Source organism: Octopus sinensis, linkage group LG4, assembly GCF_006345805.1.
Source record: "Octopus sinensis linkage group LG4, ASM634580v1, whole genome shotgun sequence".
In the NCBI taxonomy this organism is placed as follows: Eukaryota; Metazoa; Mollusca; class Cephalopoda; order Octopoda; family Octopodidae; genus Octopus; species Octopus sinensis.
The window spans coordinates 96,159,504-96,303,682 of record NC_043000.1 but is presented as its reverse complement, the minus strand read 5'-3'; the positions used below and the strand labels follow the sequence as shown (position 1 = coordinate 96,303,682).

Genomic DNA, 144,179 nt, shown 5'->3' with positions numbered 1-144,179 from the left:
CTCCAAGGAAATGTCATTACTTCAGCTACACCAATTCCAACCAAAGCTGGTCAAATCAAGATTCTCATCTGTTGTGTATGTTTAGGTGATATTAGGTAAATGGAATCTTACATATTTTTACCTTCCATATGTGTGTGTGTGTGAGAGTGTGCTTGTGTTATCAAATATCTTTGGTGTGTTCTTAGGTAACTTAGATGGCTCCATTCCTTGCAGTCTACTTAAATTTAAAATTTACATGCAATAATTTATAGATATAAATATACAATCATTCTGAAATCCCAAAACATTCTGGACCCACATATTTTGGATAAATAATGTTCTGCTTTACTTTATATATCACTACTATTTTCAGTTGTGAGCTGAACATGCTTTCATTCTTGTGACATCAGTTTATAGCTGGAAAATAACTCTGTGTAATATTTGTAATGAATATGAAAAAGTGTGTTTTTTTAAACACATAAGTCTCTTCAAGAAGTTTCTCTGACACAAAATATTTCAGCTAGTTGCCATTCAATATTTGTCCATACATTGTAAATGTTATACACATCATTTAAAAAAAAATATCTTTGATAGTTCATTACTGATGATGACATAGAAAAATACCCCCCTCCCCTGCCAATCTCCTTTCAGCTGACCGACTAATGATCTACAGCAACTTAACTGAACATTTTTATACATCTATTTTGATAGTTCAAATATGAAATGATGAATACCAATGATAAAGGCTGTATTTTGATTTTTATACTTGTAAGTTAAGTAGTAATAATTCATCATAAGGTACAAACAAAACAACAAAGTTAAAATTTCAGTTGGAAAACATAACATGGAAGAGTACTGTGCTTTCCTTCAGAATTTTCTAACTAAACGATGTACACAATTAGAAAAGCAATATTCTTTTTTTTTTTTTTGTTATCTCTTTTGATACCAACCCATTGGAGACCTTTTCTGGTTCTATGATACAAACCCCCTGTTTTAAAATGATCTTAATTAAAACCTCCCATCAAAATTTCATGCTATTTTACATGCAAAACACCAGCGAAGAAATGACACAGTTCTAGAACAATCCAGAGAAATATCATTATCACTTGCTTATAAATGTAACCCTTTTGATTTGAAACCAGTTTGGTAAGTGTCAATGCACATAACTCTCAGCCCTTAAGTTGCTCTGTAACTTCTACCAATTATTAATAGCAACAAAATATATATATACTCCTGTATTGAGTTCTGTTTTCATGTTTGCCTCACTAAAGATATTTTAATAAATCCTTTATTATTTTCAAAAGTAATCAAAACAAAGACTGTGTTTCAATAGAAATATGGTAACAAAAGAGTTAAGAAAATAAAATAATTGTGGAAGCACGATCATTTACTGAGAGCCCTGAAGGTATTAAATCATCTTCATTTGTCATGATAGGTGCATGTGTGGCTGTGTGGTAAGAAGCTTGCTTCCAAATCACATGGCTCCAGAATCAGTCCCACTGTGTGGCACCTTGGACAAGTGTCTTTTGCTATAGCCTTGGGCCAACTAAAGCCTTGTGAGTAGATTTGCTGCATGGAAACTGAAAGAAGCCCATTGTATATATAAAGGGTTCGGTGAATCTAAATTACACAAAAAGGAAAAAACACTGACATCACATTTTAACACATATTTACCAAAATTACATTAAAATATCTTGAAATACTAAAGAGTAAATTTATTCAATAAAATCGCCATTGGCTTCAGCCAAGGCCTCCAGATGACTTTAGAATCTCCTGCAACTCTTCTGGACAGTCTCCTTGTTTAAGTTGGTGTATGCTGCCATAATCTTTGCCTTCACTTCATCTTTGGTGTCACAAGGAGTTTTGTTGGTCTCTTGCTCAACTGCGTCTCACACATAATAATCAAGCGGGTTGCAGTCTGGGGAGTTAGGTGGCCAAACTTTACGGGTGATGTGGTCGCAGAAATTATCTGGCAGCCGTGACTGGGTTCTTCTGCTTGTATGGCATGGTGCAGAGTCCAGTTGCCAGATGTAGGGTCTTCCAGCAGCCACCCTCTTGACCCAGAACAACACTACCTCCTCCAGGCACTTGATATAAGCCTCCATGTTGAGTCTGAGGTTGTGTGGGAAGATGAATGGAGGCATAACGTCGTTATCACCAGTGATCACTCTAAACACCATGATGTTGACTGGATGTTTGATTTTTATCACTCTTGGTACATGTTCTCAGATTGACACCCAAACACTCTGAAATGTTTGTATTAGAATTTCTGGCACAAATGCCAAGTAGTACAGTATGTCGTTTCCAAATTTCTGGCAGAGTGAATTGTGTCATGATGCTGTTTTTCTCACAGACGGTGCTCAACTGACCTTACCATGCTGTGTAGTCAACAAAATCAAAAACAAACAATGCACATGCGGGAAATTAAAAATATAAAATGGTGACAATTTATGCATCACACCCTCTATATCATCTTCATCATTTGTCTGTCTTCCATGCTGGCATGGGTGGGACGGTTTGGCAGGAGCTGGCAAAGCAGAAGCCTGCAGTAGACTTCTGTGACTGTTTTGACAGGATTTTTACAGCAGGATGCCCTTCCTAACACCAACCACCCAGCACAGTAGACTTAGTGCTTTTTATGTGGCACAAGCACAGGCGAGGTCAGTTTTGGCAAGGTTTTTACAGCTGGATGCCCTTCCAAATGCCAACTACTTTACAGTGTGGACTGGATGCACCTGCATGTATATATATATGTGTACATGTGTGTGTCTGTGTTTGTCCTCCTGCTGTCACTTGGCAACCGATGCTAGTGTGTTTATGTCTCTGTAACTTAGCAGTTCAGCAAAAGTGGCTGGTAGAATAAGTACTAGGCTTACAAAGAATAAGTCCTGCAGTCAATTTCTTCAACTAAAATCCTTTAAGGTGGTACTCGATCATGGCTGCAGTCATATGACTGAAACAGGTAAAAGAATAAAAGAACATCTCAAAATTCTATCATTCATACTTCATAAGCCATTATGAGACATGAAATTGTTTTCTTTTTATTAACCCTTTTGTTACCATATTTCTGTTGAAGTGCTCTGTGTTTCTTCCAAATAATTTTAAATATAACAAAGAATTTAGTAAAATAACTTAGTTATCATTAAGCTAGTGTTAGGAACTTAAATTGTGGCTAAGGTTTGGTGGAAGATTTTAATTGAGAACTTTTAAAAACAAGACATTTTTACTACAGAGCCAGAAGTGGTTTCAGCCAGGTTGGTATCAAAAGGGTTAATGTTATGCTTTGTTTATTGTTTATAATTTTATATTTATGCCTTATTCTTTATTTATAGTGAAGAAGATGATGAAATTGTTGAATGTGATAATTGTGGTGTATCTGTTCATGAGGGTAAGGGCTATATTCTTGCATTTTTTTTAATGTATTTTTTAATGTATCTACTAGTAAATCTGTCTGGAGATTATAGAGCCAGATAGGGGCTTATCTAGGCTTCTTAAAAAAATGGGAAACTGGAAGCCATTCTTGTTCTACCTTGTAGAATGTCTCTCAAAGGGAGAAAGTATATATTTGTCTTGACTATTAAAGATGAGTACTTCCTCTCACATTTTATGCAAAATTTTATAAAACTTTTCGAGTGTATTTACATTTTCTAGCTATATTTTAATGAATAAGCTTATTTTAATGCACTGACTCTTCTGTAGTTTAAATTGATTACATATTAAAATAATCTGAAGATAAATAAGTGGATCTTGAAACAACAGCAGAGTGAAGCTTTGGCTTCAAGCAAATGAATAAAATTTTGATGTCTTGCAGCTGACTTAGACACCCATAGGATTATTCACTGTCTTTCCAACAACAACATAGGCTATGTTTTTTGAATTCAGCATCTCAACCATTCATGGGTATACTTATGAAATCAAAAGACAACACAGCACCATGACTTTCAGAAACCACTTTTTCACAATCAGATTTGTTGGAGTATGGAATATACTACCAGCATCAGTTAACAGCTGTCAGAATACTGCATCCTTCAAAAATTCCATGCTTTCCAGAACTCAGTGCTCTTGACATACCTATGCACCATTTCCTCATTTTATGGCTTTTTTATTGTTCACTTTTCTGTCTTTTTATGGTATCCTGAATACTATGCACATATCATCAACCACTAAAGGACATGCTTAACTGGTTATGGTCAAGCAAATATGTAGTATTGAGGGAAATATTTGATGTAGCCCATCTTTTACACCAAGGCAAAGCATGTACATGATAACAGTTCCAATCAGTTAAGATCTGAAACCTTGAGAGCCACTGCCTGGTATTCCATCTATTGTTATTATTATTATCAGGAGGTGCAATGGCCCAGTGGTTAGGGCAGCGGACTTGCAGTCATAAGATCGCGGTTTCGATTCCCAGACCGGGCGTTGTGAGTGTTTATTGAGCGAAAACACCTAAAGCTCCACGAGGCTCTGGCAGGGATGGTGGTGATCCCTGCTGTACTCTTTCACCACAACTTTCTCTCACTCTTACTTCCTGTTTCTGTTGTACCTGTATTTCAAAGGGCCAGCCTTGTCACTCTCTGTGTCACGGTGAATCTACCCGAGAACTACGTTAAGGGTACACGTGTCTGTGGAGTGCTCAGCCACTTACACGTTAATTTCACGAGCAGGCTGTTCCATTGATTCGGATCAACCAGAACCCTCATTGTCGTAACCGACGGAGTGCTTCCATTATTATTATCATTATTATTATTACCTCTGCCTTAGCGAAGGTGGAGGTATTGTTTTCAGTCGTGTTTATTTGTCTGTGGACAAGATATCTCCAGAACTGCTGGATGGATTTGGATGAAACTTTCAGGGATGTTTGACCTTGTGACTAGCACAAACTGATTAGATTTGGGGATCAATCCGATACCAGACAAGGATTCTGGATTATTTGGTATATTTATTTTACATGAAGTATTACGATCTTACATTGATTTTCAAGTCTTTCCCTGATTATCTCCCGTGAAAGCTCGCCCGTGGTTTCCACATAAGTTTTGGTGGTGTTGCTGTTTCCAAAGTTTTATTTTCGTTTCTCTGTTATTAATTTTACTCATGTCTCTATCTTAGTAGAAACTGATGGATAAAGAAATCAAACTACATAAACAAACGGCAGCAAAATCATTCAGAAATTAAATAACACTAACATATTCAGTAACAGTAATAAATTTAATTTATCCTTGACAATTTTTAGTTTTACCAATTTTGAATATATCGCTCCTGTTTAAACCTTCTCACTTACTTGACAGTTGCATTTCTAGCTCTACCCTGAAGGAAGTTTTACTTCTTGGACTCGTGTTTTTGTGCGCAATGATGTTGTTAAACCTCTGTTAATAGCACTGTATGCAGGTCCTTTCCGTTTTCTTTCACATACGGATAAATGTTTCACTATAGACTTTAATGGTCGTAAAAACACTATATCAGTGGATAGACTTAAAGAGTCCTTCATAGAGAAAATTTTCCCTGTTCCCACCACAGATGACACACACATAGCATTACAAACACAGCCCGCACACCTACCTTCACATTCCATCATTACCATTGGGATCAGTCCGGTACCAAACAAGGATTCTGGATTATTTTTCTGGTTTTTTACTTAATTTTTGAGAGTGGTCGGGTTCGTTTTTAGTATTTTGTGTTTGAGAGAGCAGTCAAGTTTATTTCAAATATTCTCATTTTAAAAATCATCTCCGGCTAATTGTTGAGAGGGCGTTGGTGTTGCCTTGGCGGAGGTTTATGCTCTCTGAGTGCTCTTGTTGTTATTATTATAATGTAATTGTTGTTGTGGCTTTGTTTTATTATGAATGATCTTATATTTACAAAGGAATTTTATGACTTAAACTTTCTGTATTGATTATGTCAACAAAAATTTGTTCACTGCAGGTTGTTATGGAATTAGTGATAACCAGTCTGCTGCAAGCACAGAATCATCTGCAAGTACAGAACCTTGGTTTTGTGATGCTTGTAAAGCTGGTGTTAAACCTGTAAGTAGTCACGAAACTTAGATTTTGGGTTTTGTCTTTTATAATGTGTTGATATACAAACAAAAGAAAAAATAAATATACTTGTTGCTTGTAACTCCAAATACTTAATGTTTATGATATCGTAAAATTCATTCATTTTTAATGGTTAAGGATTCATTCTGGGGTTACCCTGAGTTTCCTGTGTCAGATGTCAGGTGTGAACATTGAAGCAGGAAAAAAGCAAGGCTTTAGAGTCAAACAAAGGAATACTTGTGTGTGTGGATGTATGTATATCATCATTTTAATGTCCACATTTCTGTGCTTGCATGGGTCAGAAGGGATTCATTGAAGTAGATTTTCTACAACTTGATTCCTGTCACTAACCCTTGTCTGTTTCACTGCAAAGTAACATTTCTCCATGATCAGAAATGTTTTTTTGCAGAGGAATAGAAAGGAATGACACTCATTTGCAACCATCACACAATATCAAGACAAGGACACACACACACACACACACACCTGTCTAGAAAATTTACTTAGAAAGCTTTGATCAGCCAAAGGATATAATAGAATGCATTTGCTCAAGTTGCCATACAATGGAATTGAACCTGAAACCACATAGTTGGGAAGCAAGCTTCTTAACCGCATAACCATGCCTATGTGAATATATGTATGTATGTATGTATTTATGCATATGCAGACAGACAGGTGCGCACGCACACACACACACATTATGTGCATGGAAAAGTGGATGTTAAAAAAATGAGGAGGAATCCCTGAGAAGTGCATGCAGAGAAATGTATTCTGTGAGCTCATTTTGCAAATTATTTCAATAACAGGTGACAGCAAATTTGTCGTCACAGCTAGGATTTCGATGGCCACATTGGGCAACATAAGAACGTTTTATTCAGGTATAATAAACAGCCTAATGTTTATCATACCTGAGTATGGTATGTTGTATTTATGAGTCTTATTAGTGGGAACACCAATAAGGCTCACAAATACATCATATCATATTGGTTACAAATTTGACACAAGGCCCGCAGTTTTGGGAGACGGGACTAGTCAATTACATTGATCCCGGTACTCAACTGGGACTTATTTTATCAGCCCTAAAAGGATGAAAGGCAAAGTTGACTTTCGCTGAATTTGAACTCCGAACAAAGTCGGATGAAATGCTGCTAAGCATTTTGTCCAGCATGCTAACAATTCTGCCAGCTTGCTGCCTTAATACATCATATATTAAATAGCATTTAAACATAAAGTGGGCAGTTAGTACTGATGAGAATAATTATATTATCAATGACCATAAGTAATGGGACAGTAGATTTGCAGAATCAATAGAGCACCAGGTAAATTACCTAGTGGTATTTAAGTCTCATTATATTCTGAGTTCATATCTTGCCTATGTCAGCTTTACCTTTCTCCTTCCAATATCCATAAAATATATTTTTTGTTTTAACCCATAAATCTTTTTCTAAGATAAAAGATTTGCAAGATGAAAAGAAATTAACCCTTTTTTATTTGTTATTATTTTTGTTTCTTTAATCTTTCCCTGCCTGATAGAGTTGCGAATTATGTCCAAACTATGGTGGAATTTTTAAAGAAACAGATGCAGGCAAGTAAGTATAACCAAAATATAATTTCTGCTATCCTTAATCTCACTTCTAGATTTTCTTCATTTTATTTTCTTTATCAATAAAACAAACTAACCCTTTAGCATCCGGATTACTCTGTCAAATGTGATGCTTATTTATTCACATTCTTTTGAATGAATCATGCATTATTTCATAGCTTTGAGATTTCGGTGGTGTGATTGCTTAGCTTTAGAATGACACTGTAAGGTTGGTGTGAGAGGCTAAATCTGGCCAGTTTGAACATAAAACAGAATATCTTGGCTGGATATATATGCTATATATCCTATGTACCAGTGGTTCTCAACCATTTTTGTCCTATAGACTGCTTTAATTCCCATTTTACTGTACTAGATCCTCAATGTTTAAAAGAATCTTATATTTGTATACTTAAATAGTATTAATAATTGTTGTTAAAATATATTTTTTATTTTTGAAGTATAACCAATTATTGCAGATAAATTTTAACAAAATCTCATATGGACCCTGGTTGAGAACCACTGCTACAAGTCCTGTTGTTATTTATGTCCACTATGCAACTTGGGTTTTATTGTACCCTAGTCTGTTGGTGACCCCCTTGACCCTGTATATATTTCTGTTGCATAATATAATTTGTATGTATCCCTGTAGGCATATATACATGTATATAGTTAGTATATTTGTAAATGATTCAGTTGCAATGTCTAAATATCAAAAAATAGTATGCATTTCTTCAGAGTTAGTTTCAGTCTACAGAACTCTGGGTTATGAGCCCAGCTTACTTGTACTATGCCTCTCTGCACAGGTGATTAAGTAACTATATAATGTATTATTTCTTAAATTACCCATTCTTGGTTACATTACTTCTATCACACCATCCATCATGTGTCATTTATTTATTCTTCATTTCTATACATTGGATTGTTTCAAATAACCGTGTAGAATCTACACAGTTGCTCAACCTGATTTATAAAATTTAGCCAGGTCTCTTCAGACACAGGAAGTCATTAACTTGCAATGTTTAAAGTAAATTTACAACTTTTGTCTTCCTTCATTTTTTATCATTTCACTATTAAAAGCCTATACAATCCGTTTTTTGAGTAAAATTTATAAATTATCCTCTAGGTTAAGTTAGTTTAGTAGTGATACCTCACTTGCTATTTAGGTAGGTACTAGGCATAACTACTACTTGAAAAGGGATGCTACAAAAAAAGAGTGGTTAAGAACCACTGATAAATAGTAACTATACAATACATACTGTTGCACTGAGATGTTAATCTACTTACTCCGAGAGTTACATTTTACAAACCTCATGCAAATTCTTCTGTGTCTTTCACTTTTTGCTGTTTTCCAATTAGCCAGAAGCATATCAATTCTATAAATGTTTTCCTATTGCAGCATAGCTAGTGAATTTCTAGTCTATATACTATAAAAATATCCTTTTTTTTTTAGTGTGCTATAAAAAATATCTGATTGTTTTATTTTATTTATTTATTTCCATATTAAACTTATTTCAAATACCACAGTGTTGATTTTATTTTTCCATCCCCCTAATGATAGATAAAAAGCCCAATTAAGATGATACCAGAGTAGATACAAGTCATTTTGACTATTTCTCCTGGGAATCAACTTTCTATATAGTTGAAAGAAAGAGCTGACGAATATTTGAGAACGTTAGAGCACCATTCTAAATAACTTGGAGTAATATCATTGGTTCATTGGATTTTTAAACAGCAAAAGTAACATGATTCTGTACCATTAACTTAGTGCAAAACAGGTCTAGCAAAGGACTTAATTCACAGGTTTTTTTTTTACAGTTTTCTTCTCAATGCTTACATTCTCCTCCAAATTAAATGATGTAGTCATTTCACCTATTATTGAGAAATGTATTCCCTTTCCCATATAAATCATGTAAGCCTTCTGCCCATGTAAGACATCAGTATAATGGTAAAAAGGTGTTGATAAAATTGATGTTACTTATAATCATTGGTTCATTGGTGATTTTAATCTTTTTGTTTTTCTTCAGATGGGTTCATTTGGTGTGTGCATTATATACCCCAGGTGTAGCATTTGGAGATGTTGACCGACTGAGTGCTGTCACATTATTTGAAATGCCATATGCAAGATGGGGAGCCAAAGTAATTAATTCTTTATCAATTGCTACAATGTTTCTTTTAGACTATCTGTCTGTCTATCTATCTATATCTATCTATCTATCTATCTATCTATCTACTTTGACCATCCATAAAATCCCAAATTTTATTTTGGCTTTTGTGGGAGCAACTGCCTTTGAAGACTCATATTGTCGTTCAATACTTGAAATGAGGAGTAGATAGGCAGCCAACAACTGATGAAGAGTCGTTCTCTATGTTACTTGTCCTGTTTTCCATTTGTTTCTCTTGTTGTTTGCGTATTCAAATTATTTGTTTTCGTATTTCATGTTGTTTACTGTTTGTGATGTCCTGTACCCATATATGCATATATATGTAATGCGTTTGTGTTTGTATATATAATATACATATATGTGTATTTATATATCGTCTGCTAGCTCCAAAAGCTTTTTTTATTCTCTCTCTGTTTATTTCCTTGTGTTCCTTTCTGTTAAGACTTTCTCGCCTTCCTGAGCGTCAAACTAATATACCTGTTTGTTGTTTATGTATCTGTCTTCGTCTTTTGCTTTTCTGTAAATTTCAACTATATATATATATATACATCTACTCTTAAAAATTTATCTTACTATTTTATTCGTTGTTACTACGTTTCTTCATACATTGTTACGAAAATTTAACCTTTTAGGCTACTTTCAAGCCTTCGCCATAACTTGATTTATCTTTCTATCTCTCTCTACAAAATTTAACCTTAGGCCAGGCTACCTCAAGCCGTAATCCTATCTCTTCCCATCTCTTCCCATCTCTCAGCCATTTCAGCCATTGGCGGTCTTTTTTCCTCCTCTCACCATTACGATTCTATAATTTAAATTCCCAATTCAATTTCAACTCCCGTTCGATGTCCGCAGCAAGTTCTTAAAAATTTATCTTACTATTTTATTCGTTGTTACTACGTTTCTTCATACATTGTTACGAAAATTTAACCTTTTAGGCTACTTTCAAGCCTTCGCCATAACTTGATTTATCTTTCTATCTCTCTCTACAAAATTTAACCTTAGGCCAGGCTACCTCAAGCCGTAATCCTATCTCTTCCCATCTCTTCCCATCTCTCAGCCATTTCAGCCATTGGCGGTGCGCCCGCCCCCCCACCCCCACCACCAATACCGATGAACACTGTTCTCACCCCCACCACCAATACCGGTGAACACTGTTCCTCACCTCCCACCACCAATACCAGTATACCCTGTCCTCACCATCTACACCGGATACGCCTTACTCATCTACACCGGGTACGCCCTACTCCCTCCCCCTCCCCCCCCTACCCCTTCTCCTCATATGCTTTCACTGTGAAAAGACAAGCTGCTAGCGCCATAGCTCATCAACTGCCCACCGATCTTATGCTTCCTCCTGACACTGCCTCATTCCGACTATCCCCTTTAGCACCCTCCCGCCTCGTATATCCTATGTTTTTATTTCTTAGGAACCTACACCAACCCTTCCTGCCATCGTTCCTCCTTACCCCAACCTTCCCCACTGGTTGCCCTCCTATATTACCCGCCTCAACTGGACCTCCCCCTCCCCAACTCAACTCTAGAATATCTGTATTTCTTTCCTCTACCTAATTACGTTACTCAGTGATGATAAATGCTGTGACTACAAAGACCCGGGCTGCTTTCTGCAGCAATTCCACATACCCCCTACTCATTCTAAGTACCCCGGATCCCCAAAGTACCCTGGATCCCCAAAGTACCCCGGACCTCGTTGCCCATGTGCCGCTGACACGTTAAAATGCTCGAACCGATCGTGACGATGCCGGACCCTCCGGCCCCTGTGCAGGTGGCACGTAAAAAGCACCCAATCCACTCACGGAGTGGTTGGCGTTAGGAAGGGCATCCAGCCGTAGAAACTCTGCCAGATTCAGACTGGAGCCTGGTGCGGCCCCTGGCTTCCCAGACCCGGTCAAACCGTCCAACCCGTGCTAGCGCGGAAAGCGGACGTTAAACGATGATGATGATGATGATGATGATATAAGCGGGATGACCACTACGTGGACATCATTATGCTAGAAGTAGATCCACTATGGTCTTACCACTAAGAAAGGAATGTTCTCAAGAAAAATTTAGCAAACGCCAGAATATAAGTGAGCAAGACAAATGAAAAGAAACAAAATATCGATTAATCACAAACCAGTTTCGCTATTACCACTTACATAAATACTCACGTAATCATCCATAGCTCATCAGTATGATCGTCATTGCAAATATTATTTGCAGAACTATACACGAGACGTCCGCATGAGATTGAATATGTATACAGTTCTACCAATTACACTTGGGGTTATCTTTTAAAAGTCCTCGTAATTGGTAGAACTGTATACATGTTCAATTTCATGCGGGCGTCTCGTGTATAGTTCTGCGAATTATATTTGCAATGATGATCATACTGATGAGCTACGGACAATTACGTAAGTGGTAATAGCGAAACTAGTTTGTACTTAATCTATATTTTGTTTCTTTTCATTTTCTTGCTCGCTTACCTTCTGGCGTTTGCTAAATTTTTCTTGAGAACATTCCTTTCTTAGTGGTAAGACCATAGCGGATCTACTTCTAGCATAATGGATGTCCATGTAGTGGTCATCCCTCTTATATGTATGTAATATAATTTTTCTGAATCTTCAGATTTTAATATGCTAGACCATTGGTTTTAAATTGATATTAATCAAATTAATATTCAATTTTTCACCCTTATTATTTAAAAAATATATATATATATATATATATATATATATATGTATGTATATATATAGTGTACATTTAAACACATAAGGAATCCACTCGTGGAATTTAACACGTTAGAAAGAACAGCTAGGTTCTATAACCACAAAAATTAGGGATAAAATTCGACAGGAACGAAATGAAAAATAAAAACATTTTAACATCAAATTTCCTGGACCAATTGGTTTCTGATTTTCAGGTACACCTTGGGTTAACCCAAAGTGTACCTGTTGGCAATGATTTCACCTCGTGAGCAAATATTATTTGCTTGCTAAACTAAAATCAGAAACCAATTGGTCCAGGAAACTTGATGGTAAAATGTTTTTATTTTTCATTTCGTTCCTGTCGAATTTTATCCCTAATTTTTGTGGTTATAGAACCTAGCTGTTCTTTCTAGTGTGTTGAATTCCACGAGTGGATTCCTTATGTGTTTAAATGTACACTATATATTATGACTAATTCATAGTCTTTTGGGACTAAATTTTTACACGTTAGGCCACTGGAAGTGAAAATTTTAATTAATTTTCCATTTCCCTTTTATATGTTTAAGTATTATATATCATCATCATCGTTTAGCGTCCGTTTTCCATGCTAGCATGGGTTGGATGGTTCTACTGGGGTCTGTGAAGCCAGAAGGCTTCATCAGGCCCAGTCAAATCTGGCAGTGTTTCTATGGCTGGATGCCCTTCCTAACGCCAACCACTCCGTGAGTGTAGTGGGTGCTTTTTACGTGCCACCCGCACAGGTGCCAGACAGAGCTGGCAAACGGCCACGAACGGATGGTGCTTTTTATGTGCCACCGGCACGAGGGCCAGGTGAGGCTGGCAACGGACACGAACGGATGGTGCTTTTTACGTGCCACCGGCACGAGGCCAGTCGGGGCAGCGCTGGATGTATGTATATATATATATCAATAGTCACAGAGTCCCTTCAAATGTCAGGTTTGTTGCCCTTCTAGAACTATGAAAGCTTACTTTTCAGTTTTGCAGCATGTGTATGATTGGATGGTTTATCTGTTAATTGCTGTGTTGATTTAAAACGGTTTTTCAACTGAAATACTGCAATACTATCGTTATTTCTTTATTAGGACTGTTCATTATGTGAAGATAACCGCTTTAGTCGAACTGGAGTGTGTATTAGCTGTGATGCAGGAATGTGCCGGGCTTACTTCCATGTTACTTGGTAAGATTCTTATCGTTATTCTGTGGTTTTCCTTTTAGTTTTTTTAACACGTTTTTAAGAATGTTTATTTTCTTTTCTGTTTCCTTCAAAAGGAAAATAATAATGTTTTGTAATCCATTGGATTTATTGATGCATCACCATAATCTTTATCCTTTTGTTGCGGTTCAGGAAAAATATACAATGATATAACTTCCCAATGCCATCTCCAGTTTCCAGCTTATAAAACATTTGTTGATTATACAATGCTCCTGTTCCCTAAAGTAGTGAACTGTATACTTATTTAACACTAGGTGGTTGAGGTTATTGTAAGTTAAGTGCAATACAGAGTCAATCAATGTTTACAACATTTCAACCCTTCACAGTTGCTCTATTATTAAATTCAACCTGCTGTGTACTCTTAAATAACAATTTATATCATTTTTCAATATCTTCAGTGTTTTCTTTCTTTAATTGTTTAAGCAGAGCAGGGCATGTAACACTTATTGTTTTTGATACATGTCAATGAAACCAGTTTCTCTCCGACAAAAACTATAGTATCATGCCTTTCAGATGTATGTACACGTTAAGTATGGTATACAAATGATGATTTTCATATAATTCTGCTTCAGTTGCATACACTGAGTTTATTACAGCCCAACAAGCTTTCTGTAACATCAGTGAATGTATTAATCACAATTTTCTATATGTTGGGTAGGGAGGAATTATTTTTAGGCATGGAGTCACTGCTGGGCTAATGTTTGTCTCACTCCAATATATTTTGTTGTCAGTACAATATGTATACGAAGAAATTTTCTCGTGGAATAAATCCACAGCATCATACCTGTGAATGGTTTATATGTGTGTATGATACACAGACGGCTATGGTAAAAGATATTTAAGGTGCTGTGCAGTGCATTCCAGCTCAAAAAAATGTAGCTGCAAAGCAAACTTCTTAATAATACAGCCATGTGTACATCCATGATTAATTGTAATGCAATCTTTTAATAAAATCTTGTGATGAATGGTTTTCACATCATAGTGAAAACATGCTACAATAAAATAATTCCTCAAATTATCATATTTTCAGCTTCATTAATTATACTATAATTCTTTAATTTTCTTTTAATAAGTCATAAATAATTTCTCAAAAGTCTTTGCAAAGCCCTTTGATTTTTCTCCATCTGAAAATATTTTTGTTAATTTCTAATGCAGTGCTCAACGAGAAGGTTTATTAGCTGAAGCTCCTCCTGAAGAAGTAATGGTATGTACTACTACTATTAATGATCTGATTTCTTCATGAAAACTTCTAAATCACATTTTTTCAATAATCCCTGTTATACTCTAAAAATGAAGGCAGGCTCAGGTGTGACTGTGTGGTTAAGAAGTTTACTTCCCAACCACATGATTTTGGGTTCAATCCCACTGTATGGCACCTTGGGTAAATGTGCTATACTATAGCCCTGAGCCAACCAAAGCCTTGTAAGTGATGGAAACTGAAAGAAGCCCATCATATATAATATTATATGTGTGTGTGTGAAGACAAACACCAGTGCTCCATGTTGCAGGTTTGGTAATTGTTAAGGGATTTCTCTTATAACCTGAAACTAATGGTAGCCTTAACCTATAAATAACAAATCTGTATCCATCAATGTGGTGTTGAGCACTCATTCCCATTGTTCAATATTAATGTGTGTGTATTTGTGTATATATACAGAGTATGATGAATAAATTGTCATTTAAGTTACACAAAAATGAAAATAACACTGACATCTCATTTTAACATATATTTACCAAAATTACATTAAAATATCTTCAGATACTAAAGAGTAAATTTATTCAATTAAATCACTGTTGGCTTCAACCATGGCCTCCAGACGACTTTGGAATCTCCTGCAACTCTTCTGGACAGACTCCTTGTTTAAGTTGGTGTATGCTGCCATAATCCTTGCCTTCACTTCATCTTTGGTGTTACAAGGAGTTTTGTTGGTCTCTCGCTCAACTGCTCCCCACACATAATAATCAAGGGGGTTGCAGTCTGGGGAATTAGGTTGCCAGATGTTAGGGATGATGTGGTCACAGAAATTGTCAGACAGCCATAACTGGGTTCTGATTGTGTGGCATGGTGCAAAGTCCTGTTACCAGAAATAGGGTCTTCCAGCAGCCACCCTCTTGACCCAGGACAGCACTATCTCCTCCAGGCACTTGATGTAAGCCTCTGTGTTGAGTCTGAAGCCATGTGGGAAGATGAATGGAGGTATAACATCATCATCACTAGTGACGTTGACTGGGTGTTTGATTTTTATCACTCTCAGTACATGTTTTGGAGACATAACTAGCCAATGGTTGTTCTGTGTGTTTACCATCTGATCCTGGCAGAAATTTTTCTCATATGAGAAAAACCAAAGCATGTTCAGTTGAAGAGGATGCTTGAGTTTGTTTGAAAGCTTCGTAGTGTGATCTTTCCTCTTGTCCTTGGTGGCTTGAGATAAAGATTGTCCCTTTCTCATCTTGCATGAGGAACACCAAATGTTTTCATGCACTACTTGCCTGATAAGAGACTCAGACACTCCGATGTCCCTGGCAATGGACTTGATTGACTTGGAGAGATTGTTGTCAATCATGTCCCAGATCTCACCAACAAATTCAGGAGTTCTTTTCTTATCAGAACAATCAAAGTGAGTTTTCCAAGCTGCCATTGCCTTCACAATCGCCATTAAACTCATCCAACTCTTTCGAATCCTCTGCACTGTCCTCAAATTGACACCTAAGCACTGAAATGTTCATATTGGAGCTTCTGGCAGGGTGAATTGCGTCATGGTGCTGTTTTCTCACAGACGGTGCCCAACTGACCCTATTATACTGTATAGTTGACAAAATCAAAAACAAACAATGCACATTTTTGAAATTAAAAATATAAAATGACGACAATTTAGCCATTGTACCCTGTGTGTGTATATATATATATATATTTACATATATATAAACTGTAGTATTTGTCTTGAGAGAATATTTTAAATTATCAATGTTTCAATTATCAGTCTTGTGTGTGATGACACAGTAGAAAAAAATTCTTCAATTTTTGATTATTTTGTTATTTCAGGATATTGCTGATCCATTTTTTGCATACTGCAAAATGCATGCTGACAAAACAACAGCTCGAGCAAAGAGACGCAATTGGCTAGCCATTCAGTCACATGTGAAAATGCATTCAGAAAAAGAGATAGAAGATGAAAAAGAAAAAGTAGGCATATTTAAGAAAAAAAATTTTGTGTGTATTTACCTATTTGTAACAAATACAAGCTATAAAAGTTAGATAACTAAAATTGCTACCCCCATATCATTATGGAAATACTTAGCTCTTCTGTAATTCCCTTCATTAAACATTTATAGGTTTGATTGGTAGAAAAAGGAATATCAGTTTGGGAAAACCTTCCAAATCTTGAATGTTTTGGTAGGATGATGGGAAAATTAGCTATCAAGTTATTTATACTAGAGGGGTCACTATGGCAGGAAAACCATATCTCATCATAGTGATGCTACATGTGTTCACCATGGCTTTATGAGAGCAGGAGAAATTCAGTGTAGAAATCTTAAGACAGCTGAAGTTGTCTTTGAGATGTGTTACCAGGTTAAGAGACATTTCAAAGTACTTGAGCTATAAAGCTCAATACTACAGGAGAGGTAAATCTGTCCATAATGTTGTCAATTGGGCTCATATTGTGGCAGTAAAAGACACTTTACTGCTGTAGTCTAAGGTAGCTTAGGTTATCTCTATGCTTATTAGTTGGGACTACTGGATATTAAGCTAGGATGGTGGTGGATGGAAAGCTGTAGACATTTTGCAAACTGGCTCTTTAATATTGGATAATTACATTAAAAAATGTAAAAACCTAGAAAGTAGACATATAATTATTTCTAATTATAGCACAGGGCCAATAATTTTAGAGGGATGAAGTTGTTCATTACATTGACCCAGGTACTTGACTGATGCTTTATTTTATCAACTCTGAAAACAGGAAAAGTAAAGCTGATCTCAACATGGATTCGAACCCAGAATGTAATGATGCAGAAGAAATGCTACAAAATATTTAGTCTGAGGCACTAACAGTTCTGCTAGACATAAATAATGATAATAAGATGTTATTCTACTTTTCCGTACTTTAGCTTCTCTGCATTGTTAACATCTTGGTATTTTTTCCATTTATATGCATGCACATAATATGACTGCTTCTACCAAGAACATGTATATATTTAAATATTTACTACAACTTTAGTAGTGATTACTCTCTTCTTTGTTTGATATGTGTGTGTATATATGTATGTTTATATATATATATACTTAAACTTATTTTTCAGGCTAGATTTCAAAGGAAACTGAACAGGCGTCGTCAGAAGTATCTTCTTGCAAAAGCACGAAGTACACCATCATGGGGTAAGGCTGTAAGTCATCATCTAAATTAACAGGAACCAACCTGCCCCTGCTGTTAACACTTCCCTGTGTCTATTGCTATGCATTACAACATTTATCACCAATGGGGTATCAGTTGAACTTAAGGACATCATAGGATGTTTTATAAGTTCATCTCTTTTCACAGACCTTTAGGGTTCTTAAGTCAAGGATTAATTTTTGTACTTCTTAGGTGGAGGCAAATATCTTGAATGCTAGTTGATGCAGATAACATTCAATAGAAGCATGTGAAAAAGAGGCTCTTGCTTTGAGGTATTGTGAAATGTATGAAGTTTGATTTGAACTCAAGCCGCAAATTCAATATCTCATTCAGGGCCCTTTTAACAGCATACATTAACACGGGGTGAGAGTGTCAATTACCCAGTGTGGCCCATGCTTAACCCTTTTGATAATGACCTGTCTGAGATTGTTCCTTGTTCTATGATACAATCCTACTATTTTTAAAGTGTTTGTTCCAAACACTAGCTTAATAAAGATAAAGTTATTTTGTTAACTTCTTTTCAAAAATAAATTGAAACAAGCAAAGCGTAGTTCAATAGAAATGTACTTATGAAAGGATGGTGACACTGATCTCATGTACATTATTTACATTCGACGGATATTTGTCCTCATTTTGTTTGTTGTTAACACAAAGTTTCGGCTGATATACACTCCAGCCTTCTTCAGGTGTCTTAGGGAAATTTCGAACCTGGGTTCTCATTCTTAAGGTATTTTATATATATATATATATATATATATATATATATATATAATAAAATATTAGGGAATAAATCCAAACTTACAGGGAAAAATCAGATTTAGGATTGAATCCAATTTTATAGTAAAATATTATATTATATTAAATTAGAGATAAAACCACTATTAGGCAAATCATACAATGAAAAACTTAAGCCAATACATAAGATTAATTAATTTATATTATTTTAAATATATATCAAAATTATTAAAAAAAGATAATGAGTATAACACTACAATCGTTAAACCTCGCTAAGATAAATATTTCAATCACCTGAAGATTGACTGTAACTCGAATTTTTACGAATTGGGCAGCCATGAAATGATCGTAGTGTCATAGTCATTATCTTTTTTTAATAATTTTGATATATATTTAAAATAATATAAATTAATTAATCTTATGTATTGGCTTAAGTTTTTCATTGTATGATTTGCCTAATAGTGGTTTTATCTCTAATTTAATATAATATATATATATATATATATATATATATATATATATATTATATATATATATATATATATAATACCCTATATATAATGAAGTAGATGGTGAATATGCTCCAGAATAATCATTTAAAGATGTTTTTGCTTAGGAATGAGAACCCAGGTTTGAAATTTCCCAATATCCGTCGAATGTAAATAAAGTACATAATTCCTCATCTCTTAAATATAAAACTGATCTCATGTAGTCAGCCATTTTGCCTCTACTCTACAAAAATCACAATGAAGAAATATCCTTGAGAAAATCTTAATGACATGCAGTTGTAAGGTTCAGCATTACCTGAAACTCATCTTATATAAGTTCCCAGTGATATATATATTGGATTGGTGCATAATTACTGTGGCTTTTTTTCAACAAAAGCAATAACAACATGTAGCAAAAACATCTTTAAATGATTATTCCGGAGCATATTCACCATCTACTTCAATTACCGCTTCCCATTTGCTTGGCAGACGGTCAGACCATCATTTAAAGATGTTTTTATTAAGTATAGTTAATGTTTTTCTCGAATAAAATTTGTTGAAAAAAAAGCCGCAATAATTGTGCACCAGCCCAATATATATATATATAGCATATAATGACATTTGGTTGTAAGACTCAGCATTACCTAGATTCAAAATACTTCTATTATATCAGTTTGCTGTGAGATATATATTATACAGCATGCTTTAAGCATGGGAGATTTTATGAATTTATTTCTGTTCAGACATGTGGGACACCATGCACCTGTACAGGCAGTGTTGATTTTATGAGCTAATGTACAGCAGAGACGTTAGATCACAGTAATCAAATCTGTGCAAGTTGTTCAGCAAGAAATTGCTGAAGCTTCATCTATCATCTACAGCAAGGGAGTCCACAAGTCCATGATTTCTGTTCAATATCCAAAATATATGATTATCTGAAGTGTTATTAAAGTTTTGAATTCCTACAAAAACATTTTCACTCTACAGATTTGTGTGCAGCTTGTTAATTTTACAAGTTATTATTTTCAAAGAGTATCTGTTAAATTCAGTGTTTTGTTGTTGTTTTTTTTTCTGCATAGTTGTCTTTAATTCAATTCCATTTTTTGTACATTTCTACCAGTGCCAACTCAAAAATTAATTAGACATTTATCATCAAGTCCATCTGTCGTAAAGAAAATGTTGCGAAAAGCTGAGCTGATGGGAATAATAACGCAGGTCAGTTACATCTCATTTCTCTAAATGTGTGTGTGTGCATGCATACACATATACATATATATATATATATATATATATAAGGATAAGATCGATATTTAAATACCAATCTTATCAGGTGGCCAGCATGGGAATAAAAACCGGTCAAAGGTAATAATTATTTAAAATTATATGTGGCTTTAGAGTCAAGTTTTGACTGCTATTTCCAGCATGGAGGTATCTCTTAGATACCCTAAATTATAATTTTAAATTATATATATAGTCACAGGCCTTGTTGTGTACTGTCATGGGATATTGCTTTCCAACCACGTTTTCAGATTCTCTTGGTTTAAATGTTTTCTACTAAAGCCTTATGAGTGGATAGACAGAAACTGAAAGAAACACCTTTGTATATAGACATGTGTGCTTGTGTGTATGTATATATGCCTTCTCTGTTTATATTGCTCAATTACAAGCAGTGACATTGCTGTCAGTTCTTTGTCTGCTAGCTTTGCTCCTTCAAAGAATGTATAATAGAATTGAAACATAGGTAATAGTTAGTAACAGGAAAGGCATCCAATAGTAAAATAATGTTCCAAGAGTGTATTTGTCTAACCATGCTAGCATGGATAAACAGTTGTAAAAATGAACACATGAAATACGTTTTCCTTATGAATGCAATTGGTGATGGGAAAATTGTATGAAAACTCGAGTGTGTGTGTATATACAAAAAGTTGTTAACAATTCTTGCTTGAAGATTGCAATGGCATGAAACTCTAGTCTCAAAATATACATTCAGTTTCAATAAATTATGTGTGTGCACACACACACACACGTGTCTGTCTGCTTGTGTGTGTGTTTGTGTGTGCAGATGTTGACCTTTCACATCGTTAATTATTGCTGAGTGAGTAAAGCAGTAATGTGAGGTTTACAATCCCTGCTGACGTTATGACCAATTACTCGACACTTTTGAAGACTAGTGGAATAAAGAGGAAGAGGTCCACCTTACTTGAAAAAGAGTTAAAGGCTGATAGTAAGAAGTGCATCCAGCTATAAAATGCAATCTCAAAAGATATCTCCATCTATCCTGCATTAACTTGAAAAAGATAACAAAAAACAAGCATCAAACTGATTTTTTTTTTTTTTAATAGGTCCAAAGTGTATCTCAAGATAAACAAGAATCTCGGAAAAAGTGGCACTTGTCACCAGCCATGTCCTTAGAATATATAAGCTATTATCTTGGTATGTTTGCATATCTTTCATTTCAACTTTTGAAGGGTTTTTCTTTCTTTCTTTGTTTTTTTGTATTTATTGTTTAACATCACCATCTATCCTTTCCGAGCTTTTAGTGGGGTTAACTCTGTTATGAGCTTTTAGACCAGGATAACTAAATGTCTTGATCTGCTGCTTCTTATGGCAGTAACCCTTCCTCTCCTCTCACTCACCACTCACAAAAGCTCTATAAAAAACGATCATGAGCACTGCCTTCCCTCTTCTGACTCTTCTCCTGACAAGGCATTAAAAAATACACATTAGAAACTTGGCATCTTCTGTTCACACTGTGAAGTGGTTGGTTAAATGGCCAACAAAGTGTAGGGCTCTGAGGTCCCTCTATCCTGTCTCACCAAGGACTACTTAACCTTTCTAGTATTGGTACCACAAGAAAATGCACCCAGTCCTGTATAGTGGTTGGCATTAGAAAGGGCATCCAACCACAGTAACTAAGACAAATGACATATTCCCATAGTTCCCAATGGGAGTCAACTTGGACTGTGATGACCAATCCAATTCATACCAGCATGGAAAGCTGATGTGAAATGATTTCAATGATGATGGTTAGACTTTAGAGAACATGTTGCCTAAATTGCCATATGACTGGGAAACCAGGGAATGAAGTAGATTGTTTGAATCTGAAAATGACAAACGTGAAGTGGAAAAAAAAACATAAACATTGATTGATGATGCATGAGGGGTGTACTGCAGATTGCTCATTATAATATAATTGAGTTGATTATAATACAACAGCAATTTCCAGTTAGGTTCGTTGGTACAATTAGAACAACAATCCTCCTTTAAAAACCATTTAGCCCATTGTTTATGACAAAGTTTCATTTTACATATGATGAACATGTAGAGAGACAATTAATGAATAAAGCAAAATCTTCCCTGCTTTTAAATTTCCTCACAAGCTAAGTTTTACAGCCTTATGAAGAAAGAATTTGGTTAATAACTGTTGTTTGCAGTTAGAACACACTTGTACATTAAAAAATTTTCTTTTGTTTATTAGTTAATAACAAACTAGTGTAAAATCTTTTTTATCGTTTTTATAGATAGAAATGCTCGTATAGATACTATGAGAATTAACATGAAGGAATTGTCAACTCAGAACTGTAAACTTCAAGAACAACAAAAAATATTAAGAGTCCAATATGATCAGGTAAGTAAATTCAAGTAAGAAAGCAGAGCATTAATAAACTTAGATGCAGACTCTTGAAAAAAATAAATTCATTATAACATTGACAAATTGGACCTTGTTATTGCTACTGCTTTTGTTATTGATGTTCTCCTCCTGCTACTTTTCCTCTTTGTTTTTTTTTTTCTCCCTGCACCATTTCTCCTTCATCATCTTTTTCTTCCTTCTTATTCAGCTTCCGCCTCCTTTTTTTTTATTCTTCCACCATCATCACCACAGCAGATAACTGAAGGAGCAGACTTTTTGGGTGACTAAGCATATGTCACAGATCAATTACTCCAGACAAATGTTTTAGCATGTGGGACCCTATATTATGCATGTATGATAATTCAGCAGTGATTTATCATAAGTAGACATGTTTTCTTTGAAATATTTTTTAAATGCTATCCAGATGTGTGAGTAATCTGAATATCTGAATACAACCTGTAATTGTGTAAATTACACTGTTTTGTGTTGTCTCTAGTTTAGGATAAAGACTCCCTTCTGTCATGAATGACCATGGGATATGCCTAGAAAGTTCCCCTCCAAGGTGCATGTCTGGGCAAGGTTGTTTATGGAAGTGCAGCAGCTACCCATGCATACCGGCCTCCCCTCTCCACGCCACCAATATTATCCAAGGGAAAGGCAAGGGCCAATACAGCTTGGCACTAGTGATGTCACAACTTATTTCTACACCTGAGTGAACTGTAGCAATGTGAAATAAAGTGTCTTGCTCAAAAACACAACACAGATTGTGAGCCCTAACCACTGAAACATGTGCCTTCATACTTTCTAGTTTAATGTGTAAATATTTAGAACTGAGACAGGACATGGTGCAGTATTTGAATTCTAATAAGTTGTTTGTAGACTAGCATCATTATTCTCTTGTCAGTTTATTTGGTATCTGTGAATACACTAATTGTACCTGTGCAGCATATAACCATTTCTTCTACATGTCTTAGTATAAATATATTGACTGCTTTTTGTTTTGTTTTGTTTTTTTAACACCTCAGGGGTTATTCACTTCATTTGTTTTCGTTCTTTTGCTGGTGTTTCTTTTACTTATAGAGATATTCAATTCTTGTGGGAATTGAATTCAAAACCCTTAGTTTCCAAACTAGATACATAAGGCATTACTAAGACTTACATGTAACAATAACTGGGTTTTTTTTTTATATGACCTCTATCTGTAGATGAGAGAAAATGATTTAGATTTCAGCTGTCTGGGTGATTCTGTTTCTAGTATTTATATTTGAACTTTTTCAGTTAGTGAATGAAATGAATCGATTGAAAGATTCTACTCACAAGCTGCAACAAAACGGAGAAGAAACCTGGAGTATTTTAACTGATCTTTCAGGACAGGTAAACATAAAAATTTACTATCATTAATAACCATTTTTGTAATGTATAGTTTTCTCTCTTTGAAAACAACCATGGCTATGTGGTTAAAAAGCTTGCCTCCCAACCACATGATTTTGGGTTCAGTCCCACTACATAGTCCCTTGGGGAAGAGCTTTCTACAATTGCCTCAGGCTGCCCAAGACCTTGCGAGTGGATTTGGTAGAGAGAAACTAAAAGAAGCTCATTGTGTGTGTGTGTGTGTGTGTACACGTGTTTGTATCTCTTTGTCTTGATGTCACATGATAGTTGTATATGAGTGTTACCATCATACAAGCAGTGTCATTTATTTCCAGTTTTTGCGTAAAAACATGTCTAGCCAAAAGAACAGGTGGGTGTTGGCATCTGGTCATATAAAATCTGCCTCAACGAATTCCATCAGACCCACATAAGCATAGAAATGTGCTGTTGTTGTTATTGTTTATGTTTGTCCTCTCTGGTTTTCAAATCTCAGAACCACCCCCTATGAAAAACACTGCTTTAATTACAGCTTGAAACTTAGGCTAATCTGCAGATTTCAGCATTAGTATGTGTTCTATTGGACATTTTTTTAATACACAAATCATAGACCTTCTTGAAACTAACTCCATTGTAAGTGGAGACAGGTAACATGTACTAGTAGAATAATTTCTGTCTTGTCAGACTGGAGAACTGAATTAGTTTTGAGCAGGATTTAGACTTCTAACCTATAAACTACTTGAGCATTAACCTTAACCTTTTAACATTTAAACTGGCCAAATCCGACCAAAATATTCTACTGACCAGATCCACCCTTTACTACATACCCTACAAGGTCATTCTAAGAATAAAACTATCACAGCATCAAAATCTCAAAGCTACAAGATAATGCATTGTTAATACAAAACAATGTGAATAAATAAGCATTACCTTCAACATAATAATCTGAGTACTAAAGGGTTAAAGAAAATAAATCTTTCATCAAAACCAAATAATTTTCTTATGATTCTGTAAGTAGTCCATCCATAATCTTTTATTTTGAGTGTCTGAGGAATGACCTTTGGTATAATTTGTTATTTAATGTTTCACTTTGGTCTTGTCTCATTCTAAAACCTTGGTATTAATTCATAGGAAATTAACACTCCAGAGATGTTCCGTGTACGCAAATCTCCTCGCTCTCCAACAAAACGGGACCCTCAGCCTAAATCTCCTTCAGCACCTGCCATTCAACAGTAAGTTGTGCTTCCTCAGTTTCAGTTCAGTCAGCTCCTCTCTCTTTCTCTGTCTCTCTCTCTCTCTCTTGTTTAGTTTTGCTTATTCTATATTTGCATTTTTCTTTTTAAAACATTTTATCTCATCCCATACTTTTTCCCCTTTTAACTTTCCATTTTATTTATCTTCTCTACTGTTCTTTAAAACTGCTGTTGTTGTTGTTTCATTGCTGCTTACTAAATAGTCATTAATTCTGAAACCCTTAATTTCCCATGATTCCATCCAATGATAAGAAAGGTACAGTGGACATCAAGTGTTTTCAGAAAGAAAAGACTATTTTATATAAATGTGTGGTAAGATTCAATGTTATGATTGGACAATATGAATGTATGGCAAGACTGGACAAAATGATTGTTATGAGATGTTTGTAGTAACTGAAACAACAGTATAGTAAGATGGGTATGACAGCCAGCTTAGACATTAGCTCATAAAACAATAGAGCAGTACATGTGTGTGTATATATATATATATATATATATATATATATATAAGTACTTCTCTATTGTGGTTTTATAATATATAGGATATGACATTAAAAAAAAAAAATAAGGATGATTGTAACCATCATCAGTATATATCAAACAAAAAGGGGAAATTTTGCCAGTGAATAATTTGTTTCAATTAGGATTTTCCAGATATGCATGTGATCTATACATATTGCTGTTGATTGGCGTACAAACTTATTTCAAATTTCTGTTAATAATAAACAGAAATATCTTTTTATGGAAATGGAATGTGTATTCTTATTTCTAGACATTCACATATTGATTATGTAAAATGTATCAAAAAGTTAAAGAATTTAAATTAAAATGGGGCTGTTTTATTATCAAGAATGTCTTTCAAAACGCTGATGTTTTTGGCAATATTTTGTTATTAGTAACCAACAACTATAGCTCCTTAATGCCAGTGCCACGAAAAAGCACCCAGTACACTCTATAAAGAAGTTAGCTTTAGGAAGGCTATAGAAACAATGGAGTTTGATGCAGTTCTCCAACCCATTGGATTGTGTCAAATAGTCTAACCAATTCCTGTATGGAAGATGGACATTGAATAATAATAATTAATGATGATGTTGAAATGTCCATCAGACTTAGAATAACAGATTCAAGTTTCAATGTAACTTTTCTTAAATTATACCAAAGACATTATAAAAAAATAGGCTTAACTGTAACCCTTATTTTAATTTTGTAGATATGATTTAGTCATGAAAGAGTTATATTAAAATTTCCATTCCCATGTCCTTTTTTATTTTATGATTAACAGCTTTACCTTCTGAAATTGCATGATTTTTGAGTTTTTGTATTGATTCAGAAAAACAAAAATGTGTTTTATTGGCCTGTTTTTCTGGGATGATGTTTTATTGAATAATATAACACTGTTATATTATTTATAATAATATTTATTATAGTAATTTCCTTATGAATGCAGTTGACCAACTAAATGCAGGGTGGCACTTGAAAAAATATATTAACTTTTTTGTTACCATATTCCTATTGAAATACACTGCCTTGCTTTCAATTAATTTGAAAATATATTTGTCTCTATTAAGCTGGTGTTTGGAACATAAAGTAATATTGAAACCTTGTGGGAAGGTTTTAATTTAGATCACTTTTAAGTGGCAAGTTCATATCATAGGACCACAGCTGGTCTCAGGTGGGTTAAATAGAAAAATGAAACATACAAAAGAATAAGTGCTTATATGTAATATACAGGAACTTTTACAGTTTGTATCATTGAAAGTTTCACATTCTTACTTTGTGCTAGTTTCAGTAACTAAATTTAAAGGCTCACTTTTGCATCTTAATAGACTGGCTATGTGAGTCTGCTGTGTTGTGTTGTACAACTGTATAAGTCCCGCCCTGGAACAAATGGAAATTAGTTTTGTTTGTTTGAAGCGTAATTGGATTTTGTGAATACACCAGCCACATGGTTTCAGGTTCTCTCGCACTGTGCGATACCTTGGGTAAATGTCTTCTACTGTAGCCCTAGGTTGACCAAAGTCATATGAGAGGATTTGGCAGACAGAAATTTGAAAAAGCCCATCATTGTACGTACATGTGTGTGTGTGTGTTTGTGTCTCGTCTTGATATTGCATGACAATTGTAGATGAGTATCGCTGTCATGCAAGCATTATCATTCGTTTCCAGTGTTCTGTGAAAACATGTGATGGGGAAATATCATCTTGCTTGGAAAGAATTGAGGGTTGGAGACAGTAAAGACATATATCTATAGAAAATCCACCTCAACAAACTCCATCTGATCAATGCAAGTATGAAAAAGTGAATGTTAAAATGATGCTGATGCCTGAATATGTTTTTAGATAATGAACATGAGGAATTCATCATCCTGCTTTTACCTTTTCTTCAACTTCTTTGATGGGGGTAGTGGGTTCTGGCTGTTTAGTTCTGTTACTACGTGACTTGATTATCTTCATTCCTAATGGCTTTTTTATTTTTTAGACAGACCTTTATTTAAAAGCATTTCTAAATTTTGCCTCTAGGTATTCATTTTTCTTTCTCCGTTCAAGAATATTAAAGAATCAATGTAAAAACGGCCATCGCTAATGCATCAAAATTAACTTTAGGATTTTTCTTACTATTTATTTATTAGATATAACTTGTTAATTGGCAGTTGTGGAATCTGTAAGAAATCAACAAACCAACATCTGTTGGCCAAATGTGATTCATGTAGCAAACACTACCATCTTGGCTGTCTTGATCCACCGCTCTCACGTATGCCCAAGAAAACCAAGCTACAAGGCTGGTAAGTAACCGGCAACTCCCTTACTAAAACTGATTTTTATCTAGAAAGCAACCAAACTAGAAATGTCAAGATTTTACCGTTTCTACTATTCACTCACTTCAAGGCTGCTAAATGAATAAATTTATGTTTTTGTATGGTATAAGCACTGAAATGGAATGAAGTTATTATGGACATTAAAATTTTCTTTTACAGTGAATAGATCTTTGGGGTAGATTTCATCTTACATGCTCTATTAACCCTCTAGCATTCAGATTACTCTGTTAAATGTAATGCTTATTTATTCACATTGTTTTGAATTAATTATGCATTATCTCGTAGCTTCAAGATTTTGATGATGTTTTTAGAATGACATTGTAAGGTAGGTGCAAGAGGCCTGATCTGGCCACTTTGAACACATAACATATGACTGGTTTAAATGCTAAAGATTTAAGGGGAAAATAAGTTTAAAATTTGGGCTCTTATAGAATTTCTCAGGTTTCAAATTCAGTAACAACTTAACAAAATGATTGTTAAAAGTAACTTCAAAGGAATAAAAAAAAAGATATTTAAAAAAATAAATTTAATCAAACTTCATCCTTATCCCAGAGCAATTCATAATAAAATGGATTTTGTTTGCATTTCTCAGGAGTCATTTTCTGCTTATAAAAGTTTTGGTGAAAACTATACATTTTCTTATATGCGGGCCAATATTTATAATAGGTTTAGTTAATACTTATTTACTTTCTTTTATCATTTGGTTAGTTTTTTTTTTATGTATTGGCTGAAAGGAAAAGGGGCATACTTTAAATTGATATATTCTAAGAAAGATTTAAGCTGTTGATTGAAAATATGTGAGCCAGGAGTTCTGAAGTGAAAGCACTTAGCTGGTGAGGGACTACCTATATGATCTAGAAATATAGATATAATAGCTACAGATAGTGATAAGAAAATATTTAACTGGAGCAATGTGTAATAAGAGATTATATTACAAGTTCGAGGTAGTTGTTTTATTAAAAGCAGAAAACACAGAAAGAAAATTTTATTATAAAAGACTGAAAACTTACTAAAATAAACAGATTGTTTATAACTGTTTCTGGATTTTGTTTAGAATTCTATTGGATAAGATAGATAAAATATTATACATATAAATATAGGTGCAGGCATGGCTATGTGGTAAGAAGTTTGCTTCCCAACCATATGGTCTTGGGTTCAGTCCCACAGCATGGCACCTTGGACAAGGGTCTTTTACTATAGACCTAGCCTCAGGCCAACCAAAGCCTTGTGAGTGGATTTGGTAGACAGAAACTGAAAGAAGCCCATCGTGTGTGTGTGTATGTTTTTCCCTTGCCACCACCAGTGTTGGTGTGTTTACGTCCCTGTAACTTAGCAGTTTGTCAAAAAAGACCTATTGAATAAGTACCAAGCTCTAAAAATGTAAGTGCTGGGGTCGATTCATTCGATGAAAAATTCCTCAAGACAGTGCCCCAGCATGGCCGCAGTCAAATGACTGAAACAAAGTAAACATAAAAGATAGATATTTTGGCAGCATTTTTATTCTGAGATCATCCCTGCTGAGCATGTTATCGGTTGATCATTTCCTTGACTTACATAAATACACACATAGTTCTTTGACATATATAAAACATACCAGGCAATATGAGGTTGCCAAGCTGTTTACTGTATACTGGCTTGCTTGTGGCAGAGTTTCAGGAGAGGGCTGGGTGAATGTTCTGGGCTTTTTATTTTTTGCTTTGTTGTTTGTTTTTGTTTACTTTTTAATACATTTATTTATTTTGCATGTACTGAGTGTTTTAAGTGCGTTTTGTTTGTTTTTTTATTGGTTTTTTTTTTTTTTTTTTTTTTTCTTTTTTCCTTTTCATATTTCAAAGTTATTTAATAAGTTCCATTAGTGAAACCAATCAATACTTTTGCTTAGTTTCAGTGATATTTCTACTAACTACTACTTCTACTACTACTATTACTTTATTTTTTTTACAAATTGTTAATAAACTAACAATTTAAGATATTGCAGATGGGAACGTCATGGAAGGATTTCCACAAAAATTGACAAACATGTCGGGGGAAAAAAATCAAAAAGAGACAGAACAACACTATAAAGTTATACAGTTCAATCCATCCATAAGGCAGCTAGCTACCCTGCAACTACTCTGGGAGAGGTTTCCATACAGAATTAGTTCACTTTCTCTTACAAGAACGTGCCGAACACATTGTACTCATTTTTCAGTGACAGTCATTAATTAGATCATCACCACCATTACCACTACAATTTTTTTTTTTTTTCCTTTTCTAGGAGGTTTGGATGGCATGAGGATTAAGTCTTAATCTGTCTCTATTCTTTTCATTGTCATTATACACAAGTACACTAGAAACTAGAATTTCAGTGGGAAAAAGAAATAGCATTTGGAAATTTTGACTGTAGATTCGTTATTACATGGTTTACCCTTATTGATGATCTGATATCCTCAAAGACTGGAAGTGTATATATTCACACACACACACATACTTATATACACATGTATACATGTGTGTATGTATGAAGGCGCATGGGCTAATAGTTAGGCTGTTGCATTCATGATCATTAGATTGTGGGTTCAGTTTCCAGGTTGGACAATGCATTGTACTCTTCATTTCACATCTCATTTCACTTTGTTCTGTCCCACCTTTCAATTAGGGGTAATGTTATGTTGGTCTGCCCACATGCATGCATGCACACATTCCTGGCTGTGTGTCCTTTTAATGATGTGTCAGTTTGGGAGAAATCTTGATTCTTGAGATCATTGCCTTTTGTCATATGGACCTGGTCTCAATTGCCATACGGTAGAGAAAGAGATAATTGTAATTCATCAAGAATTTATGTTGTATGGTATTTGATATATCTGTAATTATCTATGTTGTTCATATATATATCAGTCATCACCCTGATTTATTTCTCCAACCTATCTTTGCATATATATAGGTACAGTAAATTTAGGTTGAATACTTGATAAGTGTAAGCACCTGTATACGCCAGCTAGTAGCAAAACACTCTGAGAGTGTAGTGAGTGCTTTTTACATGCCATTGGCACAAAGGCTAGTCAGGCGGTTTTGGCAACGACCACACTCAAAAGGTGTTTTTACATGCTACCTGCACGGGAGCCAGTCCGATACCACTGGCACATATGCTGGTACGGCAACACTGGCAGCGATCACACCTTTGCATATATATATATAAATATAAATATAAATAACAATTGCAGCGTGGAAGGTGTTTGTAAGCCATTTAAGAAACATACAAAAGCCGTTCGATTCACTTCAACATTTAAGTTTAATTTGTCAAAATATTTTCATCGCTATAAGACCGCGACCTGTTTACTGACAAAAATCTGTGCTGCATCTCAGAGATGCAGCACACATTCCAGCACACGATCTCAGATCAAATCACTAGCTATGCAAGTACATCTCCGTAATATATATATATATATATATATATATATATATATAAAGTAGTTATATACTGTCAACTTAATGTGACAGTCCCATGAAGGGAATCATACTACTGCTATTTAGCCCTAGGAAACAGCAACGCTTCCTGTTGGCCTTGACACATTTCCTGTGTCCTTATGTTTACAAGGGGGAGATAAGCACCTCCACCCAGCTAAGCCTTATATGTTTACAAAAGCTAGATAGGCGTCTCCAACTAGCAGGCCATGCTACTCCAGACTGATGATGAGCAAAGACTCAGAAACTAGTCTCTGGATGCATCATTTAACGTCTGCTTTCCAAGTTGGCATGCGTTGGACGATTTGACTGAGGACACAAGCCAGAAGCTGCACCAGGCTCAATCTGATCTGGCAAAGTTTCTACAGCTGGATGTCCTTCCTAACGCCAAACACTCTGAGAGTGTAGTGAGTGCTTTTTACATGCCACCGGCACAAGGGCTAGTCAGGCAGTTCTGGCAACAACTACACTCAAAAGGTGTTTTTACATGCTACCTGCACGGGAGCCAGTCCGGTGCCACTGGCACATATGCTGGTAAGGCAATGCTGGCAACGATCACACTTGAATGGTGCTTTTCACATAATTATTGAAGTTAGCTCTCATTTATTGTGCATCAAGAGGGTCATCTTTGAAACGTGAAATAATTTGAGCATTTGATGTCGGCAAGTCGGAATAAGTTCACATCTTTAGTTTAGGATTTGAGTGGGGTGGTGTAGGTGATGTGAATTTCCTTTGTTGCAAAAGTTGCTACTTGCATAGCTTCAATCTGTTCCTAATTGCTAGTCCCTTATCTAATAATGTAACATAATATATATAATTTAGTTTATTAAATGATAGTAGTATTTTAATAAGGGAGACAATTCTGGACATAAAATGAATATTGGTGATGGAAGCAGTATTAATACTGAATGACAATCTATGTATCTTATTTAATGTAGGTGTATTATTAGAATGCCAAATACTGCATACAGATGCAATGCTTAAAGATACAGACATATAATATTAACAGATGAGAACCATCTGGCATGGACACTGAAAAAGCTAGATCACATGATTTCAACATACTGCATTCCCTCAGTGACAGGTGTCCACTCACTTTATACTAGCTAAACCTCACTGTTAATGATATATAGAATAACTCTGAATTTTCAGTCACTGATGTCACATGTGGCCAGTAGGCTTGTTAAAAAATAAATATTCGCAATGGAGGTAGTATTAATGTGGGACTTATTAATTCTGGACCTGATTTTGGTTTTATTAGAACTCATCAATGTTTAGACTTGGTAATTTATGATTGAATATGTCTTGTTATATCTCAAAGAAATTTACATAGGGGCTGAATTTTTAATGAAACCTCAAGTATTTTATATTTCAGCTTTATCTTTTATATAATGTAAAATTTAAAATTATTTCAATTTCAATTTTTTCATTTTTTTATTTTTCATTATTAATATTAAATTCATGTGTTTAATTACAGCATTATCTTTCAGCTTCTAAATGTTTTCCATATCACAAGAGATTGTTAAAACTATTGTTGTTGTTTTTGTAGTCCATTGGATTGACAAAAGTGATGGACTCGCAGTATAAAAGCTTTGAGTTATTTAGCTATCTCCTTTTCAAGCCTTATGTCTTTTGTAGAATGGAATATGATTATTCTTATTATCATTATTATTTATTATCATCATCATCATCATCATCATCATTATTATTATTATAGTGTGAGAGAGCAGTGCATGCCATCAAAGTGACACTGGGGTAAAATATACGAAGCCCAGTATACCCATCATGACTGCCCGTCTGATAAGGGTACACTAGGCACATGCATCACAACCATATGTGCGCGACATGGTGATCTCATTATCAAGATAAACAGCACATGGCCTTGTAGGTGGGGCCCAGTTAGAATTTTCTTCTGGTTGAGTAGCCCATCCCGCTGAAAAGGTCCCTGAATAAAGGTTGTTTAAGGATGTTGAATGAAACACCCATGTTTCCAGAGGTGAATTATTCAAACCCCAAAGAATCCCTCTTAACACATGGCTATGATGCTCCCCCACTACTTCTGCTCATGATCAGAAATGCACATATCGTCAGCCACTAAGAGACATAGTCAACTAGTTACGGTCAATCAACTGACAAGCAAATCTGTGGTATTGAGCAGAATATTTGCTGTAGCCCATCTTTTATACCAAGACAAAACAATGTACATGATAACACTTCCAATCAATTAAGATCAGAAGCCACAAGAGCCACTGTCTAGTATTGTATCAGGGCATTTATTATTATTATTATTATTATTATTACTAAGACAGCAAGCTGGCAAAATCAATAACACACTGAACAAAATGCTTAGCAACATTACCTTCAGCTTTACATTCTGAGTTCAAATATCACCAAGGTCAACTTTGTCATTCATCCTTTCGGGGTTGGTAAAATAAGTACCAGTTGAGCACTGAGGTTCATGTAATTATCTCCCCACTTCCTTTCAAACATTTCAGGCCTTGTGCATATAATAGAAATGATTATTACTATCATTAAGGCAGCAATCAGACAGAACGCTTGGGAGTATTTTTCCTGACTCATTACATTCTGAGTTCAAATTCAACTTTGCCATTCATGCTTTTGGGAATTGATAAAACAAGTACCAATCATGTACTAGGGTCAATATAGATGACTTCCCCCACCTCTTAAAATTGCTGGCCTTGTGCTAAAATTAGAAAGACTTATTATTATTATTAAGGCAGCAAGCTGGTTGAGTCATTAGTATGTTGGAGAAAATCCTCAGCAGCATTTCTTCTGACTCTTTTAACCACCTAAGTTCAAATTCTACAAAACCAATCAAATACTGGGGCCAGTGATATCAAGTAACCTTTCCCCTAAAATTTACTGACCTTGTACCAAAATTTTGATTAAAGAAATCCTTATTATTAATATTATTATTATTATTATTAATGTTAAGGCAGCGAGCAGGCAGAATTGTTAGCATGCTGGGCAAAATGCTTTGAAGTATTTTGTCTGTTTTAACATTCTGAGTTCAAATTCCGCTGAGGTCACCTTTGCTTTTCATCTTTTTGGGGTCAATAAAATAAGTACCAGTTGAGCACTGGGGTCAGTGTAATCAGCTAACTCCCTTCCACAAAATTTCATGCCTATAGCAGAAAGGATTATTATTATTATCATTATTATTATTAGTCAGTAGTCTTATTTTTATAACGTGCTTTCAATGCACTACTGAATGCAGCTCTGTGTGCTGTGGTTTGCTGTGATGCTCTTATGGTTACTGTATTGAAAGCGTTTTACATAGGATGTGTGCAGTGCCTAGTAGTGCAATTTTCTGTATGTTATATATACTTGTTAGTCCTAGTGTTTTTGTTATGTAATTGTCTCGGTATTTTTTTATCATACTAATACACCCACTGTGATAGGAATTGTTTCTGTTTTTAGACTCCACATTCAAGTTACCTCTATTTCCAGGTCTTTGTATTTTGAAAGTTTCTCCATTTCTTTTAGAGAAATGTTGTCATCTGTTGGTATTGATACATCAATTAGAAAGCATTTTTTTCTTCATTGGCCTCAATTTCTCTATCTGTATGTATTGGCATATCTCATAGTATTCTTGCTTTCTCATTTTTTGTGACCTTTTCTGGCGTATGCTTATACCATCTTTTTTCTGTTGTTATTCCATAGTGTTGGCATAGCTTCCAGTGTGTGTAGGTCCCAACTCAGTTGTGTCTGTGAATATATTCCCTCTTAGTAGTCATCATCGCTGCTGCCGCTGCTAAGATGGTATGCTGGCAGAATCATTTGCACACCAGACAAAATACTTAGCAACATTTCCGGCTTGTTACATTCTGAGTTCAAATGTCACCACGGTCAACTTTACTTTTCATCCTTTAGGGGTCAATAAAATAAAGTATCTTTTAAGTACTCTTGTTTATGTAATCAAATTATCCCCACCCCATCAAAATTGCTGGCTTTGTGCCAAAAGAAATATTATGACTTTATCATTGTTATCCCACTGCGTGGCACCTTGGGCAAGTGTCTTCTACTATAGCCTCGGGCCAACCAAAGCCTTGTGAGTGGATTTGGTAGGGCAGAAACGGAAAGAAGCCTGTCATATATATGTGTGTGTATATATATATGTTTGTGTGTCTGTGTTTGTCCCCCCAACATTACTTGACAACCAATGGTGGTGTGTTTACATCCCTGTAACTTAGCGGTTCGGCAAAAAAGACCAATAGAATAAGTACTAGGCTTCCAAAGAATAAGTCCTGGGGGCGATTTGCTTGACTAAAGGTGGTGCTCCAGCATGGCTGCAGTCAAATGACTGAAACAAGTAAAAGAGTAATTAATTAAAGCAGCAAGCTGGCACAATCATTAGCATGCCAAACAAAATGCTTAGTGGCATTTTATCTGTTTTTACATTCTGAGTTCAAATTCCATCCAGGTTGACTTTGCATTTTCATCCTCTCAGGGTCAATTAAATCAGTACCAGTTGAACACTGGAGTCAATGTAACCCACTATCATCCCTACTCCAAAGTATCATGCTTTTTGCTTACAGTAGAAAGAATTTTAAAAAAATTTTGCAGAGTTATTTATTTTGTTAGTCTTTCTTCCCATGAACTTTCATTTCATTTTACTTTTTGTATGTGTGTGTGTCTCCCTAATCAGGCAATGTTCAGAATGTGCCAGCTCAAGTAGTGATGTTTCAGAAGAAACTGGAGTTGACGTTGATGCTCCTCGTAAACTACGTGAAAAGATCAAGGAACCAATTAAGTTTGAGCAGTTACAATTAGATATAAAATCAGTAAGTATTATTATTATTATTATTATCTGTTTGACTTTTGCTTTACATTTGTACAAGTTGGCTCCAAGTCTCACCCAGAGACCTCAAGAGACAACAAGTTAGAAGTTCATGTTGGTGTTATGCCTAGGGTGCCATATATTTGGTTTTGTACTTAGTGTTGTACTCGTGAATGCTTAATAATACTTATTAATAATGCTTATTATTATTATTAGTATTATTATTATTATTATTATTATTAGTTTAACAATACTGTTGATGTAATCAATTTACACTTTCCTTGAACTTGTTGGCCTTGCGCCAAAACTTGAAACCATTATTATTATTATTATTATTATTATTGTGTGAAAGAGCAGTGCATGCCCAATATACTCATCATGACTACCCCTCTGATAAGGGTACACATGCATCACAACCATATGTGCATGACATGATCTCATATCAAAATAAACAGCACATGACCTTGCAGGTGGGGCCCAGTTAGAATTTTCTTCAGATCAATTAGCCCATCCCACTGAAAAGGTCCCTGAATAAGGGTTGTTTAAGGATGTTGGACAAAACACCCATGTTTCCAGAGTTGATTTATCCAAACCCCAAAAGAATTCCACTCAACATATGGCTATGATGCTCCCCCACTACTTCTGTTTGTGATCAGAGATGCACATATTGTCAGCCACCAAAGGATATGCTCAACTGGTTATGGTTAAACAACTGACAAGCAAATCTGTGGTATTGAGCAGAATATTTGCTGTAGCCCATCTTTTATACCAAGACAAAACAATGTACATGATAACACTGCCAATCAGTTAAGATGAGAAGCCATGAGAGCCACTGCCTGGTACTGTATCAGGGCATTTTTTATTATTATTTAAAGCAGCAAGTTGGCAGAAGTGTTAGCACACTGGGCCAAATGCTTAGTGACATTTCATCCATCTCTACATTCTGAGTTCAAATTCTGTCGAGAATGGCTTGTGGGATCAATAAAATAAGCACCAGTTGAACATTGGGGTTGATGTAATTGGCTTACCCCTTCCCCAGAACTTACTGGTCTTGTGTCAAAATTTGAATTTGTTGTTACTGTTGTAATTATTATTATTGTTGTTGTTGTTGTGAGGAACTGGCAGAATCATTAGCACACTGGGCAAAATGCTTAGCGGCTTTACATTGTGAGTTCAAATTCTGCCTTGTTCAATTTAACCTTTCATTCTCTTGACTTTGATAAAATGCTGGCATGAGTTGGCCAGTTTGACAGGACCCAGTAATCCACAGGGTCACATCAAGCTCCAGTGTCAGCTTTGGCATGTTTTTTATGGTTGGATGCCCTTTTTAAAAGCAACAACTTTACAGTGTGTACTGGGTGCTTTTTTCATGCCACCAGCCATAGTGAGCTTGCCAAGTAACTTACAAGAAAGAAGAAAACAAGATGAAGGAAAAATGAAGAAGCTTCTTTGACTAAATGGGGGAGAAGTATCTGTGAGAAGGGAAAAGAGACAGTGGTTCTATGCCATGTATTGAAAGGCTAAAATATGATGGGGAGACAAGCCCAGATGTCTTTCTATGCAGCAAATGCAAATCTACCACACATATTATATAAGGGTTGGTGGGAGTTGCTGGTGTGAGAGGAGAATAATGGATGATTAGAGATGGGGGGGGGGGTAGAGGTGAATGTAATGAGTGATGACCAAGGGTGGAGGTGTGGTTGATGGAAGATACTAGTATAGAGAGGGGTCAGGTGAGATATACAGAAGTGGCTCAGGAAGGAGAATAGATCAGAAAGTAGTGACATGATGTGCAAGGTTTAGAAGCAGTAGGAAGGGAGATGTAGAGGTACATTGGGTGGGCGCTTTAGTAAATGGGGTGAGTTAGCAGATATTAGAGGGCATTGCATATGAAAGAAGATAAGATGTTAAGAAGGAGTATGACAGAGAAGAGTGAGAGAGAGGACTGGCTGAAGGCACAGAAAGGTGATATGTAGAAATAGTGTGGGCAAGGATGATAATGAAAAACGGAAGTGATTCCAGGAATGAGGGGAGGTTACTGAAACTAAAAAGAAAGTGGGGAGGGGATTATGTGCTAATACGTGCTAATTCTGCTCTCAAGTGATTACAGCAGCCAAGTAGTACCATAGATAGAGGAGTGATGGTTGTTAGAGGATGAGATGTGGGAAATGTTTGATGGAACATAGGGAAAGGAGGTACATGGTCCTGCATGTACAAGCATAACAAAGGTTGTTTTAGAATATAATTTTTGCTGTAATGAATGGGTCTCCTCAAGTACAGCAAACTGTCAATCATCTCAGTCTCTTCTTTAAGACTCAGTATCTTGAGATCAGTCTTCACTAGTTCCTTCCATGTCTTCCTGGGTCCCCTTTTTCCTGAAATTCCAACCACTTTAAGCGATCAGCACTTTATGTAGCTGTTCTCATCCATACACATCACATGGCCAAACCAACATTGTCTTCTCTCTTGCATACTATATCAGATTCCTCTTATGCCTAATTTTCTCTCAATACATTAGCATTTAGTGGTAAATGCATACTGTTATTGCGCATCCACCATAGCATATTAACTTCATTCCTCTCTAGTCTTATGTCCTCTGCATTCAGGATCCACATCTCACTACTGTGTAGCATTGTTGTTCATACACAAGCATCATACGATCTGCTTTTCACTCATCAGGAGAGACTTTTTGTTACCAACAGAGGTAACAGCTCACTGAACTTGCTCCAGCTTGTTCTTATTCTAGCAGCTATACTTTTGGAATGCCCTCCTCCACTGCTAATTAGGTCACCTAAGTAACAGAAACTATTGACTTCCTTTAGAGCTTTTGAGAAAAATCAATTTCCCGTGTATCCTTAGTGTTTATGATTCCTATCCATCTTTCCACATACAAACAATACTTTCTCTATTAACCTTCCTGTGATTCTTATGTGTCCATAGCTTGCACTGGGTACACTGTATAGAGTTCCTACCCACACCTTTCTTACATATCAAGCATGGCAATTTACCTGAAGGGAGTAGAGTTCTGTTTGTTTTCTTGCTTACTATAACTTGATTGTGCTTTTTCCTGATGTTTTCCTTTGTTCTCCTTCCTACTGTACTACATATTTATTATTATATAATAACTAATCATCATCATTATTATTACTATTATTATTCAAAAGTTAGAAGAGACTTACTTTCATGAAGGTGTCATTTATAGAAACATTTCCAGTTTCTAAATGTAAATGTATATCACTTGATTGTAAATAATTCCCTATCTTTTTTATTCACATATTTCTTTTGTAAGTTCACAGAAAAAAATCTAAAAAAAACTACAATAGCAGCTGATACACAAGGTAAAAACTTACTTTAAAATCATGGAATTATTGATACCTTCATATTGAATGACCAACAAAAATAATTTAATTTCTCTCCTTTGGATAGTGTCTTGTAATATTTTTGTTTGTTGTGTTTTGCTTCACTTTAATAGGAAAAGCGTCTACGGAATCGATCAAATTCTAAACAGAAAAAAGGAAAGAAACGGAAGTCTATGAAACTAGAAAAGGTTGGCAAACGAGAAGAGAATGAAGATTCTGAAGAAGTCATGGAACTTTGATTCATTTCCCTAATTTGTTGTAACTAACTACAATGGTTACATTGTAATTATCATATCAACATGCAGCTTACAAACACTAGTGACTGGATAATTTTTCTTCAATTAAAAAAAAAAAAAAGAATTTACTATGAATTAGTTTTTAATTTACATTTAAAATATTTAAATGAAGATTAATTTCCTGAAAATGAAATGTGTATTTATTGTTCTATGATGTGTTTTGTGAATTTTTGTTAAATTCTGGGCTAAAATTAAAAGAGTCAGTCAACTGTTTTAGCTCAGAAATGTTAAGTTTAGTTGATCACCAGTGTCCTTCAAAGCAATTTTAAAATGTCCAATATGATTGATTAAAGATTAATCAAACAACTAAAATTTCAACAAGGCATTAGGAAGGGCATCCAGCTGTAGAAACTCTGCCAGATCAGATTGAAGCCTGATGCAGCCATCAGGTTTGCCAGACCTGTCAAATCGTCCAACCCATGCTAGCATGGAAAGCGGACGTTAAACGATGATGATGATGTGATCATAATAATCATTGAAGTAAATTTCTCCTGGAAAAGTCAGTATTCCAGAGAAACGTTTTTTTTTTTTCTCTTTAACCCTTTTGTTACCATATTTCTGTAGAAATTCAGTGCTTTTGTTTTAATCAGTTTTGAAACTAATGGAGAATTTAGTAAAATAACTTTGTCTTTACTAATCTGTTGTTTAGAACATAAATTATTATAAAAGTTTGATGGAAGGTTCTAATTTAGATCATTTACAGAGTTTATTTCATAAAATTAGGGGTGGTCTCACAGGTTGATATGAAAAGGGTTAATTTCTTGCTCAAATGTCTAAAGGTCCTTCACTATTTTATTCCTTTAGAATTGAAATAAAATGTTGAAATACAGAGACAAAAACTAATCCATTGATTACACTGGTGGTCAACAGAATTATTATTTAAATGCTTAATAAGATTTGAAGGTTTCATTCTTTTTCTAAGCTAACCCAGGCTTGCTAAAGATCTGCAGGAATACAGGATTTCTGCTCATGTCTGATTTAACTATTTTATCAAAAGTCTTCTTCAGTCTACCTCTTCTCAGAGTACCATCCACAACCAGTGCAACCAACTTCCTTTCTTACTTTGACAATGCTCATTATCCTCAGTTCTTTTTTCAACAATATCTTGCAAATTGGTATCATACATCAAATTCTTCATTTCTAATTAAAATAGACCCCCTGTGGTCATAAATGACTGTGGGATTGCACCTATAAAGTTTCCCTCAAAGGCACAAATCTGGACAGGGTTGTTTATTGAAGACTAGCAGTCACCGATGCATGTCAATCACCCCTCTCCATGCCACCAATGTTATCCAAGGGAAAGGTAAAGGCCGATACTGCTTGGCACTAGTGACATTGCAGCTCTTTTCTGCAGCTGAGTGAACTGAAGCTATATGAAATAAAGTGTCTTGCTCACAAACAACAGAGCCCAGTCCACGAATCAAACTCACTACTTCATGATTGTGAGCCCAACAATAACTACTGAGCCATGTGCCTTTATTCCTTTCTAATTACTGCATTTAGTACCAATGTTTCAATGTAATATAGCACCTCTTTTCTTTATATGCTTCTGCAATCTGCAAGAAAGTAACCTATTCAGGAGCCCTGGTTGCTTCAAATTGCAGGCCACCAATGAAGGGGAACCAGATTCCAGTAAAACAACCTTGCTGGTGGGGTACCATAATAAAACAACTGTCCCTCTTTGGGAGGGTATCTATCTGTAGTATTGTTAATGCTATTAATCCCTCAGGTCAAGTTCTCAGTTAGGGCGTCCACAATGTCCTAACACATTGTTTCTAATTGCATCTTACCTTGTAAAAAAAACAGGGCCCATGAATAATTCCTCTGGTGGTTGTCCTGTACAATCAGCAGTCCTATATACCCATATTTTCTTCTACTCCAGTTTGTGAATGGTAACCCTAGAGACAATTTCAAGAGGCCTCCCCATACTCACTGACTTTAGTTGGGCTACTTACAAGAAGTCTTGTTCAAAAGACACTTCCACTGGTCTGGTCACACACATTGTCATCCCTCGTAAATACCTTTGTAATGCATTGTAGTCATCTCATAACTCACCCTAAGAATATGTGAAGAACAGGATGGGTAGCTGAAAAAAAATGGCTTACTACAAGCAAGTTGGATCTTGAATCAATATCTGATCCTCACATTATATGGCATCTTCTGTTGGAATTGTGACTGGTCAGTGATCTCCAACTCAGATGTCTAGGTTCACTGTGGATGGTTGCCTTTGGTTCACAATGCTGAGGATTCTCTAACCAGAATTCTCTCAATTCCTCTTGAATGAATGCATGACACAAATCATCCTAATCATCCACTTTTCCATGTTTGCAAATTTTTTGGGGGCCAGATGCCCTTCTTGTCACCAACCCACACCTATTTCCAAGCAAAGTAATATTTCCTCCTTGGTCAGACATGTTTATGCGGAATATTGGAAATGAAATGCTTGTATGACAATTGTATTCATTTACAACTATCACATGATGTCACAAGGAAACAAATGTACACACACATACTTTTATATGACAGGCTTCTTTCAGTTTCCATCTATCAAATCCACTTACAAGGCTTTGGTTGACTTGGGGTTATTGTAGAACCTAGCCTAGATAGTACACTGTGAGACTGCTTCCTAACCACAAGGTTTCAGGTTCAAACTTCTCAACCGCACAAACATTCAATTACTTACAAGTAATTGAAGTTAACAGCACCAATTCATAAGTTTCAGTTTCTGCTTTTTTCCTGACAAAACTACTACAAATATGACCAATAAAACCAAATAAGAAACATAAGTCTATTGGATAATTCTCCTTCTTGACACAAACATCCTTTGACATTTGTCTAACCTTAACCATACCTGCCAATTCTTACTAACATAAAATACATTTTCTTCAAGACAAAAAAAAAAAAAACCTAATTTTCTCTCCTAATTCATCCCAGGTACCCAGGCTAATTTGTATTTAAACTTTGCTGTGATAGGTAATGTTAATACAAATGTAGAGTCCACACTGTCCACCAGTGGGACTGAACCTGAAACCATGTTGCTGGGAAGTAAACTACTTCACCATAGCCACACCTGCACCAAATGTATTTCAACCTAACAGATGCAAAACATCTAAGCAGTGGAAACTCAACATCAGCTGCATTGGCTTCATTATTCAGGTACAGCTTAATCCAGTTAGATCAGAAAAACAATCAAATCACATATACACACACTCGTAAATTATATAACCAACAACACCATCAAAAATAATCATTACTGATTATGTCACCTGACAAATCAGACTTACCAACAAATGCATAACATTATTTTTGCAAAAGTAATCTACATTAGATTATCTAGAATGTAACTTCATACAAATTTCTACGTGTATGCTTTTCTTATAGACATCACCCTGCAAATAGGCAAGAGAAACAGCAATCACAGCAGTAGTGATGTAACACTGAAATTATTGTCTGAATATATAGATTTTTTTTTTGAATTTTGCTTTATGCAAGTTTCACAGAACTCAGGACAGCAGTAATGTAGAAGAATGTTCGCGGATTACACGTTAACTAAGATTTTGATGTAAATGTTACCAACCCATGCTAGCATGGAAAACGGACACTAAACGATGATGATGATGATGAAGTAAAGATTTTGGACTGAAGCAAATAGATAAATGGTTTACATCTAGTTAGTAAAACCTATAGTTATTTTTTGTCTCAAAATGGTGTTTATGAGTGTTGTTCTGTTCTTAAAACTGATATTTCCAGAACACTGAACCTTTTGTTTCTGTATTTTTTAAGTAACTAGTGTTTTAATTTTGCAAATACTAATACTGAAAAAGCTAGGTAATTTTAATAAATCCTTACAATTTAAAGATGATGTTGGGTAATAAAAGATAAGTTCTTACATAAAATAGAATGATGACATTGACATATGAACTCTTAAAACCCAGGTTTTGTAACTCAGAATCAGAGGCAGCAGCAAAAGTGTTAACTCTTTAGCATTCAGATTTCTATGTCAAATGTATTGCTCATTTATTCATGTTGTTTAAATTATGTATCATCTTATAGCTTCAAGATTTCAATGGTATGTGTATGTTTTTAGAATGACATTGTAAGATAGGTGTGTGAGACTGGATCTGCCCAGTCTGAACATAGGGTTGGATACAGCCAGTTTAAATGCTTAAAGGTTTAAGTAAATTAGAGACAAGGGTATAAACTTTCACAAATAGCTATTCCTTAACACAGTAAGCTAAAGTGAAGAAACATGATTTTTATCTCCAAGAAATACCAACATCTGGAGTAACCCACTATATCACTTGACCAATCCCTCTTTGCACATTATTCCTATGCTCTGGACTGAGGAAACCCTGTCAGATCATTGCTAATAATGGTAGCAAAATCTTTCAAATCAAGCACTTCCATCCTTCCTATCTTGACTGTGGTTAAGGGAATTCATTGACGACATCACAACCAGATCTCAATGAAATTGAGATCTGTCCACTGTTTGATATTAACCCAGGCAACAACCAATCCAGTATGGGTTCTGGTTATCATGAATGTATCATGGGCAAGTTAGCTTGGTAGCACCCAGTTCTCTCCAAAGCTATTAGTCATAGCCATATGCCTCCAAGACATCTTGATAAAAAAAAAAAAAATCAAGCCCTACAATCTTTGAAAGATATTAAAAAAAAAACAAATGTGGGGGGCAGTTATATTGAATAATGTAGTTAAATATAAGCAAGAGGTGTACAGCTAGAATACCCCTTCAAGATAGCACTGATATAGCAAACAGGTACAGAAACGAAGTTATTGATACACACAACACAAGGAAGACACTGTTAAGTTTTCTAGCTACTGTCACAAAAGAGCTCAGGAAAAAAAAAAGGTCAAATAAGCAATAAATGAGGTAAGTTAAAAATACTGACCAAAATTTACATATACTATACACACATCACTATCAACCAGACTATCAGATGTTATACACCACTGGTCACAATGCACTTCCATCTTCCCCTCATCATAGGGACCCCTTTTCTGATCATTTGAATACCACTCTGCAAATGCACAGCTCCTCAAGATTAGTTGAAAAAAATGCAATACCAAGTGATACAAGGGAGGTGGTTTAAAAAAGAAAACTTCCATTGAACTATACTTACTCCAAAACAGTTTGAATTTTAAACTTATGCTAATGCAACATTTGTTTTTGAGGTAAGGCTGTGCAACAGACAATTCTCATCCTTAACCCTCTTTAAATTTGTGATCATTTTACAGCTAGAGCGGCTGTAAAATGAAAGGCGAGATTATTAATTAGATAAAAGGCTTAAATCTAGTTATATCATTAGTGACAACATTAAATTCAGTTGTTAATGCATTTCCTACATGATTGTTTAGGAATAAGCCAGGCCCCCAACCCTTGGGCCTTAAAATAGAAAAAAAAAATAGTGTAGTAGTTAGAAAGGATACTTCACAACCATGGTCTTGAGTTCAATGTTACTGAGTGGCACCTTGGATAAGTGACAAACAGGGCTTGAGTTAAATTGTACTAAACCATCGAGTTGATAATTATTGCCGAAAGGGAAGTAACTCTTAAAAATGGGAAGATGCTATGTAATCTGAGATAAAGAGATGGGTAATGGATAGGTATGTTGATATAATTAAACAAAACTCTTGAAAGCAGTGCCCCAGCATTATCACTGGTTCCATGACTGAAACCAGCAAAAGCAGAGCATAAAAAGTGTTTTTCTGTAATGCCTGGTACTTATTCTATCAGGCCTTTTGCCAAAAAGCTAAGTTGAGGGGATGTACACACACCAATACCAGTTGTCAAATGGTAATGGGATACACACACACATATATATATATACAACTGGCTTCTTTCAGTTTCTGTTTACCAAATCCATTCACAATTCTTTGGTCAACCCAAGGCTATAGAAGACACCTGCCGAAGGTGCCATACAGTGGGACTGAACCCGAAACAATGTGAACAACACCAGCATCTATATGTTCAAGAAAGATACATGAAAATACCAGGAGGCAATGCTAAAGTTGCAAGCACATTGGGATGAATAAAAAGGTAGATAGCATACAACTTCATGGTTGCTTAGCAACAGTTAAAATTCTCAAATTACATTCAACTGATCTGTGGCCAAGCAATTTCATTTTTCTTTAAAGAAAATTACAAGTTCCTGTCCTGGTTATAAAAAAAAAAAAAAAGAGGCAGGGTGTTTGAGGGAGCTAAAACAAGAAATTCTTAATTGGTGCTTATCATCCATTTGACCCATAAAAGTGAAATAGAAACAGCATGTCACTAAAAAGGGGATTGAAATACTGAAAGATGGAACAGAGAAAAATAATAGAACTTGAAATCAAAGTGCAAATATCAAAAGCCAGACAACTATTGTTACTTAATGAATTACAGGTTGTATAAAAAAACCTTCAGCAGAGGCAATATTTTCCATGAGCAAATCACAAAACCCAATCACTGAGAGGGGTGGGTGATGAAACCATCATTCTACCCGTTTAGCATTCAGATATCGCTGTCAAATGTGATGCTTATTTATTTACATTGTTTTGAACTAAGCATGCTCATAGCTTCAAGATTTTAATGATGTGTTTAGTTTAAGGTGGGTATCAGAAGGTTGGATCTGGCCAGTTTGAACATAAAACAGGTTGAGTATTTAGGCCAAATATGGCTAGTTTAAATGCTAAAAGGGTTAAAGTCTACTTTTCAATATTCACATGAGTTGGATGGATTTAGTTGAGGTGAATTTTCTAGTGGGATGTCACTAATCTGCACCTGTTTCCAAGTAGGGTGATATTTCCCCATGAACAGATATATCTTCACAGAATACTGGAAATTAAGGACACTCATTTACATCTATCACACTATGTCAAAACAAGGAGACAGTAATACACACACACACAAATATGATGGACTTCTTTCAATTTCCATCTACCAAAACCACTCATAAGGATTTGGTTGGTCTGGGGGCAAATAGTGACTGAACTGGGAATCATGTTGCTGGGAAACAAACTTTTGACCACACAGCCATGCCTGCACCTATTTCAATACTAGCCTCAAATCACAACTGTTCCTACATCACCAATCCAACCACCCTTTTAATTTACCTTCTCAGACCTGGGGTCCTAAATCAAAAAATAAATAGTTGCATATACAGCTCAAGAGTAATGATTGCAAACAAATAAATGAACTGTCACAAAAAAAAAAAAAAAAAAAGAATGATATCTTTCAACTACCATATTTGTTCATTTGAATGGCTAGTTTCATCATGTTCACCAGTTTGAATCACTCATTGCCAGCATAAGTGTAAACTTTTCATCCAAAGAATAAATATCATCAATAATTTCCTCAACTGCAGAGTTCAGGCTTTGTTGGTTTACAAGAGAAAGTGCCGGGTTCATCACATATTTTTTTCTTCACAATTAAAAACAAAAGTAAACAACACCTATGAATTAGTCACAAATACACCTGACTACAAAGCTGCAAGTTGATCATTTATCTAATTTTAGTATTTTATCATCCTTTTCTGTGCACGTGATTCGTTACTGCTTTAGTGGGAATTTGGCACAGATGACATTTAAGCCATACCTGCTATGGCTTGACAGGGTTAATGTTCATATTAAAATAAATTCATTATCACATGAATGATGACATGAAATTTCATTTGGGATCTTTTTTTGTTTTACCATTCTAACCAGCAGAAAAGAAAGAAAAAAAGTGGATGTGCCAAATTTTTGTAAATGCAATATGTTTTGATCATGGTAGCCATAAAAGGTTAAAAAAAAATTTAGATTTAAAAAAAAAAAGTCAATAATTCTACACCAGTGAATTCTAAGATGATTGATGAACAGATAATTGTTTCAGGCCTTCGTTAGTTTTGATTAGTCTTTGTCTAAGTGGATGGTAGGGAAGTGGAAACCTTTATATAATAGTATTGGAGTCAAAAGGAGTGGATGATAAGTTCATCTTTTAACTGCCTTAAATTTCAAAATTATTTGGCATTTTTATTGAATATAGATCATTGTTTATCGTCAGCTTTCCATGCCGGCATGAGTTGGATGGTTTGACTGAGGGCTGGCAAGCCAGAAGGCTGCACCAGGCTCCAATCTTATCTGGCAGAGTTTCCACAGCTGGATGCCCTTCCTAATACCAACCACTCTCAGAGTATAGTGGGTGCTTTTTATGTGCCATCAATACAGAAGCCAATCAGGCAGCACCAGCATCAACCATGCTCAAATGGTGCTTTTTACGTGTCACCAGCACAGGTGACAATCAGGTGGTACCGTCATTAGCCACGACTTCACTTGACTCAACAGGTCTTCACAAGCGTAGTTTACTGCCCAATAATTGAAGGATACTCTTAGATGGGATGGTTATGCTGCACTGGCATAGGCCACAGTCTCATTTGGCTTGCTGGGACTTCTCAAGCAAAGCATATCTCCAAAGGTCTCGGTCACTTGTCATTGACTCTGTGAGGCCCAACAATCATCTAATAATATTAGTGATAAAAAAAATTTTTTTAAATGGCAAGCTGGCAAAATCATTAGCACAATGGGCAAAATTTTTAGTAGCATTTCGTCCATCCTTATATTGCAAGTTCTGCTGAAGATTTTGTCTTTCAGGATCAATAAAGTACCAGTCGAGTACTGGGGCTGATGTAATCAACTTAGCCCTCGAAATTGCTGGCTTAGTGCCAAAACATTGTTCTAACATCCCATATTATATTGACAAATGTTTATGTTAGTTTTTAACAGGAATCAACCATGGCTGTGATTGTACAGTTTACTTCCTAACCATATGGTCCTAGGTCCAATGCCACTGCATGGCCCCTTGAGCAAGTGTCTACTATACTCCAGTTCAACAAAAGCCTTCTGAGTTGATGTGGTAGATAAACTGAAAGAAGCCAGTCATATGCATGTATGTTGGTGGCTGTTAGTATCTCCTTGTCTTGGCAGCACATACAAGCTGGAAATTAGTGTTACTATCATAAAAGTGGTATACTTTGTTTCCAACCTCCTATGAAAACATGTTCAGCTTGGGTGATATATTTCCTCACTTGGCAACAGGAATGGTATACGAACATAGAGAATCTGCATCAACAAATTCCATCTGAGACATGCAAGTATGGAAAAGTGGACATTAAAAACAATGATGTAATTTTGTTGAATTACAGCAAAAGCATCAGGAAAAGAAAAGTGATAGTTAATATGAGAAACCCTTAGTTTAAAATCATTCAATATATATATAAATATATGCTGAAAAGATTAAATGCAATATGCTTATTATTGTGTCAACCATTCAAAATTTAAAAAAATAAAATAAAGATGATTTAGAAAATTTGCAGGATTATAAAATGTCAAGAATATGCAATGAGGAAACTAGGCAGTGCTGTACAAAGTGACAACCTTGAAGTCAATTGGTTTAAGCATTTTGATATCAACCCACTCAAGGCTGCTCTTGATTCTAAGATAATATACTTTGTTTAATTCTTTAGCATTCAGATTACTCTATTAAATATGATGCTTATATTTATTCACACTGTTTTGAATTAATCATGCATTATCTTGAAGATTTAGGATTTCAATGATGTGTTTGTTTATTTTTAGAATGACATTGTAGAGTAGGCATGAGAGGTCAAATCTAATAGAAAATTTGGGCCAGATAGTGTCATAACACTTGATTTAAGCAGGCCCTGATACTATAAAATGCATCATGGAGATGGAAGGGTATGACAAACACTGCAGTAAAATTATATGCGAGAATTATCATATACCGATCATGTGTTGGGGAAAAAAAATTTAAATGTCAGCAAAATTCATGAACAAGGCAATGAAATTCAGAAAAATTATGTTAGTCAGATTAGATTTTACCCTTCAAAAATACTGAGAGAAAAAAAAAAATATTTTGTAAGAACACAATTTCAGAGATTTAAAAAATGCAACAAGCCAAGCTATTATACAGAACTTTAGTGAAGTTGCCTCCCGTTAGAGTGTTGGACTCACAATCATAAGGTCATGGGTTCAGTTCGCGGATGGGAAGTGTGTCATGTCTTTGAGCAAGGAATTTTGTTACACAGCTCCAGTCTAGTCAAATGAAATGAGTACCAGTTTAGTATTGGTGTAGCTAATGGAGCAAGAGGATCAAGAAGGGACTTATAACTACATAGGCACCTAAAAACAATTAGCAAAAGCAAAATACATACTACCAAGTCACTCTCTTACAAAGAATGACTATAAATTTTTTGTTTTTTTTTAAACAGAGCTAAACTATAAGGCTAACAACAAATCAATTTCATTATATCCAAAAGTATCAATTATAAGCATTGCCATCTTGAAATTGTATACCTAACAATCAATTCAAATTTTATTTGTGATTAAAAAGGAATCTAGTTCAAATATTAGCAAAGTGTATGCAGCAAAGTGTATACACAAATATGCTCATAAAATATATAACCATTATATGGTTATAAAATCTCAGGAGGAAGTAGAACAAGGTAAAATAAATGTTCACAGAATACAGGGGCAAAACACAAACTATAAATGGGTTAGTAAAAAGCAGTTATACACAAGAATATGGTTTCAGATGGTTCAAACTTATAGAGTAAGATGGACTGAAATGCAGAACAGTGTAAGTGTAAAATTAAAAACAAATTAAAATGAAGAGTTTCACTGACTGAGTTCTGAAGCTATGCTAATTAACCTAACATATAATCAAAATTTCCAATCACATTTAAAATGAGTAGAGTTTAGGACCTTGTAATATCTACAAGCATTGGCATAAGCTTGGGTACTATGTGGCATAAGGTTTTAACTTTGCCCACCAAAATTATTAAAATCCTAGATGCAGTTGTATTAAACTATTTTACTAAATAATAATAGGGTTGATTTACTAGCAAAACAACTAAAACACTTATAAGATCAAAACAAAGAAATATCTAAATCTAAACCCTAGCTGTGACATCAAAATTGAGGAAATAAAAAAATGAGAGGGGAAACTAAGAACAAAAATTATGATTTTAATTTAATTAGATTCACAGGTTACCTAATACCCAAATTTTAAGAAATCTGCAACATTAAAAAAGGAATACTAAAAATAAAATAAAAAAAAAGAACATCTAAGAAAATTTAAAATATGATGGATGTTTTGAATGTTTTCAACTAAATTGACCATTAAAAACAAACAAAAAATAAGCATGTTTGAGATTCTCACAAACTTAACCTTCCAAGAAATTTTATTTAAAAAGGGAGAGAGGGGATGAAAATACTCCATGGTTTGACAAAATATACAAGTCAAGTCTGCAGTTATGGAAAAATACATTTGGTGAAATGGTTACAATTGATTATGGCACTATTGGGGATGAAGGTGTTGCTGTATTAAGCAGCATAATTTCTGGGTTTTAAATAAAAAGGGGAAGAAGAAAAAATGATATATAGCACAAAAAAAAAAAACGAAAAAAAAAACAATTTATTTCAAATTTCAGCATAAGTATCACATAGGTGAGAAATCATATCCAAGTTCTGCTTGCTGCCTTGTCTTTGTTGTATGTATGTTTGTATTATTTTCAGATCCCACCCTTCTTTGAAAGTCTCCTCATCCAAGTTCACATCTGCTGAAAAGTTCAAGTCCAAGACCTTAATAACAGGTCAGTTTTAAACATCATTACTGGGAAGCAAAAGGAGGAAATGGCACCCGACATCCCAGACCAGGCCAATGCTCTAGCTACATAGGAGATATTCACAGAAAGGAGTCACAAGAGCCCTAAATAAGGCTGTTTGCACAAAATGGTGATATCATATGCTAGATGATGATTGGATCCAGATGAGATATTCACAACAGAAAAGATACAGTGGCACTTAGGAAGTGAAAACAATTGACATTTAACTGCATCGACAAATTCACATTTCAGCAGTTTTTATACAGGAATTTGATATAAAAAGATGGTTTGAAAATGAAGAGAAACGAATTTACAAAAGAAAAAAAAAAAAGAATTTCATACAAAATTTTCAATAAGCATTTACAAAAGTCACAAATAGAAACCATTTTTAAAATGATATGGCAAGAGAAAAAAAAAGCTTGTGTAAACTGGAATTCAATCAAAAAGCAAATAACCATAAAAATTCCAGTAAGTCAAAAGAGAGAAGGAAAAAAAATTAAAATAAACTCAGTCAATAAACTGACCAAGTTAGAAATATTTATTGCTTTTAACCAAAACATGGTTAAAAGTAAGTCTAGGAGTTCCAATGGAGAATTTTCAAAATATATTACAAAAAGAAAATCAAGACATGAATGTTTAATAGTAGCTGAAGCATGGCCCAGTAGAAACACTATTATCTTTCAAGAATTTATAAACTATGTCTTTACTACAAGAATAAAACAAAATAGATTCACTGTACATAAGGAAAATTAACAAAAGAGAATTTGGTCATAAAAGAAAATTACTGTCTTTTTGGAAGTCTATTAAAAAATATTTGATTATCTTTATAGTACAAGATAAATGAACATTAAAATAAATTATCTATATAAAAAGAGAGAGAGACAGACAGACAGACAGAAAGAGAGAGAGAGAAAAAAACAGGATGTTAGTTGAAAAAGCCTGATTAGAAATCGGGACAGTAATAATTTGATCCAAGAAATATTTCCAATGGCAATGGATATATGACAACACTCATACAGTTTAGAAGATTGGTTAAAGTCAATCTTCATTGAGGAAAATGTTGCAAGTGCAACACTGCTGTAACACTGCCATTGACCAGAATTCTTTTATGTCTTTGGTGTTTTTTTTTAAGGAGGGGTGGTGGTGGTGGTGGTGCTTGTATTAATGTACATCTGTTGCATCTTGTTCCCGAATATTGGGTGCCTGCTTAGGTTGAATACAAGATCGAGCTACAGACTCAAATAACCTGAAAAAGATAAGTACAGTTGATTAAAAATATACCAAAACAAAATACAGAAACACACACACACTCATTCACTCAGATTATACTGTGTGTATATGTTTTCATATTTCTCAGAAGAGCACTTTTAATAGCCAAAACACAACATTTTATATGAAAAATAATACTGCATTAAGTTGTTTTGAATCAATTTCTAGTTTAACGAGACTGGTGCATATAATATAAAGCAATAAATACTTGATAAAATAGAGTGGGTTCAAACTTCAAAATAAGATACTTGCTTTTCAATTTCAGGAGCACAACGCACGAATTCATGAGACCAGAACTTGAACTGGGGGTTTTTGATGAGTTCAATGAATGTTATAAGCAGACCCCATGGATGAGGGCGATTCACTATTAGTCTTTCAAGTAGGACCCTGAAGCAAAATATTAAATTGAAAGCAATCTTGAGTAATAATAACATCAATATTTTTTTTTATAATATTGCTCATTTGACCAGTATATTTAAAACAAATGGAAATGCTAGAATTTAATCACTACACTTATTCAAGCTGTTTAACAGCTTGAAAAATATAAATTTAAGTGATTATTTAATCCAACATTCTGTCCTACAAATAACTGCAAATATTACCAAATCTCAATTCATATGTAATAGCAATTCAGAAAAATGTAGTTGTTTAAACAGGAGCTATGTAATTTGTGCAAGAAACAAAGCTTAGCTTCATCTTAAAAGAACTGTCAGTGAATGCCTTCCGATTTATTATTATCGATGATTTAAGGTGGTGAGCTGGCAGAATCTTTAGCACACTGGAGAAAATGCTTATTGGAATTTTGTTCTGACATCAAATTCCACTGAAGTCAGCTTTGCCTTCTGTCCTTTCAGGAGTTGAAATAAGTACTATTTGAGCACTGGAGTAAATGTAATCAACTAGATACCCCCATCTTCAAATTTCAGGCCTTGTGCCTATAGTAAAAAGGTTTATTGATTAATGATTTAATTGCTGAAAGAGAATTTGAACTTGGAGAAAATTATTAGCAATATTTTAGAGGCATATGCACACACCAGCAATCTAAGTGGTATTGGGATTTATCAAAATGATTTTGTTCGTGATGTTGGCCTTACAAAAACCCTGAACTAAAAAGCAAAACCTGTTTTCCACTTTTTCATGAAGAAATGTTTATTAGTATGATCAATGAGACCACAAGGTATGCACATTATTTTGATTAAATCAATGGAGAACATGAAACCATCAAAGACTTTTAATCCAGTTTCATTCTAGTAATGCAGCTCAATACCGATTTAAAACACTTTAATTTAGAACATTTTGTACAAATGCTACCTACAACTTAAAAAAATTTTTTAAATGGAAATTCTAAGAGGTTAGATTATCTCCGATTACTATTTAAAAAGAGTTTAAAAAAAAAAATATAGGAATAAGGTTTCAGATTTAAAGGTGTATTTTCAAGTCTTCATTCACATCATCTAGATTCAATTAAGACAGTGATACATGTTAGTTGTGCATCAGGAAGGACATCTGGCCACAGAAAGTATGCCAAAGCTAACACTAGACCTTACTGCAGCCCTGCAGTTTGCCAGATCCTGTCAAATTGTCCAATCCATGCCAGCATGGGAAACGCATGTTAAATGCCGATGATATAACAAAAACTAAAGAAATGTTTAAAGAGAGAAAGCATACCTAGTTATTTGTTCTTGAATTGCTTCTGCATTGGCTTCAACAAATAGATACAATAAAGTACAACTGAAATAGTGTGTATGACTGTTTGGATAGCGCAGTTGATTAGTTATGGCAGTGAGGAACAAGTACCGGCCTTCGGTATCAAGATCAACAGCCAAGTTCTGAAAGATGTCCATGTGTGAGGAATGAGCAATTGTTCGCATGCTTGGTTTATAACCAGTGTTATGGATGTAATCTATAGCTTGTGTGCCAACATAAAGCACTAGAGCGTTAATTAGAGATATGTTGTACTTGGAACCAGGGTCAGTTGACTGGAAAAAAAAAAGAAATTAGAAAATTCAATAAATTCAAAATAAAACTGCAATAAGAAAGTAAATACAAGAAGAAAGTAATATCTAATTTGTTACTCAATAGCAAAATAGATTTAGATAGAAAACTGGATGACAATTAGGAAAAAATGATTTCTTATAAATTACCAGTTATGTGTAGAAAAAATGTTATTGTTTATATTATTTAAAGGATACTAATTTTCCAAAAATGGCTAAATATCAGCTCATTTTATAAAATTGTAAAATAAAACTAAATACCAGTATATTTAATTGGCACACTAGAAAACAACAACAAAAAAATAAAATCATGTAAGTTTCCTACCTTAACAGGCAAAAAAGAAATTTAAACAATGATTTCTTACAAGAAAATTGAAAAAAAAAAAACAGATGACTAATAACTGCAAATCATCTGAAAAATTAATCCTGGACATGATAAAGTCACATGCTTTCATAAATACATTATGAAATAATTTTTACAATGCTTATAATTCAAATGCTAAGCTACAACTGGCTCCTAAAGTCTTTACAATTTATACAATGTATTCTGCTAAATCCAACAAGTATCAAAGTCTACAGTAATGCAAATCTACTCAATGATTAGTCTATATGGGGAAGTAAAATAACTTCTGAATAACTATTTCAGCAGCAGACTTGTAACTGACTAGCAACCTCTGTTTTACTCAGGCCATCATATTTACTGCAACAGTTTCTCTTCTCTGAATTTATTACTAAAACCTTAGGGAAATGCTAAAGTAGTTTGTATCATTGTGAAAACAGTGAAAGAATCCTGAATAGTATTAATAAAGGTTTTTTTTTAATAAAAGGAACAGGTTGAATTCTGAAAGATAATCACTAGAGGTATCTACTGGTATTAATCTGGAATAGTATATAATCAATCAAGGACATGTAATTTGAAAACATTTGCCAAAGTTTTTTTATAACTATATATTTTCTCTGCAGATTAATTGCTTACCCCCATTTCTCTCTCTCTCATTATATACATGAGAGAGATAAGATACAATATAGTTTGGGTTTTAATGCATGTATTGTAAATGAAAATCATACTGATGTGTATAAGTAGTAAGATCAGTTATCAATAAAGAGCATTAATTAACAAAATATGAAGTCCATCAACTTGGAAGTTTCACATTTAGACAGGGAAAAAACTGAAAAATAGAAATAGTGTTTTCAATGCTCATAATAGATACCAAGTAAGGTAATACAAAAAGTAAAAGAACATGCAAAAATTACGCAAAGTGTATAAGAGACAGGAATGAATCAATTACAAGCTGTAGCACTTACCATGTTTTTTTTTTTTTTATATATGCATATATGCATAGAGTAAGTAAATTTTTGATCATTTATTTTATTTATTCAAATTTTATGGAGGTCTTCGTCCTTTAGTTCACTGTTTTCATATTTTTCTATTATCAATCTTGAAAAACTACACTCAATTTTTTTTTTATCTTTTGTTTTTATATTATACATAAATCAGATTTTTACAGAAAATAGTAACACTGAAACATTAGGTTGTATATTTTCAAATGTGTTGTAAATAGCCACTTTGGATACAAGTATATCTATTTGTACCTGAAGTGACTATTTAACAGCAGCTTTTTCTGCTATTATAGCATATAGTACTGCAATGAAAAGTACATCATTAGAATTATGCTACAGACAACAAAACAATTTGCACCTGTGAATTCCACGAGCAACTCCTCTATGACATGGTAAAGATAACACTAACATATTTGTAGAGCAGGCATTACAAACGGGTACTCTGTTGTTACTGTAACGAAACAACTCTTAGCTAAATTGATACAAATGAAACTTATGCTTTTATATTTATAATATTATTTGTAAACATCCAAAAGAATGACAAAAAAAAAGGAATAAGACTCACTTGTAAGTTGCTCCGAAGGTCTGACAAAAAGGTAACAGGAGATCTTGATTTTAAGTAAGAATCAAGATCCTGTAAGAGAAAATAAATAAAATTAAATTCCAATGAATGTATTTTACTGACATGAATTTACTATTTGTGGCTGTGTGCTTAAGTTCGCTTCCCAACCTTGTTGTCTCAGGGTCAGTTCCATTGTGCAGCACTGTGGGCAAGTGTCTACTATAGCTCAAGTCTAACCAAAACCTTGCAAGTGGATTTGGTAGATGACAACTGAATAAAGCCTATCATAGTGTGTGTACACATACATACACACACAAATACGTGTGCACACATGCATGTGTTTAGGTGTACTCTTGACCTGAACTGTCATGGAACTGATGTTTGTTTCTGGTATTCTGTGAAAAACATATCTGACCATGAGAAATATTGCCATGCTTGAATAGAAGTGAGAGTTGGCAATAAGAAAGACATCCAGCCACAGGAAATCTGCCTCAACAAATTCCATTTGATCCATCCAAGCATGGAAACAGAAGTGTTAAATGATGATGAAAAAAACAATTTGATTGAAATAGTATGACACTATCCTGAAATTGTCTGAAGCAATTGAAATTAGCAAAATTTCAAATAGCTATATATATATATATATATATATATATATATATATATCTTTATATATACATGCATAGCTGTGGTAGGTGTAGGTATGGCTGTGCGATTAAGAAATTCACTTCCCAACCACATGGTTTTGGATTCAATCTCATTGCATGGTACCTTGGGCAAGTGTCTTCAATAATAACTCCAGACCAATCAAAGCCTTGTTAATGGATTTGATAGATGGAGAATGAAAGTAGCCTATCATATCTGTTGTGTATATCTGTCTTGATATTACATAATGGCTATCATTTAATATAAAGACACACACACACACACACACACATACATATACATTACACACACACACACACACACATACATACATACACACACACTCATACAGAGTCCCCTATTCCCAATCTTCCATGAAAACATGCCAGGCCATGGGAAAACATTAGCTTGCCTGGGAACAGATTAAGGTTGACAACAAGCACTGAAAAGTGGACATTACAAAATTTTGAGATTGATATAGAAAAAAATGTGATTGAAAGTACCTTTTTAAATGTCTCTGGTTGGATCATATTAGCGAAGTTGGTGAGGATTCTTGGTGGTCTGCCAATATCTGGGAGTACATCAACCTTTAAATTTGGTGTGAAAGGATCCGGCATTCGCATATTACGAGGGAAGGCACTCAGAATGAGATTTCTCATCTGTATGCAGTTGGGTGGAATAGCATCACAGAATGCATAATGGTAATCACAGAGGAACTCTGGGAAGTCATGTAAGAGCACCAGCAAAGCCCTCAACATTCCCTGAAAGCAACGACCGAACCATATCTATGAGGTTAAAATTGACAATATTAAAAATTTACTGAATACAATTTACCAAAGAAAATGTAAATAGTTTGATTTGAAAGATTCAGGTAACCTACTATTAGAAAATAGTAAGTTTCATATTGAGAAGACTGCAACAAATCCAATATATTTTGCATTTAAAAAAAAAAAGGAAAATTCTAGTTAGTTTTATTCTAGAATTAGGTTTCAAAGTCTGGCAAGGCCAGTCGTTTTGTGGGAAGGAGTAAGTCAATTGCATTAACCCCAGTGTTAAACTGGTACTTACTCAACTCTGGAGGGATGAAAGAAAAAAATATCAACCTCAGCAGAATTTGAACTCAGAACATAAAGAAGGACGAAATACTGCTAAGCATTCTGCCCAGCTTGTTAATGATTCTGCCAGCTCACTGCCTTAATTCTGTTCTAGATATTAACGACCAATAATGAAGGCCAAAATAATATCCACATTTAAGCAATACTGGGATTATGTAATCTGCTGCCTGCCCCACACTTCACACATACACAATTCTTATAAAACCAATCACATGATATTAAAAAAAAAAATACTAGGTTTTATATATATATATATATATATGCTATGTTATTCCTCGTCTTGACATTGCGTGGAAAGTTGTACTTAAACATCACTGTCATACAAGCGGTGTCCATTGTTTTCAATCTGTCGTAAAAACCTATCCAGCCAAAGAGAAAGATTACCACACTTGGAAGCCGATAAAGGTTGGCAATAGGATGGCATCCAGCTATACAATATCCACTATGATGATAATTCCATCAGCACAAAAAAAGTTTTGAAGGAGTCAATAAAATGAATGAACTGAACAGTACCTAGAAGGTCAGAGTACCAAGTCTACTTTTCTTAGAAAAAGACAGTTTGTCAATGTCCTACATTATATGGAAGAGAATATAACCTATTCCTTTTGTAAAATGCTGATTAAGTACAAAGCAAAATGATTTGAGAAATGGCAGGTTGAAAATGAGACAAATGTTCAGTGTAAATGACAAGGGAAAAAACTTGAGAACTAAGTGAACTCAAAGTATGAAAGCAGAAAAAGAAAAAAATAAAGCATACTACCAGTGGAACAAATACAAGCCAACAGGTAAGTGATAAGGGTAATTAAAAACGAGGTAAAACCTTGGAGAATATTGAACACATGAATGCTTTTAAAGTCACTCAAACCATTAAAGTTAGTTGATTAACCTAATTAGATGGCCGAATAAGCTACACTAGCACACCAATGCTAAACTGCTACCAAAGTGAAGATCGTCCAGTAAAGAAGAGAAAAAAGAAATTGGCAACAAAACCAGAAGAATTGAATGCACAAGTGAATATTTGTCTTAACACTTTTGTTACTACATTTCAAACCAAAATACACCTCTTATGTGTTTCAATTAAATTCTACAATAATTGTGAATATAGACTTGTTTCATAAAACAACCAAGTTTATTTATCAACACAATTTACAAATCTGTTTCATATCTAATCTAATTACAGGCAAATTCAACAAAATATAACATTATTTGAATTTAAATCAACATAGAAAATCAGTTATCAGCTAATATTAAATTAGTATACAACAAAATTGTGCAAATTACTGGATTATCTATTAGTTGAACTTAATTTACATAAAACAAGTGTACCAAAAAGATAAAATAGAAAGAAACAGCTGTACCGTAAAGATAAAACAAAACGAAATACTGGAATTTGTCTGAAGAAAGCTAGGAAATGAAACAGATGCCAGCAACTAAATGAAATAAACTCCCAAACATACATAAACAAATACACAGAAATACATGATTCACAATCCAAACTGATTAAAATTTGTCATGTATTTAGCAGGTAAATGTGAAAAAAAAATTTTTAATCAAATTTTCATATATATATATATATATATATATATATATATATATATAATATATATATATATATATATATATATATATATATATATATGATGGACTCCTGTCAAAGACAACATATGAGAACATTCAGCATTTGCCGGACAACCTGCACAAATGATTTGTCTATAGTGATCAAATGTTCATGCCACATGGCTAACTCTCTGTCAAATCAACATTGTCTGAACAGGTGAACAGTGTGCCATTTGTCAGATGTCGAAGTGATTGCAGAGCAATGTAAGATGAAGTGTTTTGCTCAAGAACACAATGCAACACTGTCTAGGAATTGAAATTACAACCATTAGATCGCAAGTGCAACACTAACCCATATTTATATAAAATCCCCAAGCAGTGATTAGGAATAAACAAACTTGTAGTTAAGGTATGTTAACTTGCAATGGCAAATTCACAGCAGTTGCTGTGGCAAAACAATTCTAATTGTAAACGGAGTCCTGGACAGATTCAAAACTGTAACTAAAAAATTCCAAAAGTCTCTTTTGAGAAGCAAAGAGAAGCCCCTGCAGCAAATACACTAAACAGGTCTCCAAAGTACATACACAAGTAAATTGCTTGATGAGCGCGGCTGTATAAGAGAGAAAATATTTGTATTTCAGTAGGAGTTAAAGAGTCAGAGAGAAATGAGACATGCACAGCTTACCTTGTAAAGTAATTGTGTTGGTTTAGTTAGGTCTGCATTGCGAAGGAACGGAGCAAGATAGCGGAATAGATCAATCAACAATTGGGCATACATCCCCCAGCCCTAAAAACAGAAAATGAAGAGTTCAGTTATTAACTAGGAAACAAAATGTCTTTCAAAAACTCAAGTCATGTACTTTATATTTACTACAAAATTTTTTTAAATGTAGCAGATTTAATCCTTTTGTTACCATATTTCTGTCAAAATTGCACAGCCTGTGTTTCAATGAAGTTCGAAAATAATGAAGGATTTATTGAATATAACTTGTTTTTAAGCAGGTGTTTGGAACATAAATTAACATAAAATTTTGATGGGAGGTTTTACTTTAACATTCAGTCCTGCCAAATGTAATAGTTATTTATTCACACTGCTTTGGATTAACCATACTTTATCTTATAGCTTTGAAATTTCGATGATGATTGCATAGTTTTAGAATGACATTGTAGGATAAATGTGAGAGGTCAGACTTGGCTGATTTGAGCGTAAAACAAGTAGAATATCTTTGCCAGATATGGCTGGTTTAAATGCTAAGGATTAAAACAGCCACTCTGACCCAAATATTCTACTTGTTTTATGTTCAAATTGGCCAGATCTGGCCCCTCTCACCTACTCTACAATGCCATAGTGAAAATAAACAATTACAGCATTGAAGTTATGAAATAATGCATGTCAATAAATAAGCATTATATTCGACAGAGTATTACAAGAGGTAAAAGGTTAAAAGAGGAAATTAGTATCATAGAACTAGGGGTGGTCTCAGGTGAGTTAGTTTCAAAAGAGCTAATCAACATTTACATATCCAATTATATGCTTTATCCCATCCAGATGGTCAAAGTGAGAAGTTTTGAACTTAGAAATAAAGATACACCAATCTAAATACATAGACTGGTTATTTATCATTTGCCCATATTTCACTACCCTTTAAAACAAAGGCAAAGAAATATATCCATAAAGTTAGTTCATATAATCTAAATGTTACTAAACCACAAGCTGTCACTTTTTGCCTATTTTTGTAGACAGTCTCCTCTAACATGTACTGAAACATTGAGTTTAAGCTATATTTCAAGATTATTTCTGCTGATTTAGCAATTTTAAAGAATCCCAAAACTAAATACATTTATCACAAGACTGCCAACACAGCAACAGTGATAAAATTTTAGGAATACAACCATAAATGCTTTTCAATATTTTTATCCTTCCAGATATTGAATATTGCACACTTTTGTAACACTATCATCTTCCAGTTACTTTTTACTCAAATCAAAATATATTGTTTGGGTGATTTTTAAAAAAATTATTCATTTGGCAAACAATACCAAATGACTAAAAGAAATTTTTTAATGTAGTAGAATTTAATACTGCATTAATATCTTGGATAAAGACATGTAGAATGAATTTGCAAAACACCCAAGGGACAGCCCAAGTACACAGCTCTTGTATAACAGAAATGTTAACACAACAGTTTCATTTATTTACAATAAATCCAAAATTACTTTCATCATTTTTACATTATTGTATGCACACAGACACACACACTAGCATGAAGAGGTTTCATCAATATTGTTTTTCTCAATTAACTAAATCAAATTCAAAATTGTGTCTTTAGCAAGGATAATGAACACTGAATTTAATGTTCAATAATTAACCAAAGACTATTTTGAAGATAAGCCTACAGGCTGTACTTTGTAGACAGTACCATCAGTATTAATGAACATGTTTCATAAATTACATGTAAAATTTGTATCTGTATAAATAAATGTACTTACTCGCTGTTGTGGTGTTAGGGCAAGCATTCTTCCAATGAATACACGATGAGAGATCAATTCCAGCCAAGCGAATGCAAAACCAGGTGCTCGTGCAGGTCTAAGAATGTGGAATGTATTGCTAGAGAAAATAAAAAGAAAAAAAAATGGCTGTTTAGAATACCTTTAATCTGGAAATAAAAATACACATACCAAAGAATACAGAGACCAACTTTCACAGGTACATGAATTAGCTTGGTTAGAAACTCGAACTGCTCTCGTTAAAGAGCACTGTAAAAATCTTGCTAATCTACTTATTCTTTTCTTGCTTAAAAAAAAAAAAGCTCTAAAATAGGCATTAAATGGTTTATTGAAGCTAGCATTCTGTTGAGAATTAAGAACTACTGACTAGTTTCTTGTTTTTTACTATCACCAGTTTCGTTTTGTGTTAATTCTTGAGTAAGGCATCCAATAAAAGCAGAAAAAAATGTCTATTGTTACATTTGATTAAATTCCCTTTCAATAAAAATATATACATGCTAGCATATATAAGTATGCAGTCCACTCTTTTGTCTACACATTACAACTTATATTGATACGAAGGTGGGCAACCGAATGATTAAGGGTTTTGGCTAAGATCTTGGGTTCAATTCCTGGCCCAACCTCTCTCCCACTACATGTCACATACTGGATTTTCACTAGATCAAAGGTAAGGTGGAGATAAAAGTATCTGTCTGCTCACAACTATGTGTTGGTACCTAAAAACAATTAGCAAAAGCTTGCTACAATGTAATTAAGTAGCACTCGTTTATGAATCACTACTTGCTGCACCTTTTTTTTAGAATAGTGCAAACATTTCTGTAATTGTCATACTGACCAATATTTCAAGTTCTACAAAACCAAAAGATGACTTACCAAAATGCTGTAAGGACCTGAAAGTTGATAGCCTCAAGAATAGGTTCAGGAGCATTTAATTCTATAAACAGCATTATGAAAATACGATGATACGGCATTTGCTGAAACTCTGTGTGCCTAATTTCATGATCCTGTAACAACACTCCAGCCACTATTCCAAGAACCTAAAGAAACAGAATCAAAAGAAAACCATTCGTCTTGATTTCCTAAAAATTCTATGAATGTAATATATCTGATATTTTAGCTGAACAATAACTTGAGTAAATTTCCTGTAACCCTTTTGATATCAACTCAACCAAAACTACCACTGGTCCCGGAATACAAACTACATGTTTTAAAGTGATTTAAATCAATATTTTCTTTGAAAATTTGAAGTAAATTTATGTTCCAGAATTTCTAAATTCTTTGCTCTTTTCAAAATTAGTTAAAACAAAAGCAGTGTATTTCAATAGGAATATACTAACAAAAGAGTTAATAAATAGTTAGCTTGAAAATTAATCAAATTTGGACATAATCCCCTTTATTTTGAATAGTAGTACTAAAAGTTATTTACAAAAATTCTTTTTCAAATATATTAATTCAATAAAAAATATTCTGTCATTGGTCCAGTTAACTGTGGCCATATTGAAGAACAGAATTTTCAGGCCAAGTTGATTACAATGTAACTAAGTACCACCAGGTATTTTGTCCAATGTTATACTCAATCTTCTATTTACAATTTTGAATCATGAAATTTATTAAACAGTTGTAATCATTTATATAAGCAATTTTGTAAGAACCAGAAATCATTCAATGCTCAACCTCAAATATGAACTTCGATTAATCACTGGAAAAAGTAAAATGTTTTTAAAAGCGAAGCTTAAAAATGAGCATATTGTTTAAAAGACAAGTATCATTTACTAAAGGTTACAAATCAAAGTTAAGAGCTCTTTTGAAAATTCTTCACACCAAAGCAAAATTGGTTAAAACAAAATAAAATTTAGCTTCAACTAATTTTATCACTCAAAACTATTGTTACCAATCTAAAAACCAAATATGTTGTTAAGATGAAAGTAGGCATGAAAACATAACTGACCTTATTAAGTAAGTTAATTTTAGTCACAGTATTTGCAGCATCTCCAGAATGTTTAACAAGGAGGGCAATGAGCCGAACAAAAGCATCTAGTGTTTGGAAACATTTCGTTCGAATTGATGTTGGGTTGAGCAGTTGTTCTCCAAGAGCTCGATAACACAAATCAACACACATTTCTGTACACAATCGGAAGAATCTTGTTATCAAATCGTCAGTTTTCAGTATACCTTGAACATGCATCTAAAGACAGAAAAAGAAGAGACACAAGGATGGTTAATTAGATTTTCAAATGCTGAGTAGTATATCTGAGTCAAATAAAAGAAGCAAGAAAAAATATATTTACCTGTTGAACAAATGCAGTGAAGGCTTTTGTACTGTCTCTTCCTGCAGCCGCAGAATGAAACATATTCACCCATTCTCTCAGTAAATTCTCTGTTTTTTCATGTAGCCAAGGGGGATCATCATATTCTCTTGCCTGACTAATCCCTGATTGCATCATTGAAGTAGGACCTCCAGGGGCTCTATCCAGCAAGACACAGTCACCATTGTTCCGCAAGCATTCCACCAAATGTGCCAATCTGTTAACAAGGAAACAAAAAGATATTTTCATGAATGTCCTTAACCCTTTAGTGTTCAGATTATTCTATCAAACATAATGTTTATTGATTCCCATTGATTTGAATTAATCATGCATTATCTCATATCTTCAAGATCTTGATGGTGTAATTACTTAATGTAGAATAACATTGTAGGATAGGTGTGAGAGCCTGGATCTGGTCAGTTTGAACATAAAACAGATTAGCTATTTTGGCCGGATATGGCTGGTTTAAATACTAAAGGGTTAATGAATACACAAAGAGCTTCTCAAGTATGGTGAAACATGTACGAAATTAAAAAGCAGGGAATTGTATTTCATTGCTCATTGGGGTCCAAAACTAGTTATTAGACAAAGAGTATCATGACTTATACCAACGTTTGAACCATGACCATACTGGGGAACAGCCTTGAAGGGTTTAATTGAATAGATTGATCCCAGTACTTAGCTTTGTTTTAAAATCTAGAACTCATTCTATCAGTCCATTTTGTCAAACTTTTAAGTCATGGGGATGTGAACAAACTACACCAGTTGTCAAGTGGTGGCAGGGGACTAACACAGACACTTTTTTTAGGCTACATCACATAGCCTAAACAGAACTAACTTGCAAGCAAATTTCCTTCCAGGCTGTGAGACTGCAGTCCTGAGGCCACATAGCATAAATTCATAGACATACACCATGCAGACCCGACTAGCAGATTAGAATACCCCATGGAGTTACAGACAGAAAAAAGTGCAGTGACGGGTTGATTTGTTCAACAAAAACAATAGCCTACAAATTTTAGAAGTCTTGGATCGAGTCTGGCTGACAGATAGTAAAAATCCGTATGGTAACTTGTTTGATATATTAACAGCATAAGACATGTTAAAAGCCTTGCATAGAAAGCAAGTGTATGTACTGTCCAGGAATGGCTGTTGAGCCACAGCAAGAGATCGGCATTCAGAATACTAGAGCAGAACAGATTCTACTGTAGCATGAAACAAGTGTAGTTTTAAGTCTAATGACAGGTCTGGTGCGTTTTAAATTTCTCCACAGCTTGTCAGATGCAGACCATCTTATTGCTTTATGAATGTTAACATCTGTGCTGGTAGAGCAAATAAGAGAACCCAGATAGAAATCAGAAACTGACTTAACGGGCCCTGATGAAAGTTTTAAGATTACCCTACCATCATTTTCACTAACAATTATGGTCTTAGTTTTTGAGCAGTTTATTGAGAGATGAACTCCAATGACAACAGATTCCAGGTTCGTGTGGAAAGTTTGAGCACTTGTGATTTCATATGAGATATTTGCAGTATCATCTACAAAGTCAGTGAGGTGCAATAGTAAAGGACATCCACCTTAGCAGGCAGAGTTATGCCTAGTTCAGATACAATTGTATACCATACTACATAGACCAAGACTATAATGAAAAAGAAAGGAGCTAAGATGTCCTCTTGGAAAACTCCAGTGTTGACTGTGAATGTGTTAATGTCTGTCAGAGGGTGCATATGCAGTCTGTATAGAAATAGCAAATAGCATTTACAACTTTATTTGGTAAGCAATAATTACACACACGCGCACACAAGCTTCTTTCAGCTCTGTCTACCAAATCCACTCACAAGGCTTTGGTTGGTCCAAGGATAGAATGAAAGGAATTTACTCAAGGTGCCCTGCAGGGGTACTGAACCCAAGACCACATAGTTGGGAAGCAAGCTACTAACCATATGGCCACGTGCACAAATTGCAAAAGTTAAAGAAAAAAGTAAAAAACAGAAAAATTTAGGTTTTGAGAGAGAGAGAGAGAGAAAGAAAAAGAAAGAGAAAGAAGATAATAATAGATCACTAACCCATCAGGAGAAGGTCTCGAACGAGAATGTATCCTCAATAACACTTCAATAGTGTTATGAAGGTCAGCCTGTAAAAGAGATTTTTGTAAGACTAACAGCTAAGAAAGATAATGTATTTTAGAAATAAATTATAATTAAAACAGGTTTCAGCATTCTATACTAAAACTAGTTTTACTGCTTATGAAAGAAAAAAAAATTAATCTAAAAATGGAAAAGGAAAATTTACATTTTGACGTCCACTTTTCTATGCTGGCATGGGTTGGACAGTCTGAGGCAGAGTTTCATCAGCTGGATGCCGTTCCTGTCACCAACCCTCACCTGTTTCCAACCAAGGTAATTATTTACACTTAGCTAAACATTTTTCCACAGACTATTGCAAATGACTGGTATTACCTGTGGGACAGTGACATTCATTTATGATTATCAAGTAATCTCAAGACAAGGAAATACACATATATGAGCTTCTTCAATTTCTGTCAACCAAATCCACTCAAAAGGTTTGGATCAGCTCAGGATCATGGCAGAAGAGACTTGCCCAAGGTGCCACACAGTAGGACTGAATCCCAAACCCACCTGTACCCAAGTTTTTTTTCTTTGTTTGGGGGATGGGTGGGGTATATATCAATTCTTTGGTAAAATTAGTACAAACTTACCTCGGTGACGAGACCACTTGCTTTATCATCAATGACAAATTTTTGTACCAAGGCAATAGCAAAGACCATTACAATGTAATTTATTCCATTATCAATTTGCTGGTTTTAGAAAAGAAAAGAAAAAACAACTTATTACTCAAATCCCATTTAAAGGTTTTCAGTGTAATGCATTTTTACTTATTTTACTTTTTTTTCTGAAGACACTATTTCTGTATGAAAACACTGAATTCAAATAGAATTTAACAAATTAATTCTAATTACTTATTCTTGAAAAAAAAATGAAGCCTTGGCTCAAGTTACAAAATGCTAGAACAATCTACAGCTACTTCATAGTAAGCCATTTTATTTTCCCAACTTAAAGAGCAAAGGATTATTTTCAAGGACTTAAATCTTAAATAAGTATTTCATAAGTAAACACCAGATGAGTGACTACAAATTACTAAAATAAAAATATACAATGACATACTTGGGCAAGGTACATATCAAACTGCTGAATATTGAGGAAATGGTTTTTCAGCAGCTGCTCAAAGGCATCTAAATTATATTTTATTTCTTCCCTGCAGTCAAAAACAGATCTGAAATTTTAAAAGAAAAAGTGCAGTGTAAATTATAGAACAAGAAAGTAAACTAGCATACACTTTATGACAATTTTAAATGTGTGTTTGAACAAAAAAATTATAAAATAGCTATTTCTAAACAAATGAAAATGTTTGAAGAGTGAAAATGTCCGGTCTAATAATCTCATTTTTGCTACCATATGATTTATAGACAGTAGAAAGTAAGGAGAATTTCAATCATATATATACATGTGTATAATAGGAATGACCACTAAGTGGACATCCAATATGCTAGAAGAAGATCACCTACGATCTAACTACAAAGAAAAGAATGTCCTCTAGAGAAATTCAGCAAACACCAGCATATAGGATGTCCACTTAGTGGTCATCCCTATTATACGCATGCATTACAATTTTTTTGAATTTTCAGATTTTTCTATATGCTAGGCTACTGGTTTTAAATTTGATATTATTTAAATTAATATTCAATTTATCACCTTCATTATTTAAATTTATATATATATATATAGTGTGTGTGTGTGTGTGTAAATTGGAGCAGGATTCAGTCCTTGGACTCTTTAGATTCTAAGTTGGACCTTAAAAGGTGATATATAAACCTCCAACTGACCTCATATTTTTGCATTTCTAAAAAAACAAACTAAATGGCTAATGGCATATCATCATCATTCAACATCCATCTTCCATGCAAGTATGGGTTGGATATTTCAACAGGATCAAACAAGATAAAGGATAGTGTTGTCTCTTATCTCTGCTATGGCCTGACATCTACATCTGGACACCATTCCTAACACCAACCACTTACAGAGTGTAAAGGGCGTCTTTTTTCATGGTGCCAGCACCAGTAAGATTACCACATAACTCACAAGACTAAGACCCCACCCCACCTCCTCGACTAAGAGGGACTATAAAAGAGAGAGAAGTGGCTTTATACTTGAGCTTGACAGTAAAGTATGAAAATGAACAGGAATGGGTTTCTTGCTGTAGATGTAGTCAACAACTACCTTGCATTATATAAATGTGAGTGAGAGTAATGCATGTGGAGCTGGAAAAAAGGATAAAAGATTGTGGTATCAGAGTAAGCATTAAACACAATTTCTTTTAAACCAGCCATATGTAACCTAAATATTCTACCAGTTTTTATGTTCAAACCACCCAGATTCTGCCTCTCACGCCTACCCTACAATGTCATGATTTCATCATCGAAATCTCAAAGCTACACAATAATGTATGATTAATTCAAAACCAACACAGATGTCTAACAATCATTGCTGTGCTTGAGAAGACCCATCAAGACAAGTGAAATCATAGTCATGACAGATACTGCTGTCATATAACTGGCACCTGTGCCAGTGGCACACAAAAGCACCCATGACATTCTCAGGGTGGTTGGCACCAGGAAGGGCATCCAGTTATAAAAACCATGCCAAATCAGACTTGTGTCTGGTACAGCCCCTCATCTTACCAGCTCTGGCCAAACCGTCCAACCCAGACAACAGAGGATAAATGATGACGATGATGATTATGGAAAAAATAAAAGTTACAAAGATAATTTAAAGAAAATACTAAACCTAGTAACTTGTTTCATTGTCCATTGGGGACCAAAAACTCTGATGTCACTAAGTCCTTTGAGGACATGCAAGCAGCATTCACAGAATCTCATCATGTCTTGATCAGCCATGCTGCTGCTGTAATGTTCAACAAGTGCCTCGACAACCTAAAACAAGCAAACAAAAAGTTATATAGGCTTATATTTACATAATTGCCCAAGATAAACAAATAGGTACATTTTGTAAAAGTAAAAAATTTCATCACCTTTTGGACGAGAGCAGATGACGATGGTACGTCTCTATTAGTTCTGGCAACAAGAATAGCATCAATGACTCCTTGCAACTGTAAACCTAGGTGGGTAGAGGTCACACTATTTAACAGTTGCTGGCAATTCTGCTCAATGTCACGAATGACTTTGTCAAATACTTGGCTCATACCATCTGGATAGGACTATAATAAAAACAAAACATAAATGTATAAATTATATTAATATTTGTTTTTATGTTCAGTTATAATAAAAACATTTTACATTTATCTGATAGATTACTCAATACTTTTATAGAGTACAAATTTATCATTTTTATACAAGAAAGTCATTGACAGTGACTTCAAAGTTTCGTCCAGCTAAGCTATTGTCAGGCAGCCTAAACGTAAAGTGTGTGTGTGTGTGTGTGTGTATGCTTACATCATGACCATCATTTAGTGTCTGCTTTCCATGCTGGCATGGGCTAAACGGTTTGACTGAAACTGGTAAGCTGGAGAGCTGCACCAGGTTCCAATCTGATTTGACATGGTTTCTATAGCTGGATGCCCTTCCTAATGCTAAACCACTCCATTATAAAAATTCTACCTGATGCCTTATACTCAAGAAGACCCACCCTACACTGAACTGACAAGGATGCTCCCACTGGTGAAGAGGATTGGCCTGCAAGAGTCTTGTGCCGGTGCCGCGTAAAAGTGCTTATGCAGCGCCATGTTAAAAGCACCCAGCACACACTGTAAAGTGGTTGCCATTAGAAAGGGCATCCAGACATAGAAACCATGCCAAATCAAGTGAACCTGCTGCACTCTGGTTCAAACTGTCCAATCCATGCCAGCATGAAAAACAGATGTTAAGGATGATGATGATGAAGAGAATTGAAATAGATTATATTTTATGGTAGGACTCAATGTAGATGAAGCTTTACATAGTTGGGTATAGAACATTGAGGTAAAAACCCTTGAATGGTTAAAAAGTCCAAGTCTGCTAGTGAGACATGAACCCAAATCTGTGAAAATGATGTGCTAACCATTATACCGAAGCAACTTTTCTCCATCTATTTTAGAAGTTTTGTTCTTACCAGCAAAAGTTGTAACACATTTACATTATAAGAATCTATAAACTAAAAGAGAATAATTTTCCTTCTTTTTTTTTATGGTGAAACTGGAAGTAGATAAAGCTATAAATAATAGCCTGTAAAATATTGGGTTAAAAAACCCCAATCTTCAACATATTTTCATACAATATTCTACAGACTATTATTTATGGCTTTACCCACTTCACTATCTTATCGCTTTATCTATTATATATATATCTCATTTTTTTTCTCGTTTCAGTCATTATACTGTGACCATGAAGAATTTTAGTCAAATATTTAATGTATAAAAAAAAAACTTATAAAGATTAACAAGAGAAAATAAAAAAAGCAACCCAAAATTTGCATAATGTAAGATATAAGAAAAAAGTACATTATTTACATTTGACGGATATCCGTCAAATGTAAATAATGTACATAATTCCTCATCTCTTAAATATAGAACTGTATTACAAGAAAAAAGCTTGAACTAAAATTAAAATATTCTTACAGGGGGAAGTGCCTTTGTTATTATGCCAGATGGTACTCTGGTTTCATTTATTGGTAAGAAGCCAGGTATGTTGCGTGCAAATTCATCATAGACTGCTACCTGTACTGGAGTGACACCACCAACCTTTTGTGAAAAATAGAATTTAAATTATATAAACAGCTTGCAACAAGGCCTTCTATGTAAAATAACAAGAACAGAAATCACATAAGCAGAAACACACTATTACTTACACGTAATCGTATTTGCTCAGGCATCCTTTCAGCTTGGTAAGTAAGGACTACTGGATCACAATAACGACGACCTTCACCACGTGCATGGCGTCGGAGTTCAAATTCCTAAAATTTAAGAAGTAGCCTTTCAATAAATGAACTAAATTAAACAAAAATGTAATAAAAACTAAAAAAGAAAAAAATTTTTGAACATAAAATATCTGCCAATCTAAAATCAGATAAATGCAAGAATGAATTTACATATTAGTTTGAGCTGAATCAGACTTTTGCCTTTAAATTTTCTCATTTTCGAACAATCTAGTGAAGTGTTTATGCTCGAATGCTCCATTTTCATGCTTGTATAGGTCAGATAATTCAATGGGGCAAATTTTGTGGCCAAGTCCTCTTCCTGTCACCAACCGTCACCCTTTCCCAAGCAATGTAATAGTTCCCCTTGGCCAGACATATTTTTCATGGAATATTGGAAATGGGCAGCAAGTTGAAGGAACACACATGCACACACACACAAGACTTTTTCCAGTTTCCAGCTATCAAATCTACTTGCAAAGTGGGATCAAATCCAAAACCACATTATTAGGAAGTAAGCTTCTTAACCACAGAGTCGCACCTGTGCTAACACCAGGCAAGACTGCACCAGTAGCTGCAAGTTTGTACACAGGTAATTCAACATTAAACATGAAATGACTACACAAGATTTGTTAGAAATACTTCTATTAATTCACATTTTTAATTTCAGTTTATTATACTCACAGTAGAAAGACGTCGGTCCATTTCTGGAAGAGCTTTTTCAACTGCACTTTTCTGAATAATAGCTGATGCAAGTTCTGTATTGTCCTGAGCCAACTGAGTTACTGCTTGGTCAACAAGTTCTTTTTGAGTTATACTAGCATTCTATGAAGACAGAAGACAGTATAATAAAAAAATATATGTTATAATTTAAGTAAATCATTGAAAAAGCTGCTATAAAACCTTTTACACATGTAAAATAATTTAAAAGCTACACAAATAACTGAGTGGATTTATTAAAATAATTATTAAATACCTTGGTCATACGATTCATCCAAAACATCTTTTAATCTAACTATTCAAAACACCTATATTTAATTCTGAAGTTTCAAAATTCAATATGGAAACTTTCAGTACCTAAGGGAAGTTAATATTTGAATTCTAACATTAACGAATACTTGATTAGCCTCAAATGATATTTACATCAAACTATCATTTGCAAGTTAAGACTTTTCTTCAACTTTTACATTTGTAACCTATAGAATTCATTAATGGATTATCAGATACTCAACTCATTTGATGCCAACCCTCCTGAAGCCATCTCTGGTTCTAAAACATAAACTTTCTGTTTAATATTATCTCAATGAAAGCCTTTCAAAATTTTGCATCAATTTATGTTCCAAACACTAGCTAATTAACAAAATTACTTTACTAAATTCTTCATTATTTTCAAAATTAATTAAAACAAAAGGTAGTGTATTTCAACAGACATGGTAATAAAAGGTTTAAGCTACACATTTTACAACTGAGCTTTCCAAGTATTTTTCCATAACATCATTAGAAACCCACATATCCACTAAAATCTGAATGCCAGGATATATTGTAGTAGCTCCAGGTAGTAGTTTCAAAGACCCAACAGAAGCCCAAGAAAGTACAATAAATATTTCAGTATATGAGGAAAAACATGAATATGATAAAGATAGAAAAGAATTTTGTATATACTTTCCAATAAAGATTCTTGTATTCTTATAACTAATGTATAATTAATACATAACATTTCTAAATTTTAGCCAGTTCCATATGTAAATGGACAGTTGTAAACATCTTATCTTTATATATATTTTCAAGGACAAAAAGAATCAGTTTACACTTAATTCTGTACAAGGGTTTCATCAGCGCTCCATTACCCTCTTAACTGTACATGAAGAGATTGCTGGTAAATATATTACCAAGGGCTTAAAGAAATTGGATAGACCAATTTACATATAGAATATATTCTTGGTAGCTAGTTCACTTAATTAGTGGAGTGATAAGTCATTTGTTTTAATGCTATATTGGGTTACAGAATATACCTCGAGATTTTATCCCATACTACATAACAGCACGAGATAAGTGTATGCTGCATATAATTTCCATATACTAAAAGTGATTGTATATTTATAGTAAACAACTAAATCACAATATCTTGTGACATGACAGTGTTTAACTTATTTCTTAATAAACAGCATATGACTGCCTTTGATTTTATAATACATCCGTCATATGAAACTGCTCATATCTAAATTAAAACTTCCCATAATAACTTATATGAATATCTTGTATAATATTCCAAATACCAGTTTAATATAAAAATTTTTTTTTTAAAAGTTGTTTCACTAAATCTTTGCAAATTCTTAATTTCCAAAATGAATTAAGACATAAAAAGATAATTCATGAGGTGCAAGAACAGCAAGAATCTGAACACCACCATATCTATTCATACTTAGTACATTCTAGCAGATACAAACATGAATATCTAATCGCTGTTGTTTTTCATCAACAGAGAATACCTCCCTTTAGACAATAACACATATAGTAAGGAGACCACTTCAAAAATATGATTGTATTTGATAAGGTAGCATTTGAAGTTTTGCAAATTTACAAGTGATCTTGAAATAAAGTTGGAAAGTGGTTGTGTTAAATTCCTAATTAATTACTTACACGCAAGACGTTCAAGAAGGCTTGTTTCAAATGGTTATTGAGGGCCATGAAAACTGGTTCTCGACAAGTGATGAGAGTTAATCCTGCTGTCATACTACAAATCATATTCTGAGCTGCAGTACGCATTCTGTTTTCATCAGGATCCAATGCAAAATCCTACAAATAAAAGCACATAAATCCTATAAATAATTGCACCCTACTAAATTTCTTCAGAACATACATGCATGTATAACTGTTGTTTTAAGACCCACTTTCCCATGCTTGCATAGGTCAGAGTATTTGAGGAAGATACTCTGTGAATAGATGCCATTCCTGTTACCAAACCTTTATCTGTTTCCAAGCAAGGTAATATTTCCCCATGGCAAGACAGGTTTTTTCACAGAATAGCAGAAATGACGAAACTGTTATACAATGTCAAACAAAGACACAAACATACAAGCACGCATGCAAACACACATACACAAGTATACATATATGAGAGGCTTCTTTCATTTTTCATCAACCAAATCTGCTCACAAGGCTTTGGTTGGTATGGGGCTATATTAACACTTGCCCAAGGTGCCACACAATAGAACCGAACCTGAAACCATGTGGCTGAGAGGCAAACTTCTTAATTATACAGCCAAGCCTGGACCCATTGTGTGTGAGTGTGTGTGCACATGCGCACGCTCGTGTACGCACACACAATCAACAGTGGAGCATCATGACTGATAGTAACATAACACCATCTATCTGTAATAAGACTATAAATGTTGGTTGGTTGTATTTACTCTTTTCTTGCATACATAGGAAGCATGTCTAGAGAAATCAGTTAACATGAGAGGTGCCAGGATGAATGCACATACTAGGCTTGGTGGCAGGCAATGAAGATATGCTACATACAAACACATAGACTGTGAAAGAATATATCAGGAGAACAGAGTGAGTAAATAACAGAGCAGTTATACAAATGAGAATTTTATTCCCTTTATTTTAACCATTTAGCATTCACATTATTTTGAATTAATCATGCATTATCTCATAGTTAAGATATTTTGATGATGTGATTGTTCAGGATATGGCCAGTTAAATGCCAAAGATTTAAGGTAATAAATATTTTTCTCTTTCAATATCCTATACAAGTACAAAAAAGTGGTAATGCCACTCCCTCTGCTGAAGAGGATTGTCCTGCAAGAGCCCCATGCTGGTGCCACATAAAAATCACCCAGCATACACTGTAAGTGGTTGGCATTAGAAAAGGTATCCAACAGTAGAAACCAAGCCAAACCAGATTGCAACCTGGTGCAGCTTTCGTCAAAACGTCCAAATCATGCCAACATGGAGAATGGACATTAAATGACGCTATATTTCGTGATACTGTGGCAAAAGTATACTTCAAAAGTTGCCCACATGACAGCTATCGCTCTAGAAACATAATGTATATGTAAACATTAGAACAGTGCAACCTGACATCATTCAATATCTGTTTTCCCAAGCTGGAACGAGTTGGATGGTTTGACAGAAGCTGATAACAGGATTGTGCTAATCTCTGTCAGCTTTGGCATGATTTCTTTTTAATTGGCACCTCTTTTGTGTGTGTAATGCTTCAAATGTGTATTTTGGCAGTAGTAGTATTGAACTTAATTTGTGCATGACTTGGCCCACCTTGTATTTGCATCATTATTAAAGAAAATTTACCTTTTTGGTTATTTGTTCACATGTTGTAAGAGCAATTTTTATTGACCTATCAACAACAGGTGGAAGAAGTTCATGAATAGCTCTTTCAATGGCAGGACGGACACACTGCTTTAGACTTTGATGATTATGGAACAACAAAATCTGAAAATAAAAAAGAAAAGACATTCATATATCTTATTGGAAAATGTAATCAAAATGGCTTATCATTTTACATTGAAATTACTTCCTAATTCCACTTAGCATATTCTCACAAAGTATCATTACATTTTCCTTTCTATGCTCGCACAGGTAGGATGAAACTTGTTGAGACAGATCTAGGGCTGGCTACGCTTCCAGTCACCAACCCTCACCTGTTTCCAAGTGACGTAATATTCCCTCATGACCAGACATGTTTTCACAGAAGATTGGGAATGGAGGAAACACTTGTATGACAGCAACATTCATTTACAACTATCATGCAGTGTCATGGCAAGGATACAGTAACAAACATACAAATGCAAGCGATGGGCTTCTTTCAGTTACCATGTACCAAATTCACCCACAAGGCTTCAGTAGTTTGTGTATGTCTCACCACCAACTGGTGTTGGTTTGTTTACATCCCTGAAACCCAGATGTTTTGCAAGAAAGACCGATGTAACAAGTATCAGACACAAAAGGTAAGTATTGGGGTCAATCTACTCCAACTCCTTGAAGGCACTGCTCCAGCATGGCAAGCTTCATAACCACACAACCACAGATTTAATTAAAAAGTTAAAAAGCTTACCTGTTCATTGATAACAATCTGGTGACTAATTCCAGAGGCTAGGTTGGTAATATCTTGGTACCTAAATTGAGGTTGCTGTGGTATTGGTATAGCATTAGCAATAGTTGTAGTTGGTGTTGATATTACAGTTGGAGTACTAGCACTTACAACAGCTACAGACATATCATCCTGCTGAGGAGTTCCTGATGGAGGTGGTTTAACTGGAGCAGACAGCTGATTTTCAATGGTACTTAATCGACTTAAATCTTTCAAGTAACTTGTAGCTTTTAGTTCCTAAAAAGAAGAGAAATGAACAAAAAGGAAATTTCAGTTATGTTACTTAATTCATATCTGCATAATAAACCTCCAATTCTTTAAAATAGGCAACTTACTGAAACATCTAACTGTAAATTCTTGCATAAAACCTCAATCTCAAACTTTAGGTTTAATTTCAGTTCTTGTTCCTGATGCAATTCAGCCAAAACATTCATACCTGCCATTGTCCAAGGGTTTGGTGGTTTGAAAACCTTAAATAAATGAACAAAATAAAATACAGCTTTCATCTCCCAATTTTCAAAAATGTATTTCAACTGCAATAAAACAAGCTCATTTATTTCAAAGGGATTTAATCTTGTAGATTGAAATTTATAATTAGTGTTCAGTTAAAAAGATCTTGAGGAAACAATTCAAAAATTCAAAGAGAGAAAGGAAAGAGGGACAGAGGTCTTTCACAAGCTGCACCTACAAGAATCTCATAATACTGAAGAGGACCAAATCGCAAAGGAGAGAAGAGAAGGGAAGCAAGTTCACTTTCTAGTTTATCATTGTTGCTATTATTGTCGAAGTTAAAATTAAAATAAAATTATAAAGCTTAACAATTAACATACTTCAAAACACATATAGTTATGGTCTTCCATCATCATTTAATGGCCACTCTTCCATGCTTGCACGAGTCAAACGTAATTTGATAAGATGGATTTTGTACAGTCTGATGCCCTTACTGTTGCTAACCTTCAGTTTTTAAAACCAAGATAATACTTTTCCCATAACTATGTTTTCACTGAAAACTGGAGATGGATAACCTCACATGTATAATGATGTTCATTTACAATCAACACACACAAGCTTCTTTCAGTTTCCATCTAATAAATCTGCTCACAAGACTGGTCAGCTGAGGACTATAGTTGCTATACAGTGAGACTGGATCCAACACTACATTTGAAAATATAGATCAAGCTTATAATAATTTACATAATTAAAAAGACTGATTGAATCAGTTCAAAACTACATACCTTGCTTTTGGCACATGACTGTAGGACTTTGGCAGTAAATGGGACAACATACAGTAGCTCTTGCGCTCCCTTATTATAAGCTTCATAAAGTAGAGCTTTCAAATCAATATCCTAAAATAAAAAAAACAAATCGATTAATTAACCAATTTAACAAGTAATCATTCTATTTTACCTTGTTCATAAAAATAAATACTTTAAGAAAATGATGTTGAATACGTACAATCTGTAAAATGGGTTTGTTCTTTGCCAAAGTAAGCATTCCTAGCCAATGTCCCAAATTCTTCAAGAGAGATCTATCAGAAAAGTTTGCCACTCCTTTATCACTTCGCAATAGTACCTACAATTAGAAATTTATTCCATAAAAATAGAATACAATGTTTGCAATAGTTCTCATTCAGCTTGAGATTTCATTTCAAAATTTTTCAAATTAAAATAATGGCTCTCTTCATAACCATATACATAGCAATCCAAAGCACATACTGTTCTGTGGCATGTTCTTGCAATGTAGCACAAGTAAAAAAAAAAATTTTTTTAATCTTTAACCAGAAAGCCATACAATTAAATTCTAATTTCAAAAACAAATTCATTTATCACATCATATATACATTTTTAAATAAGTTTGATAATCCATATATTACCTTGATATTTCTGAAAGTTTCTTTCAGCACCATAGAATAAAAGTTATTGATCTGGAGAACATCTACAAAGTTGGCATACAAAACATGGAAGTTTGGTTCAATACTGGCCCTCTTCATAACCATATACATAGCAATCCAAGGTACATATTCCTCTGTGGCATGTTCTTGCAATTCTTCTGCCTAGTAATAAGAAAAAACGGCAATTTTTAAAACTTTTATAGTTTAATGCTTTTGTTACCATGTTTCTACTGAAATATTCTGCCTTTGTTTTAATTAATTTTGAAAATAATGAAGAATTTAGGAAAATAATTTTGTTGTTATTTAACTGGTATTTAAGATGTAAATTAGCATAAAATTTTAAAGGAAAGGTTTAATCTAGAACACTTTAAAACAGGAAATTTGTATCCCAAAAACCAAAGGGAGTCTCTAGTGGGTTGGTATAAAAAAGAAAAAAAAAAACTTACCTTTTGGACCATATTCGACATGGAAAGATTATTGAATATGAAAAATACTTTATCTTGAAACGTCTCAGGTGGGATAGCAATTTCTTCTTTCTGTTGTCCAGCAATCAGTGTGTCGATGTTGGTGGCATTAGCAATGGAAGGCTAGAAAAGGTTAAATTACATCTTATAATCAAACAATATTTTAATTAAAATTCCATTTTGATGTGTACAATATATTGAAAATCTGTACTACAAAATTTATTTGCACTTAGCTCTCTTGGGAGTTTTAAATTTCATCATTTCAACATCCATCTTCCCACGCTTACAAGGGTCACGTGGAGTTTATCAAATCAGAAGTTCTTTAGCTGGATGCCCTTCCCATTGCTAACCCTCACTTGTTTCCAAGTAAAGCAATATTTCCCCTATGGCCGGGCATGTTTTTGCAGAATATTAAAAAGAACAACACTACTTGTATGACAGTGACCCCCATTTACAATTATCGGGCAATGCCAAGACACACCCACATACAAGTAATTAGCCACTTTCAGGTCCCACTACAAACTCCACTCATAAAGCTTTGGGTGGCTTGGGGATATAATAGAAGACACTAGCCTAAGGTGCCATACAGTGAGATTGAACACAAAACTATGTGCTTGTAAAGCAAACTTCTTGACCATGCAGCCATGCCCATCAACAAGTCCTTACCAACATGACCACCAACACAATGAAGAGGTTATCTTGGTGGTGTTACAGATAAAGACACGCACACAGCATTACATAACATGGTGAGATTTCAATTTAATTACAACATATAACACTCACCTCTTTCTGAGTAATACCTACACTAGTAACATATTTTGAGGTGCTGCTGAAATAATCACTACAAACTTGATTCCCTTTCTCTCCCTCTATTTCCATGAGAATTATGGCCTCAAAGAAGTATTTCTTTAAGAGAAATTAATATAAAGAGATTGCCTGTAAATCTTAGGGAAATCTATAAACTTAAACACAGACCTAATTATTGACTACTGAATTTAAAGGCACAGATATGGTTGTGTGGATAAGAAGCTTGATTTTGAACACGGTCTTAGGTGCAGTTCCTTTGTGCAGCACCCTGGGTAAGTGTCTATTATAGCTCCAGGTTGACCAAAGCCTTATGAGATGATTTGGCAGATGGAAACCATGTGACAGCTCACCATGTGTATGTATGTGTGTTCTGTTTGTCCTCCCCACTACCGGACAACCAGTGTTAGTTTATGTCTCTATACTCAATGATTTGACAAAAGAGACAGAATACCAAATTTTAAAATAAGTGGTGGGGGGGAGGCAATTTGTTTGACTAAATCATTCAAGGCCATGCATGGCTACAGACCAATGACTGAAAATAGTAAGACAAAGAAATACAAAGAAATGTCAGGAAAATAACTTACTTTTGGTATGGTCCCAGTTTTACTGATTGCATTTGAATTGATCGCATTTGAAACTGATGGTGCAGTTGTGGAAGGAATAGATAACGGCTGCAAGCTCTTTGCAACGCTAGGTACAGTGGTAACAGGCACTTGTGCAGGAACAATAGCCATACCTGCTCCCGTAAGATTTTGAGTGGTCTGAGAATGTGATGGTGGTTCTTGAGATGTAGCTCCATACTCCACAAACTGGAAAATAAAACGATTATGTTAAATTAACAGTTTTTAAATAAGAGATGTAAAACATTTTTCATTCAAAAGTTTGCTAAAGTATAACTTTTAAACTGACATTGTAAGAAAGCTGAAATAAGATATACTTTTTAAAACATACTTTAAAAAATTCAATTCAGTTTTATACTAGAAAACAAACACCAAAAAATAATCATGGAGTTTTAACTTTTAATTTCTAAGTTTATAATTTTAAAATTATTTTCTTATAGATTACATTCAATTGTATACTCAATTGGTTATTAAAAAATTAAATAGGGGGGTGGGGATCGATGGTTAAGGAAGGTTAATTGAAGTTCGAGTTAGAATAAACAGAACACCTTCCACTTTCATCAGCATTATGTCCATTCTTCATGCTAGCATGAGTTGAAAAGTTCAACAGGATCCAATGGGTCAGAGGACCTGTCTTGTTCCAATGTCCCATTTTTGGCATGGCTTCTACAGCCAGATACACTTCTTAATGTCAACCACTTTGCATGGTGTATTCACATTTTTTTCATGGGACCAGCACTACACAGATTGCCTTTGCCATCAACAACACTAAAGAACCCTCTAAAGCTGTGCGCTGTTGCTGCTTCAATCAATTACTAACCACCTAAAGAGTGTACTGGGCACCTTTGCAGTACCAACACAGGTGGAGTTGCCTTGAAGCTCAGAGTAGAAGAGTCTCCAAGATGGAGAGAACAGATTCATTGGGAGAGAATGGAAATAAAGAGAACAGGCGGAACAACGATGGGGTGGGAGTAATAAAAGAGATGGGGGGAAAGGACAGAGAAAGGTTGGGGATTAGTGTGAAGGAAAAGGGAGAGACAAAGTGGTAATGGTGATGGAGTAGGTTGAAAGCAGTGATGGCGTGGGTCAGTGATCCATCCAGACAATTCTTATTGGAGTTACACAGGTTTATTGGTGAGGGAGAGTGAAGACAATAATACTGATGCAACAATTATCAGTAGTTTATATATAGCAATAACGAAAACTGTTTAAAACTTCTAAACACCTGCACAAACTATCCAGAAATATTACAAATTTGCAAAGAGAGAAAAAAAAAAATTATTAGATTTTTTAAGCAATAAAATTATGGTGAAATATTTACATCAATTAGATGCTGCGGGAACTGAGAGAAATGAGGTATAGCGGCTACATGCTGACAATATTGAGGATAATCTTTTAATCTGAAAGAATACATTAAAAAAGATACAAAATATCACATCATTAAGTCAGAAAATATTGAGTAAACTGGATTATGCAAATAAAATATGTGAAGATAGAGGAAAATATTTCAAGAGTAAAAATTAGTAATAAACCAAATGTAAGTAGCCACCTACCGAGTTTTGAACTTGTCTAAAGCTGCAATCCCAAAAAAATACATCTTACTTGCATGTTGTTTCCGAAGTGCTTCTAATACATATCGTAATGCTATTCCAAGGGACATATAGCTGAAAAAATTTAAATAATTTCAAAAGAAGGATTGTAAAACATTAAATTTAAAAAATATAAATAAAATAAGCTGTATACAATATACAAAGATTTCTTCAACTTACGTGACTAATCCCTGTTCAATGATCCCACCAAAGAGGACGGCTGTGATGTGAAGCTCCCTTTCTGGATATTGAGGGAAAAAGCAATATTCTTCGAATAGATTTCGCAGCATACACTGACATACTTCCTACAAATTAAAAGAAAAATTTCATACGATAAAAATATTTTTAAAAGAGCTTTACAATAAATACAAACACAAAGCAATAAATACAAACAAAATGGACTGACTGAAAGGCTATCAAAAGATCACATATTACAAGAAATGTCTAAGCATTTTAGCATATTAAGCCCATAGCTACTTATAGTAACTAATATATAATCTATAAGAGAAAGAACTTTACTGACAAAATCCTGAGTGTTAACAGCTTCCCTAGGCTTGGGGAAAAATAATGTATCAATATATAACAAGAGTAAAAGTGAAATATGTAAAATTGAAGTATTTAATACATAACATTAAGCGAAATACATAACTAAGTATTTAAAGTTTTAAAAAAACAAAGAAATTAAAAATAGGAATGGGTCAATAAGAAAGCAATCTTAATGAATCTATCACAGACAATTTCCATTAAATGTCTCACATGAGATTTCATGGAAATTAGTCAGAAGGATAAAATTTATAATTATAAAATCAAGTAACAGCTGACCTACAACTTTTTTTAAAACATTGTCTGGGCATTTTATTCAGATAAGAAAAGTGTACACCTCCCCAAGAGTGTTACACAAGAAATTGTAAGGAAGAAATTTGTCTGGATCAGAGGCACTGTCTAAAATATAAGTTAGGCTAATGTTACAGACACTGGCCTAACATTAACAGATAACAATTGTGCAGTATTGTACAGAAGACTTTGGCTACTACTTGCTCCTTTATCCAACTTTGCTAACTATTGTGACAGAATTTGCTCATGAAAATCTGCACACTTAAAATGTAAGTTATATCAGAATGGCATATATTAGCTGTATCAGAATTGGAGGCCACCAGAAAACTAGAATGAAATATATTACTGCAATTTGCATCACTAATAATAATTATCTTATATTCAAATACTTTACCCGCTCTCTTTTATTTTGGGACTCCCTGAATCTTTTTAACATCTCAAGCACTTCATCGATAGACAAGGCTTGATGGGGTGGTTGATTGTAAATCTTCTGAAAATAGGAATTCGCTTCATCTTCTACATCTTTACTGAAATGTTGACTACCGTCAGGAAATATGCTGAGTTCGCCTATGAAAAGGAGAAAAGAAAAACAAAATCAACTTAGCACACATGAAGATTAGCATAATATGGAAGAAAAAAGATCTTAAAAAAAAAAACCATTGATACCAACCCACTAGTTTTGTGATCTAAATTAAAACTTTACACAGCAGATTAATAACGATTTCAAATTTCAGCAAATGGTTAGCAATTTTAGAGGGGAGGCAAGTTGATTACATCAACCCCAGTGCTCAATTGATGCTTATTTTAACCCTGAAGGGATGAACAGTCAATCTCACCAGCACTTGAACTTCGAACACAAAGAGCCAAAAAAAAAAAAAAGGCCGCAAAGCATTTTGCCTGGCATGCTAATGTGTCTGCCAGCTCATGTACCTTAAGCACCCAATCATCCAACTATTAAATTCTTCATTACTTTCAAAATTGAAACAAAAGCAGTGCAATTTCAACTAAAATACATCAATGAAAGGGTTAAAGCAATCTAAATTAAAACTTTCCATTAAATTTCATGGGAATTTGTTTCAAACATAAGCTTAATAGTGACCATGTTATTTATTTTTTTTAATTCTTAATTATTTCCAAAATTAAATGAAACAAAGGTAGTGTAATTTCAACAGAAATAAGGTATCAAAAGGGTTAAAAGAGTAAGATAAAAAAAAAGTCATACCCATTTTATTATCTATATTTGATGGTGGTTGTTGTTTCAGAGTCGCTTGTGCGCCCAGTGATCCAAGAGAATAGACAGCATTTCGGCTGGTCATCAATGGAGCTTGTAAGTTTAAATCTAAGAAAAAGTTTCAAACAAATATTTGAAATGTTGAAAATTAAGGATGTAAACTATATTAGAAATGATGTTGCAACATTTGTTTAGAAATAAACTCACAAACTAATGTATGTGCCATCTTTTATAGGATGATATCCAATTCTAAAGCAGTTTTAGCTGATATAATACACTAAACTCTAAAACAGACAAAAAAAAATTTTTTTATTTTATTTTTTTTTTGCTGACTTTCGGAATCTAGATAGATGGACATTATAGCACAAAGATTTCCACAGCTCCAATCAGGTAGTATCATTAGAAATATAAAATGATTTTAATAAAAATCTAAGTATAACGGTTGTGTGGTGAGAAGCTTGCTTCATGGCATATTTCAGGTCCAGTCCCACTGCATGGCACTTGGGCAAGTGTCTTCTATAGCCTTCTCAGTGGATTTGGTAGACAGAAACTGAAAGTAGTCCATCATATATATCTATATATGTTTATGTCTTTATGTTAGTGATTGTCCACTATCCACATAGAAAATATTTAAAATACAAACATTAATATGGAAAATTCTTACAAAACAAAACCCAACCTTGTTTTTAGAATAGTGGTTCTCGGCCATTTTTTTTTACCTATGTACCCCCTTGATTACTATTTTACTCTGATGGACCCCATAGCCATTTGATGTTGAAAAGCTAGTTTTATAGGTACTTTCAAGATTCCTGTTTAGTTTTTCACACAATAATTTCTGTAGGTTGAACTGTGTAAAAGGTTTCTTGTAATAAATACATCTAAATCAAAATTTTGTCATGGACCCTTGAAATACTTCTGTGAATCCCCAATTTGCTATTTTGCTTGTGTACCCACTCCACAAATCTTACATGGACAAGCTGGGGTTATATGGGCCTCAACTGAGAACCATTGTTTCAGAGGAACTAAAAAAAACAAAAAAAAAATCTTCAGTACTACAAAGTTTGGGAATCTTTAAATCTTTATACTCTATTTCCTTCAGCCCACTCTCAATCTAACTACCAGTAAAGAAAAAGACGATTTCAAAGAATATAAAAAAAGGCAGCAAATAAACTAAACAAACTTCTGAAAGATAAAAATCATAAAAAAAAAAAAAATTACTTTGTAATTGTGTAGTTAAATTCTGAATAGACCCATAACCAGTTGGGACTTGGTTTATTCCAGGAAATCCTTTTGCAGGTGAACCAGGTGCACCAGTAGCTACAGCAGCAGAACTCAGGGTAGCCAAACTTTGTGGGAACGTTCCACTCACTGCCGGGGTACCCATATCCAAAGCATTCATGTTAGGAAGGGGAGCCATCTAGAAAAGAAAGTGTGTAAGCTGCTTTGATACCTGAAGTTTGCATGATGATGAATGCAAAATTACTATATATGTGGGAGATGCAGACATGTACAAACAATCTTGCAACAAGAAACAGAGACAGCTTTTGAAAATCAGGGTGTTCTTGCAGAATTATTATATACAAAAATTTTGCAACAACATAAAACTGCAAAAGAAAAAAAAATGAAGGTAACAATAAAAACAATTAATGAATCTAATACATTATTTAGTTCCTCAGTTCCAAATTCACATTCAAACATGGCCTTTCATATTTCTAATATTGACAGACTTAAGTCCATCATAAACCCTAGAACACATTAGTTTGGATGTTTAATCTGGTTTCCATGTGTTTACACAACTAACATTACAACAACCCATCCTGGACAGGTCATCAGTCCATCACAGGATTAATTTCCGAGAAGTGTTATGAAGACAAGTGTTCCAGTTGATACAATCAACAAAACAGCCTGCTTGTGAAATGCACGACACAAAATGTGACAAGGCTGGACCTTTGATTTACAGGTACAACTCATTTTTGCCAGCTGAGTGGACTGGAGCAACATGAAAGTGTCCTGCTCAAGGATACAATGTGCTGTTGGCAATCATGAGCCAAATACCCTAACCACTAAGCTACACCCTCCACTAGGATTAATCTAGTTATTGCTGAAACTCATTTTTGTAGCTGAGTGGACTGGAACAATGTTCACAGGTTACATACCCTAAGATGCATGCATTAAATCATCACTAAATAATGAGAGTCAAACTAACACTACAGACATTTACACATTATACATACATATGAACACTTGCAGTGTACCAATAGCCTTCCTTCATGTGTGTGGGTGCACAGGCCAGTAGCATTTGTTTGAATCTTTTACTATCTCCTTTCCATAGTGAGAAAGATTTTTTAACCACAGGAATTGTCAGCACATTGATATAATAGACAAGACATTAATTTTTCTGATTTCAAAAATTAAAACAGAAAATCTTGATGTGAACAAATGACCCGACTGATTCCAGACACAGATTTCTAAAATATATTTTTCTCGGTTGCATTCCTATTTGTGAAACAAACCTTTGGCAAAGTAATATGGTAAAAAAAAAAAAAAACCTATAAAAACTGTTTAAAATAATGAAAGTAACATGCATTAAGAGAATCTTTTTATTATTTGTTTCAACTCTTCAAAACAAAACAAAATTACCCTAGACATATCTTTGTCCAATTAAAATTTTAATCCAACAGCATAAGAAATAAACAGTTCTTAGAAATATAAAACCATCTGTATATAACACAAATTAACTCTACCACCCAAATAGGCCATGACAGGATTCAAATTCAAATCCACAACACCACCAGGTGATATTGTAGTTTTTAAAAATTTCACTTACAAAACAGCAGATTCAGCTACAATACTTGTGCTTATGTAGTAAAGAAAACAAAATTCCTAAAAAAAATACAACTTACATTCACAATAACTGGACTTGGTTGAGCAGGATTAATAGCAGATTGATTAAGTTTGGCTCCAACAGCTCCAGGCGGCATTTGCCGTTGTTTATTCAATATTTGATTAGCATTAGCAGCTATATTTAAGATGGCTTCAGATAATTCATGTGATGTGACTTGACTGAAAGTTTCAAAATATAAAATGTATATATCAGCTATTGAGTATTAAAAGTATTTTTGAAGCAGAATTTCATGTGAAACAATAAACTACAATTATTATTCCGGCTTATAACATTTACAAGTTTATACAAGTGTCACAAAATCTAAGATAGCTGCTAGAGAAATGTCTTGAGAATTTAGCAAAACGTTTTGTTATTTTTCAATTCTGCCACTTACTGAGGTATTTCATAACTTGTACACATTTCATTTTATTGATTACACATGCAAATTGAGTCTCTTAGGAAGAAATTAGTAGAGAAGTTTGCTAACTTGTCTCTCAGGATTTTTTTTTTTAAAGTTGTGCCTATGACCCTCCGCAGGGTCTCTGAGATTGGTGGATCAAAGGGCAGGAAATATCCTCAAACCAGAAAACCGGATCTGAATGCTTGCAACAGAGTGACTCCAATAAAGGCTAGATGGTGGTGTTAAACTAAGTAACAAGTTAAGTTTACCACCCAAATGGGCCATGGCAAGATTTGAACTCTGAATACTAAGAGCCAAAACAAATACCACACAGCATCCAGTCCAACATTCTTACAATTCCACCATTTCACTGCCTTCAATCAGTAGTACTATATTTTATCAACCTTCAAAGGAAGAAAGAAAACGTTGAACTCAACAGGATTTGAACTCAGAGCATGGAATCAGAACAAATACTGCAAAGCATTGTCTCACACTAATAACTGCCAATTCATTACCTACATTCATCACCATCATCGTTTAATACCCATTTTTCCAAGCTTGCATGGTTCAAACAGAATTTAAGAAAAAGTTTCGACAACCAGACATCTTTCCTGTTACCAACCCTCACCTGTTTCCAAGCAAGGTAATATTTCCCCATGGCCAAATATGTTTCCATGGATGGCAATGGTACACACAAACATGTATATACTCGAAAAGCTTCTTACAGTTTCCATCTACCAAACTCACTCACAAAGCTTTAGACAGCACAGAGCTACAGTGGAAAACATTTGCCAATGGTACCATGCAATGACACTGAATCTGAGAGCATCATTTGGAAGCAAGCTTCTTATAACATTAAAACTAAACTATATTCTTATGCCCATTCAGTGCATCAATCTTTACATTAACATAGGAATACGACCCATGCCAGAATGGCCTATAGACATTAAAAATTTTTTTTTAAATGAAAAGAATCTATGAGTTGATGTGAATTTAAACAACTGCAAATTTCAAAATGTGACTGTATTTATACAGAGAAAAAATATCAAGGCTAGCAGTACTCCAGATGTTCTATTGTAAATGGTAACAATGCAAGTTTGTATCTTTGAAAAAAGACCATTTCTTTGGTTTAGTTTTTATCATCATCTCAGTATAGGATCTAGAAGTCTACATTTGAGGAATACTGAAATGTATTCCAACCCATGCTAGCATGGAAAGCGGACGTTAAACGATGATGATGAAATGTATTTATTGAAAAAATTTTTCACCCAGTACATACTGTGAAGCAGTTGGCATTAGAAAGGACATCCAGTCATAGAAGCCATGCCAAAGCACTCTCCGGTTCACAAGACCCTGTCAAACCATCCAACCCATGCCAGTATAATTCGTAATCATTAGTTTGACAAAATATATTTTGTCAAACATTTATAGACTAAACAAGTAAAATATATGTGTGTGTTATCTGCTGGCATATATGTCTTAACCCCTAAATACATCTGCAAAAACAATGCTACTCAAATCATTTACTAAATGAAACTTACACATCTTCCACATTCCCAAAAAGAAAAACACTGATTTTGACTAGATATATATCCTACAATGGCAATATATCCTACCTGTGCGGTGCCACATAAAAGCATCCAGCACATTCTGTTAAGTGGCTGGCATTAGGAAGGGCATCCAGCTGTACGAACTATGCCAAATTAAAGTGGGGTTTGGTGCACACACCCCTGCCAGCTCTGGTCACACAGTCCAACCCATGCCAGCATAGACAACAGACGTTAATGAAAAATGGCAAACATGCTAAGATAGCAACCAATAATTCATATTGTTACCATGTAAGAATTTGCCATATAGAATTTTAATGTTTTACTTATTCAAGCTCCAAAATTCTAAGGAAAACTTAATACACATAACTCTATATATATATATATATATATATATATAACATCACTTAGAGCTAGCTTAAACAAATATACAAGGTAGCTTACTTTGCATAGTTTTGCAAACAAGATAACATAGTTTGCACAGTCTCTGTTGGCAATCTGTTCTTTGTTTGATGTTCTTCTTTAACTGCACCACTTGTCACAGCTGGGAAACGGCGTTTCAGAAAGTTTACACAAGCTTGAACAAATGGTTCCTACAAGATGAAATTAGAAATATCACAGTGGAGAGGAGTAAGTCGAGTACTTCTGGAAAGCAAATGCAAATTCTTAAGCAACTAATTAATATTAGTACATTCAAAGTAAGTGGAGAAAAACTTGTCATACTGGTTTTCCTTATGCATGTATACACACACACACTAACACAAATATACATACACACACAATCATTTACTGTCACCAGTTATAAGACTGTAACCATGGTGGAGCACTGCTTGCAAGGGTTTTAGTGAATCAAATCCACCTCAGTGATTATTTTAGAGATCTGTATTTGTGGCAACTTAACTTTCTAATTTTATATATATATATATATATATATATATATATATATATTATATATATATATATACACACACACACAAGAGGAGACTCCAGATGGTAACCCTTTCGTTACTAACCCGACTGAAACCAGCTCTGGCTCTATAATACAAATATCTTGTTTTCATAAGTTTTTAATCAAAATCTTCCACCAAACCCTAGTCACAATTTATGTTCCTAACATTAGCTTAATGATAACTAAGTTATTTTACTAAATTCTTTGTTATATTTAAAATAATTGAAAGAAACACAGAGCATCTCAAAATAAATACAGTAACGAAAGGGTTAAGACATGCCTGCTTGAAGAATTTCACATTTTTCCGCAAAATTTCTAGCCCCAAATGGCTTACATTTTATATCTAGCACTATGTCTTTCTCCATTTCTAACTTAAGGGTTAAAATAAAGCAACCCTGCAAAACACAACTGATCTTTGCACACAGATACACAGAATAACACCAACCAAATAACAGTGCAGTGCACAACAAACATCAGCAATCTAACGCATCTTTTATCAAGAGCACCGGTGAGTCTTTTACACCTACTAGGTATGTTCATATTAGCCTGAGTTGCTGGATAAAGTAAGAATATTGTAGAATGGAAACTTTTCATAGATTGGAATTTAAATCCTAATCTCCATAGAAATTTATTGTTTCAAGAAATCATTGAATTTGAATTACTTTTAATTTTTACGATTATAGATAACAACTCAGGCTAACTTCTGAGCCCAAGTCAGGCATGTGTGAACAATGTTGAGAGAATGTCTAACGAATGATATTTTTTGCCACAGGGCACTTCTAAGACACCACCAGATGCTGAACAAAAATAAATGAAATGCAACCAGGCTCAATAAAAGGAGCCAGAGTTATTGGCTGCAATTACATACTTGAAGTCAGTATTGGGAGAAATTAAATCAGCTTGCAAATACGTGTTCACTTTACAAAATTTATACTAGGGCTAAGTCTGAACAGCCCGAGTGTCACAGTCGCCACCGATATATGGGTAAAGACTCCCTTTAGTCATGAATGACCATGGGATGTACCTAGAAAGTTCCCCTCTGAGGAACAAGTCTGGGCAAGGTTGTTTATAGAAGGCTAGCAGTCACCCATACATACCAGTCTCCCCATTCCATGCCACCAATTTTATCCAAGGGAAAGGCAAAGGCCAATACAGCTTAGCACCAGAGACATCACAACAGCTGAGTGAACTGGAGCAATGTGAAATAGAGGATCTTGTTCAAGAACACAACACAGAGCCCAGACTGAGAATCGAACCCACTACCTCATGCTCTAACCACTGAGTAATGAGCTTTTATACACACACACACACACACACACAAAACAGAGCTTCAAGCAGTTTCTATCAATGAAATTTCACTCAAAATATAGGTAGTACCCAAAGTACCACACAGTGCTATCAAACAGCAGCACATGGCTCCAAAGTAAACTTAACCAAGAAACAATGCTTGGATCTGTAAAAAAAATGAGATTTACATCTATTTTCAAAGTTTTTATTAACAATATTTTTAAATGCTGGAAATTTTATACTAACTCTATGTTCTCTTATTTTGTCCGAGAGCCATTTATCAAGCTTTAGATATTCCCGACGAGAAGCAAGACATGCTAGGTCAATTACAAATGGAAATGGTGTTGCATTCAACAGCATAGACAGAGCCTACAATTAAAATGAAAATCATTAATATAGATTAAAGATAGTTAACAGAATTAACATGAATATTAGAACAATTAATCAATACTATTTAAGTTTGTAAACCAGTAGAGGCTTAGAAACTGATCGAGAGAACTGTAAGAATGTTCTTTAAAAAGCAATGGGAGTGGGGATTATTTAAAAGGTAACACCGAAAATGGTTAGAAAAGAAGGATCGTGTAAATTTATCAAACATAACCAGCTGTGAAACCAGATAATAATGTAAACTGAAATCACTGGAAAACACATGTATGTTATCATCATCAATTAACAACTGTCCTCCATGCTGGAATGAGCTGGACAGAAAGGAAGAGGCGATAAGCAGTAGCACAGGATGGGAAGTAACCAGTAGCATAATAAACCTGTAGATAGATTGGAAAATGGAGATGTGTGGGGAGGCAAAGTGAGTAGTGATTATAGTGAGACGGGGGAAGGTGAGGGAGAATATCAATGGAAGATATGAGGGTGTTGAGAATGTCAGATATGAGGTGAAACAAAGATACTGAGATGTCTAATTTATTTCTATTAGGTCTACTCTCTAGATTAAATTTTCAACTATTATGGGAATTAAGATGGCAAGCTGGCAGAATTGTTAGCACACCAGGCAAATGCTAAGCAGCATTTTGTCCATCTTTACATTCTGAGTTCAAATTCCACCAAGGTTGACTTTGGCCTTTATTCTTTTGGGGTCAGTAAAATAAGTAGCAGGTGAACACTGGAGTCTATCTAATCAACTTACTCCTGACTGGAAATTGCTGGCCTAGTCCCAAAATTTGAAATCAATAATTATGGAAATTGATTTCAAATCGTTATCTTTGTCACAACATCTACTGGGTGCATTAACACTTACTGGGATTAGTATAAAAAAATTTTTTTTTAATTAAAAAAAGAAACAGCATCTATAGTCTTTCAGAAACAATGGCTTATATTTCTGCTGTTCTAGAGTCAGATGTCTTACACATGATAAATATTTATGCTTACATAATACAAACATTTTTTGATTTAAGCTTACCTTAAGATCTTGAGCAACATCTAATATTCTAGCAAGTCTAATCTGATCTTGACAATCGCTCCTCATGTACCAATCAGCCATAGAGTGCATTATTAATGTGCGAATATTAGTGGAAAGATTCTGAAACAAACGATATATAGAAGTTTTAATATAAACATTTTACAAGTACCAAAATCAAAGGATCGAGTAGCAACATTTCCACAACTAGGTTCAACAGATTTGCAAGTTTAGTTCTTAGGATTTCTTTAGTTCCAATGACTTCATGCACTTCTATATATATTTAACTAGATGCCTTAAAAATTAAAATGAAAAACAGTATTATCACTTTAAGATCTACTTTTTCTTTTATGACGAGTCGTATGGAATTTGTTGAGGCAGATTTCCCATTGCTGCATGGCCTTCCTGTCACCAAACCACACACTGCTTGTTTCCAAGTAGGGTGATATTTTTGCATAGTTGGATATATTCTTGCAGAAGATTGGAAACAGATGACACCACTTGTATGACAATGACACTCATAACTATTGCACAATGTCAAGACAAGGACAGACTTTGAGCATTCAAACCGAAAGCAATTTAGATGCTATAAACATGCACTTATCAGATTATTTTACAATACCTGACTTCCAAAGATGGAAAGGGATGGTGGGAGAGTAACTTCACTGGGTTACTAAAATCTTAACAGTTTATAACACAGCTTTCTCTTCAGTTTCAACTGTTACAATAATACTCACACACTTGAAAAAAGAACAGGCATCACCAAACACCATTTATCTCTCCCACAAACCTAATACATCAAGCCTCAGTATAAAAAGTCCAAAACACTTTTAATACCAACCTACCCAAGATCACCCCTAGTTCTATGATAGAATCTATGATGCAAACTTTGTTTTAAAGTGATCCAAATTAAAACTGTCAAAATTTCATGTTGATTTATGTTCCAAACACCAGTTTAATATTAAATGAGTTATTTTACTAAATTCTTCATTATTTTCAAAATTAACTGAAACAAAGTGTATTTTAACAAAAATATGGAAATAAACAAAATTAAATATAAACATGCAAGTACTTACAGTATAATGCCATGCATAATTTAAAACAATAGCTGAATTTGGATGGTTATTTAGGAAAATTGGAATCAGACTGGATAGAAGTTCTTGTTTCAAGATATTCCATGTGAGCTGAAATAAATTTAGCATTTAAATATTACTGCAAATGTTTTACAATCACTAACATAATTACAGAGTTAATCCCCATCCTTTTTTTTTTTTTTTTGTAAATTCCTGTAAGATTTAGCAATTATTCCTCCTCAATACAGATTCTATATCAATACAATGTTCTCTGCATTTTCCTCCAAGAGACATTATTCATAGATCCCCTCCTGCAACACCTTCCAGGAATATGCTGGTAAGTTTAAATTTACAAACCACAAATACAGTGTTATGAACCAGTAAAGGAGATTCTATATGGCTGCAATCTGCTATAAATTACAACCAAACCTTAAAATCACACTGAACTAGTTAAAAAAAAAAGAACACATTAGCTTAAATAGTCCAAGGTAGAGTATGCCAAAATAGAAAAAAATTAAAAAACTGCCAGAAGAGCTGCCCAATCAAAATTGGCCAAGTGTAAAAAACATGATTTCTAGTAAAGTTAAATTATTTTTGAAGTCAACTTACATCAATTTGGAGCAATCCTAAAGTCAACATATCTGGACAATTTTGGACAGGAAATTTGAATAGATCTGTTACAAATGGGTAATGACCAAGATCTGAAAGTCTAAGCAAAGCTTGGACAAGGTCTTTGGATTTCCTGCAAATAAAATTTATAGTTAAACAAATATAAAGTCTTGTAATTCTAAGGGATACTAAAAACACTTTAACAATGAATAAACTATTAGCAAAGCAGTGATTTTTATCAAAGTCATAGTTATGTTAAAAAAATTTATAGAAACAGATTGCAATTAGAATACCAAAAGACAATTATACAAACCATGTGAGAATTTCTTTGTTATCTTCATCAGGAGCGGCTTTAAGAACATCTGTTATCACTGGCTCATATGGATAATCAGCTAAGCAGAAGATATCTGGATTTTTTAACGCATGAGTTAGAAAAGACAACTGAAAATACCAAAAGAAAATAGAGCATGAATATAAGGAAATGAAAAATTGACAAAAGATGAAAATTATAATTTACTAGCAGTATTGCCCGGCGTTGTTCAGGTTTGTAAGGGAAATAACTATATAAGCATTTTTAGAGAGTTATAGCAAAAAAATGCATTAAAAATGGAATAAAAAATGATGGTAATTTTTTTTTTTAAATCGTTGACTCATCGTAGACATTTTTAGAGAGTTACTTCCCTTATATAATAGCGAAAAAATGCATTAAAAATGGAAAAAAATGATGGTAATTTTTTTTTAAATCGTAGACTCATGTAGACGCTTTCTTAGCCATTTCTGTTTTGGTGTCTTCAAGCCATGAAGTCGTTCTAAAAGAACGCTGGTCTCCTTGACAACGCATTATGACGTTGATTTCTTTACACTCCCTTCCCCACAGCTTCATGAGGGAGGGAAGAAGCAACACAGGTGCAGCTGTGAGTGTGGACGCCAACTCCGCCGCCATCGACACACGAAAAAATATGCATTAAAATGGAATAAAAAATGATGTTAAATTATTTTTTAAATCGTAGACTCATCGTAGACGCGCGCTAATAGCCAGACGGGCTCGATGTGAATCACGACTATAAGATACCCGAATTTGGTTAAACTGCACCGCAAAATGTGGGAGTAGTTAGGAATCTAAATCGAAGGGGACAGACACTCACACAACTACAGTTTTATATATATAGATATGTGGTTTTGTGGTTAAGCCACATGGTTTCAGGTTCAGTTCTACCTGCCAGACACCTTACGCAAGTGTCTGTGAATGAATTTGGTAGAGAGAAACTCAAGAAGCTGGATGGATGCATCTGTGTGTCTCTCGATGAGTGTGTGTGTGTATTACACACATGTATGTATGTATAGAGACAGACAGACAAGAGAGTGTGTGAAAGAGTTTGTATTTCCGTCATCAACAGGTATGTTTCAATCACTGACTATATTACACTGCTTTGCAAACCATATCGTTAACTTACAGTTCTACTGCAAAAGCATGTCTAGGCTTCTTGATATATTGTGTGACCTTTGTAAACAAAAGGCTTGCCGATGCAGTGTTATATATCTCCATTTCTCCACATAAATACATCTAGGATGTTTGTTTGAGAGAATGGGATTACCTCCACTTGGAAACAGGTGGAGATTGATGACATGAAAGTTATCCAGTTGTAGAGAACTCTGCCCCAACATACTCTCATCTGACCCATGCAAGTATGGAAAAGTAAACATTAAAACAATATGTCTATGTTCAGTGAAAAAGCAAACATCTTCAACACATTTGTTCTGCACCCACTTGCCATCAAAAACACAGTACATCAACAATTGCTTCTTTGGAAAACTAACAATACTGTTGTTCAAAGATTGATATAAAATAATTTATATCCACTCATATTCATATTAATTCAAACATTGATATAAAAACATTTAGGTATTTACATAATCTGACTAAAAATCAACTAAACTATGAACATACCATGCTAAACAATGCTCAATACATTATAGAGGATGTCCAGGTACAAAGTCCTAAAAGTTATAAGCTATAACAATACACAGTTTGTACAAGTTGATTTATCAATACAACACACAAAATTGTGTAAACATCAATGTTTCCAGGCTACTACAAAATGACAACTGATGTAGAAGAGTTAAAACAATAGTTTTTTTTACCTATTCTACACCAACTAAGCATATAAAATCTGCCATTCCAAGTGATTGACATTTCCAACAGGCTTCTATGAACAAAACTATAGTTTTTCAACAAAACCTAAAATTCCTCGTTTCTTTTTGTATCCATTTTCCACACAAAATTTTTCCTTTTAGACGATTCAAAATTATTTTCAACATAAAAAAAACCCACTTAAATTAAAATAATACAATATACATGCAAAATCAACTAGAATTAAACACTTGGATCACTTAAAAATATTTTTTTTTAAATTGATTTTTAATTACCTGTCCTTCGGAATTTTTCCAGGGTTTGTAAATATGCTTCACTGGAAAGGTTTCATTTGTTAAGGCTTTTATGAGCCCTTGAATAAGTAGTTTCATGCCCTTTTTATTTTGTATAGAAAAATTTGCATAATCCAGTTCTGCAACAACTTCGGTCCATTGTAATTTTGGAGCCTAGGTTACAAAAAGAAAAACAAAACAAATTTCAAAATAAGCAAAAATTTTTAAACTTTTATCAAAATGATTAACTCTTGTTACCAATCCCTTTGAAAATGTTTAAGTTCTAGAACACAAAACTTGTGTTTTAAAGTGTTCATAGCTAAATAATTTTCCTTATACAATTGTTTCAATGAAAATGAAGTTATATACTTAAAGTCATCATTGATTATTTTCAAAATAAACTGAAATTAAGTGTATTTCATTAATATGTCTAAAAATATTTTGAAATTTTATCTAAGTCAAAAATAATCATCATTTTGATGTCCACTAAAGCAGGTTTTCTATGATTGGATGCCATTAACAAAAAACTTCAGGTTTCCAAATAAGGTAGTATTTCCCCATGGCCAGACATGTTTTTGCAGAATATTGAAAATAAATGACAATACTTGTATGAGAGACTAATTTACAACTATCATGCAATATCAAGTCAGAGACACCCATACACATTATATATTCACGCATGCACACACACACGACAGGCTTCTTTCACTCTCCATCTACCAAAGACACACACAAAATTTTGGTTGGTAGGGGTTTTAAGAGACAATTGCTTAAGATGCCATGCAGCAAAAGTGAACCCAAAACCATGAGGTTAAGAAGAAAATTTCTTAACCACACATCCACATCTGCACCTATAGTCAATTTCAAATAACAAAATCCAAGAGAAAAAGCCATCAAAACTATCTTACCAACTCCTGAACAATTTGAACAAATATATCCACATTCCAAGTTGTCACTCCAGGTGTGTCTTTTTCTTTATCACTGTTCCAATTTGAATTCTGAAAACAAGCAAAAAATGAATTGACATTGTAACATTACTAATATTTGCCTCTTCCTAGATTAAACATTTTAAAACAGGGCTAGAGTAAGCATCTCACAAGAAGCTTGATACATAGATTCAAATGAGAGCATTGAGCACCCAACCACTGAGGATAAAAAAGTTCTTATGATTTAGTATTTCAAGTGTCTTATTTCCTGAACATACAATTGGACAATAGCAAGGGCAAAACTAAATGAAAGCCAATTCCAAATTAAATTCCTCCAAAAAGGATTATGTGCCAACAGAGTCCATCTTGCTCATAATGGATATGGCCATTCCAATGGTGATCAAAAGAGAAGTGACATCAAAATGGGTAATATGTCTTAATTACTGCCACAGTGCATGCCATACAAACAAGCACTGTAGTAAGGTATATACAAAGTGTTCTTAAAACAGACAGGTATTTTCAGAGAATGGGTAGGGGAAGGTTGTTACCAACTACTGGTTTGATTACATAGGATATTTTGGTCAACTTCTGGAATGATAAACAGTAAAGATGAACCAAGCCACTGAAATCCCTCTTTGTGGTTACTCAACTGCCAGGGAATAGCAGCCAAATCTTTCAAACTATCAACTATCTTAAAAATTTAATTTACATTAGACAACCTATTTCTAGATTATATATATATATACAATGCTTTAGAATGTCTAAGTAGTAGGGCTGGTTGATCAGAACTGACTATATGTAAACTGTCAAAAAATCCTTGCATCATATGAAGCTCTTTCGTATATTCAAATAAATGACTGAAGAAAAAAAGTGTACAATTATGGTAAAAGCCAATTATCTCTATCTACCTAGACAAACATTTTGGTACAGAATTTATTCTCCAAATGAAACTTACCTGGTCGATTTGACCACATGGATTTTTGGCCATCATCCCCATGACTTTAGCTACAGATGATGGCGTTAACTCTTTTGGACCAAACTGTAAGAGTGTATTTCGACATTCTTCCACACTGAAAAAAAATAAAAACAAAAATTTACAAATTAAATGAACCATGTATATAAAACAAAACCTGGCAGTTAAAAAAGAGAAATAGAAACAAGATATCTTAGGTAATTATTAACATTCCTCAGGACACTGAATCTTTCAAACAAAATGACAAAGGACTGGGTTGCCTGGCATCTGGCCATGCTGATGAAAACCCATCCTCCACAGTAGAAGTGTTAAGGCCGCTCCCCCTGGTGAAGAAGATTGGCCTACAAGGGTCCTGTGCTAGTGCAATGTAAAAAGCACTCATGCTGGTGCCACATTAAAAGCACCGAGTACACATTGAAGTGGTTGGTATTAGAAAGGGCATCAGCTGTGGAAACCAAGCCAAATCAGACTGGAACTTGGTGCAGCTCTCTGGCTTGCCAGCTCTGGTCAAAGCCATGCTGACATGGAAAACGGACATTAAAAGAGGATGATGACTGTGTGTTTAGACCAGATGTTGGCTAACTTATGTCATTGCTGACCTCTAGAATAAAAAAAAAAGATGAGTCTGCCCAGATAAGATTTCTATAAATCAAATTGTTTCTCACAATACTTTTCCATTTAATTTTCAAAATCACTTCTCTTCAGATCGACTCAATCACATTAATATAAAAACTATATCCATTCTTTATATATTCCAAATACATGACATATTACTAAAAACATTAAGATAAATAGTGAAAACAAAATATTTCCACAATCTTCTCACCTGCTTGTACAAGCACAGCCAGCTTCTAGGACCATGTCTGCTAAGGAGGCTTCATTCTGATGAAAGTAAATTTAATTTCATTAGTTATGTAACAAAAAGTAATCAATAGATACATCAATAAATTTATTATATGTTGACATATTCAGTTATTCTCTTAATTAGATGAAAATTCATTTTCATTTGAATTCAAACTATTAGAATTGTTGCACAACAGATATAAAGCTTGGTATTACTAGTATTATACTGGGAGTGCTTTCACTCATAATCCAATAGTTTTATTATCGTTGCTCAGCATTAATGTTAGATTGAAACTAATCAATTTCTGATTAGCACAATAATGCATTTTATTGACTGTAAAAAGGTAAGGAAAAGAATTTTTTTTTTTTATTAGGAAGGGGGTTGAATAAACACAAGTCTGTCTTGTGAGCAAATTTCTTCTTAATAATGTGCTAATTGTAATTTCAATCACATTATTATATTTGAGAAGAAAAGAAATTGATAGTAGGCAATCCATTTATTTTACTTAGGCACAAAACTAAGAGTCGAGAAGTCAAACTGATTGTATTGGCATTAGCGTATTATTGGTGATTATTTTACCAGCCCCTGAAGACTGAAGGTCAAAAACCCTAGTGAGATCCAAAATCATAATTCAACTCAACATTAATATATATACTTTGGCTCTTTGCAATTTCCTCCATTTTAATGAACAATTATAATATGCCACTTGTTTCAAACTACAACATAACAATTGTGAACAACTTACCATTGATACAGGCATGGTGAAAGTATCTGAAAATGTATCTAAACTAATATCCTCCGTTTCTGGATATAGTAATGGACTTAAAACAATAGGAACACAAGCCCTAGGAAAATCTAGAGACAAAAAAAAAAAAAAAAAAAAAAGAAAAAATATTACATACTATATCACAACTGATAAAAAATTAAATAAGCTAATATTAAAATGCATGACTAATACTCATTTATATCTGAAGTCATAAGCAAAAACATGTGCATCAAATGAAACATATTGTTCAATTACAAGAAAATGAAAGTAGTCCAGTATGATAATCCAAGCCTAACAATACAAAAAATGAAAGACAACTTTATTCCGTATGTTCTAAAGGAAAAAACTGATACAGTATGGCAAACCTTTAATCCCTTTGCTACCATGTCTGTTGAAATACACTGCCCAATATTTGAAACCCAACAAATGAAAGGTTTCAAATTAACACTTTAAAACAAGAAGTTTGTTTGCTGAAAGCAGGAGCAGTCTCACATGGATTAGTATCAAAAGGATTAAGTAAATAATTAATACTAATTGTCTTCCAAGGTCCATTTTCTGCAAATAGAGTTTGATGCTACTTTACACATACTGTATTAATTGTCTCATGATAATTCTTATTCCCATAATATCTAAATCTCCTGCATAATCATTAGCTGTTAATTCACCAAAACATTATGATCAGGATAATATTCAGGTTTCACATGTATCTTTCAAGCTAAGGGATTAACCCTCTTGTTACTAACACACCTGAGACTGGTTCTATTATATAAACTTGCTACTTAAAGTGATCTAAATTAAAAACTTCCATCAAAATTCAATGTTAATTTATGTGCCAAACAGCAACCAAATAACAACAAAATTGTTTTACTAAGTTCTTCATTATTTTCAAAATTAATTGAAACAAAATTAGTGTATTTCAAAAGAAATACAGTAATGAATGGTTACACAACTTAATTACATGGACAAAATAACTCTGCAAGTTCATTAAATTACTTTCAACTATTGTCAGTTTTTCCAACTACATTTCACTCTTATTTAAATTCTGAAAGTTTTCAATTGCAACTGTTAAGAAACAACTTCTAGGTGCAAACTAACAGACAAATTATATTGTAACTCAAAAATATGCCGTAAGCATTTTAAATAAATGACTTCCATTAAAATGATAAAACTTACCTTTGCGTAAAGTATTTAGAAATGCCTCTTTCTGATCAGCTCCAATTCCAAGTTGATCTTTCCCACGAACAAGATGAGTTAAAAGAAGGTGTAGTCCCTCAATAGCAATGTCTTGTAATCCACCTTCTTGCCTCACATTAGTATCTGTTAAGAATAAATTGAATTGCCAATTTTAGTTGTAAAAAAATGAGTAGAATTGAACTAACTAGCAGAGGAAAAAAATTAGGAATTCACACAATGTCTTCATATTCTAGAGGAAAGAAAACCCATTACTCTAAGTCCCAAATGCAACTAAAAAGACAAGGAACGAACAAATTTTCCCTAAATCTAACACATGCAACCCTAAAATCTAATTAAAAATTTTCCTTCAAATTTACACCAATGTCATTTATTACCTTTTATTAAATTTACCAACATTTTTTCAAGTTTTACAAATATGCTCCTCACATGCACTAGCATGAAGAACTAAAGAACTATCACTGCTACAATTGATAGAAATACTTTTAAATACATGAACATTAAAAGAAAGTACATGCTATAAGGGGAAAAAAAAATGAAAAACAATTGTGAAGAAATTGATATTCCTTATTTACTAAATATACTTTTTAAAATCTAAGTACAAGAGGTTTTAACAGGTCCACTGATCAATGAAAAGAAATAAAATCACGACCAACACCCGCTTTGTATTGAATTGAAAGTAGGAAAAAAAAACTTTGAGCTACAAAGTGGATTACAACTGAATATTCTCCAGTTGTTTAGATGCTAGCCTGTAACTGTATTTAGTTCATGAGCAGCAATAAGTACAGTTTCATATGTACAAGTCTCTCCAAACCAAAGAAACAGGAATTTTAGTTTAGAAGTAATTTTTTGCAATCTAGGAATATGAATGTATAGTTCAAACTTAATCTATATCTTTTTACTTATCCTAAGCTGTCCTTCAACTGCATAAATATTACTACAAAAAGAAATAGTAAAAGCCTTCAATATACAAACCTGCATCTACGTAAGATCGCAATAAATCAGGTAATTTCTGTTTAACAAAGTTGGCCGCGTAATTCTGAGTATCAGGATTGGACGAATTCAACAAAGCCAAGCCAAATACCACCTCTTGCACTCTGGTCAACTTTAAAACTTTACTCAGTTGTGGGAATAACTGAGGACTTGCTTTCAAAGACTACCCATGGAAGAAAAAAAAAATAAAGAAGTTGACATTAAAAAAAAAAATTAAGATATTTAAATAAATTCAAGATGAAATATTTTGATACTTTACTTCATAAAACTAAAGTATAAATTTTCATATTCCATATAATTTATATAAGATTTTACTTGTGAATAGAAAATTTTGGGAGAGGGACTCATTAACTGTAAACTTCAATATTTACAGATAATCAAAGACTATCAAACAAAATTAATTTCCATGACATCAGAAGTTTTTGGCAGAACTGTTTTAAACCAGATTTAATTTATTAGAAGATCAAATTTGCAACACAAACCTTTTGATGTTGTAATGGATTGTCAATAACGTAACAAAGAGTTGAGACAAAATTAGGTTTACTGAAGAGAGTTGTGAACTCTTGTATCAAATACTGGGTCTGAAAAAAAAATTATATTAATGATATTAGTGAAACAATTTAAAACAGAGCAATTAAGTAATCAATATTTATTATAAGAGTTTTCAAGTAACCAGATGCTATATACTGAATGGAGAATACAGATTGTTAGATTTGTGGGTTTTTTTTTCTTCAGTGTTACTACTTGCAACTGCAAAAGCCTTTAACACTCAAATCTTGCATAGACAATCCCATGAAACAATTCCAATAAGTGAAAAGTATACAGGGCTGGTTACAAAGGATTCTGCAAGCTGTCTCTCATTCTAAGCAAAAAATTTACTTAGATGCAAGAAACCGAGTGTTTATCTAGTTCAATGGTATATGAAAACCTCATCAAAGAAGTATTCCACATACATGAAAGTGGAGATCGAAAGATACATCAATATAGCTACTTTCCACAAGACCAAACAGCTGCAAGATAATAGTAACATGGAGATGGGGTACACCTTTTTCCCCCCTTTTAGTGAGAAACCAGCAAAGCAGAGATGTAACCAAAATCAAAACTGAATAACGATGTGAAAGTTTCCATCATAAAGAGATGTTATACCACCTTCAACAAGCCTGATGATGCAAAAGAGAAGTTCTAAAGTACCAAACAAATGACTATAAGAAGTGTGTCCCAATGAGGTAAACTATAAATACAGGATTTCTATACCACACTGGACAAGCAGAAACAAGTAATCTGGTATCATCAGCAAAAAGTGTGGCAGGGAAATTCTTCTGAAATGGAGATTTTCTTGCTTTATGCTCTCAACAAAGTCTCATTACCAACATTATTAATTGGAGGTAAGAATGGAAAGTGTTCTTTATGCACCTCTGAGCAAAATATTGACATCTAGATATCATAATTATGCAGGACAGAGGTAATGTACACAATTGATGAAAGGGTATGCAACATATATCACCAAATGCTTCAATGGAGCATAACCTTCATAATACTTTCCAAATGGAACAGGATCAGACCTCCCAAACTTATTGAAATGACAACAGGGAAGTTGGTGGAAAGAATGTATAAGCTATTCTGGAAAGAGGTATGCACAAGGCTCTAGATTCATGGTTTACATCAAAAACCAAGCAGTATAAATACAAGATGGTCCTTGCTTCACTCCACAGCATATGGCACAGCTGAAGCTGTGCTTGATAAACTAACAAGACAAGTCAAGTCTAATGCAAAGATCTAGTCATGCTTCACTGTTGACTCAATGCAACCAAGCTTACCAGAAGTACCTCAAGGCTCCCAACACAAGTACTTATAGAATTAAAGAAGAGGAGGGTGAAAAATAAGAATGACTGTGGGACCTATCAAAGGATTTTTTTTATTTGCTGTAGTGGAGAGAACCCTTGGAAGAATATTGTCCAACAAACTGAATGAGAAAATTACAGTAGAGGTTCTACCTGACAATGTAGATTCAGAAGAAAAGGCATGGATAGTGTTCAATCTCCAATATATGTGGGAGAAATAAGGGGAAAGATTAGAGCATTGTATGGTGTCACTGATAATATCAAAGACATTCAACAAAGTAAACTGCTGAGACCTACTGCATGCAGTTAGGTTTGGATGCTTAAAGTTCACTCATATAATAGAGTTTCTATATCCTGGCATGAGGCTCAGGTAACATAAATGAACTCCAATTCTACATTGTCTTATGTTACAGTGGGAATTAAGCAGGGCTTCATGCTACACCAGTGTTACTTTCAATTTGTTAGTGATGCTCAATAAGATGTTCTGTAACACAAACAAAAACATAGACAGTCAAGCCCTGATGTTAAGTTTTCAAGGTGTTGCACATCAAAACTAAAACAAAGACAACATGTTAATGAAAGAATAGTTGTTTGCTGACGACTATGCTCATTTCTCATAATCCAGAGAACATGCAAAAGTTGGATGCTTTTGAACAATACAGCCAGAAAATTCACATTGAAAATTAACAGCCATAAGACTGAAGATAATTACCAGCCAAGTCCTGACTCATGCCAAGGGTTATAACCTAAGTTCATCACAATCAAAAGACAGGAACTCGTAGCAGCAAACTACTTTATCAATAATGATGGTACACAATGACAGATTGATTGAAGGTCAGCTCAACATTCCAAAGATTGAGTAAGCAGCTGTGAATATCAAGCACTAGCCAGTCTAAATGAAGTGGGAAGTAAACCAAGTAATATTAGCCACTCTATTACAGTTCAAAGGTATGGATGGGAAGTAAATGGATGTAGAGAAAATTGTATACATTAATGACAAGACACTTAATAGAGATCCTGAACATCACTTGGAAGGACAAAGTCAGAAACACTGCCCATTTCAGAAAAAGTTAAGCACCATAGCATGAAAGAGATATCAAAAACTCTGCTCCTTTAATATGTCCAAAAAGTGGAAAGCACTCAGTTGTCAAGATAAATACTCTACTCACAGCTGTCTGATGAAGAAAGTGGCTAAACATGAGATGGGACATCGATACCCACAACTAAAGATAGAAACCAGTGGAGATCAAGTCACTTCTGATATGATTGAGGACATCTCATATAGACAGTTATCATTGACCATCAAACTGCTTATGATGAAGATGATAACTAGTGGCATAAAACAAGCAAAACAGCTTCAAACAAATAGAAACTATTACCATACTTGCTGCACACAGCTCACCCATTGCCCAACAGTGTCCCTATGCACCTTAAATATTGAATTATTTCAAACATCAAAATATACAAAAATTACCTATTAACTTCTCTTTCCTTGAAAAGACAACCTAATACTCAACACCTGGTTTAACAAAAAAAAGAGGGAGTGACAATGTTCCTGAAAAATTGGACAACAGCTAAGATGAAGTACTGTGTAATCTAATTGTAGTGAAATATATACAAGGGAAAAGCATTGCAGTACTAAAGACAGGAAAACAATGTACATACCACTTAAGATAACATGGCCATTTAAAAATGTCCTTGAAATGTAATATAATCCTATATTGTAAATATTAAGAAAGCTCCACCACCACTTCAAGGCACAATATCAGCTAAAGCTCCATATAAGGAGCATTCTGCACATTAAACTTTAAACCAGCAAAATTTGATCCAATCATCAGTCATGCGACAGCCACTTTTCCATGGTTGCATGCATCAGACAGATTTGACTGAGGCCTATTTTCTATGGGTAGATGCCAATTATCAACCCTCACCCATAAACAAGCAAGGAAATATTTCCCCCTGGCCAGGTATGTTTTCACAGAATATGTTGGAAATGCGTAATACTGCTTGTATGACAGTGACACTCATAACTATCACACAATATTAAAACAAGGAGATGCAAACATAGACATACATGTGCAATGGGTGTCTTTCAGTTTCCATCTCCCAAATACATTTACAAGGCCTTGGTCAAGCAGAACGAAGGTGCCACACAGTGGGACTGAACCTGAAACTATGTGGCTGGAAAGCAAACTTCTTAACCACACAGCCACACCTGCACCAATTAATGTTCTACAGAATCAAACAATGCAATTTTGATACAGCTTCCAAATATTAACACTAATAGAAAATATACAATTAAATTATAGAAATAAAATATATGGTACACAGTTTTAGATTTTGCTTTTCCATCTTGACATAGGTTAAAAACAGCCTTTTCAAACCCTTTATGAAGTATTTGTTCTTAGATGAAATCCAATTTGTTCAAGTTTTTGGCTTACCTCAACCATCAACACCCAAAACTGCCACTCAGCTTCATCCACTTATTCTAGGCTTGTCCACACCAATCACCTCACTCGCAGGGTTTATCTCTAAGAACTTTTTTTCAAATGATTTGGGCTAAATTCGGCTCAAGTTTATACTGCACATCCAGCAGATCATTCAGCTTGTTCCTCTCTACGAAACAAGTATAGGTTCTTTCACTGACACATACATTGCAAAACTTTATTCTTCATATGTTAATGTAGCTCACACAATGTTCTCAAGCAAATTGAAAAATAAAAGGTAATTATAAAAACAATATCTTTTTCGTTATACTTTTAAAAAGCTGACATTTCATTATCAAAAAGATGTAGCTTTCAGAGCTTGTTAAGTGCTCTGCATGGGAAGTTGCTTCAACAACTACTGACTTGACTGCTGTCATGTAAAAGGACTCCAAGGCTGCTGTTATTGCTACTGAAAAGGAAGCATCTCAAAGTGCAACCATTTTACCATCAACAAGGAGTATTTTATCCCCAGGCTGTTATTTGGTTTTTGGCTTATTTCAAGTAACAGGAAAATATGAAATTGTCTCATTCCTTTTCTCTGAATGCTGAATGTCTTTAGACATGCAAAACCAAATATGTAGCAGTATGAGATACGATATCACAAACAAAATTTTTAAGTCATTCATTCTCTACTATACTAAAAGTTATTTCTGCAACATCCAAACAATGTACAGATCGAACAGAATACTTAGAAATGCTGATCCGTGATGGACTCACAAAACCTGATTTTCAATGCTAATATTTTAAAAATATACTTATCACTAGACAAAATTAAAGAATTTAAAAATAGGAATTTTTTCTTAATACTCAAAATCCAACTTACTTGATGGAAATCTTTTCCGCCACTCTTACCATCGCCACTGAAATCAACGTGAGAAAAGAGGCAGCGGAAAAGGTACCGATCTGCATCAGCACAGTGTACACTGGTTAGCTGTAAAGAAAAATAGGTTTCTGACAAAAGGGAGCATTAAAGATATGGAAAATAAAAATATATAAACAAATGTAATGAGGAACAAATTAGTTGTGACAATCTAAACTCCTTTCACTAAGTTCTCAAACTGTGAAATAACATTTTTCGCTTTCCAAAAATACTAGCAATTTTTTCATTTTTTTTTTTGCATCATTCTTCTTTACTAACCCTTCTGTTACCATATTTCTGCCTTTGCTTAAAATAATTTTAGTAATAATGAAGAATTTAGTAAAATAACTCATTAACCCTTTCGTTACTATATTTATTTTGAGATACTCTGTGTTTCTTTCAAATTACCTTAAATATAACAAAGAATTTAGTAAAATAGCTTAGTTATCATTAAGCTAGTGTTAGGAACATAAATTGTGACTAAGGTTTGGTGGAAGATTTTAATTGAAAACTTATGAAAAGACATTTGTATTCAGAACCAAAGCAGGTTTCAGCCGGGTTGGTAACAAAAGGGTTAAGCTAGTAATTGGAAAGTAAATTCACATGAAGTTTGTATCACAGAACCACAGAGTCTTGGGCAGACTGGTATAAAAAGGAATTAATGAAAGCAGACAAATAGATCTTGAAGCTACCTAAATATAATTTATATAATTCTTTCTTCACAATTGTGAACAAATTTGAAACTTCAATTTTATAGAATGCAGTAGTTTGTGAGACCCTTTTCTAATAAACACATCACAGGGGCACAGGAGGAGCTACCTCAGTTATATTACACAAAAATGTACTTCTTATTCTACTGACTACATTTTATTACCAGATAATTTGGAAGCAACATAATCCTCTCATCCACCCACACACATTCCAAAATGCAGTATCAGCAAATGAATATAGATTAAAATCTAGTTTGATAGCAAAACTAGAAGTAAACTGGAGTGGGTTGATTAGAATTTCATAGCATTTAACAGAAACTGATCTTCTATTTACACAGAAAATAATTTCTTCTTTATTCATCAGCTGTCCCACTCTAAATGTTTCTTCTTCTATTGATGGTGGGGGGAGACAAGATAGGTTACTGGGGTAAAATGAGTAATTTCTGATTTCTCATTTTCAGCCTACTGGTTTGAAATCATTACATTGCAACTATTGCATCATTTTTGGAAGTAAAAATTAGCCTAAAAACTTGAGAGTTTGAAACAAGTCAGGTGACAGGTGCCTTTTTCAAGGAACCTCTCCTCAACTTTGGCATGATTATAATTGTGTTTGCTAATAAAAATATGTGGATAATATTTGGTGTTTAACAACCAATATTCTTCCCTCTATTGGATTCCAAGTCAATATTTTCCTACATAAATATCTAATATGATAATTTTTTTTTTTAAGTCTAAACTGGGGCAAAATGAGTAATGACTAACTTCAATAATTTTTTCTCTTTAACTGCATAAATATATTATGAAGAGAGCCACTCCAACAGATCGAGAAGCTATACAGAATATTTTGTGCTGAGTTTTTAGATTTAGTCTAGTTTCATTACTTTCATATCATGTGCCAAGATCCTCAATTTAACTTACTTATTTTAAATTTTTGTTACATTTCTGATCTGACGTCTAAGGATGGATCTTGATTTGTAATATGTTTTTTCTCAAATGTAATCCTGAAGTGAAGAAGTAAATTGACCTTGTCTTACTCATTTTGCCCCACCTTTAATTTGTCTTCTATATGCTCAAAGAGAATGGAGATGATTTTCTGAAATAGTGTTCAGATTATGTTATTGTATTTTTAAGGTGTTCAGAGAAGGTCATTTACTTATCTAGTTTTTGTAAGGTAGTCAACATTAGAAAAAAAAAAATTTTTTCTTCAGTCAAAAATGCAATATATCTTTACTCTCTGTGCCCCACTGGCTACCTTAAGCGTCAATTTAGATACAATAGTAACTATATTGTCCTCATGGACAGTTTCCTGTAACACCAGGTTGAAATTCCAAATTAAAAAAGACTTTTTTTTTTATTGGATCCTAGAAATGACAAACTAATTTCACAGTTAAGGAACAATGATTTTAACTTGGATGTAAAATTTATTTACATAATGAAGGTTAATTTCGTGAAAAACATTATGAAAAGCAATGAATATTTTTATTTTGTGAAACACACACACACATATATATATATATTATGTACAGCACGTGAAAAATATTTCTAATTTGATCGACAACCAAAGGCGACATTAAAATTTTAACTTTTTTAATATTCTTCATATTAAAACGAATAAATTATTAAACTGAACGAAGTGTTTCCATGTTTTTTGTTTTTGTTGTTTTTTAATGGAACTTCTAGTACAAACAATCAATTCAATATATGTGAAATAAGGAGTAAGAGCTTTTTAACTGTTTATACAGGTCAGTTGAGTTGGTTGTGCGTATGTGTGCGTGTGTATAAAGTACTGCTGCACTGCTAAGTTAATATCCTACCCATGAGTAACAGTAAATGAGGTGTGGGTGGGTATTCCTATTTTGACCAGGTGATTCAAGAACTCATGATTGTCGAAGAGTACAATTTTTTTGTTTGTTTTTTAAGTCTTTAGCTTGATTCTTAACATCATTTCGAAACTAAATACAAGGGGTAGTTATTTTTTTAATGGATTAACTTTTAATAGAAAAATACATTTTATTTAGAGTTAATATAATTCGGAAGAAAATAATTGGAAAAGAAAAAAATAGAAAGAGAACTTCATTAAAAAATATATATAAAAAAGCAGGCAAAAATGTTATGGTACAGAGTAGCAGAAAATTCCAATGCAGATATTTCGGAGAATAAAAATGACAATTTTAAAAAATTTTATTTCACTTCTTCCAATCAAGGTTAGATACGTTAATTAGTACACACCAAATCTGGAAATTGTTTGATATATTGTGGAATCGTATATCTTCAACATATGAAACTTATTTCAGAGGTATTATACAAATGATACACAACGCAAGGGGAATTAAGATATATATTTATATTTTAATAACCCAAGTTCTATGCGTGTGTGTATATATATAATATATATATATATATGCACACATTCGATAACATACGCGTGCTCACATTATTAATTCACTTACATATTGAAAGAATTCGTTCGCCATGTTACTGGAACAAGAGTGTAACATAAAAATATTTTGGACATTAATAGCAAAACCAACTACCTCAACGTCCAAAATTGACGTATATATATAAATGCAGAAAAAAATAAAAGAAAGAAGAAATAAAGTAAAGATTCGAATGAGGTAATGTGAGACTATTAAAACAAGGTATGTTTGCCTTGAAAGGATTACACGGCTACTGGGTAAAATAAACATTATAAAAGGAAAATAAATAGTCTAAGGAACGAAAAAATTGTGAGCTATAATTTTTGAAAGATTATTATTCAAACAACAGAAACTGAAATCAAATACTTACATGATTAATTTGCGGCACAATAGTCTTATAATTTTTCTTTGTTAAAGTAGCCACTGAATTACTTATTTCAGCCAAAGCAAGCGACAGCGAATCGAGATTCATATTCCATGAACACAAATAGCGAAAGCCTCAAATTACTTTGAAGCCTTCTTCAGACTATCTTAAGTTCTGAAGGTCTCGTCGAGCAACTGTCCTGTTTTAGGACCCAAATAGGGTCGACATTGGGACACCCTCTCACTGACACATAAGCTTATAGAATCTGACATGGCATCCCAGTGGCCATGTTGAAGACGTACCCCACACAATATTGAACTAATTTAAATAACACTTTTTAAAATACTTGAAAATTAACAGCAATCGGGCTCAAGATTTTTTTTTTAATTAAAGAAATGTTAAATAAATTAAAAACAAATAATATCTTAAAGAAAATAGTAATAACAGTATTAAAACTTAATCACGTGATGTATGTGCAGACGTGATGATCTACAGCCCGAGCTATTCTCTGCATTTCCTGTCATGAGTAACACTAATACAAGTTTTTTTTTTTTTTCGTTAATATCATTCCTGATTTCCGAATTTCTTTCTATTTACTTTATACGCATTTTATTTAAATTATTTAAATATGGAAGTTTTTGTAGTTCCAAATATTTTATGAAAATTTTATTTTTATCAGCATTTATCTAAAAACATTCATAAAATCTATAGTAAACAATCGAATATACATTATGTAATAACCTAAAATACTAATTCTTTAAAGATATTTTCCCTAAGTATTACATTGTAATAGTGTCGTTATAGTTAATAAAAATACACTGTCACTGTTATGGTCATTTTTATTTTACAGCTATTTTGTAATTATATATTAGTTGTAAAAGTCACTCATTTGTACATGTATGACCTGATCAGTGACACCATTTCACTTTGTCTTTGTTGGTCAGTTCATATCCACTGGTGATTTACTTTACTTTTCTTTCTTTTTTTCTTTTTTAATCCTTCGCTACTGTTTATTTTTTTCTTTATTCTTTATCCGACACTTCCCCCCTCCCTACCTCTCCCCTATGCATTCCTTCTTTTTCTTGATGTCTTGTCAAACCAAAAAGTGGGATGTTTTCTGTGGTTCTTATATTCTATCAAATACAAAACATGATTTCTCATGGTGTGTTATTGGTGGTAATAGAGCAAGCGGTCTTTGCCCAGCTTCTACTACTGTTTGCATTTTTTTTTTTTAAGAATAAATAAAATTTTTATTTTCTCTTTCTGTTTTTCTTCTCATGATTTGCTCTTTTCGTTTGTGAATATACTTTGTAACTAGTATTTCGTTTGACCTTTACTCAAGCTTTGCTAAATAGTCACACAAATGTTTATGATAGGAATTATATATGTAAATTAAAAAGAAAGTAAAGTTTGGAATTAATTTGGTAAAAAATTTCTTCTGGAATTGAACATTGGTTTGCCTTGAACTCGCCTTTATTAAATTAACGAAGGGATATAACTCAATTGGACCACTGATATAACTTGAGATGAATAAGTTAAAGAGTGATGTCTGAATGGCATATGCAAAATATTCCCAAGTAATTGAAATTAACTCCTAAGTTGGAAAAAGAAAAATATCAGGCAGTAATTAGAACATTTCTAGCAATTAATAAATTTCACAAACATTAATTTATACATAAGAGAAAATCTCATCTTCACTTGCAGGCGAGGAAAGATGGCAACTATGGACATATTTCAGTCTTATTAAACTTCATCAATAAAATTGAAACTCAAGCCTATTTTGAGCAATCAAGGAAAAGTTTTAGGTGTGGTTGTGGTAAATTTGCTTCCTAACCATATGGTTCCAGGTTCAGTCCCACTGCATGGCACCATGAGCAAGTGTCTTCTACTATAGCCCTGTGCTGACCAAAGCCTCATACGTGGATTTGGTAGACAGAAACTGAAAGAGCTTACTGTGTATGTATGTATATATATATATATATAAAGTACTAAGTAAGATAGGGGTTATGGGTGTAACCCACTGGGATATCATTTATCCAATAACATTATGATATCCGTAAGTTGATGAACAAACTAAATTTGTTTCTCCATTTTCTTATTTGTATTATATATATATATATTATCAATCGCACATACTCAATGTGTGTGTTTTATTTGTTTGTCAGATTCACTGCGGTATAGCACTTGAGGACAACTCTCTCATAATACTGTGTGTTAAAGCACCTAAAAGTTATAGACAGACAAGACAAATTTGGATCAAATTCAAGAATGATGGACACCCATATTTCACCATTTCTGTGGCTTATCAACGTCATATACCTGAATATAATGAGGGACAAATCAAATTGCCAGGCCATGATTCTATATAAATAGTGTAAAAACTATTTGCTGACATGCTATGATGATGCACGTCATCATTATCATCATCATCATCGTTTAATGTCTGTTTTCCATGCTGGCATGGGTTGGACAGTTTGACAGGAGCTGACCAGCTGAAAGACTGTTCTGGCTATATGTCTCTTTTGGCATAGTTTCTATGGCTGGATGCTCTTCTTAATGTCAACCACTTTACAAAGGGTACTGAATGCTTTTATGCTACACTAGCAGGGGTGCTTTTTACATGGCACCAACACATATGAGCCTGCAAGATTAAGGATGCTCAGCTTGAGAGGGTTGCAAGGGATAAGCCTGTATCATCATCATCATCGTTTAACGTCCGCTTCCCATGCTAGCATGGGTTAGACGATTTGACTGAGGGCTGGCAAACCAGATGGCTGCACCAGGCTCCAGTCTTGATCTGGCATAGTTTCTATAGCTGGATGCCCTTCCTAACGCCAACCACTCCGAGAGTATAGTGGGTGCTTTTACATGCCACCGGCACGGGGGCCAGTCAGGTGGTACTGGTAATGACCTTGCTCAAATCTTTTTACACATGCCACTGGCGATGCTGGTAATGATCACGCTTGAATGGTGCCTTTTACGTGCCACCGGCCTGGAAGCCAGTTAGCCGCTCTGGCAACGCTCACGCTTGGATGGTGCTCTTAACACCCTACTAGCATGGGGCACAAGTGCCAGTAAGGCGACACTGGTAACGATCACACACGAATGGTGCCATTTTTGTCCCACTGGCACAGAAGCCGGTTAGCCACTCGTACGGTGCTCTTTGCACCCCACTAGCATGGATGCCAGTCATCGAATTTGAGTAAGATTAAATTCAATAATGAATTAAAAACAGTACTGTGCTCAACAGGGCTGCCCTAGTGTTGCTGGCACCCTGGGCAAGCTGAACTTTGGCGTGTACAAGCTGTCCCTCATGAAAATTTCCTTGTCTTTGTCATGCCCTCCTTGGCACCCCCTAACACATGGAGACCTGGGTGACTGCCTGAGTTGCCAGTACCTTGAGCCAAACCTGGTGCTCAATAATGTTTATATATTTATATATAGTCATAGACTATCGATTTAATTTATCTTTGGTTTGATTCAGGTACATGATATTCATAATCCACAAAAATGGTGTTGGTTTACCGTAAATCCTTGAGTATAGTCCACCCTTGAGTATAATACGCAGGGGATTTTTAGGGGGATGTACCTCTGGAAAGCCTAAACCTTGTGTATAATACGCACCTCTTCTCTAACTTGAGTCGTGCGTAATTAAGCCAGCAGCACCTAGTCAAACAAACGCTTCCAAGCATGCATAATACAATAATGGTGATGTTCTTAATTGTTATATGGGAATGTAAATATGTTTGCAAATTGTTTTTGCTACATGTTATTCTGTGTTCTGAATACTTTTATTTTAATAAATATTGTTTACTGCAAGTTGTGGATGATTCTTTTTTGACTTCATTGCTTTCAGGCTTATCTTTTTAACACAGTGTAATGCAGAGTTGTCCCCAAGTACTATACCACAGTAAATTTGGCAAACAAGCAAAACACATACATTGAGTATGTGCGATTAACGTTTACAACACTAGCGCTGCTTTTAATCCATTATTGATAGTTTAGTGACTACCACAGTGAACCTAGGCATTTTCAAACTTTGCAAAAAGTAAATAAATAAAAGAATTTTTTAATCAATTTGTTCTTTCCATTACAATAAGAGATAACATGTGGCCAAGTGGATAGAATATTTATTTCATGGCCATGAGACAGCAGGTTCAATTCCTTTACCAGGCACCACATTGTATCTTAAGCAAAGCACAACATTCCATGTTGCTCCTCCAATTTATTCAGCTAGTATAGCCCTCTCTCCTTTCAGTTGTCACATCTCGAATATTTCACTGGATCAATGATAAGGTTAGGGTGGGGCAAGGGCAAGAGAATGTTTGTGTCAGCTTGTGACTACATGGGTACCTAAAACAATTAGTGAGAGCTTAGTACATACTACCAAGCCATATTTACTCACCAGTGATGGATGGCTGTATTGTACTGTACTTTTACAATTACATATCTTTGAGAAGCAGGGGTTTCATTCTTTACTTCATTTCAAAACAGAATTCAGAAACTGATTGGATTCTCAGTATAGCATCTGTATTGCTTTCAGCACTAAAATGCCATGCATTTCAAAGTTGATTTGGCAAGAGCAAGATGAACCAGTGCATCAGTCATTTTGTTGCCAAATTCTTTTGAAGTACACTATCTTTCAGTTAATTTTAAAAATAATGGAAAATATAGTAAAATGACCTCATCGTTATTAAGATGGTATTTGAAACATAAATTAGTATAATGTTTCAATGGAAAGTTTTAATATAGGTCACTTTTAACCTTTTAGTTTGCATATTCCTATTAAAATACATAGTCTTTGTTTTAAATAATGATAAATTTAGTAAAATAACTTTGTCATTATCCAGATACTATTTGTAACATAGATTGATTTCAAATTTTGGGACAAGGCTAGCAATTTCAGGGAAAGGGTAAAATTGATTACATTGACCCCCCACCCCGTGTTCAACTGGTATTTATTTTATTGACACCCCCACTCCAGTGTTCAACTGGTACTTATTTTATTGACCCCTAAAGAACAAAAGTTGACCTTGGTGACATTTAAACACAGAACATAAAGATGGATGAAATGCCATTAAGAATTTTGCCTGGCATGCTAAGGATTTTTTCAGCTTACTGCCTTATTTGGAACATAAATTAGCATAAAATTTTGATGGAAGGTTTAAATTGTGATTACTTAAAACAGACTGTATCATAGGACCAGGAGCAGTTTTGGTATCAAAGGGTTAAAACAGGAACTTCGCACTATAAAACCTAAGTGCTCTGTGGTAGATTGATATCAAAAGGTTTAAATGGGATTACTGATATCTTCATACTTAAGGAGGACATTTGGCAAATGTCACCAGATCTGTGGAGCACAAATAATTGGATTCTTCACAACAACAATGTACCCTGTCACTGAGCTCTCCACACTCATGAGTTTCTTGCCAAAACCAATATGGTATCACTTCCGCACCCTCCCTATTCACTAGATTTTAGCACTTGTGGACTTCCATATCTTCCCCAAGATGAAAATGCAGCTCAAAGATTGCTGTTTTAATGTTATTGTCGGGATCCATAGCAAATCACAGAAAGTCCTTGACTTGCTTATGGAAAACGACTTCCAGGCTGGATTCCAAAGGTAGCAGGAATGCTGGGACCGGTGTATTGCTGTGCAAGGTGACTATTTCAAAGGAGATGATGTTAAAACTTACGTAAATAAGTTATTTTTTTATTTAACATAACTAGTCCAGGAACCTCGTATGATTAAAAACCATCAAACTACAACAGCAGTAGAAGTGACAGCAGAGCTAAACTACCACTTTGTCAGCCCTATGCCAATCCATTTGTTGTACACTCCATAAAGCTGGATACCATGTGAGGGATGCAATTTCTAAGCCTCTCCTGTGCCCCATTAATGACAAGTGGAAAAGAATGGTGTCTTGATGATCAGAAGTGGTCACTGGCTCAATGGAACAATGTTACATTCTCTAATGAAACACCATTCACCCTTTTTCCCACTTTGAGGTGAGTTTATGCCTGGAGACAGCCCAAAGAAGCCTTCAACTCTGGCTGTTTGGCCCATATTGTGAAACAAGGAGGTGGATCTGATGATTTGGACAGCCATATCATGGAATTCTCTGGGCCGTTTAGTTGTTCTGTGTGGCTGAGTTAACACCAAAGATTATCTGAGTAGTTTGGCTGATCATGTGTATCCTATGATACAACATTGTTCCCTGGTGATTGTGCAATCTACAAGAACAATAATGTGCCACTTTATATGGCTAATGTTATTCAAAATTGGTATGAAGTGAACAACTTGGATTGGCCCCCAAAATGACTGGATCTCAATACAATCAAACGCTTGTAGTGCTTTTTGGAGAAGCAAGTGAGGAATTGCCTTCTTCCACTGTTATTGCTGAAAGAGTTTTACCTGAAAAATGGCTCAAAGTAACCCTGACAATCATTTGGAACTTGTACAAGTAAATTCCTTAAAATATCAAAGCTCTGATTGATGCCAAAGTTGGACCAACCCTGTTTCAAATAATAAATCTTTCATTTAATAAATTGTTTCTATTATTTTGTCCAACCACAGGGAAGTGGGCTGGATGAAATGCTTAACGGTATTTCAACTGTTGCTATGTTCTGAGTTCAAATTCTACCGAGGTCAACTTTGCCTTTCATCTTTTTGGGGGCAATAAATTAAGTACCAGTTAAGTACTGGGGTCAATGTAATCAATTTAACCCATCACCCAAAACTTTAGGCCTTGTGCCTTTAGTAGAAAGAATTATTTTGTCCAACCTCAGTATATATATATATATATATATATATATATATATATAGCACTGAATTGACTAGACTATCAGATGTTGTTATACACCACTGGTCACAATGTGCTTCCTTGCTGAGTTGTAGCTTTTGATGATGCCACCTCACAGGTTTGGCAGGTGGGCAGTCAGGTCAACATTACCCTTGCATGGAACACCATTCCTTCACAGGGGGCTACTCCTTTATAGCTAAATGGACTGGAGTAACATGAAATGAAGTGTTTTGCTCAAGAGCACAACACATTGCCAGTCTGGGAATCAAAACCATGATTTTGCAAGTGTGAATGCAACACCTTAACCATGAGGACATGATTTCCTGTACTTGAAATGGCCTGCCCAGCTATGTAAAATCGAAGCCATAAAGGCAGGTCCTCTATGTACATTTATGTACATGCCCCCCACCCACCCACTACCACCACTGCACACAATCTGCCCCTGACAAATCTTTTCCCCCTTGTCCCAACTTCTCAACAGCCATGCTCACAAACTGCTGTACTCCCCTCCCCTTTGCCCTAGCTTCTATCTCCCATGTAGAATCTCCTCTCCAAACACATCCTTCTAACAACCCCTCCTACTATTTCTGTCCACTCACTATATTCCCTCCCCTCCACTCACCTCTCCACTATCCTTTTCACAACCTTACAAACTTACCCACCCACTCACTCTATTGAATTCTAGATCCCACTTCACTTGGCATGTAAAAAGCACCCACTACACTCTTAGATTGGTTGGCATTAGGAAGGGCATCCAGCTGTAGTAACCTTGCCATTTCAGATTGAAACTTGGTGTAGCCTTCTGGCTTTCCACTCCTCAGTCAAACAGTCCAGCCCATGCCAGTATGGAAAGCAGATGTTAAACGATGATGATGATGATATATATGTATATATATATATGTGTGTGAATGTATATGTATAGTTTAGGACAATCAGTAAGTTGTCATAATAGTGCTCAGAGTTTCAAACGTTAGAGCTAAGAACCATGCTGCATTTTTGTCAGCTATTAATGGCACTTTTTATTATTGTTATTATGAAGACTTTGCAATGGAACACGACTGGTGGTAAAGAAAATGATGTCACACGTTATTGAGGCAATCATTCTTTCTGGATGTGGAAAAGGTGATGACGTCTTTATTCCAAGAATTCCTCTTACTCCATCAGGAGCAGAAATTCCATTTACATTCAGAAGACTGCAATTCCCCCTTCGTGTCAGCTTTGCCATGTCCATTAACAAATCTCAGGGTCAAACCCTCTCTGTAGCTGGTCTTCTCTTGGAAGAGCCCTGCTTCTTGCATGGGCAACTGTATGTTGGCTAATCAAGAGTAGGAACCAAAAGAAACCCTTTTGTATATGCTCCACAAGGAAAAACAAGGAACATTGTTTACAACGAGGTGTTATAATCTCAAAAGCCAGGAGATATATACATGATCCCCCTTTTTTTTAACAAACTTCATGTACTTTCATGTATTTATATTAATATACATGTGTGTGTGTGTGTGTGTCCATATATATATATAACAGAAAAGTCTAATTCTTCAACTGAATGTAACCGGGCAACGTCGGGTATCTCTGCTAGTTATTTTATATATATATATATATATATATATATATATCAGGCACATGCCATCAGTAATTATTCTGGGTAGGCAGTTGGTGACCTTCATGTAGTAAAACACACAAAAAATAAGTAAAACACAGGCATACGACTCAGTTGTAGGCAGATTTACTTCTGCCTTTATAGCACATAAAGAAAACATTGTTGTACACAGCACGTGTACTACAGCATTATTATGTGTAGCTTAAATACTGAGATTGAAAAACAGGGACAAATTATGCCTACCTAATCTATTAAAAAATGAAATATTTTCAATTTTATGCATAGTAATCAGAGTAACCATGATTTTATTGAATTAGGCGCATATTTTCCCATGAAAGGAAAATGTTGCTATCAGTCTAGTCTATCCAAAGTAGGCACTGCCTACCTTGCCTACCTAGATGGCACATCCTTGGTGACTGTGTGGTAAGTAGCTTGCTTACTAACCACATGGTTCCAGGTTCAGTCCCACTGTGTGGCACCTTGGGCAAGTGTCTTCTACTATAGCCTCGGGCCGACCAAAGCCTTGTGAGTGGATTTGGTAGACAGAAACTGAAAAGAGGCCCATCGTATATATGTGTGTATAAGTTTTTGTGTTTGTGTTTGTCCTCCCAACATCGCTTGACAACCGCTGCTGGTGTGTTACATCCCCGTAACTTAGCAGTTTGGCAAAAGAGACTGATAGAATAAGTACTAGGCTTACAAAGAATAAGTCCTGGAGTCGATTTGCTCAACTAAAGGCGGTGCTCCAGTATGGCCACACTCAAATGACTGAAAAAAGTAAAAGAGTAAAGAGAGTATATATATATATATATACCCCCTCCCTGTAACACGAGTGAAACATTGCTACTTCTTTACCATCTTCTCTTTTCCTTCTCTCTCTCCATTCTTGGGACCCCACAAGAAATACATATTGCTTACAGCAGACCCAAAAGTGGTGCTGCCCCATAAAAATGGTGCCTAGGGCAGACCACCCCCTCTGCCCAACCAATGCCAGCACGGAAAATAGACATTAAATGATGATGAGGATGATGATAAGGAAGATAGTGTACATTTGTGTGTGTGTGTGATAATAATAATAATAATAATAATAATAATAATGATAATGAAATTATTGTATACAGTGCTCAGGTGCACCACAACTTGTCAAAAGTGTGCATAAAGTATATGCAGTAATGTACAAATGTCTGGGAAGTGAATTTACCATGCTACGCCAGACTTCACGGTCCATCATGGCATTATGGAGGTCCTGTTGCTGGATGCCTGTATCCCTGGATATTACATCAGAGTAGGAGAGTGTGCGCCCTCTGGCATTGCGAGTAGATGGCTTCCAGAGGAGGAGAGTAGAAATTACCTCTTTTTCAGCTCTACAACAATGTCCAGCAAACTGGACTCTCCTACCTTTCACAAGAGATGACACAGGTGGTAGTTTCCCATATATTTGCATTTTGGTTGGATGGCGCTTCCACGAGAGATTCTGAGCTCTCATAAGGAGGCGAGTGTAGATTCCATCCAACCGCCTCTCAAGCTTCTTTGATAACGTCCAGGTTTCTGAGCCATATAGTAGAATTGGTTTGACTGTGGCTTTGAAGATTTCAAGTTTGAAGTCTCTACTTAGATTTGATGACCAGATCTTATGCATGTCATTACAGGCTGACCAGGCCATACCCTTTCTAGTTAGAAAATTTTTTCCAGATGATGATATGTATGACCCAAGATATTTGTAATCAGAAACCATATTTAAGGGCGCATTGTTGAGAGTATGGATGATGCAATCACTGTTGGACAGGCACTTGTTTATATATTCAGTCTTGGCCTCATTGAGGTAAAGACCTACACAATTTGAGGCTTGTTCGAGAGATTGTAAAAGAGACTGGGCATTGGAGAGAGAATCACTGATAAGAGCGATGTCGTCAGCAAAGTCAGTGTCTGTCAAGTATTCAGCTGGGTGTCTGGAACTTCTTCTTGGTTTTATTTCAAAGCCCTTGCCAGAGATGGTATCAACTGACATACGTAGTACATAGTCAACGACAATGATGAAAAGAAATGGGGCGAGTGTGTCTCCCTGCAGTATTCCGGCTTTGATTGAGAAAGATGATGTTTCTCCATCAGGGGTTAAGATGGTTGAAGACGTATCTGTGTAGAGGACCTTGATGGCAGAAATGATTTTGTCTGGTATCCCATAGAGCTTAAGGATTTCAAACATCTTGTACCTATCTACAGAATCGAACGCTTTAGAAAAGTCTACAAATACCATTGCAAGATCGCGATTAAATGCTTTTGATTCTTCAATAAGTCTGCATAGGCATAGTATCTGGCTCAGCATTGAGCGCCCATGTCTGAATCCATTTTGATTCTTTCGGAGCAAAGGTTCAACAAAAAGGACAAGACGATTTAGAATCAGTTTGTTGTACAGTTTTGCCGCAATTGACATTAGAGATATACCCCTGTAGTTGGTGACGAGGGATAAATCGTCTTTTTTGGGTATTGGGATGATTTGAGATTGGTGCCAAATCTTTGGAGCGACAAAGGTGGAAAGTGTGTGGTTGCAAAGGTTGAGCAAAAGTGTGTGAAATCTATCATCCTTCCAAATGATGATGATGATGACGATGATGATGGTGATAGTGAGGAGGAGGAGAATGGGAAAGAGGAGGGAAGGAGGAGGTGTTATAAATAGACCTCAACAAATATCATAAAATGGTGATATGTGAGTAACAATGACAAAATGAAAGCAGCAAACAAGATGTTACAGGTTTATTCTGATGTCAAGTATATTACAAAAAAAAACCCAATAAAATAAAAAAACCAAAAAGGTGAGAAACGTCAAAAACTAGTGCAATCTTGTGCAATCAATGCTAGAACAGGGAGAGAACAAGTTGACATAAAAACATAAAAGATCGTGGTGGTTGTGATGGAGGTGGTGGTGGAGGTAGTGGTGATAGCAGTGGTAACATCAGAAGCAGTGGTGGTGGTGGTGGTGCTGGTGGTGATGGTGGTGACTTTGATGGTGGCTGCAACAGCAATAGCTGTGGGGGGGGTGACAATGCAACCAGTGCACTTTCTTGCTGTTTTATAAAGAGAAGTGGCAGGAACATTGACGCATAGAAGACTTGAAATATCATAGTATTGTTTTCGTTTGTGATATCTATTTTTGTTTAAAATATTAACTGTGTCAACAGAATATTTAATAACTATGTTGTACTTGTTCCCTGTTGCTGGTAGTGCAGTAGTGTATTTCGTTTGTGAAAAAGACACTTCACTTTCAAATATCTTACTCTGTTTCACTGTATGCAGATATACCACTGTGTTTAACAGCATGCAGTTGTAGGCTGAGAGGAGGTCTGTGAAATTGTCTGTTTCATTAGCTTGCACTGTGAAGTTCAACTTCTGTGAGTGTAGGCTGGACAGGTTTGAATACTGCCAAGTTGGTTTGTGGCAGATATATTATATGGTGATGAATTTTCTTGTGTTGTCCCAATAATCCATTTGTACACCCAGCCATCTCCTAAAAATTTGGGCTTATTCCAATACAAACGTCACAAGGTTTTGCTGAAAAGTTCCTGGCTTTGGGTAAGAGAAAATACAGGAGGATCAGTTAATTATGATTTTATTCAACATATTCCTCTCTCAGATTCACACACTTATTGCACCAGTCATTCAGTTTTTCTAAGCCCTGTAAAAGAACTTGGAAAGTTGGACCTCTAACCAGACCTTTCATGTGATATCATTAAAGACAGGAACTTTTCAGCACCCCTCATATGGCATAAGAATTTATAAATCTTTTGAGACAACATGAAATAATAATTTGCCAGAGGATCTTGAAGAACATAAAGGTATAAATATTCCTTTCTACTATAGGTATAAAGCCCGAAATTTGTGTTGGGGAGAGGGTTAGTCAATTACATCAACCCCAGTGCTCAACTGGTACTTATTTAATCAACCTCAAAAGGATGAAAGACAAAGGCAACCTTGGTGGAATTTGAGCTCACACAAAATGCCATCAACCATTTCGTCTGGCATGCTAATGATTCTCTTAGCTTTCTGCCTTTACATAAAGCTATAAATAAGTGTTGATTTCAAATTTTGACACAAGGCCAGTGGCTTTGAGAGTGAGGGTAAGTCGATTACATTGACCCCAGTACTCAACTGGTATTCATTTTATCAACTTCAAAAGCATGAAAGGCAAAATCAACCTTGGCAGAATTTGAACTATGAATGTAAAAACAGATTAACTGCCCTAAGCATTATTCCTGGTGAACTTACAATTCTGCCAGCTCACCTCCTTAAGCTATACATGAATATTAGCATGTTGATATTGTGTGTGTTTGTGGTGGAGGCGACCTTGGATGTCTACAGATGATATAGGTTTGAGTCCCACAGGCAGCCTTTGATTATTTTTTGTCCCAAAAGGTTTTTCGATCCAACACTAACATGCTTTTATTTACTGCTTTATGTGCTTCAAGATCCACTCACTGTGTGGCACCTTGGGCAAGTGTCTTTTACTATAGCCTTGAGCCGACCAAAGCCTTGTGAGTGGATTTGGTAGATGGAAATTGAAAGAAACCTGTCATGTGTGTGTTTGTGTGTGTGTGTGTGGTGTGTGTGTGTGTGTGTGTGTGTGTGTGTGTGTGTGAGTGTGTGCATGTTTGTGTCTGTGTTTGTCTTCCCCACCACCACTTGACAATTGGTGTTGGTTTTGTTTATATACCCTGTAACTTAGCAGTTCAGTGAAAGAGACCAACGGAATAAGTACTAGTCTTAAGAAATAAGTCCCGGGGTCTTTTTGTTCAACTAAAACCTTTCGAGGTGGTGCCCCAGCATGGCCACAGTCAAATGACTGAAACAAGTAAAAGAAAAAAAAGAGAAAAAGAGATTCTCTCAAAAAGTTTATAAATTTTAATGATGTCAACAACATGCAATTCTTGCTACTAAGAATACATTTTCTAAAATGAGACAGGAAAATTCAAAGGATTGCTTTGATCCAATGGTAGAATACCTGTCATATTTACAGATGTGGGTTCAAGCTCCATGGGCAACCTCCAACTTTTCCTATCCAAAAGTGTTTTTTTTTACATGCAATTATTTACAGCTTTATGTACTTCAAGACCCACTGTTCCAAAAAAGAATTATAAATGTTATGTTTTACATCTAAGTGCATGGCATTGTGGTTAGGGTGCCACAATCTCAATCTTATTGTGGTTTTGATTCCCGACTGGCCGGTGCATTGTGCTCTTAAGCAAAACACTTCATTCTACTTCACTGTTCCAGTTCACACAGCTATAAATGAGTTCTGGCAAAAAACTGGGAAGTTAACCCTGCTAGGAATTGGTATCCTATCCAATGGGAGTGTTGTAATCTCAGTCACTTATATACCATGGAAATCAGGTTAAGTTCTAACCTTAGGCTCATGAGGGTCCTAGGGCTCATGAGGGTCCTAGAGCTCATAAGAGTTCTAAGTCTAAGTTTACTCTTTTACTCTTTTACTTGTTTCAGCCATTTGACTGTGGGCATGCTGGAGCACTGCCTTTAGTCGAGCAAATCGATCCCAGGACTTGTTCTTTGTAAGCCTAGTACTTATTCTATCAGTCTCTTTTGCCGAACCGCTAAGTTATGGGGATATAAACATACCAGCATTGGTTGTCAAGCAATGTTGGGGAGACAAACACAGACACACAAACATATACACACACATACATATATATGACAGGCTTCTTTCAGTTTCTGTCTACCAAATCCACTCACAAGGCTTTGGTCGGCCTGAGGCTATAGTAAAAGACACTTGCCCAAGGTGCCACGCAGTGGGACTGAACCTGGAACCATGCGGTTGGTAAGCAAGCTACTTACCACACAGCCACTCCTGTGCCTATATGACATTTGTATATGACATTTGATTATGCTTTGAACAAAGTGCCCATCATTGTTCAACAAATGAATCCTGAAATATATCTTTTCCTTTTTACTTGTTTCAGTCATAAGACTGTAACCGTTCTGGGGCTCTGTCTCAAAGTGTTTAGTTGAACAAATCAACCCCAGATTTTAAAAGTATAGTATTTATTCTATCGGTCTCTTTCATCAACCTGCTAAATTATTGGGACATAAACAAACCAACACTGGTTGTCAAGTGGCAGTTGAAAAGTGGGGAATTATATTCATGTTGATGCAGTGATTTCTACTGTTCACTGATGTCATTGATCTCTACATGAAATCCTGATTACTGAGACTTAGCAATCTGGTTTCATTTCCTAGGAGTTTTGAGACTGCTAAATCTTTATGCTATACTTACAATGTAGAAATCAGTTTGAATTCCACTCCTCATGCACACACACACAGACACACATGCATGCATACAGACACACACCAATTAAATTTCAGTTTCTAGCTAGTAACATTCCACTTCATTAATTGAACTTTGGTTAATGCTGTTTATGACAACAGAAATATCTTAAGATCTTATTTTCCTCTCATCTAAAAATTAAAAAATGAAAAGAAGAGAAGCATGCACCTTTAGTCTGTGTAAGAAATCAATTTAAAAGCTTTTTAGTGAGTGCCATAGTGCAGAATTTATGCAGAGTTTATGATGACTATATTTGTCTCTTCTCATATACTATAATTCAAGAGCTAGAGTTATTTCCAACTAAATATAACAATAGTAAGAGTTACAGAAGATCCAATATAATAATGGGGTGGTGCATTTGTATATTAATTTTTCTGTTTCTAACATTTAAACGAAATGTGTGAAAGGGGAGGGAGGAGTAAAAAGAGATAGAGAGATAGAGTAAGAGGAGTGACTGAAAAGAGTGAGATTGGATGTGAAAGCCAAGGAAAAGGACAGAAAGTGAACAATGAGGTGAAGAGATAAAGAAAGTCAGATACTTAAAACATTGAAAATGAAAGTGAGTGTGTGTGTGTGTGTGTGTGTGTGTGTGTGTGTGTGTGTGTGGTGTGTGTGTGTGTGTGTGTGTGTGTGTGTGTGTGTAAGTGTGTGTGCACTCTCTTGGAAATTAATGAAATATTATTAAGAATAAAGTAAAATAATATCTCATAGGCAATGAGAGAAAACGTGTTCATCTGCACGTGTGCACCCATGTGTGTGTATGTGCATGTGTGTGTGTGTGTGTGTGTGTGTGTGTGTGTGTGTGTGTGTGTGTGTGTGCACTCACTTCTGTGTATCTTTGCAAATTTCTGGGAAACTGATGAAAGTAAAATAATATTTGACAAGGCAGTGAGAGAAAACATGTTCATTTGTACGTGTGTACCCATGTGTGTGTATGTGCATATGTGTATGTGTGTGTGTGTGTGTGTGTGTGTGTGTGTATGTGTGTGTGTGTGTGTACTCACATCTGTAAATTTCTTGGAAACTGATTAAATATTATCAAGAATAAATTAAATATTTGACAGGCAGTGAGAGAAAATGTGTTCATTTGCACGCACGTGCCCACGTGTGTGTGTCCATGTGTGTGTGTATGTAAAAAATAGGGGAGGGACAGTAAAATTAATAAATAGAGCAAAACTGGCAACAAGTGTCTTCTACTACGAAGTGTAAGGCAGATTATATGAAGCTTGTGTTAGAAACTGTGATACTGTATAATAGTGAGAATAGAGAGGAACTGTGAAGACTGGGAAGAAATGAAGTGAGCATGTTCTGTCAGATAAGCAATGCAAGTGTGCATGAACCACATAGTACAAATGAAATGTGCTGAGAAATAAAATGGGTGTATGAGGAATCAGATGTAGTCTGCGAGAAAGAAGACTGTACTGGTATGGACATTTGATGTATGTGAATGAAGCAGTTGTATAAAGAAGGGCTGATCATTTATGGTGGATGGATTTTGTAGAAGAAGGAGGCTCAGAGAGATTTGGAACAAAGTAGTGATGGCTGATCTCAGGACCTTGAAGCTCACAGAGAAGATGACAAGGGACTGAAATGACAGGCAATATGCAGTCCCAGAAAAGACCTGCCCAGTTCAGCTAAAATGATGTTCTTGAAGCATTGTGACACTGCGTGTGTGTGTGTTGCGTGTGCATGTGTGTGCGTGCATGTGTGTGTGTATATTTTGTTGTGTCTTGGGTAAATCATTATGCCAATAATGATAACAAATACAAATACAAAAGTGTAGTGAATATGTATATATATATATATATTATATATATATATATATATATATATCATCATCATCATTTAATGTCCGCTTTCCATGCTAGCATGGGTTGGACGGTTCAACTGGGGTCTGTGAAGCCAGAAGGCTGCTTCAGGCCCAGTCTGATCTGGCAGTGTTTCTATGGCTGGATGCCCTTCCTTACGCCAACCACTCCGTGAGTGTAGTGGGTGCTTTTTACGTGCCACCAGCACAGGTGCCAGACAGAGCTGGCAGACGGCCACGGACGGATGGTGCTTTTACGTGCCACCGGCACGGAGGCCAGTCGGAGCGGCACTGGCAACGGCCACGGTCGGATGGTTCGCTTACTTGTCACCGGCACTGGTATCACAGCTGCAATTTCCATTGATGTTGATCGGCTTCGATTTTGGTTCTGCTTTCTGATATCTGATTTGATTTGGTTTGAATTTGATTTTGATTTTGATTTTCACTTGCCTCAACGGGTCTTCACAAGTGGAGTTTTGTGTCCCAAGAAGAAAAGGTATGTATAAGTCGACTGGCTACTTTGGTTCTGCTTTCTGATATCTGATTTGATTTGGTTTGATTTTGATTTTGATTTTGATTTTCACTTGCCTCAACGGGTCTTCACAAGTGGAATATATATATATAAACATATATATATATATATATATATGTGGAGGCACAATGGCCCAGTGGTTAGGGCAGCGGACTCGCGGTTGTAGGATCGCGGTTTCGATTCCCAGACCAGGTGTTGTGAGTGTTTATTGAGCGAAAACACCTATAGCTCCACGAGGCTCCGGCAGGGGGTGGTGGCGATCCCTGCTGTACTCTTTTGCCGCAACTTTCTCTCACTCTTTCTTCTGTTGGCCTGCTCACTTAGCCAGCGGGGTGGCATCATTTGAAGGCTAAAACAATGCGAAGCGCATTGTGACCAGCGATGTGTAGCAACATTTGATAGCCTGGTAGGTCACGGTGATATATATATATATTTTCAGAAATTTAATTATATGACCAGTCATAGAGTGACTGATGGTTTCACATCCATAAAGCATTTACCATTATAGATGACTCGTTCATACTCCAATGGCCAGTTATCGATGCAAAACCATTGGTCACTCTATGACTAGCCATGTAATTAACTTCTTGTAAATACATTATGACTGTAACCTTTAGAATGTGCTTCCTTTTCAGATATATGATCCACTGATGATACACAAACACACACCCCCCCACACACACACACTCACACACACACAGGTATCATCATCATCATCATCATCATCATTTAACGTGTTTTCCACAGGTTCGAAGGTTTGACTGAAATTGGTAAGCTGGACAGCTGCACCAGGTTCCAGTCTGATTTGGCATGGTTTGATTTGGCATGCCCCTCTGAATGCTAACCACTTCAAGAGTGTAATAGGTGCTTTTTACATGCCAGGCTCCTCACCCAGTTTCTTCTCAAGTCACCCCACTTCCCATCAACTTTCTAACAGCAGCTTTTCCTTGAACCATTTCCTTTGATTCTTTTATTCTTTTATTTGTTTCAGTCATTTGACTGAGGCCATGCTGGAGCAGTGCCTTTAGTCAAACAAATCGACCCCAGAACTTATTCTTTGTAAGCCTAGTACTTATTCTATCGCTCTCTTTGCCAAACCGCTAAGTTACGGGGACGTAAACTCACCAGCATTGGTTGTCAAGCGATGGTGGTGGGGGGAACAAATACAGACACACAAACATACACACATGCACACACACACACACACACACACACGCACGCACGCACACACACACACACACACATATATATGACAGGCTTTTTTCAGTTTCCGTCTACCAAATCCACTTACAAAGCTTTGGTTGGCCTGGGGCTATAGTAGAAGACACTTGCCCAAAGTGCCATGCAGTGGGACTGAACCTGGAACCATGTGGTTGGTAAGCAGGCTACTTACCACACAGCCACACCTGCACCTATTTATCTTTCATCCTTATACTGTCCTCTCTACCTGAATTTTACATTGATCACCACCCACCAGCCATCAAATTGCCTCTCCTTATCTAATATCATATATCATTCACACTCCCATGCACTATGCTTATCTCTCTCCCCCACACTCTGGCAACCAACCCAATCTCATGTCATCTCTCTCTCTCTCTCTCTCTCTCTCTCTTTCATCTTCCCACTGTATTGAGTTTCAACATTTATTATTTTGCTGCTTTTCTTCATGCATCAATGACAAAGTAAAGTAAAGTTACTTTATCAAGTCATACTGATTCATATGGGCTGGTTTCCTGGTTTCATGGTGTATATATTCCCCACCTGGACGGGACGATGGTCCATCACAGGATTACTCATTTATGCCAGCTGTGTGGACTGGGGCAACATGAAATGAAGTATTTTTCTTGAGAACACAATGCATTGCTTGGTCCATGAATCAAAACCACAATCTTATGATCATGAGTCCAACACCCTAACCACTAAACCATGCACTTCCACTGCATCATTGACACCACACTCCTTATCCCACATTCATTACATCCACCAGTCAACCCTTGTTTTTCATTCATTATATGCATACACTCCTCACTCATTCCCCTGCTCTCACTCCCCTATACACTCTTACAGCCTCTATCCAACCACATTCCCAATTCCTCTGTCCTTACCCACTTCTATACACCTTATGCCTTGAGGGTCCACCCAGATATCATACTGATTTCAAATTTTGGCACAAGGCCAGTAAGTTTAGGGGAGGGGATGGACAATTAAATCAACCCCAGTGCTCAACTGGTACTTGTTTTATCAACCCTCAAATGATGAAAAGCAAAGTCGATCTTGGCAGCATTTGAACTCAGAATGTCAAGATGGAAATATAATGCTGTCAAGCATTTTGCCCAGTGTGCTAACGATTCTGTCAGCTCACTGCCTCCCACTCAGGTATCATATTACAACTATTTTTATGTCTTTCCAACCCCACCTTGATCACCACCACATTACCCTTTTTCTTTTTTAAATTGTGAATGGCCATGTAGCTGCTGTGGCTCCTTCTCTCATACTTTGACCCCTCATCCCTTAGCATAAAGCCACCACTCTTAGGTTCAGAGTCTTCTAGTTGTATGGTGACTTCACTGGCACTGCTATCATCTAGTATATGCTGTTACATAATTGGCATTAGGAAGGACATTCAGCCACCAAAACAACAATAATGATGATAAATATATTATATATATATATATATATATATATATATATATATATATATATATAATATTGCATTTCTAAATTTCTCGGAGAGATTTATACAGTAACAGCATTTTAAAGTGATGGTATGTTGTCAACTTAACGTGACAGTCCCATGAAAGGGGAAGAATGCTACCGCTATTTAGGCCCAGGAAACACCATTTCCAGTTGGCCATTACACATTTTCTGTGTCCTTATGTTTTCAAAGGGGGAGATAAGTTCCTCCACCCAGCAAAGCCAGCATACAGAGACTAGTTTCAGAGTCATTACTCATCATCAGTCTGGAGTGGCATGGCTTGCTAGCTGAATTCTTTACTACAGGTACAAGGCCTAAACACAGCTGGGACATACACAGACATGCGGGAACAAAAAAACACATGAAAGGATGAATGTAAAATGAATTAAATTACAATGCAAATGAGATGGCCATCTTGCTCCCGCTCTGAGATGAAACTGTGCTCTCCTTTTTTTTCTTTTTCACCCTTACATTTTGAATAACAATTTCCAGCCCTGCTCCGAGGTGAAACCGCGACTTCTCTTTTCCTGTCCACCCTATATTTTAAAGAAAACGTTTTAACGACTGTTCATTCAATAGTTACAGGGTTTACTTATTTTTTCCTTTTTTTTTAACCAAATGTTTTTCTCAGTCTTTCACACTCTTTAGAATAAATCATGACTTACCACTTCATCTTCTCCTTTTCATCCACATAATTCACTACCGAGGTGTGAGGTTCAATATCCACCTGCAACCCCAGTAGATTCACTCTTTCATAATGTCTTTCAATTTTGGAATTCTTTTAACTTTTAGGTTGTCCTATATTTTACTATACACTTTACTTCTGTTTGTGTCTTGCATGTTTGCGTTTTTTGTCTCTGTATTTCTCTAAGTCTTGGCTTTCATGTGATTGTATTTGTGTGTCTGTGTGTTTGTATATTTATGTGTCTGTGTGTTTGTTTGACTGTAATTCTGTGTGTTTCGTCTGTATGTCTGTGCTTTTAAGTTTCTGTGATTCTGTGTTATCTTGTATCTGTTTGTCTATATTTCTATGCATTTGTATGTCTGTGTGTTTGTGTGTCTGAATGTTTATGTACTTGTAAATCCTTTACTGAGGATCCTACTAGTGAATCTTCCTCATTTCTCATCATAGGTTGGATTACCTCTTCCATTGTGTTGCACTTCTTCAGTTCCACTATCGCCAGTGACTTCCTTCTCTCTCTTTTTCTTGCTTTCACCCTGCAAAATTCCCATCTTGTTCTGTTATCTGTTTCTGCTGTTTCTCCACCATTATATTCTCCTGAATACTCTCCTCTACAGTTTCCACTGCTGCTCTAGTGCATTTCTTTCTCAAGTGACCTCTTTCACCACATTCATAACACTTTGGGGTCCTCCCCTCCAACATTATCTCCGGCTTTTCTTCATTTGGTAGCTCTAAAGTTTCAGGTATTTTGTTGTAATATTTCTGGCTCACTGCACAAATCATCTCTAATCCATAGCCCCACTACTTCACTTGTTGGGTTTGGTTTATCATGCCCATCTTCACCTCTTCACTTCCTTATTTCCAAATAAAAAAAATTGCGGCTATTATCCACTCTGGATCTATCCACAGTGGGATTCTTCCCACCCTAATTCTAACAATTCGTTTTACCAAACAGTTTAGCATCAATGTGTAATGGCAAACTGGAAATGGTGTTTCCTGGGGCTAAGTAGCAGTAGCATTCTTCCCCTTTCATGGGACTGTCACATTAAGTTGACAACATACCATCACTTCATATATATATATATATATATATATATATATATATATATATATATATATATATTATATATATATATATATATATATATATATATATATTATATATATAATATATATTTGTGTATATATATATTGCGAAGATAATCAAGTACTCGACTGAGGAAAGAAAACTCTGAATGACCTGTCCTTGTTTTCTTTGTATCGTCTATCTGGATGTTTTGTTGTCACATTTTTGTATCACCTAACTGTTTGGATGGTTTGCATTCTTGTCCCATTTTGCATTTTTTATATATGTAGATATATATGTATATATAGCAGCGTGTGTACACATTAGTTTCTTATATGTATGTATACATTTTTTAAAAATCTTGTATGACTCTATTTCTGTCTATCAGCCCTTTCACACTTATTCGTTCATTTCTCTCTTCATTGTTTTGTTCCCCCTCTCTCACATTTCCTTGCCTTCTCTTCTTGCTCACTTTCCCTCCACTTTTCACTTCACCGTGTCCCTGTCATTTTTTCTTACCCCTCCTTAATTCTTCTGTCCCTCTGCCTCTACCTCTCTCTCTTCTCTACCCACTTGACCAGCGTTCGGCCAAGCCTGATCTTTCTTTCTTTGCCAGCCGTCATCCATGCAACATCGATATTCTTCCCTGTGCCTGTGAAATCTTGTATCCCTGCCATAAGGCTTTATTTCCACACACGCCAACTTAATTTAATTCGTCCTTAGTCGAAAGACACCTGTTGTTATGTCCTGTTATTATTTTTATTGTATTTGTGTAACATTCTCTGTTTTTCTCTATCCTTGTTTTTGTATACATTCGCTGCTTTCTTCCAAGGAATCTAATGCCCTTTGCTTAGTTTTTCCTTGGGGCTGGCCAGATTGGAGCAATCTCGATTATAATCAGCTGAAATTACGAAAATAATCTGGTACTCAACTGAGGAAAGAAAACTCCAAATGAGTCGTCCTTGTTTTCTTTGTATTGTCTATCTGGATGTTTTGTTGTCCCATTTTTGTATCACCTAACTGTCCAAATGTTTTGCGTTCTTGTCCCATTTTGTGTTTTTTATATATATTATATATATATATATATAATTTATAATTTTATATATATTATTTATATTTTATATATATATAGCAGCGTACGTACACTTTGGTCTCTTATATGTAATATATATATATATATACACTCACATACACCTGACTAAACAAGCTGAGTGGGTTCCCAGTTTAGTTACTGATGATCTGACCATGTAGCAGGTACACATATACACAGGTGCAAGTGTGACCATATGGTTAGAAGTTTACTTGCTAATTTTCGGTTCAGTGGACCAGGTGACACTTGCACTTTAGGTCGATTAAAGCCAATGGATTTGGTAGATGGAAACTGGAAGAAGCTCGACTCTGGGGTCGATGGCTTCGGCTAATACATTTCCTTTAAAAACTGCCGGGTTTTTTTTTTTTTTATTGGAGGCTGTTATACTAAGGCGGAAAGGCAACGATGGAATCGTTAGAACATCGGACTAAAACCTGCAACCCTGATTTGACATGCTGTCGCGATCAACTTTGTCTTTCATATTTTCGGGGTCGGTAAAATAAAAAAAAGTATTACTGAAGTACAGAGATAACATCAATTAACGCAAATTTGTGCATAAGTCGGAGACCATAGTATCAAGGGAAATAATTATGATTTTGCAGTCTCAGAGTTACATTTCTTGGTTTCCTTATACATGCTTCCGGGTCATTGTATTGATTTCATAGCAAAAGGAATATCAATTTAAGCGAAGGGAACGTACTCGGTCTTACTGATGCAAGTACTTGGGTTGTACTTCACTCTATTATATGAATAAAAAAAATTAATATGGACATATCTAAACAAGTGTATATCTTCTAGTTTCGTTTCTTTATCATTTTCGGAAAAATAGATACTTTTAAATGAAATTTTCAATACCTTTCGGATAAGACAAATTCCGATCATATCGGAATTTGTTGTGCAAAATATTTTTTCAGGGGATGAGGGACAGGAGTTTCGAATAATTCACACAAGTCGACTTTGCTTTTTCATAACTTTCAGAAAAAATGGTATTTTTTAAATGAAATTTCCTACAAATAGCTTTCAGATGGTGTAGATTATGACGATATGGGAAATAAATGTTAAAAAAAAAAAAAAAAGATTTAATGGTATGTGCACACATTTACATACTGACAAACTTCACTTAATTTATTATTTTTTCAAAATTTTAAGTTTCATTTGATACGTGCCACTATGCATGTGTGCGCACCCACCAATTTTTCCCCCCACATTAAATTTCGATATAATTGTAACCTACACCATCGGAAAGGTAGCTGTAGTAATTTCATCAAAAATATTCATTTTTCTGAAAGTTATGAGGAAACAAAGTTGATGATGGGCACATTTGTATATGTATCTCAGTATATGGGGACTACGTTTTTCCACATTAAATTCCGATATAATTGTAAACTATACCATTTAACAAGCACATGAAGAAAATTTCATTTAAAAATACTTATTTTTCTAAAAGTTATGAAGAATCAAAGTTGTGGTGTGGGGTTGCACACATGTACAGGTATGCGAGAATATGATGACTACAATGACGATAAAAAGGACAACAATGAGGGTAAGGTTGGGCGTGGATGCTGTGCATTGTGCATACACCTATTATATTGCACTCCTAAAGCTTACCTTTCTTTTCAGTGATAGAAAATATTTCAGCTCTGATCAGTCTACAAACCTCAAATATATAATATTTTTTTGTTAGGACGCAATCACTTCAATTTTATTTATTTATTTATTTATATCTATTCATTCGAGAACAGGCAAACCTAAGCATTATATTTCTTTTTTGAGTCTAAACTCAAAATTCTAAATAGATAGATAGATATGAATATGAAAAAAGATGTATTTAAATATGAGTGTATTTGGAGGCCTTTTAAGTAGGGGAGCATGAAAATGATATACATTTATGAGCGTGGAAAATGTGTGCGTATGTTTAGATAGATATATGTATGTCTATACAATTGTATGTATATACATTTGTATGTATTCTAGTGTTAAATAAATGTATATGTATGTAGAAGAGAGTGTACAAGTAAATCTTCTTGAATTAATAACCTCTTTAAATGACTTGCAAAGCAAGGGTGACAAAACCAGACAACAGTAAAGCTATACAACCAAAATTAAGTCCATAAGCAGACAGGTTTTATTTTACTGCCCTGCTAAGGAACTAACCATCTGCCACTAATTTCCTTTGAAGTAGAACTGTAAAAGACATAAGAGACTAGTAATTGTTCATGTTCATCTTCTTATGACATTACTATCTTAGAATGTTTGTTTATTTTCCTAATAGTTCACACAAGTCCATGGATAAAAATGAAGTCAATGAAGGGTTTCTTATTTTCATTAACTTATATTTGGCATCTTTTCTCATTTGTACCAGTTTATATTTCGGTGTTGTCCTTTGTCAATGGAATGGTCAAAATAATATAGTGATGTGGGTATAAAACAGAGAGAAACTAAAGATGATCTAAAAGTGGTTTGAACACCACTCACCTGAAGACGTGCATATATACAGCTATTGTTGGATCATATTGATGTAATAATGTGTATAATATACATAACTTTCATCAATTACCATCTGATACTGATGTGTCAAAACAATTATAGTGATTTGTAATAAAGCCTGTTCATTTCATCTTCTTGAATTAAAATTTGTTTGTACACACACACATACATATATATATATATATATATAGAGAGAGAGAGTGGGGTTGAATGAATGAATGTATATGTGTGTGTGTGTGAACTTCCATAATATAAAATCAAAATGGAGAATAATTTTATTTTTGAATGTTTTAATTCATTTTATTTTAAGGTAATTAATATTTTTCATTTGAAAATTATTCATTTCATTATTTTCTTTAAGCACCAAGAAAGTTGACAAAAGTTATAATTGTTGTATTTGGGCCATATTTTTTTATATTACTCATAGTGGCAAAAATATACTTCCAAAGTTACCAGCCATAAGAGGTTAACTCCCTAGTTTCTTACAAATCAACATTATGCAGGAACTCTACTTTGGTTATTATGGCACTAAGCAGATATAAAATAAATCTGCAAAGCAGATGAAAGTCTGTCATAGATAGTTTTACCTGTAATGTGGATATGAGCTTAACATTGTAAGCCAACAAATCCATTATCACTTTTACACTACAGCCTATACTACCCTGCATAAATTGTATAGACTGTTAAGGCAGTTAGCTAGCAGAATTGTTAGTATGATGGACAAAATGCTTAGAGATACTTCATCTGTATTTATGTTCTGAGTTCAAATTCTGTCACGGTTGGCTTTGCTTTTCATCCTTTCAGGGTTGATAAAATAGAATACCAGTTGAGCACTGGGGTTGATGTAATCAACTACTCACCTCTAACAAAATATAAGGCTTTGTGCCTATTTTAGAAAGGATTAATTATATAGAAGGTTGAGACAATAAGCTAGACTACGTCTAAAAAAACAAAAAAAAAATGACAGATGTTTATTCTGAAATGCCCTTTGATTGTAGTAGGTATGTTGACAAGAGCTGACCTGGAGCTAAACAAACAATTTCCAAAGAGAGTTGAGCCAATGAGGGACTCTCTACATGCTTACTTGAGCTACTAGATATAGTAGTCAATTTTCTTGAAATCACAATCTGCCATCATAAAAAAATGAATATATTAGGTAATATATACATAGTGATTCAAAAGCCCCTTCAGCGTCTGGATTTTATTTTTCATTTAAATGTTAAATAGACTTCTGGATCATACTAGTCCTTGATACTCCTTCTTGTGCCATCAGATTAATGAATAGGGATTTCTTTTACAGGGTACAAGATGTTTTGACACAGCCATTTTGGTGCTGCCTGTCTGGCATCACTGATTTGATAATATTTCTCTCATTTTCTCTCTGTTTATGTATGTGAGCATCAAGTTATGCTACTATATATGAGTAATGACTCTCTTTCTTTCTTCTTATCTCTTGCTCTTTATGTATGTATTTATGCATACATGTGTGTGTGTGTTTGCCTCCAGTGCATAATAGTACTGTTAACAAAACAGGTTGAATTTCCAGTCAACTGCACCAAATCATCAGTGTCCAAACAGCTGTGCCCAATTGTCTCATTTCATCAATAACAAGTGCTTATTATTGTGATCTATTTGGAGCAGTTCTTAGCTGGTTGACAGCCAAATCACTGCTTCATGTCATCAGCCCACTGCTACCATGCTAAAGCTTTCCTAGAATAGTACTAAACACAATGGCTTGCTCTAGACTCTGCAATGGCTGGTTGTTAATGTGGCCTAAGTATAGTTAATTTCCACTTGTGCACAGTGTTTAGCAGGCTGAGAAAATTGCCTGCTATGTCTGTTCAACGAGAGCAGATCAAGGTCTAAATAACAATCAAGAATAGCTCTGTATGAGGAAGGGAGATAAGCTCAAGAATCAAGAATTTTCCAAAGTTGACAAACCTATTTCTTTACTACCCACAAGGGGCTAAACACAGAGAGGACAAACAAGGACAGACAAATGGATTAAGTCGATTATATCGACCCCAGTGCATAACTGGTACTTATTTAATCGACCCCGAAAGGATGAAAGGCAAAGTTGACCCCGGTGGAATTTGAACTCAGAACGTAGCGGCAGACGAAATACTGCTAAGCATTTCGCCCAGCGTGCTAACATTTCTGCCATTAAGGAAAAAAACAAGCTTATTGTCTGAAGACAAGAGGACAGTTGTGGAAACATATTCCTGTCTCCATAGGCATCATCAGCAAGACAAATGTCCTAAACTATCTCCAACAGCCAAGGTTCAAAGGCATAAACAAGAGTAGAACACATTTATGGCCCAGATAATTTGCATATTTAATACATCTGCCTTTGTCTACATTGTTCATATACATGCCACTAACTATTCTGAGTTATTTCTCTTAGTTCATTTTTGTTTGATCTAAATACCAACTTATTTAAGAGATAGGTGGACCTAGTTATTGAGGGCTAAATGTATTGGCCATGTTAAGAATACTCATAATAACGGAATATGAACTTGTCATCCAGGATACCCTATCAACTTGGTCATCTGTACCACTCCAGTGTGTTAAAGGGGATGTGTGCTACAGGGTATATGAATCACTGAATATTTTGCATCTGTTGGTATCTTTGCTGTATTAATAGGCATGTTGAGTCACGTCTTGCTTTGGGTCCTCAACTTCTGATGGAGCCATTATAAAATACAGTGTGTCTTAGGCAGTTTAAACTTGGCAGAGCTCGTCCCTCCCCAGGTCTGCCATAAATTGATTTGTTTTTTCAAGAGAGAAAGAGAGACAGAGAGACAGACAGAGACAGAGAGAGATAATCACCCAAGACTGGATTGGTACTATATTTATCAACCCTAGTAATAGATTGGTATTTTATTTATCAGCTGCAAAATGATGAAAGGCAAAGGTGACCTTGGCAGTAAGTGGTCATCATAATATCATCACTGGTAATACACAACAGTAAGAAGGTAGAAGATAGGCTGGTAAGCTGTGTGCTAAAGTGAAAATGACCTCACTAATAATGGTTTCAAATTTTGGCATAAGGCCAGCAATTTCGAATGAAGGAGTAAGTCAATCATATTGACCCCAGTGCCCAGCTGGTACTTATTTTATCGAACTGAAAAGGATGAAAGGCAAAGCTGACATCAGCAGAGTTTGAACTCAGAACATAAAGATGGACTAGATGACGCTAAGCACTTTGACCAGCTATCTAACAAGTTTTCCAGCTTGCTACCTTTAATGATCACCCTAATAATGATATATATTTCTATATTTTATTACTTCAAACAGTAGTATTCATGTATGTACTATGAAAAATTAAATTGAAAAACCTTACACATTATAGTATACAAGAGAATTTAAATATTTACTGGGTAAAATAGAAATAATATTTTAGTTTATTGTATGATAATTGTCGATGGTTACTGAAAAACCTATCATGGAATTACAGAACTGAATGACAGTTCCATGTCATGCATGGGCTTGTTCTGTCTTGGAGTTCAATATTTCAACTTTTTATAACTTTTAACAAAACTTCAGAAAAACTACTTGGTGCAAATGTCACACCTCTTTTTAAGCATACCATTTCATTGGCTACATACCAGACATTCTTGCCTTTTATGGAGATACAGTTAATTTATTGCAGCTGGTTTTACTTTTTATGAGCAAGATGGTTCAAAACTAGGCAGAAGTCTCACTATATACCACCAGAACTCTTTGTCAGTGATGTATAGGTGCAGGCATAGCTGCATAGTTGAGAAGTTTGCATGGTTTGCATGGTTTTGAGTTCAGTCTCACTGCATGGCATTTGGGTAAGACCAATCAAAGCCTTCCTGTTGTATATACATATGTACAAATACACAAATATGTATATATATATCACCGTGATCACTGTGACCGACCAGGCTATCAGATGTTGCTACACATCGCTGGCCAGAATGTGCTTCGCATTGTTTTAGCCTTCAAATGATGCCACCCCACTGGTTAAGCAAGAAGGCCAACAGAAGAAAGAGTGAGAGAAAGTTGTGGTGAAAAAGTACAGCAGGGATTGCCACTACTCCCTGCCGGAGCCTTGTAGGGCTTTAGGTGTTTTCACTCAATAAACACTCACAACGCCCAGTCTAGGAATCAAAACCACGAGTCCGCTGCCCTAACCACTGGGCCATTGCACCTCCACACACACGGCACTCCATTGGTTATAATGTGTGTTCCAGTTGATCTGAGCAGTGCAAGCAGCTGAGCACTCCGAAAACACATATACTCTTAATGTTCTTAGGGAGATTCAATGTGACAAGGCTGATCCTTTGAATTACAAGTAATTTTTGCCAGTTGAGCGGACTAGAACAACATGAAATAAAGTGTTTTATTCAAGGACACAACGTGACACCAAGAATTGAACTTACAACCTTACAATTATGAGCCAATACCCTAATACTAAACCACATGAGTTCACACACACACGTGCGTATGTATGTATATGTGTGTGTGGGTGTACATGTGCATAAGTGTGTATATTTTTGTCTCATCTTGACATTACATGATACTTGTAAACTATCATATAAGCAGTATCATTTATTTCCAGTATTCTGCAAAAACATGTCTAGCTATGGGGAAAATATTACATTGCTTAGAAAAAGTTGGAGTTGGCAACAGGAAGAGCATCCAGGCATAGAAAATCTTTCTAAAAAAAACTCCAACTCATGCTAACATGGAAAAATGGACGTTATAATGATGACGGTAATGATGATGATGTATTATGCCAGAGGGTCAGACAAAGAGATAGAGACATGCAGCTAATTATATAAATAGATTTATTTATCTGCAGTAAAAGTTTAACAGAATCAACAGTTGAAAGTAAAGAGTGAACTAGCTTATTTCTGTTGCAACTAATTTGGATAGTTGTTTAGCCAGCCCAGGTCAAACCCGACTGAGCAGACCTATTATGAAGAGCATTCCAGCTATGCCAATCCTGTTTCATTTTTTTTTTTTTTTTGTCAGAATTAATATATCTAGGAATATGTTATTCCGTGTGTCCTTTCTATCGTGAGAGTGAAATCTGAAAAATATTAGGAGACTACTTCAAAGAAGGTGAGAGAGACCAGGTAGAAACTCGTTCCTTGGGTTAAATTTACATGAAAATACACATGCACAGACTCAAGCGTGTGCGCTCACCCGCACACACACATTCACACAAACAAGAAAGAAGGGGAGGCCAAGGACTTGTTACCTCTGTAGCCCTTTTATCCATAATCGTAATACCACGAGTAGAAGGGAGATTCTACGTGCTAGAAATAACCGTTAAATTACCATTAAATCACACATTACTGTCTGAAAAAGTGAAAGACATATTAGATAATGATAGTCTTGGAACCAATAGAAAGATGAGATGGTCACGGCTGGATTGCCCTTGTTTATATATCACATCAATCAGTTTCAACCTTAGGCTAAACAACATCGCATCTCATTGGTTTAAGTCAGAGACCCATATTTATGTTATTTCGTTAGTCTTTCGCGGCCTTGAATACCTTGTTTATACTTTATTTATCTTTATACATCAACATGTTTTGGAAATGATAAAAGATATAAGTGCGTGTTTTTAATACGCATAAATTAAATTTATTGAGAAAGATCATAGATAAAATACAAATAAAATAGTATATAAAAATGAAAAGTTATATCAAATTTCCTGAAAAGCTCTTTAAAAATAAATGACATGTAAAATAAATACCAACATGATATTAACTCGCAATCGGAACGGTGACTCAGCATTTTAGAGCACCAGATTTCTGTTTATAACGTAAGTTAAATTCTTTGATTAAGCTTATAGTGGTCTTCCTTCTTACTGGATTATCTTTGACTTCTGGGAAAATTAAAAGCCAAAATTTATAGTTTGCAGTTTGCTAAGTTCAGCTATTGCAAACAATGACAACTCGAAATTTGTTGGCTCTTTGCCCTTCATCAGTGCGGAAGGGAGAAAAAATGCTTCGGTCGGGATTGGTTGGAGATAATTGAGCTTATCGTACACTTCCACGATTATTTTCAGCCAAAATTAACGACTATCACCTTGTTTCCTCAGATAACGGATTTCACTTATTTATCCAATGTAATTAAACGAATATTATGATTAATTTAAACATGATATTTTAGCATGTAATTCCATCCATCGACGGACAGAGTTCAAATTGAACTATACCCGACTTTGTTCTCCAAAGTTGATAAAAATTAAGTGTTAGATATAAACAACCAGCTGATACTTGAGAATATTAAAATAAAAAATCAGAACAACAATAATTCAGTGAAAAAGAACACAATTTATAAAAGTAAACAATAAGAACACTGTGAAAAAAAAAATAACTCCCTCAATTTTACATCATTCTAGAGCTGCGTTTTTCAAACTGGGGGTCTCGGCCCTTCAGTGGGTCGCGACAAAAAAGTTTGAAAAAGCTGTTCTAGAGGGCATCGGATACTTGTTACCCTCTGTTAATTGAAGTCGTTTCAATGGCTTTTGTCTTTTGTTGGAAATCAATATTATAACCAACACCGTTATCTTTCATCGTACAGCATTTACAAGTTCTCATAAATATATATTTAAAAAGACCTGTTGTTGTTTGTTGATTGGATCCTATAAATATGAGAAAAAGCGAAAATCTTACGATACCCAGAAACAAACGAATTCAGTGGATATAAGTACGAGAATAAAAATGGGAATAGGGGTTTGATGACGAAATAAATCTTTGGGTTGGTTAGAGTTTCACTACACGAGATGGAAAAACAGAATGTTCTGCCTCAAAACATTGAAAAACACAATTAATGGGAAATCGTTTCGATCGGGGTTAGCAACCGGGTCAAATTACATTACATGTGTTGTATTTTAAACACATATAACTATATCATGTAGTTCACAAGTTGGTCGATGTTTTATTTCAATTTAAAATTCAGTCCGACCAAATTTGACAAATTAAATTAAAATCACGATCGCTTGAGCTGTTAGAAATAGCAGTCAAATCTGTTGCAATAACACCCTGGCGTCTTGAAAAAGGAAAAGGGACATTGAATAGTGCAGACCGTCATAATCCGAAAAATCCAATTTACTCATAGCTTGAAAACATTTGATCATAGGTCGGCTCGATCAAGGTTGACCTAGGGCGATATGACCATCACCATCATAACTTGAGCGTAAGCACCAAAATAAAAAAAAAAGAGAGAGAGACCAAGACAGAGAGAAATAGAGAGAGTGATAGAGAAAGAGAAAAAGAGAGTGAGAGATAGAGAAAGAGAGAGATGAATAGAGGAGGAAACTATACCATATGTATGGTATGTTTTAATTTTACGGGTCAACTAAATATTTGATTGGCTTCTTT

At 34.8% G+C, this 144,179-nt stretch overlaps 2 protein-coding genes and 1 long non-coding RNA gene across 10 annotated transcripts in view; 2 read left to right on the top strand and 1 right to left on the bottom strand.

Annotated features, from left to right (window-relative positions):
• LOC115210292 (PHD finger protein 14) overlaps positions 1-40,340 on the top strand; it is a 73,399-nt gene extending 33,059 nt beyond the window's left edge. For 3 of the 5 annotated variants that reach the window (XM_036502251.1, XM_029778805.2, XM_036502250.1), the window contains exons 5-21: positions 1-95; positions 3,312-3,367; positions 5,899-5,999; positions 7,545-7,600; positions 9,618-9,729; positions 13,561-13,655; positions 14,847-14,895; positions 16,735-16,875; positions 17,991-18,066; positions 20,426-20,520; positions 21,648-21,738; positions 22,827-22,933; positions 24,215-24,310; positions 25,436-25,536; positions 28,187-28,339; positions 36,486-36,621; positions 40,090-40,340. The exon at positions 1-95 is cut by the window's left edge and continues 3 nt beyond it. In XM_036502251.1, the coding sequence (XP_036358144.1) occupies positions 1-95; positions 3,312-3,367; positions 5,899-5,999; positions 7,545-7,600; positions 9,618-9,729; positions 13,561-13,655; positions 14,847-14,895; positions 16,735-16,875; positions 17,991-18,066; positions 20,426-20,520; positions 21,648-21,738; positions 22,827-22,933; positions 24,215-24,310; positions 25,436-25,536; positions 28,187-28,339; positions 36,486-36,621; positions 40,090-40,215 (1,686 nt within the window). In that variant the 3' untranslated portion in view covers positions 40,216-40,340. Of the gene's footprint in view, positions 96-3,311; positions 3,368-5,898; positions 6,000-7,544; positions 7,601-9,617; positions 9,730-13,560; positions 13,656-14,846; positions 14,896-16,734; positions 16,876-17,990; positions 18,067-20,425; positions 20,521-21,647; positions 21,739-22,826; positions 22,934-24,214; positions 24,311-25,435; positions 25,537-28,186; positions 28,340-36,485; positions 36,622-39,906; positions 39,956-40,089 lie in introns of all 5 variants that reach the window. The other 2 variants (XM_036502252.1, XM_036502253.1) reach the window with 2 other exon arrangements.
• Positions 40,341-51,473: 11,133 nt separating this feature from the next.
• Positions 51,474-112,045, bottom strand: LOC115211042 (CCR4-NOT transcription complex subunit 1). Of its 4 annotated transcripts, none has more exons than XM_029779907.2 (50): positions 111,726-112,045; positions 108,193-108,300; positions 103,525-103,623; positions 103,025-103,205; positions 102,032-102,175; positions 100,838-100,947; positions 100,075-100,130; positions 99,231-99,345; positions 98,258-98,347; positions 97,353-97,523; positions 95,239-95,366; positions 94,926-95,058; positions 94,320-94,427; positions 93,247-93,366; positions 92,079-92,201; positions 90,041-90,189; positions 87,669-87,828; positions 85,984-86,182; positions 84,757-84,873; positions 83,929-84,101; positions 82,881-83,005; positions 82,665-82,775; positions 82,433-82,511; positions 81,076-81,300; positions 79,667-79,807; positions 79,203-79,382; positions 78,785-78,901; positions 78,565-78,675; positions 77,665-77,799; positions 77,294-77,566; positions 76,531-76,671; positions 74,854-75,009; positions 72,898-73,038; positions 72,148-72,252; positions 71,918-72,040; positions 70,337-70,522; positions 70,093-70,238; positions 68,413-68,521; positions 67,947-68,045; positions 67,294-67,361; positions 65,212-65,446; positions 64,872-65,108; positions 63,797-63,960; positions 62,906-63,023; positions 61,101-61,202; positions 58,247-58,528; positions 57,102-57,170; positions 54,870-55,180; positions 53,454-53,588; positions 51,474-53,178 (listed from the first exon to the last, which is right to left on the bottom strand). In XM_029779907.2, the coding sequence occupies exons 1-50, from the start codon at positions 111,825-111,827 to the stop codon at positions 53,094-53,096; spliced, it is 7,095 nt and encodes a 2,364-aa protein (XP_029635767.1). In that variant the 5' UTR covers positions 111,828-112,045; the 3' UTR covers positions 51,474-53,093. The 4 variants fall into 4 exon arrangements, with proteins under 4 accessions (XP_029635767.1, XP_029635768.1, XP_036358142.1 ...); XM_029779908.2 differs by having other exon boundaries at positions 58,247-58,504; positions 111,726-112,044; XM_036502249.1 differs by lacking the exon at positions 111,726-112,045 and adding an exon at positions 107,325-107,499.
• Positions 112,046-135,717: 23,672 nt separating this feature from the next.
• Positions 135,718-144,179, top strand: part of LOC118763262 — a 10,283-nt gene continuing 1,821 nt past the window's right edge. Inside the window, exons 1-2 of the long non-coding RNA XR_004999013.1 lie at positions 135,718-135,868; positions 141,817-141,920. This is a non-coding gene — a long non-coding RNA (uncharacterized LOC118763262). The remainder of the gene's footprint in view (positions 135,869-141,816; positions 141,921-144,179) is intronic.

Excerpts from the sequence above, each read along its gene's own strand:
- LOC115211042 (XM_029779907.2), bottom strand. The coding sequence starts at position 111,827 with ATGAATCTCGATTCGCTGTCGCTTGCTTTGGCTGAAATAAGTAATTCA. Across the intron at positions 83,006-83,928 it reads CCCAAAATAAAAGAGAGCGG|GAAGTATGTCAGTGTATGCT; the intron begins GTAAAGTATTTG and ends TTTAATTTGTAG. Across the intron at positions 77,800-78,564 it reads AGTCATGTGCCAAAAGCAAG|GTTTTCAAACCACCAAACCC; the intron begins GTATGTAGTTTT and ends CATTTATTTAAG.